Source organism: Dendrobates tinctorius, unplaced genomic scaffold (assembly GCF_039654945.1).
Source record: "Dendrobates tinctorius isolate UK_male_01 unplaced genomic scaffold, ASM3965494v1 ptg000103l, whole genome shotgun sequence".
NCBI lineage: Eukaryota > Metazoa > Chordata > Amphibia > Anura > Dendrobatidae > Dendrobates > Dendrobates tinctorius.
In genome coordinates, this window is record NW_027361771.1 from 40393822 (window position 1) to 40512094 (window position 118273).

Here is a 118273-nt window from a genome sequence, read left to right on the forward strand (position 1 = left end):
CAGATGGCTCTTACAGGACTATAATAAATTTAAAGAAACTTAATACCTTCCTAAGACTGAGGTCGTTTAAGATGGAGTCGATTTAAATCTGCAATAAAGCTTTTGTTTCCCAGGTGTTATATGGCAGTCTTGGACCTAAAGGACACCTACTACCATCTCCCCATATATCGAGGGCACCAGAGGTTCCTGCGGGTAGCAGTCTGGTTCAAAGGTCGGATTCAGCATTTCCAGTTTGCGGCAATGCCATTCGGGCTATCCATGGCTCCTCGGGTATTTACAAAATTGATGCTGGAAGTAATGTCGTATGTAAGGCTGAATGACACCCTAGTTGTCCCTTACTTAGACGACCTACTCATAGTGGGGAATTCTGTTTCACAGTGTGAAGCGAGAATAGCTAGGATTATCTCATCCCTACAAACACTGGGTTGGCTAATTAACTGGGAGAAGTCCAGACTAGAGCCAGTGACCTGTCAAAGGTTTTTGGGCCTGCAAGTGGACTCCGTAACTGAGGAGTGCTTTCTGCCGAACGCCAAAGTAATGGCCATAATCGATAAGATACAGAATACTACAGGAAGACCCGTAATATCATTGAGACAGGGCATGTCCTTGCTGGGGTCTCTGATATCGTGCATTCCAGCAGTGCAATGGGCTCAGTTCCGCTCCAGAGAACTGCAGTGGGCTATTCTGCAGGAGACAGACTGCAGGGGCGGCTGGAAGGGAAGATGTCCCTATCGCCCGAGGTGGTTGAATCCCTAAAATGGTGGTTAAATCCTTCCAATCTATCGAAGGGAGTACAGTGGTGGGTGACTCCCTCCAAAATACTCACCACGGATGCCAGCCCCTTAGGTTGGGGAGCCCATCTAGAGGAGCACATGGTACAAGGCTGGTGGCGTGAGAATGAAATGGAGGCCTCCTCTAATGTAAAGGAGCTAACAGTGATTTTTTACGCGATATCTCACTTTCTCCCGCAGTTAAGGGGCACCCACGTAAAGATCCAGACAGACAATACCACCGCAGTGGCCTATATAAACCGGCAAGGAGGCACGCGGTCAATGCCACTGATGTCTATCGCGGGAAAGATCCTGGAGATGGCCGAGGTCCATCTTCTCTCCTTGTCAGCGCTCCATATAAGAGGAGTAGACAACTCCCGAGCAGACTATCTCAGTCGCCAGGCCCTATACCAGGGCTAGTGGGTCCTCAGCAGACACGTCTTCGAAATGATAGCGTCAGAATGGGGCAGACCGGAGATAGACCTATTCGCAACCAGAGCCAACAGGCGCGTAAAAAGGTTTGCTTCTCTCTACAGGTCGGACAACCCAGACATTCTAGATGCCCTCCAAGCACCCTGGGCATTCCAACTAGCCTATGCCTTCCCTCCAATGGTGCTACTACCAACAGTAGTCAGGAAAATAAGACAGGAGAGGGCGAGGGTCATCTTGATAGCCCCGTTTTGGCCAAAAAGACCGTGGTTTTCATGGCTGAGAGCCATGTCAGTAACCGACCCGTGGATCCTGCCGCTGCACCAGAATCTTCTCTCGCAGGGACCCTGCTACCATCCACAGGCCAAAGCCCTGCACCTAGCGGCCTGGAATTTGAAAGGGAGCTACTGAGGCAGAAGGGTTTCTCAAAGAACCTAATCAATACCCTGCTACAAAGCAGGAAGGAGTCCACGACAAAAATATATGCTAAGGTGTGGAGGAAGTTCCTGGCCTTTCACCCAACAAAACTAGCCGGTGAAGTACCCATTACGGCCATTCTAGAGTTTCTACAAAAAGGCCGAGGAATGAGACTCTCAGTAAGCACTCTTAAGGTCCACGTGTCAGCCCTAGGAGCCCTGTTTAACTATAACGTGGCAGCAAATAGATGGGTGACTCGGTTTATCTCGGCTTGTCAACGAGCAGAACCGGTGCATATGCCTCGGCTACCAGCGTGGAACCTTACTCTAGTTTTGGATGCCTTCACTCAGGCACCGTTTGAGCCCATAAGCTCAGCATCAGCAAAGTGCCTCTCATTGAAAACGGCTATGCTAGTGGCCTTAGTATCGGCCAGGAGAGTGAGTGATCTTCACGCTCTATCAGTAGACCCACCGTTCCTGTTAACAACACGAGACAGCCTGATTTTAAAGACGGACCCGTCCTACCTGCCCAAACGGGCAACTAAGTTTCATAGATCTCAAGAGATATGCCTACCTTCATTCTATGAGAACCCGTCAACACAGGACGAGGAGAAATATCACACCTTAGATGTGAAGAGAGCCGTGCTAGCCTATCTAGATAGGACCAGTCCCTGGAGGCAGAGTAGGTCTCTTTTTGTCTCCTTCCAGGGCAGCAGGAAGGGGTCTGCAGTTACATCAGGCACGATATCCAGATGGATTAGAGATGCGATCACAATGGCGTATCTGACAAAAGAAGAAGACCCTCCACTGGGGATTAAGGCGCACTCCACTAGAGCCATATCATCCTCCTGGGCCGAGAGGGCGAACGTCCCAATTGAACAAATATGTAAGGCTGCAACCTGGTCTTCTCCGTCTACCTTTTATAGTCACTATAGACTAGATTTGTCCTCTACCGAGGATCTAACTTTTGGTAGATCAGTCCTTAACACGGTGTGCCCGCCCAAGTGACTATCTCTGGAAATCTCTCAGTGGGTGCTGTCGTGGCGAAGAGGAAAAACCGGATTACTTACCGGTAATACTCTTTTGTAGAGTCCACGACAGCACCCGCTCACTTCCCTCCGGTAATAATTTTTCACACATGGGTCTCCTTGGTGGTGGAGATTATGATTTAAGTTAGATATGTGATTAAACTTAGTAAGCTTAAAACTGCATAGGGGTAAGATAGATGAATCGCCCAAACAGTTTGACTAAAACATGTATGGCGGTTCCTCCGTTGTTCTCGGTAACACAAACTGAGGGAGCGAGGGGGACCGCCCCATTTATCTCTCTGTAGGTTTCCTGTTCCGGGGGGCGGATCCCCTCTCTCAGTGGGTGCTGTCGTGGACTCTACAAAAGAGTATTACCGGTAAGTAATCCGTTTTTTTTTTTTTTTTTTGGCCGTATTGTACGGGCTGAGAAAATCGCAGCATGCTGCGATTGTCAGCGTATTACGCCCTAAATACACCAATGCAAGTCTATGGGGGCGAGAAAACTACGGATTACACACGGAACACACGTGTGACTTGCGAGAAATACGCACCGGTGTCCTTTAACAAGAGCCGGCAATTCATTTTGCTATACAGTAAAATCACACTGACATGTTTAGGAAAGAGAATATATATATATATAATATTTCATAGAGTGCTACATAGCAGAATAGCTGCTAAATCAATTGCCGGCTTCTGTAAAATCATTACAAAACCTAACCTGAAATGACACATGGTTTACATACAGTAAACCATTTCATTTAGTTTTTTTATGTCTTTGACTAATAATTAGATTAAAGTATATGTGTAAAATTTTGGACATGTAGGTGTTAAATTTACGGTTAAATTCGTTGAAATAAATTCCGTGGGCTCCCGCGGTAATTTCTCCGCCAGAGAGAGAAAGCCAGTGAGTGAGGGCATATATTAATAGCCTAGAGAGGGACCATTGTTTTTAGGTCCCCCTGGCTAAAAAAAAAAAAAAAATTGCCCCCAGCCACCCCACAAAAGGCGCATCTATAAGGTGTGACTTTTCTGGCACTTAGCCTCTCTCTTCCCATTGCCTTTAGCGGTGACTAATGGGTTAATGTCACGTTGCTATTGAAAGGTGACATTATGCCAGGTTAATAATGGAGAGGTGTCAATAAGACGCCTATCCATTATTAACCTTAGAATAGTTAAGGGTTATTATTATTATTATTATTATTTATTGTTATAGCGCCATTTATTCCATGGCGCTTTACATGTGAGGGGGGTATACATAAAAACAAGTACAATAATCTTAAACAATACAAGTCATAACTGGTACAGGAGGAGAGAGGACCCTGCCCGCGAGGGCTCACAATCTTCAAGGGATGGGTGATAATACAGTAGGCGAGGGTAGAGCTGGTCGTGCAGCGGTTTGGTCGATCGGTGGTTACTGCAGGTTATAGGCTTGTCGGAAGAGGTGGGTCTTCAGGCTCTTTTTGAAGGTTTCGATGGTAGGTGAGAGTCTGATATGTTGTGGTAGAGAGTTCCAGAGTAGGGGTGATGCGCGAGAGAAATCTTGTATGCGATTGTGGGAAGAGGAGATAAGAGGAGTAGAGAAGGAGATCTTGTGAGGATCGGAGGTTGCGTGCAGGAAAGTACCGGGAGACGAGGTCACAGATGTATGGAGGAGACAAGTTGTGGATGGCTTTGTATGTCATGGTTAGGGTTTTGTAATGGAGTCTCTGGGCAATTGGGAGCCAGTGAAGGGATTGACAGAGGGGAGAAGCTGGGGAATAGCGGGGGGACAGGTGGATTAGTCGGGCAGCAGAGTTTAGAATAGATTGGAGGGGTGCGAGAGTGTTTGAGGGGAGGCCGCAGAGCATGAGGTTGCAGTAGTCAAGGCGAGAGATGATGAGGGCATGGACTAGGGTTTTTGCAGATTCTTGGGTGAGGAATGAACGGATGCGTGAAATATTTTTGAGTTGAAGTCGGCAGGAAGTGGAAAGGGTTTGGATATGTGGTTTGAAGGAGAGATCAGCATCAAGGATTACTCCGAGGCAGCGAGCTTGTGGGACTGGGGAGAGTGGGCAGTCATTTACTGTAATTGATAGGTTCGTAGGGGGGGTCACGTGAGATGGGGGAAAGATGATGAATTCTGTTTTGTCCATGTTGAGTTTCAGATATCTAGTGGAGAAGAAGGATGAAATAGTGGACAGACATTGAGGGATTCTGGTTAGTAGGGAGGTGATATCTGGTCCAGAGATGTAGATCTGTGTGTCATCAGCATAAAGATGATACTGAAAGCCATGAGATTCTATGAGCTGTCCCAGGCCAAAGGTGTAAATAGAGAACAGCAGGGGCCCTAGGACTGAACCTTGTGGGACTCCGACAGATAGGGGGCGAGGTGAGGAGGTGGTGTGTGAGTGGGAGACGCTGAATGTCCGGTCTGTTAGGTATGATGAGATCCAGGAGAGGGCCAAGTCTGTGATGCCGAGGGATGAGAGGGTCTGTAATAATAGGGAATGGTCCACTGTGTCAAAGGCAGCCGACAGGTCCAGGAGGAGGAGGACAGAGTAGTGTCGCTTGCTCTTGGCAGTTAAGAGGTCATTGGTGACCTTAGTAAGGGCAGTTTCAGTGGAGTGGTGTGACCGGAAGCCAGATTGTAAGCGGTCGAAGAGGGAGCAAGAAGAGAGATGGGAGGACAGTTCAAGGTAGACGTGTTGTTCCAGTAGCTTGGAGGCGTATGGGAGAAGTGATATAGGGCGATAGCTAGATACAGAGGATGGGTCAAGAGAGGGCTTTTTGAGGATAGGTGTGATGGAGGCATGTTTAAAGCTTGAGGGGAAAACACCAGTTGTTAGTGATAGGTTGAAGAGATGGGTTAGGGTTGGGATGAAGACTGTGGTGAGGTTTGGGATGAAGTGGGATGGGATCGGGTCGAGTGCACAGGTGGTGAGATGTGATCTTGAGAGTAGAGTGGAGAGTCGATCTTCTGTAATGGTGGAGAAGTTGGTTTTGAAGGTGGAGGGCTGGGAAGTCGGGAGGAAGGGCTCTGGGGGTTGTTGACCAAAACTGTCCCTATGTTATCAATTTTCTGCTTGAAAAATGAGGCAAAGTCTTCAGCTGAGATGAGTGGGGAGGGAGGAGGTGCTGGGGGGCGGAGGAGAGAATTGAAGGTGTTGAATAACTGTTTAGGGTTGTGAGACAGGGAGGATATGAGAGATGAGAAGTAGGTTTGTTTAGCTGTGGCGAGTGTGGTCTTGAAAGTAGTGAGGGACTGTTTGAATGCGATGAAATGCTCGTTGGAGCGGGATCTTTTCCATCTGCGCTCAGCAGCCCTGGAAGCTCGCCTCAGCTCTTTGGTCAGGCTGGTGTGCCAGGGCTGTCTGTTGATTTTGCGAGTTTTGGTATGTGTAAGTGGGGCAGCGGATTCCAAAGCTACAGCTATTGTGGTGTTATATAGAGCGGCAGCGTCATCCGCATTGTGTAAGGAACTTATATCTGTAAGAGGGAGGAGGGATTCGGAGAATGAGTGTAGGTCAAGGTGTTTAAGATTCCTGCGAGGGTGTGAAAGTTTGTGGGGTGGGGATTGTAGACATGGAGTGAAGAGGGAAGAGAATGTGAGCAGGTTGTGGTCAGAGAGAGGAAGAGGTGAGTTAGAGAGGTTAGATAGGGAGCAGAGGCGGGTGAAGATGAGGTCCAGTGTGTGGCCATCTTTGTGGGTGGCTGTAGAAGACCATTGAGTGAGGCCGAAGGAGGAAGTGAGAGATAGAAGTTTAGTGGAAGCTGAGAGGGAAGTGTCAATGGGGATGTTGAAGTCGCCCATGATGATAGTAGGGATGTCCGCGGAAAGGAAATGAAGTAACCAGGTGGTGAAGTGGTCAAAGAAGGTGGTGGCTGGCCCTGGGGGGCGGTAGATGACAGCCAGTTGGAGGTTGGAGGGGGAGTAGATGCGCACAGAGTGCACCTCAAAGGAAGGGAGGGTAACAGAGGGTGGCAGTGGGATTGGGGTGAAGGAGCAGGTATCTGACAGGAGAAAACCAACTCCTCCACCATGTTTGCTGCTGGGGCGGGGGGTGTGAGAAAGGTGGAAGCCGCCATACGAAAGTGCAGCAGGAGAGGCTGTGTCAGAATGGGTGAGCCAGGTTTCGGTGATGGCGAGGAAGGAGAGTTTGGTAGTAACAAAAAGATCATGGATGTAGGAAAGCTTGTTGCAGACAGAGCGAGCGTTCCACAGAGCTCCTGTTAGTGGGACTGGGGAAGCGGGGGCTGGGTGAATGGGTATAAGGTTGGAGAGGTTACGGAAGGTTGTGATAGAGCGTGGATGGGAGGTAGAAATGACTGTGGGAATGTGGTGAGGAGGACCAGGATTTGGAGAGATATCACCAGCAGTGAGAAGGAGCAGAGAAAGTGTTAGCAGGTGGGAGCAGGAGAGGGCATGAGGGGGCTGTCTGTGTTTGGAGACAGAGGATTGTATGTTAAGGAACAGTTTTGAGGCGGAGGTGAGGTGGATGGGGAGGATTGAAGAAGAGATGAACAGTTCCTTACTAGGAGTAGGGATTAGGGGAATTAGCAGAAAGTGAAGGATTATTGGGGTGAAAGTGAAAACAAACAGAAACATTGTTTACAGTGACTGTGTCCAGTTACCTTCAGTTCCCTTCTGGTCCAATTCTGGTTTTAATTCTTAAATTAATCTTCACACTTCTAGCACACACTTATAGCAATCATAATGCAGACTGAAGTCTATGCAGACTTGTACTCTGCAATATATGTACAACTAAGTGCAGTCAGGTGTGAAGCAGAGAGGAGTGGTCTCTGCTCATCTTGGCCAGACAATTAAGAGTGGACCAGATGTATATGATCAAGCCAGAGTAAACAAGGTCATAAATAACACTGGGGTAAGCTGGGGTTAGCTGAAAGGCATACCATGTGAATGCTAGGTGCAGAGGCAAGTCTATGTGCAAAGCTGGGTGACGCACTGTGTGTCCTTCATAGACAGACAGCAGGAGAGCTGGGTGGATGGACATACCTGTCGGAAGAATAGAGATGCTTGTTAGAGTGCGATGGTGGCAGGTAGCAGGGCACAGTCTGTATTCATCCTTCTGGTTTTAATTCTTAAATTAATCTTCACACTTCTAGCACACACTTATAGCAATCACAATGCAGACTGAAGTCTATGCAGACTTGTACTCTGCAATATATGTACAACTAAGTGCAGTCAGGTGTGAAGCAGAGAGGAGTGGTCTCTGCTCATCTTGGCCAGACAATTAAGAGTGGACCAGATGTATATGATCAAGCCAGAGTAAACAAGGTCATAAATAACACTGGGGTAAGCTGGGGTTAGCTGAAAGGCATACCATGTGAATGCTAGGTGCAGAGGCAAGTCTATGTGCAAAGCTGGGTGACGCACTGTGTGTCCTTCATAGACAGACAGCAGGAGAGCAGGAGAGCTGGGTGGATGGACATACCATGTGAATGCTAGGTGCAGAGGCAAGTCTATGTGTAAAGCTGGGTGACGCACTGTGTGTCCTTCATAGACAGACAGCAGGAGAGCTGGGTGGATGGACATACCATGTGAATGCTAGGTGCAGAGGCAAGTCTATGTGCAAAGCTGGGTGACGCACTGTGTGTCCTTCATAGACAGACAGCAGGAGAGCAGGAGAGCTGGGTGGATGGACATACCTGTCGGAAGAATAGAGATGCTTGTTAGAGTGCGATGGTGGCAGGTAGCAGGGCACAGTCTGTATTCATCCTTCTGGTTTTAATTCTTAAATTAATCTTCACACTTCTAGCACACACTTATAGCAATCACAATGCAGACTGAAGTCTATGCAGACTTGTGCTCTGCAATATATGTACAACTAAGTGCAGTCAGGTGTGAAGCAGAGAGGAGTGGTCTCTGCTCATCTTGGCCAGACAATTAAGAGTGGACCAGATGTATATGATCAAGCCAGAGTAAACAAGGTCATAAATAACACTGGGGTTAGCTGAAAGGCATACCATGTGAATGCTAGGTGCAGAGGCAAGTCTATGTGCAAAGCTGGGTGACGCACTGTGTGTCCTTCATAGACAGACAGCAGGAGAGCAGGAGAGCTGGGTGGATGGACATACCATGTGAATGCTAGGTGCAGAGGCAAGTCTATGTGCAAAGCTGGGTGACGCACTGTGTGTCCTTCATAGACAGACAGCAGGAGAGCTGGGTGGATGGACATACCATGTGAATGCTAGGTGCAGAGGCAAGTCTATGTGCAAAGCTGGGTGACGCACTGTGTGTCCTTCATAGACAGACAGCAGGAGAGCAGGAGAGCTGGGTGGATGGACATACCTGTCGGAAGAATAGAGATGCTTGTTAGAGTGCGATGGTGGCAGGTAGCAGGGCACAGTCTGTATTCATCCTTCTGGTTTTAATTCTTAAATTAATCTTCACACTTCTAGCACACACTTATAGCAATCACAATGCAGACTGAAGTCTATGCAGACTTGTACTCTGCAATATATGTACAACTAAGTGCAGTCAGGTGTGAAGCAGAGAGGAGTGGTCTCTGCTCATCTTGGCCAGACAATTATAAGAGTGGACCAGATGTATATGATCAAGCCAGAGTAAACAAGGTCATAAATAACACTGGGGTAAGCTGGGGTTAGCTGAAAGGCATACCATGTGAATGCTAGGTGCAGAGGCAAGTCTATGTGCAAAGCTGGGTAACGCACTGTGTGTCCTTCATAGACAGACAGCAGGAGAGCAGGAGAGCTGGGTGGATGGACATACCATGTGAATGCTAGGTGCAGAGGCAAGTCTATGTGCAAAGCTGGGTGACGCACTGTGTGTCCTTCATAGACAGACAGCAGGAGAGCTGGGTGGATGGACATACCATGTGAATGCTAGGTGCAGAGGCAAGTCTATGTGCAAAGCTGGGTGACGCACTGTGTGTCCTTCATAGACAGACAGCAGGAGAGCTGGGTGGATGGACATACCATGTGAATGCTAGGTGCAGAGGCAAGTCTATGTGCAAAGCTGGGTGACGCACTGTGTGTCCTTCATAGACAGACAGCAGGAGAGCAGGAGAGCTGGGTGGATGGACATACCATGTGAATGCTAGGTGCAGAGGCAAGTCTATGTGCAAAGCTGGGTGACGCACTGTGTGTCCTTCATAGACAGACAGCAGGAGAGCAGGAGAGCTGGGTGGATGGACATACCATGTGAATGCTAGGTGCAGAGGCAAGTCTATGTGCAAAGCTGGGTGACGCACTGTGTCCTTCATAGACAGACAGCAGGAGAGCTGGGTGGATGGACATACCATGTGAATGCTAGGTGCAGAGGCAAGTCTATGTGCAAAGCTGGGTGACGCACTGTGTGTCCTTCATAGACAGACAGCAGGAGAGCTGGGTGGATGGACATACCTGTCGGAAGAATAGAGATGCTTGTTAGAGTGCGATGGTGGCAGGTAGCAGGGCACAGTCTGTATTCATCCTTCTGGTTTTAATTCTTAAATTAATCTTCACACTTCTAGCACACACTTATAGCAATCACAATGCAGACTGAAGTCTATGCAGACTTGTACTCTGCAATATATGTACAACTAAGTGCAGTCAGGTGTGAAGCAGAGAGGAGTGGTCTCTGCTCATCTTGGCCAGACAATTAAGAGTGGACCATATGTATATGATCAAGCCAGAGTAAACAAGGTCATAAATAACACTGGGGTAAGCTGGGGTTAGCTGAAAGGCATACCATGTGAATGCTAGGTGCAGAGGCAAGTCTATGTGCAAAGCTGGGTGACGCACTGTGTGTCCTTCATAGACAGACAGCAGGAGAGCTGGGTGGATGGACATACCATGTGAATGCTAGGTGCAGAGGCAAGTCTATGTGCAAAGCTGGGTGACGCACTGTGTGTCCTTCATAGACAGACAGCAGGAGAGCTGGGTGGATGGACATACCTGTCGGAAGAATAGAGATGCTTGTTAGAGTGCGATGGTGGCAGGTAGCAGGGCACAGTCTGTATTCATCCTTCTGGTTTTAATTCTTAAATTAATCTTCACACTTCTAGCACACACTTATAGCAATCACAATGCAGACAAGGGTTAAAAAGACACATTAAAATTTCTTTTAATGAACTAATCACACAAAGTTTTGACCACATTTATTATTCTGCTAATCCAAAAGAAAGCCCTTCTGTAAAAAAAAATAAATAAACCAACAATATACAAACCTCTCTGCTGTTCAGTTAGGTCCCCCGCTGCAATCCATCACAAGGGGTTAGGCCCTGCTTTAAACCACTGCAGAATGAATTAAATCATGTCTGCGCAGGTGCCCCAGCTGACTGGAGATGAACTAATAAGCGTGGGAAAGTTTCTGAACTTTTTCCCACGCTCCTGAGTTCACCTCAGGTCAGCCAGGGACTCCGCGCAGCCTCTCTGACTACCGCTGATGTCACTGAGGCTGCGCGGAGTCCCCGGCTGACCTGAGGCGAATTGATCGTGTGGGGAAAAAGTTCAGAAACTTTCCCATGCTTATTAGTTCATCTCCGGTCAGCCGGGGCACCTGCACAGACATGATTTAACTCCTTCTGCAGTGGTTTACAGCGGGCTGGTAGCATTGGCACCGCTCCCCGTTGTAAACTAGTTTACCCGTTGTGATTGCAGCTGGGGACCTGACTGAACGGCGGAGAGGTATGTACTGTATATTGTTTTATTTTTTTTTTTACAGAACAAGGGCTTTTTTTGGATTAGCAGAATAATAAATGTGGTCAAAAACTTTGATTATTTAATTAAAAGAATTTTTAGTGTTTTTTTAACCATTTACTATTCTAGGGTTAATTGATAGGTGTCTTATTGACACCTCTCCATTATTAACCCGGCTTACTGTCACCTTTCTATAGCAAGGTGACAATAACCCATTATTAACACATTAGCCACCACTAAAGGCAATGGGAATAGAGAGGCTAAGTGCCTGAAAAGGTGCATCTTATAGATGCACCTTTTCTGGGGTGGCTGGGGGCAGATTTTTTTTAGCCAGGGAGGGGCAAAAACAATGGTCCCTCTCTAGGCTATTAATATCTGCCCTCACTCACTGGCTTTCCCTCTCTGGGGGAGAAATTACCGCGGGAGCCCACGCAATTTTTTTCAATGAATTTTCCCGTTAATTTAACACCTACATGTCCAAAATTTTACACACATTCCCTAATCTAATTATTAGTCAAAGTCATAAAAAAACTAAATGAAATGGTTTACTGGATGTAAACCATGTGTCATTTCATGTCGGGTTCTGTAATGATTTTATAGAAGCCGGCAATTGATTTAGCGGCTATTATGGTATGTAGAACTCTAAGAAATATTTATATGTGTCTCAATGATGTGTGTGTGTGTGTGTGTGTGTGTGTGTGTGTGTGTGTGTGTATATATATATATATATATATATATATATATATATATATATATATATATATAATATATATATATCTCCTTTCGTTTATGTTTTAACCTGTCATTGGGATCCATTATATGTCCATTTTGCAAGCAGGCGAGAAAATCTCGGCATACGAATGCTCACATGTGTAAGAAATGCAGCCATGTCTTGCCAACGGATTACATACGGATCACTGTTCAGGGAGCATTTCTGCGTATTACGACCGTAAAATGCAGACCGTATTTTTATATGTTGTTTTTGACTCCGGCCTTACAGGGCCTTCCTAGAAAACTAAAATTAGAACAAATGAAGCCCACCAAAATAAATGGGTAATATAACTCAAGAGTATATGAACTACAGAAAAATGGTTAAAAATTAACCCAGAACGAATTTAAACCCTAAAAAGTTTTTTTATTTATCTTCAAAAGGCAATAAATTAAAATATTAAGACAATGCTACTGAAGATTAAAATACAAAATAAAATAAAGAGGGACGCTAAACTAATATCCAAACAGGACACATATTGTAGTGACTGGTAACAACCTGAAGCTGCTTTACTGACTACTTCTGAAAAAGATACAAAGACGAAACGTGCCTTGGGGCGATGGGGACGCTTATTCCTATTTATTAATGTAAGTGTGGTCTTCCTGCTGTTTTTTCTTATACATGAGTTGTGTTAATTGATACTTAGCTAGGCACAGAGAAAGGTGTATGAATATAAGTAGTCAGTAAAGCAGCTTCAGGTTGTTACCAGTCACTACAATATACAGTGTCTTGCGAAAGTATTCGGCCCCCTGAAACTTTTCAACCTTTTCCCCAGATATCATGCTTCAAACGTAAAGATACCAAATGTAAATTTTTGGTGAAGAATCAACAACAATTGGGACACAATTGTGAAGTTGAACGAATTTTATTGGTTATTTTTAAATTTTTGTGGAAATTCAAAAACTGAAGTGGGGCGTGCAATATTATTCAGTCCCTTTAATTTAATACTTTGTTGCGCCACCTTTTGTTGCGATTACAGCTGCAAGTCGCTTGGGGTATGTCTCTTTCAGTTTTGTACATCGAGAGACTGAAATTCTTGCCCATTCTTCCTTGGCAAACAGCTCGAGCTCAGTGAGGTTTGATGGAGATCGTTTGTGAACAGCAGTTTTCAGCTCTTTCCACAGATTCTCGATTGGATTCAGGTCTGGACTTTGACTTGGCCATTCTAACACCTGGATACGTTTATTTGTGAACCATTCCATTGTAGATTTTGCTTTATGTTTGGGATTATTGTCTTCTTGGAAGACAAATCTCCGTCCCAGTCTCAGGTCTTTTGCAGACTCCAACAGGTTTTCTTCAAGAATGGTCCTGTATTTAGCTCCATCCATCTTCCCATCAATTTTAATCATCTTCCCTGTCCCTGCTGAAGAAAAGCAGCCCCAAACCATGATGCTGCCACCACCATGTTTGACAGTGGGGATGGTGTGTTCAGGGTGATGAGCTGTGTTGCCTTTATGCCAAACATATCGTTTGGAATTGTTGCCAAAAAGTTTGGTTTAATCTGACCAGAGCTCCTTCTTCCACATGTTTGGTGTGTCTCCCAGGTGGCTTGTTGGAAACTTGAAACAACACTCTTTATGGATATCTTTGAGAAATGGCTTTCTTCTTGCCACTCTTCCATAAAGGCCAGATTTGTGCAGTGTATGACTGATTATTGTCCTATGGACAGACTGTCTCACCTCAGCTGTAGATCTCTGCAGTTCATCCAGAGTGATCATGGGCCTCTTGGCTACATCTCTGATCAGTCTTCTCCTTGTTTGAGATGAAAGTTTAGGGGGACGGCCGGGTCTTGGTAGATTTGCAGTGGTATGATACTCCTTCCATTTCAATATGATCGCTTGCACAGTGCTCCTTGGGATGTATAAAGTTTTGGAAATCATTTTGTATCCAAATCCGGATTTAAACTTCTCCACAACAGTATCACGGACCTGCTTGTTGTGTTCCTTGGTCTTCATGATGCTCTCTGTGCTTCAAACAGAACCCTGAGACTATCACAGAGCAGGTGCATTTATACGGAGACTTGATTACACACAGGTGGATTATATTTATCATCATTAGTCATTTAGGACAACATTGGATCATTCAGAGATCCACAATGACCTTCTGGAGTGAGTTTGCTGCACTGAAAGTAAAGGGGCCGAATAATACTGCACGCTCCACTTTTCAGTTTTTGAATTTATACAAAAATTTAAAATGGCCAATAAATTTCGTCCAACTTCACAATTGTGTCCCACTTGTTGTTGATTCCTCACCAAAAATTTACATTTGGTGTCTTTGTTTGAAGCATGATATGTGGGAAAAGGTTGAAATGTTCCAGGGGCCAAATACTTTCACAAGTTACTGTATGTCCTGTTTGGACATTAGTTTAGCGTCCCTCTTCATTTATTTTTGTATTTTAATCTTCAGTAGCATTGTCTATATATATTTTAATGTACTGTATTCCTTTGTGAAGATAAATAACTAAAAATTATTTTTAGGGTTTATACTCGTTCTGGGTTATTTTTTAACCTTTTTTTTGTAAAACTAAAATTAGGCTTGTTATTGAAAATATTGGGCTTCAGAGCATGCATGTAGAGCTAAAATTCCAATGTAGGTGGATATATATTCCTATGTGCACATTCAAGAGGTGCTAAATTGCATATGAAAGGGCCACAAAGTCAGGCTTGCAGTTTAGTAGTAATCTCCACTAAAACAATTAGTAGCAGACAATATACGAGCAGCAGGGTTACATTTGTTCAACAATACCTCTTGGAACACTGTGTGCATCAGATCAACACATGGAAGGCCACTTTGTCTTGTAGGCAAATGAAGTGGCAGCAGGGGTATATTTGCTGGACAGGGTCTCTTTAAAATGCGTGCATGAAATTAACACATGGTTATCCACTGTCTCCTGTATTGAACAGGTATCATATGCAAATTGGCACCTCTTCAATTTGCATACAGGAAAATAAATCCACCTGCATAGGAACTCCAACTTTGTGTGTGTGCTCTAAAGCCCAGCATTTTCAATGAATATACATACCTAAATTTATTTGTGCAGATCCCCGCACTGCTCCTGGCTTCATTATGGGAGTCTGTGCATGCCCGGGATGTGGGCGATCTCCCTAACTTTTCCAGGCCGTTGATTGCAGCGGGCTGTGCACATGTGCCCACATATCTGGCTCTTATTGATCCATGGAGGCCCTGTGATCACATGTCCTGGTGGTCAAAAAGCCTGTGCAAGGTCCTACTCTGTATCCCCCTGAGGAAGCAACACAGTGTAGGCGAAACGTGTGTTGGCTCCTTCTTTCTCCTTGGTGACACTTTTCCTACTACTATGGGTAAGGCTGCAATATTTACATTTATCATGTAGCTATGCACAAGCACTTTGGTTACAATGGTATAACAATTGGGTGACTTTGGTAATTATTATTGTTGACTAGCCTTACATACGCTTGCTCAGCATCCATGTCTATCTAGTGTAGGATACGTTGCCCATTGCACTATGCTCGCTAATTGATCAAGTGTCACCAGGGTACAACAGTATATGGCTATTGTTATTTGTGTCACTGTACGATAATTTTATTCTTTAGAAAAAAGGTAATTGATGTTTTGTCATAAAGCTCCTGGCTTCTGATTGTGTTGCACTAATTGTATTCTTGTATGAGGGCACCAAGGCTACTAACTAGTGATGAGCGAGTATACTCGTTGCTCGGGTTTTTCCGAGCTCGGGTGTCCTCCCGAGTATTTTGGCGTGCTCGGAGATTTAGTTTCTGTCGCCTCAGCTACATGATTTATGGCTGCTAGACAGCCTGAACACATATGGAGATTCCCTAACAAACAGGCAATCCTCACATGTATTCAGGCTGTCTAGCAGCCGCAAATCATGCAGCTGCGGCAACAGAAACTAAATCTCCGAGCACGTCAAAATACTCGGAGGACACCCGAGTAATGAGTATACTCGCTCATCACTACTACTAACCTATTCTGTGGACACTCACTATATATCACTCCAGAATCCCTATCAGAGGGAGTACTTAGATAACTCCAATACCTCCTCCTAAGCGCAGGTTCAAAACTTCATGTAATGTGGAAGTAACATATGTATTTCTACAGCTTTTAAAATTCTTGATTGTGTTTACTACTTTTTTCTTTATTTTGTATCCTTGAAATGATACATTCGATATATGGCTGACTCAGACCTGCCGTTCCTAACATGGACTCTTGTCTTGTAATGTCACTGGCTTTTTTTTCCTTCTTTACTTTAACAGTTTTGAATCCATTGGTTCAGAAGTGGCTGCTACCTGGCAGTGCATAAGAAAAATGCTTATTTTATGGTTATATAACAATATGAAGGTTTTCTCCCAAAACTATTCAGTGGATTTATAAATTAAAGAGTTGATTTGGTCAGCATGCGTGCGGTGCCAGGAAACGGTTCCAGCTGATCACGTATTGGCTGGGAACGGCTGTTTCATAGAGGAGCTTTGCTACATAGTGTTCAGGGGATAGTTCCAGCTGTCATGTCATAGTGACATTGTGCAAACTTCACACAAGTGTACGGCTTTCTTCTAGAAAAAAAAAATGGACTATCTTTCTTTTGTTTTTATACAGCAGCAGTGAATAAAATTAAGACCAGAAACAGTTTCCAGTGTTAATAATTAGAGTTGCGTGAATATCTTCGGTTCCGCTTCTTCAGCAAGCTACAGCGGGAACCTGGCTTTCTGGATCGTGCCGGCTGATCAGCTGCTCGCCACCGCAGCTGCATGTGTCGTGTCTCTCTCACAGTCACAACACATGCATGGAGAGCCTGTGTGTTGGGCCCTCCCTACATGTGCCATCACACAGCCGTGACACATGCAGCTGATCAGCCGCCTCGATCCAGGAAGCCGGGTTCCTGCTGTAGCTTGCTGAAGAAGCGGGGAACCGAAGATATTCGCTCAACTCTATTAATAATGGCAACATAGATGGGAAAATTTGGTATTGTATGAATGATCCTCGTGGGCTCCGATTTAGCTTTGTATTCACACGCGTCTCATATGAGACATGGAGGAGGCTAATGCTTGCTGCAATTTTTTTGACGTGGATAATGTGTACAGAAAAAAAAAAGGTGATCATCTGTATGGAGCCAAGAAGGAATTTTGCCCCTAATATGGGGCTGTTCCCATTTGCCTCATGGGGTTTCGCTGTCCTCTGGATCCATGTAAATGCCCTGTTTTGGCTCCATTGCTGTGGCCCAGTCACTTAGAGGGATGTTGTATCTCGTACTTTTAGGCACAATACGCCATCAGTGCCCGGGAGATGCAGCCCCAATAATGGGAACAGGACTTTAGTTTGAGGACCCCCGGCCCTATTGCTTACCACTATCAGTGAGAAGGTGGGCATTCATCGGTCAGGGATTGCTGACCACCTCCTCACTGACCGCATACAAAAAAAACGGCACTCCAGAGAAAAACAGAGGAGAATTGGTGCTCAAGTAAGGTTTCCAATCCATAGACATATACAAAATTACTTGGCACTCAAAATTGTGCATCCAGACAACAATAGACTCATATCATAGCCGACACATCATGATATGAGTCTATTTTTGTCTGGACGCACAATAAAGAAAAAAAATTGCTTCTCTGATTTTGAGTGCCAAGTAATTTTGTATATCCTCACTGACCGCAGCAGATACGGGGTCTTCCTGGGAGACCTGCAGCTTAGGCCCGGATTGGTAATATGCCCAACCGAGCATTTTCCCGCTGGGCCGCTGTCATGTGGGCTGCGGGCGGCAGCGACTGCTCATCTGTCCGCTTGCCAGCTGATGCGGCCACTGGCCTGGCTGTTGTTTCTGTCGCCGGACCTCTGCGGGCACGGCGGTTATAGTTTCCAACCCTCCTGGGATTTTTCTATCCCGCACTGCAGGGAGATAAGCCCCAACGCACACCATTCTCGCCCTCTCCGCAGCCACTCACAGCGTTGCTTGCCTGCTTTCTTCTCTGTACACAGGATCTGTGAGGAGGTTACAGGAGGGGAGGAGTCAGGGGTCACATGATCAGGAGCCTTTGTCCAGACCCCTGATCATGTGACCCCCTGACTCTGCCCCTCCTGTGACCTCATCACAGGTCCTATGCACACAGCCCTGCCTCTTGGTGTCTGCTGGACTCTGCTGTGCTGGATGAGGTAAGTATGGGGTCAGGAGGGGTTTACAGGGTAGATGTAGCAAAGCTGGGTGGGTATGAGGTGTATGGAGAGGAGCCGCGCGTGTACGGGATGGAGCCAAGTGTGTACGAAACATACAAAGCTGGCTTTTCCCATGGACACAGGAGTACACGGCGGAGCCCCGAGGAGCCTTTTAAAACACATGACGTTCCACCGGAAGTGATATGCTGGAAGCTGACCGGAAATGAGATTATTTCATGAGGAGATTGTGACGGAACTAGGAATGCTTCAGATCCATCACCATATCCTCCTCTGACAGCGCGAACAGCAGGATTGCCTTGGAATCAGGGATGCCGGCCATGTGAGAGGATCATGATCTGTCCTGCATCGGGAGGCTCAGGTGGGCACTACAATGGGAGCCGGACTGCTATAGTATCTTTATAGAATCTTTCTTTTTCTTTCTCTCTCTCTGTTCTTTCTTTCTCTCAACTAATCTCTCTCTGTTCTTTCTTTCCCTTCTTTCTTTCTCTCTGTTTTCTCTCTTCCTTAAGTGCCAGCCAGTGTGATAATGGGTGCGGTTGGGCATGGACATGGGTGTGACTAGTTGCGAAATGGATGTGGCGTGGCCTAAAATTTGCAGTGGTGTGATGCTGTCTTTCTCTCCCTCTTTCCCTTCTTCAAAAGTTGGGAGGTATGATAGGGGCAGCTATGACCAGGGGGTCTGGTTGCCCAATGGATAGCAGTTCTGCCACCGTGCGTACAAAAGGGGACAGAGCTTTGGGAGGAGTACTGTACCTAAAAGCAATAAATAGGACTGAGCTGAAATCCTGGGCACAGCTGTGACTACATGTTATATAGTCGTGTTAATCTCCTCTCACTTCATGTAACCTACAAGTGTACAAAGATATTATATAGTCACCATGTGACTAGTGGGCCTGTGTAACTTCAAATGCCAGGGCTGAATTTTAGTCCCAGTCCGGCCCTGCTGCAGCTACTGCACATTGATGGAGTATCCTGTGCATATGACCTGAATGGAGAAGATGGGAACACCTCATTAATGTGGAGACAGTCGTAGTTACCGAGTGCAATGTTCACAGATGGGCCAGTAGTAACGACAACCCGCTAGAAACGTGCAGGCTGGGTTCACCTCAGGAAGTGCACTGCAGTGCTTCTCCTATACCAGGGTTCCCCATCTCCAGTCCTCAAGGCCCACCAACAGATCATGTTTTCAGGATTTCCTTTGCATTGCACAGGTGATAATTCCTGAGCAATACAAAGGAAATCCTGAAAACATGATCTGTTGGTGGGCCTTGAGGACTGGAGTTGGGGAACCCTGTCCTATACTCTGCCTCCTATGCTGTGACTGGCAGCGGCCATTTTGTCGGAGCCTATAAGTGCTCGCTGTAGATCCCACCACTCTTCTCTAGTAAATGCCATTCCCCGCGTCCACCAATCACAGCCTCGCTTCTCTTAAGGAACCAAGCAGAGCTCGGAAGCCACTGAAGGGGGCGGGGATAACGCTACAGCAAATCAGAAGCTCGGAGGAACGCCGCTGCTATTGACGTCACGGGAACGTCCAATAGGAGGTGACTAGGCCCGAGAGCTAGTTGAGTGAAGTCCACGGGAACGCGAACGACCGGAGGCTACAGCGGAGAGGACTGACCGCAACACGTCGCCATAGACGCCCCGATTATATGTGGGTGGGGCCTGAACACTGCATCTCCACCATTTAATTGCCAGGTGAGAATAAGAAAGTGGTGTTTTCGGGGCGTTCAGCTCCCGGTTGTCATGTCGAACCAGATTTGGTGCAAATATCACGATCTCGGCTACTCCCTGTGTGATTGTGTGACCTGTACTTGTGGCGCTTGGTGTCGCGATGGTCTGTGGAAGCTGGAGTGGACGTGTGTGATTTCCTCTCTGTGTCCTGCCCGTCTCATCTGTACATTACCCAGGTGCGAGTGTGTGCCCTGATCGCCCAGCACCTACTCACTACGGATTAGCCACCCCTTTTGATGACCCCAGACATAGGCTTAGATACATGGTTAATAGATACATTACCTTGGTGATGCCAGTGTGAGCCCTGATCACCCACCACCTGTGCCTACAGCACCTGATCACTGCAGATAAGCCGCCCCCTCTGATGACCCCTGACATGGGCTTAGCTACATCGATATTAGCCCCCCATTATCCTGGGGGTGCCAGTGTGTGCCCTGAGCACCCAGCACCTGATCACCACAGATACACTGCCCCCAGACATGGGCTTAGATACATGGTCATCTGATGCTGGTGGTGCCAGAGTGCGCCCTGAGCACCCACCACCTGATCACTACAGATACACTGCCCCCAGACATGGGCTTAGATACATGGTCATCTGAAGCTGGTGGTGCCAGAGTGCGCCCTGAGCACCCACCACCTGATCACTACAGATACACTGCCCCCAGACATGGGCTTAGATACATGGTCATCTGAAGCTGGTGGTGCCAGAGTGCGCCCTGAGCACCCACCACCTGATCACTACAGATACACTGCCCCCAGACATGGGCTTAGATACATGGTCATCTGATGCTGGTGGTGCCAGAGTGCGCCCTGAGCACCCACCACCTGATCACTACAGATACACTGCCCCCAGACATGGGCTTAGATACATGGTCATCTGAAGCTGGTGGTGCCAGAGTGCGCCCTGAGCACCCACCACCTGATCACTACAGATACACTGCCCCCAGACATGGGCTTAGATACATGGTCATCTGATGCTGGTGGTGCCAGAGTGCGCCCTGAGCACCCACCACCTGATCACTACAGATACGCTGCCCCCAGACATGGGCTTAGATACATGGTCATCTGATGCTGGTGGTGCCAGAGTGTGCCCTGAGCACCCACCACCTGATCACTACAGATACACTGCCCCCAGACATGGGCTTAGATACATGGTTATCTGATGCTGGTGGTGCCAGAGTGTGCCCTGAGCACCCACCACCTGATCACTACAGATACGCTGCCCCCAGACATGGGCTTAGATACATGGTCATCTGATGCTGGTGGTGCCAGAGTGCGCCCTGAGCACCCACCACCTGATCACTACAGATACGCTGCCCCCAGACATGGGCTTAGATACATGGTCATCTGATGCTGGTGGTGCCAGAGTGTGCCCTGAGCACCCACCACCTGATCACTACAGATACGCTGCCCCCAGACATGGGCTTAGATACATGGTTATCTGATGCTGGTGGTGCCAGAGTGCGCCCTGAGCACCCAGCACCTGTGCCTGGTTTATTTGCCCTGACACATGCATTTCCTTGGCAGTACCAGTGTATGCCCTTGAACACCCACCACCTGTATCTGGCATTGGAGTATGTTGCCAATGCTGTTTTTCGTCGGTAGGTATCCTCCTGGTACTGCCCTGTACCTATTTTCCATTCGAGGCCCTCCCCTGCTCCATACCCCATGCACCGCCATGCCCCCCAATATCTGGATCTGGTGGAAGTTGCCTATTTTTCCTGAAGGGTCCCCATGTGTAGCGGACGTGTCCGTGTACTTTATCTTCCCGCCGCCCCCCCCCCCCCCCCATACATGCGCTGCTTGCTCTACACCTCCAAACCTATGTGGTCACATTACTCAGATCTATTATTTTGTGATCGGGTTGTCGGACGGGATTGTCAGGTTTGTGGTCAATACTTATTAGTGTTCTCTGGACTCACAGGGCACGGTACCAGCTGGGTACTCCAGGCATAGTGACCCTTGTGATAATGCCCATGCCTGTGGGTGATGCTTGGTCTGTGTCTGCTTAAAGCAAATCTGACACCAGGTTTTCGCTGCTTTATTTGACGTCCTCATAAAATAGATGCAAAGACCATGAATCTAACGTTGGGTTATTTGCTGGGCTTCTTGCTGTAGTTTTGATAAAATCACGGTTAATGTCGGGCAGTCCTGCTACTTCACTCACTGATGATCCCGGGTTATTAGTTCTCAATATTCATGAGCTCTGACTAATCCTACCCATTGTTTGACAACCGAACATGAGCCGAAAGCTGTCAGTCATCGATGTGGGCTCAGCTGTACAGACCTCACTACTCAGAAGACAAGTAGATTAACCAGTCATATTCTCCTCCAAACTCCAGCAAGAAGCCCAGTGGCGGGGGATGCAAGGTATGCCCCTATTTCCTGCTGCCCTCAGCCTGAAGAACATAAACCTGCTAACAGATTCCCTTTAAGGACACCCCATTCTGTATCCCCAGATGACCCACCGATATCGCAGGGAGCTCGGATTCTGTGACCCTTCGTGATCAGCTGATCTCACCAGAGCCCCTGTCATCCCTGCCCTGTAAACCCCCTCTACAATGCCCACATACCTTTTATAGGGTGTACTAATGAGACGCCCCCTTTACTTACGTATGGCAAACGCTGACATCAGAATAAGGCCTAATGGGTGATAAGTCATCAATCACTGGGGGTCCGACTCCTGGAACCCCACCAAGAATTCGGTCATGGTCAGTTATCATGGGAGAGGGGTTGGTAATCGGTGGAATCTCCTCTCTGGTTCCTTCTGCTCAGTGTTCTGGTTTTCTGAGATTAAACATAATGCAGTACCGGTGGATTTAGAGGTGATGAAGTCATTATTTCCCTCTACTCCTCTTTGGTCAGACCTCATCTGGAATAGTGTGTCCAGTTTTGGGCACCACATTTTAAAAAAGAAATCAACAAACTGGAGCAAGTTCAGAAAAGAGCGACCAGAATGGTGACTGGTCTGCAAACCCTGTCTTATGAGGAAAGGTTAGAGCAGGGTTCCCCAACTCCAGTCCTCAAGAGTCACCAACAGGTCAGGTTTTCTGGATTTCCCTAGTATTTCCCAGGTAATAATTGCATCACTTGGACAGGCATAAATTCAGTCACCTGTGCAATACTAAGGAAATCCTAAAAACAAGACCTGTTGGTGGCTCTTAAGGACCGGAGTAGGGGAGCCCTGGGTTAGAGGATCTGGAAATGTTTAGCTTGCAAAAAAGAAGACTGAGAGGAGACTTAATAGCTGTCTACAAATATCTCAAGGGCTGTCACAGTATTAAAGGATCATCATTATTCTCATTTACACAAGGAAACACGAGACACAATGAAAGGAAACTGAAAGGGAGAAGGCACAGACTAGATACAGTGGGGAAAAAAGTATTTAGTCAGCCACCAATTGTGCAAGTTCTCCCACTTAAAAAGATGGGGAAAAAAGTATTTGGTCACCTAAAAACATGCAAGATTTCTGGGAAAACATGCACAATTGGTGGCTGACTAAATACTTTTTCTCCCACTGTATTAGAAAAAACTTTTTGACAGTGAGGGTGATCAATGAGTGGAACAAGCTGCCACGAGAGGTGGTGAGTTCTCCTTCCATGGAAGTCTTCAAACAGAGGCTGGACAGACATCTGTCTGGGATGGTTTAGTGAATCCTGCTTTGAGCAGGGGGTTGGATATGACCTTGGAGGTCCCTTAAGGGGATTTTACACATAGCGATATCGCTATAACGTCACCGATTTTGTGACGTTGTAGTGATATTGCTAGCGATATCTCTATGTGTGATACTTACCTCTGACCGGCTCCCCCGCTGATCGCGCGAGAATGTCCGGGTCCATTTCTCGTCGGACGCTTCCTGCTGGCGCTGACGAGCGACGCATGGAGGCGGACGGGAGGATGTCAGGATCGCTGTGTGTGAAAGGTGAATATCGTGCGCTGCGTCGCTGCTGCATCGCTGTGAGGTCTGCCTGTGTGGCAGCTCACTAGCGATCATTTAGCGATGCACCAGCGATCCTGACCGGGTCGGATCGCTTGTCGGATTGCTGGTGCATCGCTAAATGTAAAGGGGCCTTTACTCTAACATTCTATGACTGTATGATTATGGCCGCCTATGCACCTTAATGAGGGCTAGATTACACAGGATTAGCACCGATGGGTGAAGATCAATTGACAGCAGGCTTGTTCTGTCCTACAATATCAAGTTGTTGGCAGTGTATCTTCTGTGACATCGGAGGTGATGGGTCATGCGTACAACAATCTGATCATCCAGCGGACTATTGTTTTCTTAGTTCTTTGGGTGATTGCTGGTGTTTTTATAGGGGCTGATAATGGGGGGAAGAATGTTCCTACCAACACTCATGCAATGATTATCTACCCATCTAAATTCACCAGTGGATTATCAGTTTCTGGATTATTGGCTGCTGCTGGGTTAAACTTTCTCATATTTTAACACCTGGGAAGGCTACCACTGAAGCTATCTAATGCTACGCTGTGACTCATGTATGTGTCATTGTTGTGCTGAAGGCTATGCTTGTCATACAGTAGTACTTTATTATCCTTAATGGGAGCTATCACAGGGCCGGCTCAGGCTGCATAACTGCCTGAAAAAGTAGAAATCAGGAAGGCAGGGGGGTATTCCAACACTGTGTATACACCCCCTGTTAGGATATGGGCAGGGAGTATGTACAGCAGGAATGGCCTACAGACCACCACCTGTATGTCATTGTCAGGGCCGTCATTGTGTGAAGTTCTGCTGTTAGCATACAAGATCTCTGCTTGCTGCCATTCATTAGGTAGCTTGCATGTGTGATCCATCTCCCTTTTGGTCAATAGAAAATAGTCATGCATTTAAAGGAAAAAACAACAGTAGGTCATCTTCTGAGGGTACATGACACCTCCTCTCAAGACTGATGACCTCTCTGATACTTTTGATGGTGGTATTGAAACTGGGCCTGTACTAACATGGGCATAACTGATCAGTGACCGGGCTAATACTAGACTGTGGACTGATTGGTGTCAGCACTTACACTAGATTGTGTAGTGACCGGTGGCAGCCTTTACACTCTGGCCTGTGGACTGAGCGGCCGCTTTCCTACTCTGGACTGTGGACTGACCGGCCGCTTTCCTACTCTGGACTGTGGACTGACCAGCCATGGCCTTCCTACTCTGGACTGTGGACTGACCAGCCATGGCCTTCCTACTCTGGACTGTGGACTGACCAGCCATGGCCTTCCTACTCTGGACTGTGGACTGACCAGCCATGGCCTTCCTACTCTGGACTGTGGACTGACCAGCCATGGCCTTCCTACTCTGGACTGTGGACTGACCAGCCATGGCCTTCCTACTCTGGACTGTGGACTGACCAGCCATGGCCTTCCTACTCTGGACTGTGGACTGACCAGCCATGGCCTTCCTACTCTGGACTGTGGACTGACCAGCCATGGCCTTCCTACTCTGGACTGTGGACTGACCAGCCATGGCCTTCCTACTCTGGACTGTGGACTGACCAGCCATGGCCTTCCTACTCTGGACTGTGGACTGACCAGCCATGGCCTTCCTACTCTGGACTGTGGACTGACCAGCCATGGCCTTCCTACTCTGGACTGTGGACTGACCAGCCATGGCCTTCCTACTCTGGACTGTGGACTGACCAGCCATGGCCTTCCTACTCTGGACTGTGGACTGACCAGCCATGGCCTTCCTACTCTGGACTGTGGACTGACCAGCCATGGCCTTCCTACTCTGGACTGTGGACTGACCAGCCATGGCCTTCCTACTCTGGACTGTGGACTGACCAGCCATGGCCTTCCTACTCTGGACTGTGGACTGACCAGCCATGGCCTTCCTACTCTGGACTGTGGACTGACCAGCCATGGCCTTCCTACTCTGGACTGTGGACTGACCAGCCATGGCCTTCCTACTCTGGACTGTGGACTGACCAGCCATGGCCTTCCTACTCTGGACTGTGGACTGACCAGCCATGGCCTTCCTACTCTGGACTGTGGACTGACCAGCCATGGCCTTCCTACTCTGGACTGTGGACTGACCAGCCATGGCCTTCCTACTCTGGACTGTGGACTGACCAGCCATGGCCTTCCTACTCTGGACTGTGGACTGACCAGCCATGGCCTTCCTACTCTGGACTGTGGACTGACCAGCCATGGCCTTCCTACTCTGGACTGTGGACTGACCAGAGGCAGGTTTTGCACACTGGATTGTGGAGTGACCGGCGGCAACTTTCCTACTCTGGCCTGTGGGCAGACCGGCGGCAGCCTTCCTACTCTGGCCTGTGGGCAGACCGGCGGCAGCCTTCCTACTCTGGCCTGTGGGCAGACCGGCGGCAGCCTTCCTACTCTGGCCTGTGGGCAGACCGGCGGCAGCCTTGGAGCAGTGAGTATGTGTTACCTCCAGGCTCTGGTTGCTGTGGGCCTCTGCCTTCTCCATTGAATTGGTCACTTAAGCATGAGCCCTGGGTTGTGCATGTGCTGTATTACAGGGTACACCTGTTTATGACCCACACTTAGCCTGGAGATGCCAGGGTGGCACATGAGGACAGTATTTTTCTCTGGAGCCGTTCTGCAGACATATGATCCTGTTAGTAGGAAATCTCTTCTTGCAGTAATTGGCTTTACTGTCGGTCTGCCAGCAAGCCGGTGTCTCGTGAGCTGGGTTTGTCTACATCATGGATCGTCTACATTACAGGATACAGCGGTTCTCCAAGACTATGCCTTTTATTGCTTATCCTAAGGGGGCTGCTGAAACTCTGCCCACCTCCAGCGTTCCAAGGGCCACATGACTATGAGGCAAAATTATGCAGTCAGGGTTAGCAAAGTGTTTTATTTGAGAAGTCTTATCCCAGCAGTGGGAGACAATGAGCCACGATGGGATTGGGGGAATACCCTCGGGACCACCTTTATTCTAAATCCTTTCCAACAGCTGGAACTCTGGAAAGCTGCACGCAGCAGCGGCCACTGCTGGAGAGATGTGGTATTACAGAATACTTGTGGTCTGCTCTTTACAGTGGCTCTCCACTCTGGCTTAATAGAAAGGAGTATTGTATTGCCATTCCCCGGTGTGTGTCATGGCTGTGACGTGCTTATCTAACCATTCCCCTTCTTGATAATCTGGGGGCACTCCAGGGCTTGCAGTCATACACACTGATTACCTACAGGTACACTAGCAGAAGTCACCTTGCATGGAAGTGATTACATTGTTAGCTCTGGATTCCCTGTCCTGTTTTCCAGGGTCTTAAAGGAAATCTGAGAGTAGCATGATGTAGGGACAGAGAGATCCTTATTCCACCGATGTGTCACTTTTTGGGCTGGCTGCTGCAGTTTTGCTGCTGAGCTCTGTATAACCCCGCCCACACCACTGATTGGCAGCTTTTAGTGTGTATATTGTACATTAGTAGAAAGCTGCCAGTCAGTGGTGAGGGCGGGGTTACATTGAGCAGGAGGACTACATGGCACGAGACACCTAGTCTTATAGTGATAGTCTCCTGCTGATAAAACACTGATATAATTGAATCATCAACTCACAGTCCCAGTAAGGCTGGGTTCACACGTAGCGGAATTCCCGCGGAAGTTACCGCGAGAATTCCGGAATTCCATTCCGCGGGAAAATCGCATTTTAAATTCCCTCGGAAAAACTAGCGATTTGCAAGTGTAATTAACTTGCAGAATACTAGCGTTTTCCATGCAATCTGTAGCATCGCTTGGAGAACTGATTGACAGGTTGGTCATACTCGTCATACATAGTGTTTGACAAGTGTGACCAACTTTTTACTATTGAGGCTGCCTATGCGGCATCAGTAGTAAAAGATCTAATGTTAAAAATAGTAATAAAAAATCGGGTTATATTCACCTTCCGACGTCCCGCGCAGCGTCCCCAGGCCTCCGCGATGCTCCGGCAGGTCCCGTTCCCAGTGATGCATTGTGGCAATGACCTTTGATGACGTCACGGTCTCGCGAGACCGCTACAGCATCGCGAGAAGCGACGTCAGCAAAGGTCATTATCGCAATGCATTACTGGGAACGGGACCTGCCGCGTGTATCGCTGAGGCCTGGGGACGCTGCGCGGGACGTCGGAAGGTTAATATAACCCGATTTTTTTTATTTTATTTTTATTCTATTTTTTACAGGGATATGGTACCCAAAACCTGGAGGACAGTCTCCTCTCCTCCGGACCGTGGGTACCATCCACAAATGTTCTGCTTACTTTTTGCATGGTGTGCACAGCCACATGCGGAAAGTAAGCAGAACAATGCATTCCTATGTGGGCGGAATCGCCGCGATTCCGCAAAATAATGAGCATGCTGCTTATTTTTCCGTGATGCAATTCCGCCACGGCAAAATTCACAGCATTGCGGAATCCCATAGGGATGCTGTTTTTTTTGCGTAATCGCGTGTTAAAAAACACCACGAAAAAAACGTGACGTGTGAATGCAGCCTTAGTGATACATTACTGGAATCAGGGTTTTTGACTCTACAACATGCTGTTCTTATCTTACATAACAAAAACCTGCTGAGATGACAGAGTCCCTTTAAGAACCTAAATCTTAGTATATAAACTATGTATACCAAGGTAGGATTGCAATGAAACACCCCTTGTCTGGCAGCTGGTGCTCCATTGCATTACTGGGAGCCACTGTAGGCCTAATGAAATACTGGGGTGACTTGGTGAGTAGAGTCGCAGATTGCCATAAATGTCCTCATGGCTGAAACTGCTGCCTACAGAGTTCCGGGAACATTTAGTGCAGCCTAAATAATTTTAAAAGGTGTGTATGGACTAAGCTGCACGGGAGGCTAGTCCTACATGCTTCTATACACCCTGCTCCCTGTGCGTGACAGCTCTTCTAATATAGACACCTGGGGAGCCATGTGTAGTCTGACAAGCCCCTCTGATTACTAGGAGGTGGTGTACATCTTAGGCTTTGCTTGGTGAAGAGTTTTAGCCACAATCATTCATTTTTATGCAATTTTTTTTTTTTTTGTGGCTTCAGTTGGTGTCCTTTTTGGTGGATCAGAGTCTGTATAGAATGGACTGACTCTGAAAATAATACATTGGGTGCAGTAGTACAGTGCAAATGTGCTGTAAATGTTTTCATAAGAATTTGGGAAAGTTAGGAAATGTTCTATAAATGTCTGTTCTGTTCCTGATCTAGGCTTTTAGTTGAGATGTATCTGTGCTGTACTTTATGTACTTGCTCAGTAGGGAGGCAGTGCTGTGGGGTCAGGGTATGTACATGCTCAGTAGTGAGGCAGTGCTGTGGGGTCGGGGTATGTACATGCTCAGTAGTGAGGCAGTGCTGTGGGGTCGGTGTATGTATATACTCAGTAGTGAGGCAGTGCTGTGGAGTCAGGGTATGTACATGTTCAGTAGTGAGGCAGTGCTGTGGGGTCGGTGTATGTATATACTCAGTAGTGAGGCAGTGCTGTGGGGTCAGGGTATGTACATGCTCAGTAGTGAGGCAGTGCTGTGGGGTCGGGGTATGTACATGCTCAGTAGTGAGGCAGTGCTGTGGGGTCGGGGTATGTACATGCTCAGTAGTGAGGTAGTGCTGTGGGGTCGGTGTATGTATATACTCAGTAGTGAGGTAGTGCTGTGGGGTCGGGGTATGTACATACTCAGTAGTGAGGCAGTGCTGTGGGGTCGGTGTATGTATATACTCAGTAGTGAGGCAGTGCTGTGGATTCAGGGTATGTACATGCTCAGTAGTGAGGCAGTGCTATGGGGTCGGGGTATGTACATGCTCAGTAGTGAGGCAGTGCTGTGGGGTCGAAGTATGTACATGCTCAGTAGTGAGGCAGTGCTGTGGGGTCGGAGTATGTACATGCTCAGTAGTGAGGCAGTGCTGTGGGGTCGAGGTATGTACATGCTCAGTAGTGAGGCAGTGCTGTGGGGTCGAGGTATGTACATGCTCAGTAGTGAGGCAGTGCTGTGGGGTCGGGGTATGTACATGCTCAGTAGTGAGGCAGTGCTGTGGGGTCGGTGTATGTATATACTCAGTAGTGAGGCAGTGCTGTGGAGTCGGGGTATGTACATGCTCAGTAGTGACCAGTGCTGTGGGGTCGGGGTATGTACATGCTCAGTAGTGAGGCAGAGCTGTGGGGTCAGAGTATGTACATGCTCAGTAGTGAGGCAGTGCTGTGGGGTCGGGGTATGTACATGCTCAGTAGTGAGGCAGTACGGTGGAGTCGGGGTATGTACATGCTCAGTAGTGAGGCAGTGCTGTGGGGTCGGGGCATGTACATGCTCAGTAGTTTGGCAGTGCTGTGGGGTCGGGGTATGTACATGCTCAGTAGTGAGGCAGTGCTGTGGGGTCGGGGTATGTACATGCTCAGTAGTGAGGCAGTGCTGTGGGGTCGGGGTATGTACATGCTCAGTAGTGAGGCAGTGCTGTGGAGTCGGTGTATGTATATACTCAGTAGTGAGGCAGTGCTGTGGAGTCAGGGTATGTACATGCTCAGGAGTGAGGCAGTGCTGTGGGGTCGGGGTATGTACATGCTCAGTAGTAATTCAGTGCTGTGGGGTCGGGGTATGTACATGCTCAGTAGTGAGGCAGTGCTGTGGGGTCGGGGCATGTACATGTTCAGTAGTGAGGCAGTGCTGTGGAGTCGTTATATGTACATGTTCAGTAGTGAGGCAGTGCTGTGGGGTCGGGGCATGTACAGTGGGGCAAAAAAGTATTTAGTCAGTCAGCAATAGTGCAAGTTCCACCACTTAAAAAGATAAGAGGCGTCTGTAATTTACATCATAGGTAGACCTCAACTATGGGAGACAAACTGAGAAAAAAAAATCCAGGAAATCACATTGTCTGTTTTTTTTTTTCATTTTATTTGCATATTATGGTGGAAAATAAGTATTTGGTCAGAAACAAAATTTCATCTCAATACTTTGTGATATATCCTTTGTTGGCAATGACAGAGGTCAAATGTTTTCTGTAAGTCTTCACAAGGTTGCCACACACTGTTGTTGGTATGTTGGCCCATTCCTCCATGCAGATCTCCTCTAGAGCAGTGATGTTTTTGGCTTTTCGCTTGGCAACACGGACTTTCAACTCCCTCCAAAGGTTTTCTATAGGGTTGAGATCTGGAGACTGGCTAGGCCACTCCAGGACCTTGAAATGCTTCTTACGAAGCCACTCCTTCGTTGCCCTGGCGGTGTGCTTTGGATCATTGTCATGTTGAAAGACCCAGCCACGTTTCATCTTCAATGCCCTTGCTGATGGAAGGAGGTTTGCACTCAAAATCTCACGATACATGGCCCCATTCATTCTTTCATGTACCCGGATCAGTCGTCCTGGCCCCTTTGCAGAGAAACAGCCCCAAAGCATGATGTTTCCACCACCATGCTTTACAGTAGGTATGGTGTTTGATGGATGCAACTCAGTATTCTTTTTCCTCCAAACACGACAAGTTGTGTTTCTACCAAACAGTTCCAGTTTGGTTTCATCAGACCATAGGACATTCTCCCAAAACTCCTCTGGATCATCCAAATGCTCTCTAGCAAACTTCAGACGGGCCCGGACATGTACAGGCTTAAGCAGTGGGACACGTCTGGCACTGCAGGATCTGAGTCCATGGTGGCGTAGTGTGTTACTTATGGTAGGCCTTGTTACATTGGTCCCAGCTCTCTGCAGTTCATTCACTAGGTCCCCCCGCGTGGTTCTGGGATTTTTGCTCACCGTTCTTGTGATCATTCTGACCCCACGGGGTGGGATTTTGCGTGGAGCACCAGATCGAGGGAGATTATCAGTGGTCTTGTATGTCTTCCATTTTCTAATTATTGCTCCCACAGTTGATTTCTTCACTCCAAGCTGGTTGGCTATTGCAGATTCAGTCTTCCCAGCCTGGTGCAGGGCTACAATTTTGTTTCTGGTGTCCTTTGACAGCTCTTTGGTCTTCACCATAGTGGAGTTTGGAGTCAGACTGTTTGAGGGTGTGCACAGGTGTCTTTTTATACTGATAACAAGTTTAAACAGGTGCCATTACTACAGGTAATGAATGGAGGAAAGAGGAGACTCTTAAAGAAGAAGTTACAGGTCTGTGAGAGCCAGAAATCTTGATTGCTTGTTTCTGACCAAATACTTATTTTCCACCATAATATGCAAATAAAATGAAAAAAAAACAGACAATGTGATTTTCTGGATTTTTTTTTCTCAGTTTGTCTCCCATAGTTGAGGTCTACCTATGATGTAAATTACAGACGCCTCTCATCTTTTTAAGTGGTGGAACTTGCACTATTGCTGACTGACTAAATACTTTTTTCCCCTCTGTACATGCTCTGTAGTGAGGCAGTGCTGTGGGGTCGGGGTATGTACATGCTCAGTAGTGAGGCAGTGCTGTGGGGTCAGGGTATGTACATGCTCAGTAGCGAGGCAGTGCTGTGGGGTCGGGGCATGTACATGCTCAGTAGTGAGGCAGTGCTGTGGGGTCGGGGTATGTACATGCTCAGTAGTGAGGCAGTGCTATGGGGTCGGGGTATGTACATGCTCAGTAGTGAGGCACTGCTGTGGGGTCGGGGTATGTACATGCTCAGTAGCGAGGCAGTGCTGTGGGGTCGGGGTATGTACTGTGCCTACAAGTAGTATTCAACCCCCTGCAGATTTAGCAGGTTTGATAAGATGCAAATAAGTTAGAGCCTTCAAACTTCACACAAGAGCAGGATTTATTAACGGATGCATAAATCTTACAAACCAAAAAGTTATGTTGCTCAGTTAAATTTTAATAAATTTTAAACATACAAGTGTGGGTCAATTATTATTCAACCCCTAGGTTTAATATTTTGTGGAATAACCCTTGTTTGCAATTACAGCTAATAATCGTCTTTTATAAGACCTGATCAGGCCGGCACAGGTCTCTGGAGTTATCTTGGCCCACTCCCCCATGCAGATCTTCTCCAAGTTATCTAGGTTCTTTGGGTGTCTCATGTGGACTTTAATCTTGAGCTCCTTCCACAAGTTTTCAATTGGGTTAAGGTCAGGAGACTGACTAGGCCACTCCAACACCTTGATTTTTTGCCTCTTGAACCAGGCCTTGGTTTTCTTGGCTGTGTGCTTTGGGTCGTTGTCTTGTTGAAAGATGAAATGACGACCCATCTTAAGATCCTTGATGGAGGAGCGGAGGTTCTTGGCCAAAATCTCCAGGTAGGCCGTGCTATCCATCTTCCCATGGATGCGGACCAGATGGCCAGGCCCCTTGGCTGAGAAACAGCCCCACAGCATGATGCTGCCACCACCATGCTTGACTGTAGGGATGGTACTCTTGGGGTCGTATGCAGTGCCATCCAGTCTCCAAACGTCACGTGTGTGGTTGGCACCAAAGATCTCGATCTTGGTCTCATCAGACCAGAGAACCTTGAACCAGTCTGTCTCAGAGTCCTCCAAGTGATCATGAGCAAACTGTAGACGAGCCTTGACATGACGCTTTGAAAGTAAAGGTACGTTACGGGCTCGTCTGGAACGGAGATCATTGCGGTGGAGTACGTTACTTATGGTATTGACTGAAACCAATGTCCCCACTGCCATGAGATCTTCCCGGAGCTCCTTCCTTGTTGTCCTTGGGTTAGCCTTGACTCTTTGGACAAGCCTGGCCTCGGCACGGGAGGAAACTTTCAAAGGCTGTCCAGGCCGTGGAAGGCTAACAGTAGTTCCATAAGCCTTCCACTTCCGGATGATGCTCCCAACAGTGGAGACAGGTAGGCCCAACTCCTTGGAAAGGGTTTTGTACCCCTTGCCAGCCTTGTGACCCTCCACGATCTTGTCTCTGATGGCCTTGGAATGCTCCTTTGTCTTTCCCATGTTGACCATGTATGAGTGCTGTTCACAAGTTTGGGGAGGGTCTTAAATAGTCAGAAAAGGCTGGAAAAAGAGATAATTAATCCAAACATGTGAAGCTCATTGTTCTTTGTGCCTGAAATACTTCTTAATACTTTAGGGGAACCAAACAGAATTCTGGTGGTTTGAGGGGTTGAATAATAAATGACCCTCTGAATAAACTTTTCACAATTTAAAAAAAAAAATTAAAGAAATAACATTCTTTTTTGCTGCAGTGCATTTCACACTTCCAGGCTGATCTACAGTCCAAATGTCACAATGCCAAGTTAATTCCGAATGTGTAAACCTGCTAAATCTGCAGGGGGTTGAATACTACTTGTAGGCACTGTACATGCTCAGGAGCGAGGCAGCGTTGTGGGGTCGGGGTATGTACATGCTCAGTAGTGAGGCAGTGCTGTGGGGTCGGGGTATGTACATGCTCAGTAGTGAGGCAGTGCTGTGGGGTCGGGGTATGTACATGCTCAGTAGTGAGGCAGTGCTGTGGGGTCGGGGTATGTACATGCTCAGTAGTGAGGCAGTGCTGTGGGGTCGGGGTATGTACATGCTCAGTAGTGAGGCAGTGCTGTGGGGTCGGGGTATGTACATGCTCAGTAGTGAGGCAGTGCTGTGGCGTCGGGGTATGTACATGCTCAGTAGTGAGGCAGTGCTGTGGGGTCGGGGTATGTACATGCTCAGCAGTGAGGCAGTGCTGTGGGGTCGGGGTATGTACATGCTCAGTAGTGATGCAGTGCTGTGGGGTCGGGGTATGTACATGCTCAGTAGTGAGGCAGTGCTGTGGTGTCGGGGTATGTACATGCTCAGCAGTGAGGCAGTGCTGTGGGGTCGGGTATGTACATGCTCAGTAGTGAGGCAGTGCTGTGGGGTCGGGGTATGTACATGCTCAGTAGTGAGGCAGGGCTGTGGAGTCGGGGTATGTACATGCTCAGTAGTGAGGCAGTGCTGTGGGGTCGGGGTATGTACATGCTTAGTAGTGAGGCAGTGCTGTGGGGTCGGGGTATGTACATGCTCAGTAGTGAGGCAGTGCTGTGGGGTCGGGGTATGTACATGCTCAGTAGTGAGGCAGTGCTGTGGGGTCGGGGTATGTACATGCTTAGTAGTGAGGCAGTGCTGTGGGGTCGGGGTATGTACATGCTTAGTAGTGAGGCAGTGCTGTGGAGTCGGGGTATGTACATGCTCAGTAGTGAGGCAGTGCTGTGGAGTCGGGGTATGTACATGCTCAGTAGTGAGGCAGTGCTGTGGGGTCGGGGTATGTACATGCTCAGTAGTGAGGCAGTGCTGTGGGGTCGGGGTATGTACATGCTCAGTAGTGAGGCAGTGCTGTGGGGTCGGGGTATGTACATGCTCAGTAGTGAGGCAGTGCTGTGGGGTCGGGGTATGTACATGCTTAGTAGTGAGGCAGTGCTGTGGGGTCGGGGTATGTACATGCTCAGTAGCGAGGCAGTGCTGTGGGGTCGGGGTATGTACATGCTCAGTAGTGAGGCAGTGCTGTGGGGTCGGGGTATGTACATGCTCAGTAGTGAGGCAGTGCTGTGGGGTCGGGGTATGTACATGCTCAGTAGTGAGGAGGTGCTGTGGAGTTGGCTTACCCACCCCACAGCCCTGGTCATAGGTCCCAATTTCAGCCTTGGATTTCGAGGTTTAATTCTATAAAAATGAAAAACATGGGTGTTACATTGAGGGATGTAACGTTACACATGTTGCATCATTAATCTTTACACTCCAATATCACTCATTCTATTTTGTCAACCATCTCAGGGCAGGATGATGCAGTCAGTCACATCATTATACTGCTTTTGGCTGGATTCACACAGGATCCAGCAGGGCATCTAGATATTTTCGGTGAAACAGCAGAGTCATTAACAAGCTCTGCCTTTTACTCTGGTGGATCTGCAGGGTTAACTTTTGCAATTTTTTTCTTGGTTCCTGCCCTTAAAAAGAATTGGTTACCAGGATTTTGCTACCTAATCTGAGAACAGCATAATTTAGAGAAAGAGACCCCGATTCCAGCGATGTGTCATTTACTGAGCGGCTTGCTGTAGTTTATATAAAATCACACTTTTATCAGCAGGAGTTTATCACTAGAGGACTACTTTGCCTTCTGCCAGGTAGTCAAACCATGCCCCACCCACTGATTGTGCATAGGTAGAAAGCTGCCAATGTACACAGCTGCCAATCAGTGGTGTAGGCTGGGTTATGCAGAGCTAAGCATTCAGAGAATTGGCAGATCTGAGGCATATAAAACTGTGACTTTTATCAAAACTAATCTATGCAACCCAGAAAGTTACTTATCATTGGGATAATGGTCTCTGCCCCTACATTATGCTGTGCTCAGATGGGGTAGCCAAAACCTGGTGACAGATTCCCTTTAAGACCCCAGCAAACCACTGTTTTGCCTAGGGTTTCAGGAATCGGATCACCACAACCTGTTGTAAAATTAAAATTTTCAATTAAAGGTTTTTAATGTTATAAACATTTGGTGTGAGATGTATGTATAAATACTGTTGTGCTCAAAAGTTTACATACCCCGGCAGAATTTTTGCTTTCTTGGCCGTTTTTCAAAGAATATGAATGATAGCACTATACTTTTTTCTCCACTCCTGGTTAGTGGTTGGGTGAAGCCATTTATTGTCAAACTACTGTGTTTTCTCTTTTTAAATCATAATGATAACCCAAAACATCCAAATGACCCTGATCAAAAGTTCACATATCTCATTTCTTAATGCCGTGTATTGCCCCTCTAACATCAATGACAGCTTGAAGTCTTTTGTGGTAGTTGTGGATGAGGTTCTCTATTTTCTCAGATGGTAAAGCTGCCCACTCTTGGCAAAAGCCTCCTGTTCCTGTAAATTTCTGGGCTACTGTATATACTCGTGTATAATGCCTCCAGTATTTGCAGATAACGTGTTGCATTCATCTTTCCTTCAACTTTGGCCAAGTGTCCTGAGCCTTTTGTAGCTCGCACATCCCAAAAACATCAGTGATCCACCTCCATGCTTTACAGTAGGAATGGTGTTCTTTTCATGATAGGCCTTGTTGACCTCTCTCCAAATGTAACGTTTATGGTTGTGGCCAAAAAGTTAAATTTTGGTCTTATCACTCTAAATCACCTTGTTCCGGAAGTTTTTAGGCTTGTCTCTGTTGTTTTTTGTATTGTAGACGAGATACTTTGTGACATTTGCGCAGTAATGGCTTTCTTCTGGCGACTCGACCATGCAGCCCATATTTCTTCAAATGCCTCCTTATTGTGCATCTTGAAACAGCCAAACCGCTAGTTTTCAGAGAGTCTAGTATTTCAGGTGATGGATTTTTTTTTGCATCCCAAACAATTTTCCTGGCAGTTGTGGATGAAATTTATGTTGGTCTACCTGACAGTGGTTTTATTTCTACACAGCCCCTGATTTTCCATTTGTTAATCACATTTTGAACACTGCTGACTGGCATTATCAATTCCTTGGATATCTTTTTGTATCCCTTTCCTGTTTTATACAGTTCAACTACCTTTTCCCGTAGATCCGCTGACAATTCTTTTTCTTTTCCTATAACTCACAATCCAGAAATGTCAGTGGCTGGATGGAAGATGCAAGCGTCTGTCTGGATCCCAGAAACTCACTCAGCTTTTATGCACACACACTGATTACAAGCAAACAGGTCACAGGTGAGGATGTTACCTTTAGTAGCCATTTAAACCCATTTGTGTCAACTTCTGTGCATGTTATCAGGCCAAAATCACCAGGGTATGTGAACTTTTGATCAGGGTCATTTGAATGTTTTGGGTTGTCATTATGATTTAAAAAGAGAAAACACAGTAGTTTGACAATAAATGGCTTCACCCAACCACTAACCATGAGTGGAGAAAAAGTTTTGGTGTTATCTTTCATATTCTCTGAAAAAAGTCCAAGAAAGCAAAAATTCTGCCAGGGTATGTAAACTTTTGAGCACAACTGTATATTACACTTACAATTTGAGTTAATTGCAGGTGCTATGGCAGTATTTGAAGGGTCTTGTTTAGGTAAAACAAGTTGTCACCTATCTAAAGGATAAGTAATAGCTTAATGTTTGATGGTGGGCAGATCAGGGAATTTTCACCCCTGTTTCAAAATGGTGTGACCGCTACTCCCGTTCATTCTCTTTGGGGCTGCGGGAAAATTCTGAGCACAGCATTCAGCAGCCCCATAGTAAATGAGCGGGACCATTGGTTGAGCATGCGCATTGTCACTCCATTCGAACTGGGATAAAAGTTTCAGAAATATCCATGTCGACGGTAAAAATGTGTGCTGTATCCACATGGCCCGAAAGACTGCTCGACAAGGAAGAAGCCGCAGCTTGAAAACTGCATAAATAAGCCAGATTACGGTTTGCAATTGCATGTGCGGAGAGAAGTATTCTGGTCTGAAACAAAAATGCAACTCTTCATCTTGCTTTTTCTTTCTCCAGCAACTTAGGTGCGATTTTTCTATTATTCATTGTGATTTTTCATCTTTTTTTATCTGTATTTATTACCCCTCCTCCCCCTTAAAAAAACAAACAAAAAAAAAAAAAAAAACCCCAGAGAAGGAAAGCTTGTAAACTAAAGATCATCCAAACCGTGAAACACAGGGGTGGCAGTAAAATGTTGTGGGGCCAGTCTTCTTTAAAATAGATGGGATTGTGGAAGGACAATTATGTTAAGATATGTAAGCAATATCTCAGATATTGCAGTCAAATCAAATCTCATGCTTTGCACTGGGGAGGGGTAACACCCTGAAACATGTGTCAATAAATTGAGATTTTGGTTTTTATCCTAAGTCACATGGCAAGGTTCGTTAAAGGGTCAATATTGACTTTCAGGATTGCTGCTTCCAATAGGTGGCACTAGAACTCTAGTCATCTTTCTTTCTGAAGAGATAATTCACATATAACATAACAAAGTGAAGGTAATGAGTGGTCATCACAAAGCCCTGACCCCAATCCTGTATGGGCAGAACTGAAAGTGTGTGTGAACACAAAGGCTAAAAATCTGTCTGTGCTACATCAGTTATGTCAGAAGAATGAGCCAAAATTCCAGCATCTTTTGGAGAATATAGACACATCCTCAATATACAGTTGCAATAAATATTATTGACCTCCAATTGCAAATTAGGTTTATCACTAACCTTTACAAACCACCTAATTTTGCAATGAATCAAGAACAATCGAAACAGCTGAGCAGAACTAATAGAACTAGTGGTTTCTCCAAATTCTGCACATAGTGCCGCCTTTACCGATTCCTGCTGTCTCGGTTCCAGTAGTCATTTTTCAGCAGGTTATAACAGCCTGAGTACTAAAAACGCTTGTCATGAAGCGGTGATTCGTCTTGAGACTATAGTTATCAGTAAAATGTCATTTTGGGTGGACTTTGGAGAAACCACTTGGATGGATGGCTAGCATTTCAGCAGTTCAGGAACTGTTGTGAGGATGACGGGCACAATCTCCAGCTCGCCTCTAATGTAGGAGTCCAGCCATGGAATCGTGTTTCCCGTCTCTAATACAACTGCTATGGGGAAGGTGGGGCGCAGCACCTAGGAGGCTCAGTCGTTGACAAAGGTGTAGGTCCTTGGTGGAGGATTTGGCCATTAACCTGTTCTGCCATCTGGTTACGATTTTACCATCTGGAGCTGTAGAACCACCCAGAACCATGGAAAATGCAGCTCATTTTCTTATGCCTTCTCTAACATTATCTTGGACTTCTAATCAGGGCTGTGGAGTCGGTAAGCCAAACCTGCGACTCCGACTCCTCAATTTCCCTTACACCGACTCCAACTCCGACTCCAACTCCACGACTCCGACTCCCCCACATATTGCTTATATTTAAGTGAAAAATTTATTGTAGTACAATGTGAACCTCAGACATTTAATCATTTTTATGATCCAATAATCAAGATATTTAGATAGAACAGAATATATATTGGTGTACTACCCGGTTTTCATTCTTTTTGGTACAGATACGATATGGATAGACAGATATGGATAAATGGGTAGAGCAGATTTCTAATCTGCTTTTGCTATTGAAAACATTATCTATGAGCTCAAAAACCTTTCAGGTGATGCAGTTTTTTAAAAAGATGATCAGCTTTTGCAGCTGAAAAACGTATCCTCAAAAAACACAGGAAAAACGCTGTGTGTGAATGTAGCCTTAGATCAGGAATATAACAGCCATTTATAGGACATTTCATAACTTTCCCAAACTCCTATGAAAAAATATTCAGCACATCCTGCATTGAATTACTGTACCCAATTTATTATATATTTTAGGAGTCGGAGTCGGTCCATTTTATACCGACTCCAACTCCGACTCCGACTCCACCAAAATGAGCACCGACTCCACGACTCCGACTCCACAGCCCTGCTTCTAATTACATGTCGTATAGGTTTCTCTGTGCGATCTGTAACTGGATTTAGGGTCCTAGGCTAAAAAGAATGTAGTAGCTACTGGTATAGAAATGGCCACGTCCATATATTCTCCAGTGAAGGAGGAAGAATTGGAACCATGTAAAATGCATTTTATGGGGGGTTTAGCTCCTTTATAGAGCAATTGTAAGACACCTATCTGCACGCACAGCATGCACGCTGCCCGGCCTGTTCTCTTGCACTTTGTCTTTGCTGTATGTGAATGACTGACATAGGGAAGTATACTTGCATAGAGTTTGTAGATTACACATTTAAATTGGCACTGCAATAGGTAGTGTAATAAGTGCCGGGCTAAATGCCAGCAGGAAGATCCAGCTAGCTGTCAAACAAGCCTGGACATCGCACTGTGAAAAGCTCTGATGTGGATTTTTGTTTTGGCTTTATTCCATCAGACCATGAAGGTACTTGCTTTACTCGATTTACTCAAAAATGCACTGCGAGTACTAATGGAAAAAACACCTACTTCAGGCTAAAGTCATAAATCAGATGATAAAGTGCAATTTCCACACTTGTAGCTTTCTCTCTCCGGCTGGTTTGTGTGTTCTGTGCTGTTTCTGCCCGTGTGTAGCCTGGCTTACTATATCACTGTTCCTTCTCCAGCTGGTTTGTGTGTTGTGTGCTGTTTCTGCCCGTGTGTAGCCTTGCTTACTATATCACTGTTCCTTCTCCAGCTGGTTTGTGTGTTCTGTGCTGTTTCTGCCTGTGTGTAGCCTGGTTTACTATATCACTGTTCCTTCTTCTCTCCGGCTGGTTTGTGTGTTGCGTGCTGTTTCTGCCTGTGTGTAACCTGGCTTACTATATCACTGTTCCATCTTCTCTCTGGCTGGTTTGTGTGTTGCGTGCTGTTTCTGCCTGTGTGTAGCCTGGTTTACTATATCACTGTTCCATCTTCTCTCCGGCTGGTTTGTGTGTTGCGTGCTGTTTCTGCCTGTGTGTAACCTGGTTTACTATATCACTGTTCCTTCTTCTCTCGGCTGGTTTGTGTGTTCTGTGCTGTTTCTGCCTGTGTGTAGCCTGGCTTACTATATCACTGTTCCTTCTCCAGCTGGTTTGTGTGTTCTGTGCTGTTTCTGCATGTGTGTAGCCTGGTTTACTATATCACTGTTCCATCTTCTCTCCGGCTGGTTTGTGTGTTGCGTGCTGTTTCTGCCTGTGTGTAACCTGGTTTACTATATCACTGTTCCTTCTTCTCTCGGCTGGTTTGTGTGTTCTGTGCTGTTTCTGCCTGTGTGTATTGTAACCTGGCTTACTATATCACTGTTCCTTCTCCAGCTGGTTTGTGTGTTCTGTGCTGTTTCTGCATGTGTGTAGCCTGGTTTACTATATCACTGTTCCTTCTTCTCTCCAGCTGGTTTGTGTGCTGCGTGCTGTTTCTGCCTGTGTGTAGCCTGGCTTACTATATCACTGTTCCTTCTTCTCTCCGGCTGGTTTGTGTGTTGCGTGCTGTTTCTGCCCGTGTGTAACCTGGCTTACTATATCACTGTTCCATCTTCTCTCTGGCTGGTTTGTGTGTTGCGTGCTGTTTCTGCCCGTGTGTAACCTGGCTTACTATATCACTGTTCCATCTTCTCTCCGGCTGGTTTGTGTGTTGCGTGCTGTTTCTGCCCGTGTGTAACCTGGCTTACTATATCACTGTTCCATCTTCTCTCCGGTTGGTTTGTGTGTTGCGTGCTGTTTCTGCCCGTGTGTAGCCTGGCTTACTATATCACTGTTCCATCTTCTCTCTGGCTGGTTTGTGTGTTGCGTGCTGTTTCTGCCCGTGTGTAGCCTGGCTTACTATATCACTGTTCCTTCTTCTCTCGGCTGACTTGTGTATTGCGTGCTGTTTCTGCCTGTGTGTAGCCTGGCTTACTATATCACTGTTCCATCTTCTCTCCGGTTGGTTTGTGTGTTGCGTGCTGTTTCTGCCTGTGTGTAGCCTGGCTTACTATATCACTGTTCCTTCTTCTCTCCGGCTGGTTTGTGTGTTGTGTGCTGTTTCTGCCTGTGTGTAGCCTGGCTTACTATATCACTGTTCCTTCTTCTCTCCGGCTGGTTTGTGTGTTGCGTGCTGTTTCTGCCTGTGTGTAGCCTGGCTTACGATATCAGGTTTGTGTGCTGCGTGCTGTTTCTGCGTGTGTGTAGCCTGGTTTACTACATCACTGTTCCCTCTCTCCGGCTGGTTTGTGTGCTGCGTGCTGTTTCTGCCTGTGTGTAGCCTGGTTTACTATATCACTGTTCCTTCTCTCCAGCTGGTTTGTGTGTTGCGTGCTGTTTCTGCCTGTGTGTAGCCTGGTTTACTATATCACTGTTCCTTCTCTCCGGCTGGTTTGTGTGTTGTGTGCTGTTTCTGCCCGTGTGTAACCTGGCTTACTATATCACTGTTCCTTCTCTCCGGCTGGTTTGTGTGTTGTGCGCTGTTTGGGCCTGTGTGTAGCCTGGCTTACTATATCACTGTTCCTTCTCTCCGGCTGGTTTGTGTGCTGCGTGCTGTTTCTGCCTGTGTGTAGCCTGGCTTACTATATCACTGTTCCTTCTTCTCTCGGCTGGTTTGTGTGTTGTGCGCTGTTTGGGCCTGTGTGTAGCCTGGCTTACTATATCACTGTTCCTTCTTCTCTCCGGCTGGTTTGTGTGTTGCGTGCTGTTTCTGCCTGTGTGTAGCCTGGCTTACTATATCTGGTTTGTGTGCTGCGTGCGGTTTCTGCCTGTGTGTAGCCTGGTTTACTACATCACTGTTCCCTCTCTCCGGCTGGTTTGTGTGCTGCGTGCTGTTTCTGCCTGTGTGTAGCCTGGTTTACTATATCACTGTTCCTTCTCTCCAGCTGGTTTGTGTGTTGCGTGCTGTTTCTGCCTGTGTGTAGCCTGGTTTACTATATCACTGTTCCTTCTTCTCTCCGGCTGGTTTGTGTGCTGCGTGCTGTTTCTGCCCGTGTGTAACATGGCTTACTATATCACTGTTCCTTCTTCTCTCCGGCTGGTTTGTGTGTTGTGTGCTGTTTCTGCTCGTGTGTAACCTGGCTTACTATATCACTGTTCCTTCTCTCCGGCTGGTTTGTGTGTTGTGCGCTGTTTGGGCCTGTGTGTAGCCTGGCTTACTATATCACTGTTCCTTCTCTCCGGCTGGTTTGTGTGCTGCGTGCTGTTTCTGCCTGTGTGTAGCCTGGCTTACTATATCACTGTTCCTTCTTCTCTCGGCTGGTTTGTGTGTTGTGCGCTGTTTGGGCCTGTGTGTAGCCTGGCTTACTATATCACTGTTCCTTCTTCTCTCCGGCTGGTTTGTGTGTTGCGTGCTGTTTCTGCCTGTGTGTAGCCTGGCTTACTATATCTGGTTTGTGTGCTGCGTGCTGTTTCTGCCTGTGTGTAGCCTGGTTTACTACATCACTGTTCCCTCTCTCCGGCTGCTTTGTGTGCTGCGTGCTGTTTCTGCCTGTGTGTAGCCTGGTTTACTATATCACTGTTCCTTCTCTCCAGCTGGTTTGTGTGTTGCGTGCTGTTTCTGCCTGTGTGTAACCTGGCTTACTACATCACTGTTCCCTCTCTCCGGCTGGTTTGTGTGCTGCGTGCTGTTTCTGCCTGTGTGTAGCCTGGTTTACTACATCACTGTTCCCTCTCTCCGGCTGGTTTGTGTGCTGCGTGCTGTTTCTGCCTGTGTGTAGCCTGGTTTACTATATCACTGTTCCTTCTCTCCAGCTGGTTTGTGTGCTGCCTGCTGTTTCTGCCTGTGTGTAGCCTGGTTTACTACATCACTGTTCCCTCTCTCCGGCTGGTTTGTGTGCTGCGTGCTGTTTCTGCCTGTGTGTAGCCTGGTTTACTATATCACTGTTCCTTCTCTCCAGCTGGTTTGTGTGTTGCGTGCTGTTTCTGCCTGTGTGTAGCCTGGTTTACTATATCACTGTTCCTTCTCTCCGGCTGGTTTGTGTGCTGCGTGCTGTTTCTGCCCGTGTGTAACCTGGCTTACTATATCACTGTTCCTTCTTCTCTCTGGCTGGTTTGTGTGTTGTGTGCTGTTTCTGCCCGTGTGTAACCTGGCTTACTATATCACTGTTCCTTCTCTCCGGCTGGTTTGTGTGTTGTGTGCTGTTTCTGCCCGTGTGTAACCTGGCTTACTATATCACTGTTCCTTCTCTCCGGCTGGTTTGTGTGTTGTGCGCTGTTTGGGCCTGTGTGTAGCCTGGCTTACTATATCACTGTTCCTTCTCTCCGGCTGGTTTGTGTGTTGTGTGCTGTTTCTGCCTGTGTGTAACCTGGTTTACTATATCACTGTTCCTTCTCTCCGGCTGGTTTGTGTGCTGCGTGCTGTTTCTGCCTGTGTGTAGCCTGGCTTACTATATCACTGTTCCTTCTCTCGGCTGATTTGTGTGTTGTGCGCTGTTTGTGCCTGTGTGTTACATGGCTTACTATATCACTGTTCTCTCTTCCCGCAGGTTGTGAATTAATCCAGGAGTGCAGCTCCAACACGGACCGAACCTCCGCCCCCAGTGTCATCAGCCACATGGATTACCAAGGGATTACTGCAAAGAGGGAGACAGACTAATAAGGGGAGGGGGCAAAGGGCTGCAAGACGTTGTATGCTCCCCTCACTCTGGAGATTTAGAGGAGGGGAGGCTTTCACTATTAGCGACCCCCGAATTATTAGTCGCTGATTTGTTCGATCATGTGGGGACATATTTAATAGCCTTTGTATACTGCCCCCTTTCCATAGATTTTTGTATATATTTCTCACATTGCCTACTAGTGCTGTGTGGGGATATGCTGTACCCCCTAGTCCCATCCTCCCATCTTCACGATGCCTGCAGGAACTGTCAAGTCATTCAAACCCAGCAAGTACATCCCTGTGTCAGCAGCAACCGTGTTTCTAGTGGGATCCACAACGCTTTTCTTCGCTTTCACGTAAGTCCTGCAAGACCATAAAAAGCTGTGTATGCAGAATACATGATTGCCTTCAGCGATCTTCTCATTTGGGCTAAGACCTGAGCGTAGTACCCGTGTCCGGACACTGTTGGTGCGCCCCCTATTACCTGGCTCCACGTGCCGACAGTCTGGACACATTTACTATTAGATTTATTTTATCTATTTATTGATCCTTTGTTTCCTACCTGCTTCTTTCTGTGTCTCTCCATTTATCTCCCGTTTATTTGTCTGACACTTCCATCTGTCCCTTTAATTCTGTCCCAGATTTGGGGATTACTTGGTATATACAAACCATCTAAAGAGATTACACCAGTCTGAACCTCATGATATATCCATCAGCGCCTGACTACTCCGAAATAAAAAAACAAAACAACGCTGTGACCTCCCTCTTAATCATTTAGTCACGTGACGACGCAAAAAAAAGCCAAGCGCGATTTATCCGTCTGATAGATGTGAACATTGTGAAGAAAATCAAAAATAGTTCCTAAGGTAAAGAAATTGATGTATAGTAATAAATATGTGCAAAATAGTAATATAGTGCTAAATACATCAAGAAAAGTCACATAGTAAAATAGTACTAAATAAATGGAATATGACAACAAATCTGGAAGTCAGTAAAATGGCATTAAATGTGCAAAAAAAATTAATATAGTACTAAATATGTAAAAACAGAGTATTCACCAAACAAAAAAATAAAACTATGCATGTATTGTACTATTTATCTAGACAAAACAACAACCTTGTACAATGTGCAAGAGCGAGGTAGTCACGTGGATGAATAAAATGTAGCTTTTATTAACCCCTTCATGTCCAAGCCTATTTTGACCTTAATGACCTGGCCATCTTTTGCAATTCTGACCAGTGTCCCTTTATGAGGTAATAACTCTGGAACGCTTCAACGCATCCTAGCGATTCTAAGATTGTTTTTTCGTGACATATTGGACTTGATGATAGTGGTAAATTTAGGTCGATAATTTTTGCGTTTATTTGTGAAAAAACGTAAATTTGGCGAAAATTTTGCAATTTTCAAATTTTTAATTTTTATTCTGTTAAACCAGAGAGTTATGTGACACAAAATAGTTAATAAATAACATTTCCCACATGTCTACTTTACATCAGCACAGTTTTGGAAGCAAAAATTTTTTTCTGTTAGGAAGTTATTAGGGTTAAAAGTTGACCAGCGATTTCTTATTTTTACAACAAAATTTGCAAAACCATTTTTTTTAGGGACCACCTCACATTTGAAGTCACTTTGAGGGGTCTATATACCCAAAAGTGACACCATTCTAAAAACTGCACCCCTCAAGCTACTCAAAACTACATTCAAGAAGATTATTAAACCTTCAGGTGCTTCACAGGAACTAAAGCAACGTGGAAGGAAAAAATGGACATTTTAATTTTTCCAACACACATTTTTTTTAGCATCAATTTTTTTCATTTTCACATTGGTAACATGATAAAATGGATCGTAAAATTTGTTGGGCAATTTCTCCTGAGTACACCGATACCTCATATGTGGTCATAAACCACTGTTTAAGCGCACGGCAGGGTGTGGAAGGGAAGGAGCACTATTTGACTTTTTGAATGGAAAATTAGCTCCAATCGTTAGCGGTTGCCATGTCGCATTTGGAGAGCCACTGTGAGCCTAAACGTTGGCGTTCCCCCACAAGTAACCCCATTTTGGAAACTAGACCCCCCAAGGAATTTATCTAGATGCATAGTTAGCACTTTGAACCCTCAGGTGCTTCACAAATTAATCCGAAAAAAAAAAGTGCTTTTTTTTAAAAAAAAAAAAATTTCTTTTAGCCTCAATTTCTTCATTTTGACATGGGTAACAGGATAAAATGGATCCTAAAATTTGTTGGGCAATTTCTCCTGAGTACACCGATACCTCATATGTGGTCATAAACCACTGTTTGGGCGCACGGCAGGGCCCAGAAGGGAAGGAGCGCCATTGGACTTTTGAATGGAAAATTAGCTCCTATCGTTAGCGGACACCATGTCGTGTTTGGAGAGCTCCTGTGTGCCTAAACAATGGAGTACCCCAACAAGTGACCCCATTTTGGAAACTAGACCACCCAAGGAACTTATCTAGATGTGTGGTGAGCACTTTGAACCCCCAAGAGCTTCACAGAAGTTTATAACGCCGAGCCGTGAAAATAAAAAATCGTTTTTTTTCCTCCAAAAATGATTTTTTTTAGCCCACAATTTTTTATTTTCACAAGGCTAACAGGAAAAATTGGACCCTAAAAACTGTTGTCCAGTTTGTCCTTAGTACACTGGTACCCCATATGTGGGAAGGAATCACTGTATGGGCACACGTCGGGGCTCGTAAGGGAAGTAGTGACGTTTTGAAATGTCGAATTGATGGAATGGTCTGCGGGCGTCATGTTACGTTTGCAGCGCCCCTGATGTGTCTAAACAGTAGAAACCCCCCACAAGTGACCCCATTTTGGAAACTAGACCCCCCAAGAAACTTATCTAGATGTGTGGTGAGCACTTTGAACCCCCAAGTGCTTCACAGAAGTTTATAACGTAGAGCCGTAAAAATAAAAAATCATTTTTTTTTTTTTCACAAAAATGACTTTTTTGCCCCATTTTTTTTATTTTACCAAGGGTAGCAAGAGGAAATAGACCCCAAAAGTTGTTCAATTTGTCCTGAGTATGCTGATACCCCATATGTGGGGGTAAACCTCTGTTTGTGTGCACGGTAGAGCTCAGAAGGGAAAGAGCACCGTTTGCCTTTTTCAACGCAGAATTGGCTGGAATTGAGATCGGACACCATGTTACGATTGGAGAGCCCCTGATGTGCCTAAATAGTGGAAACCTCCCACAAGTGGCACCATTTTGGAAACTAGACCCCCTAAGGAACTTATCTAGATGTGTGGTGAGCACTTTGAACCCCAAAGTGCTTCACAGAAGTTTATAAGACAGAGCCGTCAAAATAAAAAAAAAAATCATTTTTTTTCCTCAAAAAATGATTTTTTAGCCGCAATTTTTTACTTTTACAAATGTAACAGGAGAAATTGGACCCCAAAAGTTGTTGTCCAGTTTGTCCTGAGTACGCTGGTACCCCATATGTGGGGAGAAAACACTGTTTGGGCACACGTCGGGGCTCGGAAGGGAAGTAGTGACATTTTGAAATGCCGACTTGATGGAATGGTCTGCAGGCGTCATGTTACATTTGCAGAGCCTCTGATGTGCCTAAACAGTGGAAACCCCCCACAAATGACACCATTTTGAAAGCTGGACCCCCTAAGGAACTTGTCTAGATGTGTGGTGAGCACTTTGAACTCCAAAATTGCTTCACAGAAGTTTATAACGCAGAGCAGTGAAAGTAAAAAAAATCACTTTTTTTCCTCAAAATATTTTATTTTCACAAATGTAACAGGAGAAATTGGACCCCAAAAGTTGTTGTCCAGTTTGTCCTGAGTATGCTGGTACCCCATATGTGGGGTAAACCTCTGTTTGGGTACACGGTAGAGCTCGGAAGGGAAGGAGCGCAGTTTGACTTTTTCAACGCAGAATTGGCTGGAGTTAAGGTCGGACACCATGTTGCGTTTGCAGAGCCCCTAATGTACCTAAACAGTGGAAATCCACCACAAGTGACACCATTTTGGAAACTAGACCCCCTAAGGAACTTATCTAAATGTGTGGTGAGCTCTTTGAACCACCAAGTGCTTTACAGTTTATAATGCAGAGCCATGAAAATAAAAAATTTTTTTTCCACAAATATCATTTTTTAGCCCCCAATTTTTTATTTTCCCAAGGGTATCAGGAGAAATTAGACCCCCAAAGTTGTTGTGCATTTTTTCCTGAGTACGCTGATACCCCATATGTTGGGGTAAACCACTGTTTGGATACATGTCGGGGCTCAGAATGGAGGGAGCACTGTTTGACTTTTTGGACACAAAATTGGCTGGAATCAATGGTGGCGCCGTGTCGCGTTTGGAGACCCCCTGGTGTGCCTAAATAGTGGAAACCCTCTCAATTCTAACTCAACCCTAACCCCAACACACCCCAACCCTAATACCAACCATAACCCTAACCACAAGCCTAACCCTAATCCCAACCCCAACACACCCCTAATCCTAACCCTAATTCCAACCCTAATCCTAACCCTAATTGCAACCCTAGCCCTGATTGCAAACCTAACCCTAATTCTAACCCTAAAGGAAAAATAAATATATTTTCTTTATTTTATTATGTGTCCCTAGCTAAGGGGTGATAAAGGGGGGCTTTATTTCATTTTTTTTGTATTTTGATCACTGTGATAGTTTATCACAGTGATCAAAGTGGACCTGTAAAAAAAATGAATCTGCCGACCGGCAGATTCGCGGGCATGCTGCGCATGCGCCCGCTATTTTGTAAGATGGCGGCGCCCATGGAGAGAAGACGGCGGGACATCGGGAGGTACCGGGACTCATCAGGTACCGGGGGGGCTATAGGGGGCGATCGGAAGGCAGGGGGAAGCGGAGGGGGAGCAGATTATTGCGGCGGCTGCCGATCGCCGCTGCCAGCCGGGTGGGTGGGGGGGTGGTGGATCACAATCTCCAGCCATGTCCGATGCTATCGCAGCATCGGCCATGGCTGGATAGTAATATTTCATCAGATTTCATTGCTGAAATATTACTATCGCTCTGATTGGCTGTTTCACTTTTAACAGCCAATCAGAGCGATCGTAGCCAAGTGGGGGCGAAGCCACCCCCCTGTGGTAAAGTACAAAGCCTGTATCTGCGGGTCGGGTGACCTTTCAGTGACCCCGGTCTCCCGACCCGAAAGGAGGGCTTTAAACTCATGACGCTACATAGGCGTCACTGGTCATAATGGCACAGGTATTCATGACGCCTATGTGGTGTCATTGGTCGGGAAGGGGTTAAATATAAAGTTATAAACCTAAAAGTTTGCTACACAATAGACACAAAGATATATTGATGGTTGAGCTCGGAGGGAAACCCCCATGAAGTAGGTAAATGGCAAAATGAGCATTGTGTACAACACAAAAGGAGTGATGGAGTAATAGGGAGTCAAGTACATATAATAAATAATTCACATTGGAGTGCTAAAAAAATCACCAAACACACCAGACTCGTGTTTCACAAATGCTTTGTCAGGGGTTTTTTTTTTTTTTTTTTTTTTTTTTTTCTTCTTTTCTCTAAATATATAAAAAGAAATGGTAGTAAATATGTTTACATTTTTTAATGTAGTATGAAGTATGTAAAACTATAGTAATATGTAAATAGTAATGTACTACTAATTATTTAGAACACAAATAACTCTAAACCTATAATGCGCTAAATGTAAAAAAAATTTACTATACTAATACATGCGCTCAAATTAGTACAAAAATGTAGATTGCAGTACTAAATATAAAAAATAAATAGTATCACTAATTATAAAAAAAAATTAGGAATGCCGAGACAGGTGAAAAAAGGTAAAACACAGCTAAATATGTAAAATTATTTACTACTAAATGCACAAGTTCTGTAATAAAAAAGTATAATGGAGCAGAGGGAGGAGGAGCATCAGGGGAGACATCTGACTGGCTTGGAGTGTGCCCACTCTGCAGACATGGGGAATCAGACTGTACCTTTATAAAGAGACCTGTATGGCGTTTATATTAATCTTCCCTCCGCACACTGCCTAGTTCTGTAATATTGTGATACTAGGTGAAAACATAGGTTCCCTGCTGTAACTGTAAATAGCCCTTTCCTGTGTTGGTAATGGGCTAGCTTTTCTCCACACATGAATGATCCCTAAGGGGTACTTCACACTAAGTGAGATCGCTAACGAGATCGCTGATCCGGCACCGATTTTGTGACGCATCAGTGATCTCGCTGTGTGTGGCACGCATCAGCGACCGGCCCAGCCGCCGGGTATCGCTGATCGTGCAGGAACATCCTGGGCCATCGCTGCGTGTGACAGCGGGAGACCAACAATCGCGAGCTCCCAGCGCTGTAAGCAGACGCTGGGAGCTGGTAACCAGGGTAAATAGCGGGTAACTAAGCGTGCAGGTTCCTTAGTTACCTGCTGTGTACCCTGGATACCAGCGTGCTCGCGCTGGGAGCTGGTATCCAAGGTAAATAGTGGGTAACTAAGCGCCGCGTGTGCTTAGTTACCCGCTATTTACCCTGGTTACCAGCGTCCTCGCTGGTCCTGATTGCTGGTGAGTCTGCCTGTTTGAGAGCTCACAAGCGATCATGTAGCGACGCACCAGCGATCCTGACCAGGTTGTTATCGTTGTCGGGATCGCTGGTGCGTCGTTTAGTGTAACGGAACCTTTAGTGGATTGTGTATTGACTTTCTGTATGTTTTCCATGGTGTCTCTTATTTTTTCCTCTCTCCAGCTGCCTTTGAACCTTCTCTGGTTCTCCTACTGTACGTTGTTCCCACAGTTTTATGAGCTTGATACGTGTTACTAGCTTGCATCTCTGTTTAGCTTCACCAGAGCAAGTTGTGGGCATGGTAAATGATTCACAGGGTGTAAAATACGTGTCGATCCTTTTATTACAATATTGTAAAACCTGAGGCAATGTGTCACTGGGTCAGTCAACTTAAAACACCCATGCCTATACAGCCCTCGCCATCTGAAGGGGTTAACAGATGGAGTTGCCCCCATAAGTTGGTATATTCAGAGGTTTTCTGTTGTCAAATTTCCCTGGCCCTCGGGCTTACATTAGCTAAAATACTCATAAAGTTCATGTTACCGCTACAGCCAAACACTGGACTCGGCGGTAATGCTGAGACAACATGAGACATTGGGCCCAGTGATTGGCTCACATATAAAAAGGGGTGTGGTCATAATGACCGCACTGCAGCCTGTCGGGGAAAGGTGAGGAACGCTAACTTGATTATTCGTAGCTAGCTCAAGCCAGTGATCTGAAAAAGCTTTAAAATGGAAACCCCTTTCAGGGACCATTGTTAGGATGGATTTTATTCCAATGGATAGTGACTGGTGGCAGGGGAGTATATTTCTCTAGAAGGCTACGTTGGCTGAAGGCCTTCCTCACAGACCACCATTTTTGGTGTTCTCTTATCTCTATATGTAAAAGTGTATGTTTGTGTGTATGTATCACCAACCAATCACAAAGCATCTTTCATTTCACTAGAGCTGTTCAAAAGAAGCTGAGATGTGATTGGTTGCTATGAGCAACAGTTTTCCTTGCAACCAATCACTAAGCATCTCTCATTTCACCAGAGCTTGTAGAAGCTGAGCTGTGATTGGTTGCAATGAGCAAGTTTTCACACTTGACAACACCTCAGCAGACACTGACATGGTGGGAGAAATCTAGCATCCTCGGGAACATAAGCTCCCAGCAATTGTCTGCCCCCAGAAAGGAGCAGTGAGTACATGACGAAATGAATCCCCCCCCCCCCCCCCCCCTCCCGTGCCCATATACACCACACATCCTCCATCTCATAGTCACATCTTCCCTCTTAAAGGAATCATTGGTATGGAAGACAGAGCAAATCCATCCAGCGCTTTGGTTTTGACCCCAGGCCTCTCTTAAAGGGATCCCCAGTATGGAAGTTAGGACCGTTCTACTCAGCTCTGTGGTTCTGACCCCAGGGTCTCTTAAAGGGATCATTGGTATGGAAGTTAGGGCAGATCCACTCTGTGCTTTGGTACTGACCCCATGCCTTTCTTAAAGGGATCTCCGGTATGGAAGTCGGGGCAAATCCATCCAGCACTTTGGTTCCGACCCCAGGCTTCTCTTAAGGTACTGTCACACTTAGCGATGCACCAGCGATCCCGACCAGCGATTATGACGCGGTCAGGATCACCGGTGCATCGCTAAGTGGTCGCTAGTGAGCTGCCACACAGGCAGATCTTACCAGCGACATCGCTGGGGACGGGGGTCGCTACTTACCTGTCACACTAGGCGATCCTGCGTCCTCCCGCCCAGCTCCATGCTCGTCGCTCGTCTCTCCGCATGAAGCTGACAACGAGAAGCGGCCCAGGACGTTCTCACGCGATCAGCGATAACCAGCAGGGGAGCGGGTCGTAGGTAGGTATCACACACATCGATATCGCTATAACGTCACAAGTTCTAGCGATATTGCTAGAGATATCGCTTAGTGTGACAGCCCCTTTAAAGGAATCCCTGGTGTGGAAGTCAGGGCAATTGCCTTCAAATGCTCTGGTACTGACCCCAGGCTCTCTTAAAGGGATCTCCTATATGGAAGTTAGGGCAAATCCCTCAGTGCTCTGATTCTGACCCTAGGGTTCTATTAAAGGGATCATTGGTATGCAAGTCAGGGCAAATCCACTCAGCGCTCTGGTTCTGACCCAAGGACTGTCTTAAAGGGATCCCCGGTATGGAAGTGAGGGCAAATCCACTCTGCGCTTTGGTACGGATCCCAGGCCTCTCTTAAAGGGATCTCCGGTATGGAAGTTAGGGTAAATCCCTCAGCACTCTGATTCTCATCCCAGGCTTCTATTAAAGGGATCATTGGTATGGAAGTCAGGGCAAATCCACTCAGCGCCCTGGTTCTGACACCAGGCCTCTCTTAAAGGGATCCCCGATATGGAAGTTAGGACCATTCCACTCAGCACTCTGGTACTGACCCCAGGCTGATGGGATGATGTGGGATATTAGGGGTAGTAGTCCGGTAGCTCTGGCTGACAGGATGATGTGGGATATTAGGGGTAGTAGTCCGGTGGCCCTGGCTGATGGGATGATGTGGGATATTAGGGGTAGTAGTTCGGTAGCTCTGGCTGACGGGATGATGTGGGATATTAGGGGTAGTAGTCCGGTGGCTGTGACAGGATGATGTGGGATATTAGGGGTAGGAGTACGGTGGCTCTGGCTGACGGGATGATATGGAATATTAGGGGTAGTAGTCCGGTGGCTCTGGCTGACGGGATGATGTGGGATATTAGAGGTAGGAGTCCGGCGGCTGTGACAGGATGATGTGGGATATTAGGGGTAGGAGTCCGGCGGCTGTGACAGGATGATGTGGGATATTAGGGGTAGGAGTCCGGCGGCTGTGACAGGATGATGTGGGATATTAGTGGTAGTTGTCTGGTGGCTCTGGCTGATGTGATGATGTGGGATATTAGGGGTGGTAGTCCGGTAGCTCTGGCTGACGGGATGATGTGGGATATTAGGGGTAGTAGTCCGGCGGCTGTGACGGGATGATATGGGATATTAGGGGTAGTAGTCCGGTAGCTCTGGCTGACGAGATGATGTGGGATATTAGGGGTAGTAGTCCGGTGGCTCTGGCTGACGGGATGATGTGGGATATTAGGGGTAGTAGTCCGGTGGCTCTGACGGGATGATGTGGGATATTAGTGATAGCTGTCCGGTGGCTCTGGCTGACAGGATGATGTGGGATATTAGGGGTAGTAGTTCGGTGGCTCTGGCTGACGGGATGATGTGGGATATTAGGGGTAGTTGTCCGGTGGCTCTGGCTGACGGGATGATGTGGGATATTAGGGGTAGTTGTCCGGTGGCTCTGATGGGATGATATGGGATATTATGGGTGGTAGTCCGGTGGCTCTGGCTGACGGGATGATGTGGGGTATTAATGGTAGTTGTCCGGTGGCTCTGGCTGATGGGACTATGTGGGATATTAGGGGTAGTAGTCCAGTTGCTCTGGCTGACGGAATGATGTGGGATATTAGGGGTAGTAGTCCGGTGGCTCTGGCTGATGTGATGATGTGGGATATTAGGGGTGGTAGTCCGGTAGCTCTGGCTGACGGGATGATGTGGGATATTAGGGGTAGTAGTCCGGTGGCTCTGGCTGACGGGATGATGTGGGATATTAGGGGTAGTAGTCCGGTGGCTCTGACGGGATGATGTGGGATATTAGTGATAGCTGTCCGGTGGCTCTGGCTGACAGGATGATGTGGGATATTAGGGGTAGTAGTTCGGTGGCTCTGGCTGACGGGATGATGTGGGATATTAGGGGTAGTTGTCCGGTGGCTCTGGCTGACAGGATGATGTGGGATATTAGGGGTAGGAGTCCGGCGGCTGTGACAGGATGATGTGGGATATTAGGGGTAGGAGTCCGGTGGCTCTGGCTGACGGGATGATGTGGGGTATTAGGGGTAGTTGTCCGGTGGCTCTGATGGGATGATATGGGATATTATGGGTGGTAGTCCGGTGGCTCTGGCTGACGGGATGATGTGGGGTATTAATGGTAGTTGTCCGGTGGCTCTGATAGGATGATGTGGGATATTAGGGGTAGTAGTCCGGTAGCTCTGGCTGATGGGATGATGTGGGATATTAGGGGTAGTAGTCCGGTAGCTCTGGCTGACGGGATGATGTGGGATATTAGGGGTAGTAGTCCGGTGGCTCTGGCTGACGGGATGATGTGGGATATTAGGGGTAGTAGTCCGGTGGCTCTGACGGGATGATGTGGGATATTAGTGATAGCTGTCCGGTGGCTCTGGCTGACAGGATGATGTGGGATATTAGGGGTAGTAGTTCGGTGGCTCTGACAGGATGATGTGGGATATTAGAGGTAGTTTGTCCGGTGGCTCTGATGGGATGATATGGGATACTATGGGTAGTAGGCCGGTGGCTCTGGCTGACGGGATGATGTGGGATATTAGGGAGAGTAGTCCGGTGGCTCTGACGGGATGATGTGGGATATTAGGGGTAGTTGTCCGGTGGCTCTGGCTGACGGAATGATGTGGGATATTAGGGGTAGTAGTCCGGTGGCTCTGGCTGACAGGATGATGTGGGATATTAGGGGTAGTTTGTCCGGTGGCTCTGATGGGATGATATGGGATACTATGGGTAGTAGGCCGGTGGCTCTGGCTGACGGGATGATGTGGGATATTAGGGAGAGTAGTCCGGTGGCTCTGACGGGATGATGTGGGATATTAGGGGTAGTTGTCCGGTGGCTCTGGCTGACGGAATGATGTGGGATATTAGGGGTAGTAGTCCGGTGGCTCTGGCTGATGGGATGATGTGTGATATTAGTGGTAGTTGTCCGGTGGTTCTGGCTGACGGGATGATATGGGATATTAGTGGTAGTAGTCCGGTGGCTCTGGCTGACGGGATGATGTGGGGTATTAGTGGTAGTAGTCCGGTGGCTCTGACAGGATGATGTGGGATATTAGGGGTAGTAGTCCGGTGGCTCTGGCTGATGGGACTATGTGGGATATTAGGGGTAGTAGTCCAGTTGCTCTGGACTGACGGAATGATGTGGGATATTATAGTGAATGTGGCTATGCGGAGTGGGCGGGGCTATACACTCATCTATCTATCTATCATACATACATACATACATTATAATTTGTTGTAACTAACCGTATTTAGTTACTATGCCCGGGCAGCGCTGGGCTCTTCAGCTGGTGAGGTATAGAATGTAAAAATGAGAAACTAGCCTTTAGTGGTTGGTGTTGAGTTGTCCCATAATATTCATCCGCATGGTTTGCTGACCTCTCTAACTTGCCTTCTTAGGTGCCCGTGGCTCAACGTGGAGGTGTCCCCTGCTCTTCCTGCGTATAATGCCATCATGTTCTTATTTGTTTTGGCCAATTTCAGTATGGCCACTTTTATGGACCCTGGAATATTCCCTCGAGGTAAGAACTACATGCTCACAATTCGGGATCTTCTAATTTGTCTTTATGGCACTTAATGTACAGGTTAATTTTCTATTTTCATATGCTGGACTTTTAAGGTCGCAGCGATGTCAAATTTATCAATTTATTTTTTTTATTACTTCATTTCTAAGTGGGGAGGGGTGATTCAAATGTTTATATGTTTACATATTTATTTTTTTTTATAGTTGTAGTGTGTTTTTTTTTAAGATTTATTTCTAGTTCCCTCAGGTAACCTGAACCTTTTTCCATTTACTGTAATAATACGCTCTTGTAGTTTGTAAAGAAAGTGATGTTTTTTTTTGAAGACCAGCCACAGGCTGCTGTTACAGGCAAATGCCGGCTGTTTAGCACTGCCAGCACATGTTGTGTGTGGTGCGGCTCACCTCTTGAGCTTTCTCAGTACATGGAGACCTGATGTCAAGAAGGGGTTTATTTGTGTTAAAATCCTCTGCATAAACCTTGATTTAAAAGTAACCCTTCTCTTCCTATTTAGCTGCAGATATAGGGTTAATCTGCAGGTGAACAGTATCACAATGCTGCCTGGCCACCATTATTCTTAGTAGCCTGGCCACCTTTCTTCTTAGTAGCCTGGCCACCTTGCCTTACCAACTTAGCTTAAATGCAGCTCCTGGGATGGCCTTATTTCTTCCCCGGAGTCGCTGACTTTCTGTCATAGGGGCGGTGCAGGGAGCGATTACTGTCCTGGCTCCCCGCACCGTGCTGTGTACAGCGAGTGGCAGATGTAAGCACGCCCGGCTCTTCCATTAGCAGCTGGTTCTGCAGTTCCTCTATGCACAGCGAGCTGGCAAAGTACTGGGGCGCGCTTACAGCTGGCAAAGTATAGATAACCGGGTACACCGCTGCTGCCGAGCATGCCCACCATAACAGAAAGCCGGCTGCTCCTGGGAAGATATAAGTTAATTTTTGCCCAGTAGCTGCACTTTCAGTGGATACCATTGCAGCGTTATTTAACCATATATCTGTAGGTAAAAAACTGTTTTCTGAGGTGAGCGGTTCCCCTTAGGGTTTTTTTTTTTAATTATTATTGTTTCCTAAAGTACTTGTATTTTTTACTAAAAACCATTTAAGAAAAGCAAACAGAGGGTTTATAGATTAAGCTTTCTGACTGCTTCTTTGATGGATTTCACATTGAGCGGTACTGACTAATATGCATTATATCAAAACACAATTTACATTTTTTTCACAAAACCCAATTAGATACATTTTTTCTAGCTTTTTATTTCAGTAAGGGCCCCATCACACACAGCGAGATCGCTAGCGAGAGCGCTGATTTTGTGATGCATCAGCGATCTCTCTCCTGCCGGGTATCGCTGATCGTGCAGGAACGTCCTGGGCCATTTTTTGATAGTTGGTCTCCCGCTGGCCAGCACGCATCGCTGCGTGTGGCAGCGAGAGATCAGCGACGCTGGTTTCCAACGTAAACATTGGGTAACTAAGAGCCGCACGGCTCTTGGATACCCGCTGTTTACCCCAGATACCAGCACACGCTGGTATCTAGGGTAAACAACGGGTATCCAAGAGCCGCGCGGCTCTTAGTTACCGATGTTTACGTTGGAAACCAACGTGCACGCTGGTATCTAGGGTAAACAGCGGGTATCCTAGAGCCGCGCGGTTCTTAGATACCCGCTGTTTACACTGGAAACCAGCTTGCTCGCTGGTCCTGATCGCTGGAGGGGCTGTCTAACGATGTCCCAGCAATCCCATCCATATCGGATCATTGGTGGGATCGCTGGGACATCGTTATGTGTAACGGGGCCTTAAAACATGCCTCTAAAGGTGTCCGTAGTCTTGACATAATAAAATTGTGCCAGGCTGCAGCTACCACTAGGGGGCGACGTAAGCGCTCCCTGCATGCTGTTCATACGTTGAGCTTAATAAGACTGTCTGCAGAGAGCTCCCTCTAGTGGTGGCCGAAGGCAGCTTGGATGCTACTCTTTAACCCTTGGATTCACTGCTGACTTTTCTCTTAGCGGAAGAGGATGAAGATAAGGACGATGATTTCCGAGCTCCCTTGTATAAGACAGTGGAAGTAAGAGGAGTACAGGTTCGCATGAAGTGGTGCTCGACATGCCGGTTTTACAGGCCACCGCGCTGTTCTCACTGCAGTGTGTGTGACAACTGTGTTGAGGTGAGTTGTCTGAACTCAATTCTGTGCTGGTTCATTTTTAAAATTTTTTTTATTATATCTCCAGTATTTGTTTTTGTATAAATGTGTTTTCAGTTAACTCCCTCTAGTGGCAGCTGTCGGCAGACAGAATGATATACTATATAATAAGGTACAGAAATATTGGGACAGTGACACACAAGTTTTGGCATTTTAGCTGTTAACCAAAATATAATCAAGATAAAGTTATATAATCAATATGTGTTCAGACGCTCGGCCTTGATCTGAGGGTATTCACATCCTAGTTGGAGTAAGGGTTTATGAAATACAGCTCTCTTATATGTAGTTGCCTCTTCTAAAGGGTCCAAAAGTAATTGGACCCTCAAAAGTAATGTCTCAAAAGCTCTTTAATGGGCTGTATTGGCTTTTTCCTTGTTAATCCATCATCAATTAAAGGTAAAAGGACTGGCATTGATTCCAGGTATGGAATTTGCATTTGGAAGCTGTTTCTGTGAACCCACAACAAGCTGTAAAAAAGAGTTCTCAGTGGAAGAGAAACAGACCATCATTCGTCTGAAAAAGAAGAAATCGATAAGAGAGATAGCAGAAATGTTAGGTGTTGCCAAATCAAGAGTTTGGTACTTTTTACGAATAGAGTGCAATGGTGAGCTTGGCAACTCCGAAAGGCCGTACATCCACAAAAGACAATAGTGGTAGATGATCACAAAATCCTTTGCATGGTGGACAAAACCCCTTCACATCATCCACCCAAGTGAAGGACAGTCTCTAGTAAGTGTGTTTTTCAGTATCTGAGCCTACCATAAAGGGAAGACTTCATGAGAGCAAATACAGAGAGTTCACCACAAGGTGCAAACCAGGCCAGATTACACTTTGCCAAAAAGCCTCTAAAGAAGCCAGCCCAGTTCTGGAAAAACATTATTTGCACAGATGAAACTAACATCAGCCTGTACCAGAATGATGGGAAGAAGGAAGTATGGAGGCTTGGAACGGCTCATGATCAAAAGCACACCACATCTTCTATAACACATGGTGGATGCAGTATGATGGCTTGGGCATGTATTGCTTCCAATGGCACTGGGTCACTAGTGGTTATTGCTGTGACTGAAGACAGAAGCAGCCGGAGGAATTCTGAAGTGTATAGGGCGATACTTTCTGCTCAGATTCAACCAGATGAGCTTTGATTGGACAGCGCTTCACAGAAAAGATGGACAATAACGCAAACATACTGTGAAGGCAACCCAGGAGTTTAAGACAAAGAATTGGAATATTCTGCAATACTAAGGAAATCTTGAAAACATGATCTGTAGGAGAGCCAGTTAGGACTGGAGTTGGGGAACACTGCTACAACTGGTCGCTGATTGGCTGTTCTCAATAACTTTCTGGACTGAAAACTGTAAAAGAAGGTAATGTGATTGTGACTGACACTTGGAAGAGGGTGAAGACAAAGCATTGTGACCAGCACTACTAAGGAGGAACCTTACTGGTACTGTGACTGGCACCTGTAAGAGGGTACTGACAAGACAATGTGACTGCTTACAGGCACTGTGATTGGCATTGAGGTTACTTACAAGCACTGTGATTGGCACTGAGGTTACTTACAGGCACTGTGATTGGCACTGAGGTTACTTACAGGCACTGTGATTGGCACTGAGGTTACATATAGGCACTGTGACTGTCACTGTTACAGAAGGTACTTACAGGCACTGTGATTGGCACTGAGGTTACATATAGGCACTGTGACTGTCACTGTTACAGAAGGTACTTACAGGCACTGTGATTGGCACTGAGGTTACGTATAGGCACTGTGATTGGCATTGAGGTTACGTATAGGCACTGTGATTGGCACTGAGGTTACTTAAAGGCACTGTGATTGGAACTGAGGTTACGTATAGGCACTGTCATTGGCACTGAGGTTACATGTAGTCACTGTGATTGGCATTGAGCTTACTTGTTGGCACTGAGGTTACTTATAGGCACTGTGATTGGCACTGAGGTTACGTATAGGCACTGTGACTGTCACTGTTACAGAACGTACTTACAGGCACTGTGATTGGTACTGAGGTTACATATAGGCACTGTGACTGACACTTAGGTTACATATAGGCACTGTGACTGTCACTGTTCCAGAAGGTACTTAAAGGCACTGTGATTAGCACTGAGTTTACGTATAGGCACTGTGATTGGCACTGAGTTTACGTATAGGCACTGTGATTGGCACTGAGGTTACTTACAGGCACTGTAATTGGCACTGAGGTTACGTATAGGTACTGTGATTGGCACTGAGGTTACTTAAAGGCACTGTCATTGGCACTGAGGTTACATGTAGGCACTGTGATTGGCATTGAGGTTACTTATAGGCCCTTTGGCACTGTTGTTACGTATAGTCACTGTGATTGGCATTGAGGTTACTTGTTGGCACTGAGGTTACTTATAGGCACTGTGATTGGCACTGAGGTTACGTATAGGCACTGTGATTGGCATTGAGGTTACGTATAGGCACTGTGATTGGCATTGAGGTTACCAATAGGCTCTGTGATTGGCAATGAGGTTACGTATAGGCACTGTGATTGGCACTGAGGTTACGTATAGGCACTGTGATTGGCACTGAGGTTACATATAGGCACTGTGACTCACTGTTCCAGAAGGTACTTACAGGCGCTGTGGTTGGCACTGAGGTTACGTATAGGCACTGTGATTGACACTGAGGTTACGTATAGACACTGTGATTGGCACTGAGGTTACTTATAGGCACTGTGATTGGCACTGAGCTTACGTATAGGCACTGATTTGGCACTGAGGTTACATATAGGCACTGTGACTGTCACTGTTACAGAAGGTACTTAACCCCTTAACGACCAGGGGTATTTTTGGTTTTGCATTTTCATTTTTCCCTCCCCTTTCCAGAGCCATAACTTTTTTATTTTTCCGTCTATATGGCCATGTGAGGGCTTATTTTTTGCGGGACGAGTTGTACTTTTAATTGCCACCAATGGTTTTACCACGTCGTGTACTCGAAAACGGGAAAAAAATTTGAAGTGCGGTGAAATTGCAAAAAAAAAGTGCAATCCCACACTTGTTTTTTGCTTGGCTTTTTTGCTAGGTTCACTAGATGCTAAATCTGACCTGCCATTATGATTCTCCAGGTTATGACGAGTTCATAGACACCAAACATGTCTATGTCCTCTTTTATCGAAGTGGTGAAAAAAAATTCCAAATTTTGCTTAAAAAAAAAAAAAAAAAAAAATGCGCAATTTTCCGAGACTTAATTCTGGCGTTTTGAATTTTTTTTCTCGCTACGCCGTTTAGCGATCGGGTTAATGCTTTTTTATTGATACATCTGGCGATTCTGAACGCGGCGATACCTAATATGTGTATGTGGGATTTTTTTTTTTACTGTTTTATTTTAATAGGGGCGAAAGGGGGGTGATTTGAACTTTTAGTTTTTTTTTTAATTTTCTTTTATTTTTAACTTTTTTTTCTTTTTTTTTTTACTTTTGGCATGCTTCAATAGCCTCCATAGGAGGGTAGAAGCATGCGCAACCCGATCGGCTCTGATACATATGGGCGATGAGCAGATCGCTCATATGCAGCAGATTTACTGCTGTGCTTTCAGCGCCGACCACCGGGTGGTGCTGAAAGCCATATGCCTGGAACAACCATAGAGGTCTCATAGAGACCTCTGGTTGTCCAGGCAACATGACGCCGACGCCCGATCACGTGACGGGGGTCGGCGATGAGGTCATTTCCAGCCCGGCGGCCGGAAATGCTATTTAAATGCCCGCTGTCAGCTTTGACAGCAGGATTTAACTAGTTAATAGGCGCGGGCGGACGGCGATTCCGCTCGCGCCTTTTGCGGGCACATGTCAGCTGGTCATAACAGCTGACATGTCCCGGCTTTGATGCGGGCTCAGCGTCGGAGCCCTGATCAAAGCAGGGGTGGACATTAAGGGGTTAAAGGCACTGTGATTGGCGCTGAGGTTACATATAGGCACTGTGATTGGCACTGAGGTTACATATAGGCACTGTGATTGGCACTGAGGTTACTTACAGGCACTGTGATTGGCACTGAGGTTACTTACAGGCACTGTGATTGGCACTGAGGTTACTTACAAGCACTGTGATTGGCACTGAGGTTACTTACAGGCACTGTGATTGGCACTGAGGTTACTTACAGGCACTGTGATTGGCACTGAGGTTACTTACAGGCACTGTGATTGGCACTGAGGTTACTTACAGGCACTGTGATTGGCACTGAGGTTACTTACAGGCACTGTGATTGGCACTGAGGTTACTTACAGGCACTGTGATTGGCACTGAGGTTACTTACAGGCACTGTGATTGGCACTGAGGTTACTTACAGGCACTGTGATTGGCACTGAGGTTACTTACAGGCACTGTGATTGGCACTGAGGTTACTTACAAGCACTGTGATTGGCACTGAGGTTACTTGCAAGCACTGTGATTGGCATTGAGGTTACTTACAGGCACTGTGATTGGCACTGAGGTTACTTACAGGCACTGTGATTGGCACTGAGGTTATGTATAGGCTGTGTGATTGGCACTGAAGTTACTTATTGGCACTGAGGTTACTTACAGGCACTGTGATTGGCTCTGAAGTTACTTATTGGCACTGAGGTTACATATAGGCACTGTGATTGGCACTGAGGTTACTTACAGCCACTGTGATTGGCACTGAGGTTACTTACAGCCACTGTGATTGGCACTGAGGTTACTTACAGCCACTGTGATTGGCACTGAGGTTACTTACAGCCACTGTGATTGGCACTGAGGTTACTTACAAGCACTGTGATTGGCACTGAGGTTACTTACAAGCACTGTGATTGGCACTGAGGTTATTTACAAGCACTGTGATTGGCACTGAGGTTACTTACAAGCACTGTGATTGGCACTAAGGTTACTTATTGGCACTGTGCTTGGCACTGAGGTTACTCACAAGCACTGTGATTGGCACTGAGGTTACTTACAAGGCACTGTGATTGGCACTGAGGTTACTTACAAGGCACTGTGATTGGCACTGAGGTTACTTACAAGCACTGTGATTGGCACTGAGGTTACTTACAAGCACTGTGATTGGCACTGAGGTTACTTACAAGTACTGTGATTGGCACTGAGGTTACTTATTGGCACTGAGGTTACTTATTGGCACTGAGGTTACTTATTGGCACTGAGGTTACTTATTGGCACTGAGGTTACTTATAGGCGCTGTGATTGGCACTGAGGTTACTTACAGGCACTGTGATTGGCACTGAGGTTACTTACAGGCACTGTGATTGGCACTGAGGTTACGTATAGGCACTGTGCTTGGCACTGAGGTTACTTTCAAGCACTGTGATTGGCACTGAGGTTACTTACAAGCACTGTGATTGGCACTGAGGTTACTTACAGGCACTGTGATTGGCACTGAGGTTACGTATAGGCACTGTGCTTGGCACTGAGGTTACTTTCAAGCACTGTGATTGGCACTGAGGTTACTTACAAGCACTGTGATTGGCACTGAGGTTACTTACTAGCAATGTGATTGGCACTGAGGTTACTTACAGGCACTGTGATTGGCACTGAGTTTACTTACAGGCACTGTGATTGGCACTGAGTTTACTTACAGGCACTGTGATTGGCACTGAGGTTATTTACAGGCACTGTGATTGGCACTGAGGTTACTTACAGGCACTGTGATTGGCACTGAGGTTACTTACAGGCACTGTGATTGGCACTGAGGTTACTTACAAGCACTGTGATTGGCACTGAGGTTACTTACAAGCACTGTGATTGGCACTGAGGTTACTTACAAGCACTGTGATTGGCACTGAGGTTACTTACAAGCACTGTGATTGGCACTGAGGTTACTTACAAGCACTGTGATTGGCACTGAGGTTACTTACAAGCACTGTGATTGGCACTGAGGTTACTTACAGGCACTGTGATTGGCACTGAGGTTACTTACAGGCACTGTGATTGGCACTGAGGTTACTTACAGGCACTGTGATTGGCACTGAGGTTACTTACAGGCACTGTGATTGGCACTGAGGTTACTTACAGGCACTGTGATTGGCACTGAGGTTACTTACAGGCACTGTGACTGAGGTTACTTACAAGCACTGTGATTGGCACTGAGGTTACTTACTAGCAATGTGATTGGCACTGAGGTTACTTACAGGCACTGTGATTGGCACTGAGTTTACTTACAGGCACTGTGATTGGCACTGAGGTTACTTACAGGCACTGTGATTGGCACTGAGGTTACTTACAGGCACTGTGATTGGCACTGAGGTTACTTACAGGCACTGTGATTGGCACTGAGGTTACTTACAGGCACTGTGATTGGCACTGAGGTTACTTACAGGCACTGTGATTGGCACTGAGGTTACTTACAGGCACTGTGATTGGCACTGAGGTTACTTACAAGCACTGTGATTGGCACTGAGGTTACTTACAAGCACTGTGATTGGCACTGAGGTTACTTACAAGCACTGTGATTGGCACTGAGGTTATTTACAGGCACTGTGATTGGCACTGAGGTTACTTACAGGCACTGTGATTGGCACTGAGGTTACTTACAGGCACTGTGATTGGCACTGAGGTTACTTACAAGCACTGTGATTGGCACTGAGGTTACTTACAGGCACTGTGATTGGCCTGAGGTTACTTACAGGCACTGTGATTGGCACTGAGGTTACGTATAGACACTGTGATTGGCACTGAGGTTACTTACAGGCACTGTGATTGGCACTGAGGTTACTTACAGGCACTGTGATTGGCACTGAGGTTACTTACAGGCACTGTGATTGGCACTGAGGTTACTTACAGGCACTGTGATTGGCACTGAGGTTACTTACAGGCACTGTGATTGGCACTGAGGTTACTTACAGGCACTGTGATTGGCACTGAGGTTACTTACAGGCACTGTGATTGGCACTGAGGTTACTTACAGGCACTGTGATTGGCACTGAGGTTACTTACAGGCACTGTGATTGGCACTGAGGTTACTTACAGGCACTGTGATTGGCACTGAGGTTACTTACAGGCACTGTGATTGGCACTGAGGTTACTTACAGGCACTGTGATTGGCACTGAGGTTACTTACAGGCACTGTGATTGGCACTGAGGTTACTTACAGGCACTGTGATTGGCACTGAGGTTACTTACAGGCACTGTGATTGGCACTGAGGTTACTTACAGGCACTGTGATTGGCACTGAGGTTACTTACAGGCACTGTGATTGGCACTGAGGTTACTTACAGGCACTGTGATTGGCACTGAGGTTACTTACAAGCACTGTGATTGGCACTGAGGTTACTTACAGGCACTGTGATTGGCACTGAGGTTACTTACAGGCACTGTGATTGGCACTGAGGTTACTTACAGGCACTGTGATTGGCACTGAGTTTACTTACAGGCACTGTGATTGGCACTGAGTTTACTTACAGGCACTGTGATTGGCACTGAGGTTACTTACAGGCACTGTGATTGGCACTGAGGTTACTTACAGGCACTGTGATTGGCACTGAGGTTACTTACAGGCACTGTGATTGGCACTGAGGTTTCTTACAGGCACTGTGATTGGCACTGAGGTTACTTACAGGCACTGTGATTGGCACTGAGTTTACTTACAGGCACTGTGATTGGCACTGAGGTTACTTACAGGCACTGTGATTGGCACTGAGGTTACTTACAGGCACTGTGATTGGCACTGAGGTTACTTACAGGCACTGTGATTGGCACTGAGGTTACTTACAGGCACTGTGATTGGCACTGAGGTTACTTACAGGCACTGTGATTGGCACTGAGGTTACTTACAGGCACTGTGATTGGCACTGAGGTTACTTACAGGCACTGTGATTGGCACTGAGGTTACTTACAGGCACTGTGATTGGCACTGAGGTTACTTACAGGCACTGTGATTGGCACTGAGGTTACTTACAGGCACTGTGATTGGCACTGAGGTTACTTACAAGCACTGTGATTGGCACTGAGGTTACTAGCAATGTGATTGGCACTGAGGTTACTTACAGGCACTGTGATTGGCACTGAGTTTACTTACAGGCACTGTGATTGGCACTGAGTTTACTTACAGGCACTGTGATTGGCACTGAGGTTACTTACAGGCACTGTGATTGGCACTGAGGTTACTTACAGGCACTGTGATTGGCACTGAGGTTACTTACAGGCACTGTGATTGGCACTGAGGTTACTTACAATCAATGTGATTGGCACTGAGGTTTCTTACAGGCACTGTGATTGGCACTGAGGTTACTTACAGGCACTGTGATTGGCACTGAGGTTACTTACAGGCACTGTGATTGGCACTGAGGTTACTTACAGGCACTGTGATTGGCACTGAGGTTACTTACAGGCACTGTGATTGGCACTGAGGTTACTTACAGGCACTGTGATTGGCACTGAGGTTACTTACAGGCACTGTGATTGGCACTGAGGTTACTTACAGGCACTGTGATTGGCACTGAGGTTACTTACAGGCACTGTGATTGGCACTGAGGTTACTTACAGGCACTGTGATTGGCACTGAGGTTTCTTACAGGCACTGTGATTGGCACTGAGGTTTCTTACAGGCACTGTGATTGGCACTGAGGTTACTTACAGGCACTGTGATTGGCACTGAGGTTACTTACAGGCACTGTGATTGGCACTGAGGTTACTTACAAGCACTGTGATTGGCACTGAGGTTACTTACAGGCACTGTGATTGGCACTGAGGTTACTTACAGGCACTGTGATTGGCACTGAGGTTTCTTACAGGCACTGTGATTGGCACTGAGGTTACTTACAGGCACTGTGATTGGCACTGAGGTTACTTACAGGCACTGTGATTGGCACTGAGGTTACTTACAGGCACTGTGATTGGCACTGAGGTTACTTACTGTGATTGGCGCTTCTAAGGAGGGGTTAGTACAGGCACTGTGCTTGTGTTTCCCCATGTACGCACTTGTAAATAACCCAAGGGTCTGTTTCCATTAGTCGATGTGCACTATATAATGGCTGCCAATCAGCGACGTGCCGACTGGTGATTATTGAATAGACTGTAGACACAGGTCCACTGCGTTTCAGCTGTGCCTTGTATGATCCATAATAGATCGCTCAGCGCACATAGGCTGCTGCTGTTCTTGGCAGCACGAGTCCTGTATACATAGGACGATGTGCTGTCAAGAAAGATGATTTGTAAGTCTGCTTAAAAATCGTTTCACCGAGCGAGTGTTTTGCTCACTTATTGGGTGATCGGCAGTCTGTTCATCATAATCTTGCAGTGTAAATACATTTTAAGGGACAAGGAAAGGGAACAATGTAGTGGAAGATGGGCAGTGCCTCACCAGCTCTGACACTAAAGCCCCCGTTACACACTGCGATATCGCTAGCAATATCGCTGTAAAGTCACAGATTTTGTGACGTTACAGCGATATTACTAGCGATATCGCTGCATGTGATACTTACCTCCGACCGGCTCCCCCGCTGGTAATCGCTGATCGCGCGAGAAGCTCCTGGACCATTCCTCGTCGTCTGCTTCCTGCGGCGCTTCCTGCTGTGACGACGAGCAGCGCGTGGAGCCGGGCGGGAGGACGCAGGATCGCCGCGTCTGACAGGTAAGTAGCGATCCCCGTCCCCTGCTATGTCGCTAGTGAGATCTGCCTGTGTGGCAGCTCACTAGCGACCACCTAGCGATTCACCAGCGATCCTGACCGCGTCATATCGCTGGTCGGGATCGCTGGTGCATCGCTAGGTGTAACGGTGCCCTTATATATCACTCCAGCTTAGCCCATATTATTCCCATGCCTTTAACACCTTCATACAATAGTGTTATCCAGTGAGGTCACTATCTTCCAGGACTCTCCAGGAACATACACAATCATGGCTGCCCATGTCCAAACCTTCCAAATGGGACTAGACACTCCAGGGTCATTTAGTGGGTCTTATCACCACTCCCCTGGGCTGGTCACTATCACACTAGGCCATTGCATTGTCCAGCAATCCCAGCCACTGGAGACCCTCATTCTTCTTAGAGCTACTTCATTCCTCAAGAGACAACGGGTTTCTATACTATGTAAATGTCCTGAGATCCTTCAAAGAACAAGGCATTTACAAGTTCAAACACAGAGGAAGGGTCTGATTACACTAAACAACTAACTGAATGACTGCTTATCAGCCATCATTCAATCCCCTGCTCACACAGGTGAACCCCACTTCAGATGCTCACTGCCAGTAATGGATATGCCAAACTAATAGGCTGCCCTTGTTCTCCACAGCACAGTTCCTGTTCACACAGGGTGATAGGCTGCCATTAGCAATGATCTTCTGTGCTGCACTCGAGATCATTTCACCTTACGAACAAGCATTTTGCAGCCTGTGTGGACAGCACAATTATCATGAAGCAAGCTCTCCTGGGAACACTTATTCAAGATAATCATGGACTTTTAAGGGGAAGGGTACAAGGAAAGGGAATATGTTATAGGACAGGGTAATGGAAGATGGGAAGTGCGTAATTAGCTTTTTATGTTACCCTTTATATAGCCCATATTATTTCCATCCCTTTAATACTTCCATCCTATAGTACCATCCAAACAGGGCTCTGGTTTCCAGGAGTTCTCCAGAAACAATCACATGGCTGCTGATGTCCACACCTTCCAAAATGCATTAGAGGGTCATTTAGAGGGTCATATCACAGCTCCCCTGACTGGTTATTCATGCCCAAGGCAAAGGGCATTGTCCAGCAATCACAGCCAGTTAACACTGGAGACCAGCTTTGTTCTTAGAGACACTTCATTCCTCAGGCGATAAAGGGTTTCTGTGATATGTAAATGTCCAGAGACCCTTCCTAGATATTCAGGTTTTTCTCTGCTGCAAAGGGTCCTGGTAATATTCATCTCGCCAGTCATAGGTTGTAAAGACATGGCAATGTTGGCTTCTAACCATGCGTGCGTCATATTCACGTGATGCACATATCCCTTGTCCTACCACCTTTTAATATGAGAGTCGCCACAGTGATGAGCTGGATAGGATCCTTAAGCCCATTATACACATGAGCTGGCTGGTCGTTCCTTCTGCAGCCATTTTGGCAGTCTCTCCGTTACACAGGAGCACTCGTTCAACTGAACAATCCAGTGTTCTCTTTGAGTGCCAATACCTGATGACAGGTCTGGCGGTGGCTTATCTTCAAGAGAACAAAAGGATCAACAGTCCGAAATTGCACTAAATCTTTAAAATGGTTGTCCAGGCTTAGGGCCCGTCACACACAGCGATCTCGCTAGCGAGATCGCTGCTGTGTCACAAGTTTTGTGACACAACAGCGATCTCACCAGCGAGATCGCTGTGTGTGACAGCAATCAGCGACCGGCCCCCCTGCTGTAGGAAAGCCCTGGACATTTTTTTGGTCGCTGGTCTCCCGCTGGCCAGCACGCATCGCTACGTGTGACAGGCGGGAGACCAGCTGGTAACTAACGTACACATCGGGTATCTAAGGGACGCATGTCCCTTAGATACCCGATGTGTACGTTAGTTACCAGCTCCCTGCATCAGCGCGCTGGTAACTAACATGCACAGCGATGCCGCGCGCTCGGTGTTGCTGTGCTGATCGCTGGTGAAGCTGTGTGTTTGACAGCTCACTAGCGATCACATAGCGACTTACTAGCGATCCTGACACGTTGATATCGTTGTCGGGATCGCTGGTGAGTCGCTATGTGTGACTCCAGCTTTACGGTACAGTACGGTCAATCTACGTGACTGCAGACTTGTGTGGAGTGCACGCACTATGAATAATCTCCAGTGCTAGTGCAAGGACTGGAGGTCATGTGATGGCAAGTATGTGATTTGCATACTTTGGGTCACATTCTGACTAAACTGTGTTCCAAATTATTATGCAAAAAGAGTTTGAGTGATAAGGTTAGAATTATTGTGTTTGTCATTTAAACTCATTGATGGTGATGTGTGTCAGGGCTCTTTATATCACTGAAAGCAATTGCAGATACCTGTGCAAATTAGTTTGGCAGGTGTGTCCAAATAAAGGCAAGCAGCCTACATTTTTTGCCAAAATGGGAAAGAAAAAGGATGCGTCGGCTGCTGAGAAGCAACAAATTGTGGAGTATTTAGGTCAAGGCATGACTACAATCAACATTGCCAAGACACTTCATCGTGATCATCGCACAATCAAGAAGTATGTAGCGGATTCCCAGCACACACGTGTGCGTGCTGATAAGGAAAAAGTGAGGACTCTTTCCAACAGGCAATTGCGTCAGGTTAAAAGAGCAGCTGCAAAAATGCCTTGTCATAGCAGCAGACAAGTTTTTGAAGCTGCTGGTGCCTCCAACGCCCCCGAACAACAAGATGCAGGGTCCTTCAGAGGTTTGCAGCTGTGCGTATGCCATCCTGTCATCCTGCACACAAGCAGAAACGGCTCCAGTGGGCCAAACGATACATGAGGACTGACTTCCAAACTGTTTTGTTCACCGATGAGTGCCGAGCAACGCTCGATGGTCCAGATGGATGGAGTGGAGGATGGCTGGTTGATGGACACCCCATGAAAACACGGCTAAGGCGCCAACAAGGAGGAGGTGGCGTAATGTTTTGGGCTGGAATCATGGGGAGAGAGATTGTCGGCCCCTTTAGGATCCCTGAAGGGGTAAAGATGAACTCCATAATCTATGTGGAGTTTCTAAAACAGCACTTTCTGCCATGGTTCAAGAGGAAGAACCGTGCTTTCCGCAGCAAGATCATTTTCACGCATGATAATGCACCGTCTCATGCTGCAAATAACACATCTGCATCTCTGGCTGCTATGGGCATAAAAGAGGACAAACTTATGGTGTGGCTACCATCTTCCCCTGACCTCAACCCCATTGAGAACCTCTGGAGCATCATCAAAAGGAGTGTCTATGATGGCGGGAGGCAGATCACATCTAAGCAACAGCTCTGGGAGGGTATTCTGTCCACATGCAAAACAATTGAAGCACAAACCATCCAAAAACTGACATTCAATGGACGAGAGAGTTCAGAAGCTTCTTTCCAACAAGAGGTCCTATGTGCGAATGTAACATCACCTAGAATAAAGTTTTGACTTGAAAACTGTTTGATTTCATTTTGTAATAAGCTGATAATGCTTATAATTTCACAATTGACCATTTTTTTGTTCAAAATAAAAAGGTTGAAAACTCTGCTGTACATAATAATTTGGAACTTGCATTTTAAGTGTTTCTTATTTTTAAAAATATACTGTTTTCATAGGCAGTTTGTTCAAAAACATTGCAATTATACTAGAATAGTAGATGACTGGAAAATAACAATGACTGCAATTCCTATAGGTAATTTAGAGAAAATATGAGGAAATATTTTTTGCATAATAATTTGGAACACCGTGTAGATGCGTCTGGCACCAGTGAATTCCGCCAAATATAGCTACCGCAAACTTGTAACCTAAGGCCAGATGACCCCTTTAACTGCGCCAACAATAAATTGTCCAGGGCCCCCATACACGCTATATAGTCAGTCAAACCCCTTGATATCCATGGGTTCAGCTGATATAAAAGGCCCTTTACACATAGCGATATCGCTAAAGCGTCACCGATTTTGTGACGCAGCAGCGATATCACTAGCGATATCGCTACATATGATACTTACCTCCGACCCGCTTCCCGCTGGTTATCGCTGATCGCGCGAGATCGGCCTAGTCCATTTCTCGTCGGCTGCTTCCTGCTGGTGCTGACGAGCGAGCCATGGGCGCGGGCGGAAGAAGACATCATCGCTGAGTCTGATGGTAAGTATTGACCGCTGCTGCATTGCTGGTGAGATCTGCCTGTTTGGCAGCTCACTAGCGACCATTTAGCGATGCACCAGCGATCCTGACCGGGTCATATCGTGGTCGGGATCGCTGGTGCATCGCTAAATGTAACTGGGCCTTTAGTCTGTGTATGAGGGGCTTTAGACCCCTAGTGTGAGAACCACTTCGTGTCAGTGGTGCTCTTGTTCCTGAGTGGGGGACTTCCCTGTATGACCTTTATGTGTCCTAATAAAACCACATTTGCTCCTGCCATGATTTAGATGATTGACTACCCCTGATGTGCATTCTTTCTCCTTGCAGGAGTTCGATCATCATTGTCCATGGGTAAACAACTGTATTGGACGTCGGAACTACCGTTACTTCTTCCTTTTCCTGGTGTCTCTGACATTGCACATAATGAGCGTCTTCATCTGTGGCCTTTTCTATACATTAGGACATCCAAACCAGCTCCGAGACATCCCAGCAGCCGTTACGTATCCTTCTAGCTGTTATGTGTTCATTTGTAAGAAAAGACCAAAGTGGTGTTCATATGAGTGTCTATGTAGATGGATTGTTACACATGACCCTGTGGTGCTCTTCTGTGCCCTTGTGACTCCCGGCTTGTCATTTATTTCTCCATTACTTGTTGTACCTTGCATATTTCTCCACTCCCCATTGTACTTTGCATATTTCTCCACTCCCCATTGTACTTTGCATATTTCTCCACTCCCCGTTGTACCTTGCATGTTTCTCCACTCCCCGTTGTACCTTGCATGTTTCTCCACTCCCCGTTGTACCTTGCATGTTTCTCCACTCCCCGTTGTACCTTGCATGTTTCTCCACTCCCCGTTGTACCTTGCATGTTTCTCCACTCCCCGTTGTACCTTGCATGTTTCTCCACTCCCCGTTGTACCTTGCATGTTTCTCCTCTCCCCGTTGTACCTTGTATTATTTCTCCACTCCCCGTTGGACCTTGCGTATTTCTCCACTCCCTACTATGCCCGGTTTATTCGTTTGAACATAACTATACCTAGTGTATTCCTACAATCCTTACTATCCTTGCTTTATTTATCTCATCTCTGCTTTACTTGGTGTACTTTTTTTTGTATCCTTTGCTGTACCTGGTTAATTTTTCCAATATTTATAACAATCCCTACCATATTTTTTTTCTTTACTTATGCTTTTATTGAAAGATTTTTGCATTTTACAAAAAAAAAACGGACAATGCAAAATCCAACCCACCCTCCTCCCCGCTACAAAGAGAATACCAAAAAGCGAAATGCTTATTGTACATCATCACATCATATAATGTACAGGAAGTATAGCATTACATAATTCCTCAAGTCCCCACTATACCTGATTTAATCCTACAATCCCTACTGTACCAAGTTTATTCCTTTAGTCCCTTTTATACTTGATACATTCCTCCAGTCTACACTGTACTACCTCTATCATACTGTTCCTCAAATCTATACTGTAATATCTTCTTATTTCCCTTTAATCCCTTCTCTACCTGGTTTATTCCTCCAGTCCCTACTATAACTGATTTAGTCCTCTAATCCCTATTCTATATCTCATCCTGACTGAGTCATTTCCTTTTTTTGTATATCTTCAATCCCTACTGTACCCTGTGTATCCCTTCAATCCCTGCTGCACCTGGTTTATTTTTCCAGTCCCTGTTATGTTATTTGCAACCCCTACTGTAGCTTATTTCCTCTAGTCCCTTCTATACCTGATTTATTCCTCCAATCCCTACTGTACCTGGTTTATTATTCCAACATTGTCGGTATCCCTTTTCTCTTAACTTGGTCTCAGTATTTCGGTCATGTGTGTTGCTGGCCTATTTTTCTTTCCCGTGGCTGGTCTCACAGGATTTCATATTGTTCTGGTTTCCCGAGGTCGTACGACAAATGAGCAGGTTAGAACCCTTTTATAATGTACTACTATATAATTTGCTATAGTTTTTCAGTATGGGATCCTTGATTTATTTTATTTTTTTTCATTTTCTAAAGGTCACTGGAAAGTTCAGAGGAGGAGTCAATCCCTTTAGTAATGGATGTTGTCAAAATGTGAGCCATGTACTTTGTAGCTCTCCACCACCCAGGTAGGTTTTTACTCCTAGTTTCTGTCACTTTAGAGATGGGACACTACATTTATAGACTATAAATGTCTGTGTCATCAGTGTAAATGAAGCATTGGGTATACAATATAGGAATCACTGACCGTGCTTCCTCCTCGAGACCCATCAAATATGTGACTGTGGGGCGTAGGACGTCTTCTCTGCTCTGCAGCAAGGAGGCTAAATTTCCCCTGTAACCAGGGCTAATATGTCAGTCGCAGTTACAGGCAAAATCGGCTACAAAAAAAAGGTCAATGTTGAAATGCCTCCCTAAATGTGTTTTATGACCTTATGGGGGCACAGTGAGTGAAACAAAGGATAAATAGAAGAAAAAATAAAATATTAAAAAATAGCCACTGCCAATACAAATTACTGTTACTTGCCTCGCCTGTGAGCTATGCCCCTTGTTAAAAAAAAAAAAAAACATAAAAATTTAACACTTGATACAAAGGCCCATATTTTTTTTTTTTTTTGGAATTGAATGGCGCATTTACAAAAAGAAATAAAAAAGGGAGATGGGGAGGGGAGAAAGGCAGCAAAAACTGGCCACATATGTTTAGGTGACAAGCTTTCTTTAGAAAATGCCCTATTGTTTAAATTGAGTTTTTGTATTAAATGTTTTTTCTCCTACGCTTCATTGGGGGACACAGAGACCATGCTTTCCTGCCACTAGGAGGACACTAAGTAAACTAGAAAAAGTTAGCTCCTCCCCTGCGGCATACACCCTCTCGCTGGACGAGATCTCACCAGTTCTTGCTTAGTGTCTGTAGGAGGCACTTGGGTCTGGTTTCAGACCCCATCGTTTTTGTTTTATTTTTGAATTTTTCTGTAAATTTTTATTTTTTAATTAACGGAGTGAAGAGGGCGACGGTTCCTTTCTACGGCTCGCTCTCCCCCGAACCAACAACAGGCAAGCACGTGGAGTAACCCTTCACGTACACTTTCCTGTGACGAATGGGGACTGATTCCTTACCAATCACGGATTCGAGTGTGAGTGCAGAAGACCCGTTATGGAGAAGATCGTACAGCGCTTTCTTCAGCCCTGAGTCAGCCCCATAGCTCTCCGTCCCCCTCCCCATAGGGAGGACCGATTGAGCATACCTCTTTAAGCTCTCCGTCCCTCTGCCCAGAGGGAGGACCGATCGAGCATCCCCCTTCAAGAACTCCTCCGGCTCTGCTACATCAGCCCATGATGAGAAGAATGGACTCTGCGCTGAGTGAGCACTGGAGTGGAGGTACGGGGTCGGGTCCTGCCCCCGGGAGAAGCGCTGACTTAGCGTCAGCGGCGACACGCCGGTGCATTCGCGAGTCCCACCCTCCCCCCGCGGGTTCAGCAATCTCGGGTGGCCCGAGAAATTTAGTCCCCGGCTTTTTCCGGCCTGCTAGGCCGCAATTTCCATAGCGCCACCCACTAGCGCCGCCTCGTCCTGTCCCCAGTGCCTACCGCGGGTAGGCCAGAAATTGAGCCCCCGGCTTTTCAGGCCTACTACGCCGCAGTTTCCATAGCGCCTTCCGCGCTATTATTGCCTCTCCCTCCTCTTGGCGCCTCTCATTACTGGCAAGACGCGCAATTGTAATCTCGAGGGTCATCTCCCTTTACCTCAGAGCTGTGAGGTGACCTTTCAGGCAGATACCAGGTGACACTACAACAGCTTTTCCTCCCGGGGGATACAGTACAGGACCGGGTAAGCTGCATCTGCCTTCAAACTAAGGCTTAACCCTTTCCCGGCACATTCTCTTGCTGCTGCAGTCACTCTGCCGATAACCCTTTCCGAAGCGCTATGTCGTAATCTAAGGAAACTAAGCAGGCTGCTAGGAAGCACACTACGTTCTATGCCGTGTGTACCACTTGCAAATCTACTCTGCCCAGCGCCAGATTAATCCGTTATGCACGGACTGCGTCGCGGCCTGCGCCCAAACGCCTCTCGCCGCCGCTGCTGCGAGTCTTCTTGCGTTTAGTCCCCCTGAGTGGGCTGCGTCCCTGTCATGGTCGGTGGAGTCACGGACTCAGGTTATAGACTCTCTCCGGGAAGCGTCTCAGGGCTGTGGAGTCGGTAAGCCAAACCTGCGACTCCGACTCCTCAATTTCCCTTACACCGACTCCACGACTCCGACTCCCACACATATTGCTTATATTTAAGTGAAAAATTTATTGTAGTACAATGTGAACCTCAGACATTTAATCATTTTTATGATCCAATAATCAAGATATTTAGATAGAACAGAATATATATTGGTGTACTACCCGGTTTTCATTCTTTTTGGTACAGATACGATATGGATAGACAGATATGGATAAATGGATAGAGCAGATTTCTAATCTGCTTTTGCTATTGAAAACATTATCTATGAGCTCAAAAACCTTTCAGGTAATGCAGTTTTTTAAAAAGATGATCAGCTTTTGCAGCTGAAAAACGTATCCTCAAAAAACACAGGAAAAACGCTGTATGTGAATGTAGCCTTAGATCAGGAATATAACAGCCATTTATAGGACATTTCATAACTTTCCCAAACTCCTATGAAAAAATATTCAGCACATCCTGCATTGAATTACTGTACCCAATTTATTATATATTTTAGGAGTCGGAGTCAGTCCATTTTATACCGACTCCGACTCCACCAAAATGAGCACCGACTCCGACTCCACAACTCCGACTCCACAGCCCTGAAGCGTCTTTAAGTCAGAAGGCGTCTTCGCGGGGAACCGTCCATCAACAGGGGCCGTACTTGTTCAGTCAAGCGACAGAGTGGACCCATGACGCGTCCCCCAGTCACGCTCTTGCTTCAGCACCAGCGAGTTCTGTTTCTCACTTTCCCTCTCCTATGGTGACAGCGAGTACGACTCTGAATTGGAATCTGACGCGTCAGCTCCCCAGAATTCTCCAGCTGACCGAGAGTCGCTTGATTCACCTATAGAATCCGTCAACAGGATTCTGGAGTTAAGGAGGAAAATACTCCTCCTCCAGCACACGCCTTTTCGTTTAAGAGGACCAAGCGTGTACGCAAATTATTTACCAGCCACCCTGATTTTAAGGACATTGTCCAGAAACATTGGGATCGACCACATAAGAGGTTCACAGGGCAAAAGTCTATTCAGGCTAAATACCCTTTTCACCCAGACCTAACGAAAGATTGATTGCAGTCCCTATCTGTGGACCTTCCTGTATCGAGGCTGGCTTCTAAGACGCTCCTATCAGTTTCAGAAGGTTCCTCAGTCAGAAACCTCTCCGATCGTCAAACTGAATATCTCGCCCGCTCAGTTTTTGAAGCTTCAGGAGCGGTGGTTTTTCCATAGTTTGCAGCGATTTGGGTTACCAAGGCTATGGCCGTTTGGACAGAGGGCTTAATCACTGCTCTTCAGGGTAGCAATCTCCCTCCGGAAGCTACCAACGTCGCCAGGCTGATAGTTCACACAGGAGAATTTGTAGTTGATGCCTGTTTTGATGCCGCCAATGGTGCTGCTCAAATTGCCGCTAATGCAATCTCCATTAGAAGAGCTCTTTGGCTCCGTGACTGGCGAGCGGACGCCATGTCTAAAAGATCGCTAACTTCTCTACCTTATCAGTCTGGTAGCCTCTTTTGGGGAGAAGCTGGACCAGCTCATCTCTGATTCTACCTGGGGAAAAAGTAATTCCTTCCTCAGCAAAGGGCTGTTCGGCCGTTTTCGGAACCAACAGCCGACACGATTTCTTTTCGCAATAACGCCGGTCGGTCCTCCTCTACCTTCTCTTCCGACTCTAGTCGGCCCGCGCGCGGAGACAGAGGCACCCAGGTGTCATACAGACCTAATCGCTCTTGGAAGCCCAGACCCAGGGCATCCGGTTCTCGAGGACCCCGATCCCACAAATCTTCTACGCAATGACTTCTTGCGGTATTCGGCGGACGACGGCAGAGTAGAAGGTCGTCTTCTTTCATTTAGTCACACCTGGCTCGCAGTCGTCCACGACGTGGGTCAGGGAACTGGTGTCCTCCGGATACAAGAGAGAATTCTCCTCTCCTCCGTCATCACGTTTCTTCCCGTCCTCCCTCCCCAAAAAGGAAGAGAACAGCCTTCCTTCAGGCTGTTCAGGCGCTGCAAAAGGACGGAGTTGTCATTCCTATCCCTCAGGACGAACGGTTCAGAGGTTTTTATTCAAACCTGTTTGTGGTTCCAAAGTAGGACGGGATGATGCGGCCCATACTGGACCTCAAACTGTTAAATCAGTTGGTCAAGGTACGGCGGTTCCGAAGGGAATCTCTCCGATCAGTTGTCGCTTCCATGGAAAGAGGAGAGTTCCTAGCATCCATCGACATCAAGGACGCTTACCTTCACATTCCGATCTGCCGTCCCACCAGCAGTTCTTACGTTTTGCAATTCACGAGGAACACTTCCAGTTCGTTGCCTTGCCCTTCGGACTTGCCACCACCCCCAGGGTCTTTGCCAAGGTCATGACGGCTGTCACGGCCATTCTTCACTCTCGGGGAGTGGTAGTGTTACCGTATCTGGACGACCGGCTCATCAAGGGTTCGTCCTTTCCAGCATGCGAGGAATTCGTAAATATAACAATTGATGCACTTTCTCGCCTGGTCTGAAAATTAATTTTGAAAAGTCCTTCCCAAAGCCGGCTCAACAGATTTCCTTTTTGGGAATGATCTTTGACACTTCCCGCGGGTTGGTCATTCTCCCTCCAGAGAAGACCCGAGCCTTACAACAAGCAGCGCGGTCTCTTTTTCAACCAGTTTCTCACTCCGTTCGTTTCACCATGAGAATTCCCGGACAGATGGTAGCAGCGATGGACGCTGTTCCGTTTGCCCAGTTCCATCTCCGTCCCTTGCAACATGTGATTCTGTTAGCCTGGGACAAGAACCCGTTCTCCCTGGACCGGCGGTTCCTCCTGTCTCTGCGGGTCAGACAAGCCCTCAAGTGGTGGACTCTATAATCCTCCCTGAATCAAGGGAAGTCTTTTCTCCCAGTACAGTGGTTGGTTGGTAGTAACCACCGACGCAAGTCTTCTGGGCTGGGGTGCGTTTTTTTCGTCACCACATGGCACAGGGTCGGTGGTCTCCTCGAGGGTCTCGTCTCCCCACCAACATCCTAGAGATTCGAGCGATCAGATTAGCCCTGCGGAGTTTTCACCTTCTCCTTGCAGGCCACTCCATCAGGATCCAATCCGACAACGCCACGGCTGTGGCGTATATCAACCGCCAGGGGGGAACTCGAAGCAGGATGGTCATGCACGAAGTGAGTCACATTCTCCATTGGTCCAAAACCAATCATTCGCCCATCTCGGTAGTCCACATCCTGGGCGTAGAAAATTGGGCAGCAGATTTTCTCAGCCGCCAGGGCCTGGCCTCGGGAGAGTGGTCTCTTCATCCGGAGGTTTTCAGCAGATTTGCAATCGTTGTGGGACTCCGGATGTGGATCTCATGGCTTCGAGATTAAACAACAAGGTTCCTCAATCTATTGCCCGATCACGCGATCCACGTGCCATCGGTGCGGACGCCCTAGTTCTGCCGTGGCACCGGTTCCAGCTCCCGTACATCTTTCCTCTCTTCCCTTGCTTCCGGGGGTCATCAAGAAGATCAGATTGGAAAGAGTATCAGTGATTCTTGTCGCGCCTGGAACGCAGAACTCATTCAACTAGTCGCCGACGTTCCCTGGCATCTTCCAGATCGTCTGGATCTGCTCTCTCAGGGTCCGTTTTACCACCAGAACTCCGGGGCCCTGTCTTTGACGGCGTGGCCGTTGAATTCTAGATTTTAACAAAGGCTGGGTTTTCTCACGACGTGATTTCCACAATAAGTGCTAGGAAGCCCGTGTCCATGCGCATCTATCACCACACCTGGAAAACCTTTTTTCTCATGATGCAAGGATCATGGCCGATCCCCCTATGACGTTCTCCATTCCTACTATATTGGAATTCCTTCAATCCGGACTAACGTCGGGCCTCGCATTTAGTTCGCTCAACGGCCAGATCCCAGCCTTGTCAGTGTTATTCCAACGCAGACTTGCCACCAAACCTCAAGTCAGGACATTCCTTCAGGGACTTGCCCATGTGGCGGCTCCTTATAGACGACCATTGGAACCTTGGGAACTTAACCTGGTTCTTGGGGCCCTACAGTAGGCTCCCTTTGAACCCCTCAACGACGTTCCACTGACTGTTCTCTCTTGGAAAGTGGACTTTTTAGTGGCAATTACGTCAATCCGACGTGTTTCAGAATCGGCGGCTCTATCCTGCCGCCCTCCGTTCCTGAATCTTCATCAGGACAAGGAAGTCCTCAAGACGTGACCGTTCCTTCCTGCCCAAGGTCGTATCCTCTTTCCACCTCAATGAGGAAATTGTTTTGCCGCCTTTTTGTCCAGCACAAGTCCATCGTATTGAGAAAGCCCTCCACACTCTGAATGTGGTTAGGGCTCTGAAATGGTACATCTCGCGGACGGCTCCCTTCCGCAAGTCAAACGCCCTGTTCATACTTCCAGAAGGGCATAAGTAGGGTCTAGCCGCTTCGAAAGCAACGCTAGCCAGGTGGATCCGCCTCGCGATTCAAGAATCGTATCGTGTCAGGAACGCGCCTGTCCCAGCAAGGATTACGGCACATTCTACCCGCTCAGTGAGCGCCTCTTGGGCTATTCGGCACCAGGCCTCGACAGTACAGGTCTGCAAAGCTGTGACTTAGTCCAGTCTGCATACCTTTACAAAGCATTACCCAATTCATTCTCAGGCCTCTGCGGATGCAGCTCTCGGCAGACGCATCCTGCAAGCGGCAGTACCTCAGAGTTCAATCAGTGGTACATGGGGTATTAGCACATGTATGCTCCCCACCCAGGGACTGCTTTAGGACGTCCCACGGTCTCTGTGTCCCCCAATGAGGCGTAGCAGAAATAGGGATTTTTGTGTACTCACCGTAAAATCCTTTTCTCTGAGCCAATCATTGGGGGACACAGCACCCACCATGTTTAGCATCTTTGTGTGGTGACATTGTTATAGTTATTATTCAACTGTTTAAGCTCCTACTGCTTTTTCACCGAACTGATGAGATCTCGTCCAGCGAGAGGGTGTATGCTGCAGGGGAGGAGTTAACTTTTTCTAGTTCACTTAGTGTCCTCCTACTGGCAAGAAAGCATAACACCCACGGTCTCTGTGTCCCCCAATGATTGGCTCGGAGAAAAGGATTTTACGGTGAGTACACAAAAATCCCTATTTTGCCCTCTTCACCATTGGACCTTCCAGGAGATTTCCAGTGATCCAACATTAGCCGGTATGTTGTAGGAGACCCTCACCATGCACCCAATGAATGTATGCCTGTGTATAATATGCCGATATGTTGTCTGTTTTTCAGATATATAAAGCGCAGTCATAATCAGTCAGTTGTGTCTGTATCACCGCCATTTCTACGACCCGAAGTGTCGGAGAGTCAGATTGGACTTAAAATACTGGATAATGGTATACAGAGCCCTCTTCAACACTACCAGGTATGATGTCTCCAAGTAATCATCTTTCTTGTTACTTAATGTGGGCAGTATTGCTTATATCTGCTGCTAGCTATGTATGAACACCCTGCCATGTAACCTTTACATTTAGGAGAAATTAGGTCACATGATGAATAATCTTGCAAAGTCTGTTAGTTACTATGACAACCCCAGAGCAACTATGTATATAATGCATCACTTAGGAGATGGGGAAGCCACATTATTTGGAGCTACTTTTTAATGTTACCAAGCTACCACCATTTAAGAGGCATGCTTTATGGATATACTAACTTGTTTCCCCAAAAATATGACCTACCCCAGAAGTAAGCCCTAGTATGATTTTTCAGGATTTTTGGAGTATGCTTAAAATAGTCCAAAAATAAGCCCTAGTTACAGTTCAATAAGAGAGTCCGGGCAAAAAAAAAAAAATATAGCAGAACCCGTCATCAAGGAAAGCAGACACCTCCAATAGGATCGTACTCACCAGACCCCAAACAATTCGAGTTGGCAAGTGCCGATGGTGGATGGGCTCTGTCACACAGAGATCTGCGCCACTGTGAGGTACCCTGCCGTTCTGGCTGCATTGCACTGCAGCGCTCATACACAGATCGGGTACCAGTATCACTCCGCTCTTCAGTCCGAGTATGGTGACTGCTTCCGGTCACGGGTGAGGGAGCCAAACTCTGTGGAACCCAGGGGAACTGGACAGTGATCCTGATCTGTGTGTGAGAGCCCATCCTCTATCAGCACTTGACAACTTTAATTGTTTGGGGTCTGGTGAGTGTCATTCTTTTGGGGGTGTCTGCTTTCCTTGATGAAGGGTCCTTATGTGTTTTACCATATTTACTCTTTTACATTGACCATTACTAAAAAATCATTCAGCAGAGAGGAACTTTAGGGAGACAAGAAGTCTTCTTATAGAAGGTTTAAAAGCATCATGTAATTCCAGTGTAGGTAGTGTATCGTAGTATCAATGATGCCACCCTGGAAACTTTTTACCATAAATGTGGCTATAAATACTTTAGCATTGAAAAAGACCTATTCACAAATGTATAGCCATGAATAAATGATAAAAGTATATCTCGCTTACTTCTATCAAATATCACAAAGGGTTAAAAACGAGGAGCACTTTATAATTTATTCATGGCTATACCTCATTTGTGAATACAACAGATCTGTATAACTTTTACATGTATTCCGGCACAATAACTCCCTGGACACTTTTTTTATTTTTTTTTATACTGATTTTGCTTTTCTTGGCGTATAGACATCCACCATCCACTGTGGCACACTACAGTATGTATCAATAAACGGAGGAACAAGGAATATACCGTACCGGTACGGTACATTTTGACCCACGGACATCACAAATTGAAAAAGGAAAGAGCTATTCTGTCTTCAAATATAACAAAGGAATCGCGGAGGACTCCCTGGGCAAAAATCTTACTGCGTTCTACAAAGAGATGTCAGATGTCCGAAAATGGTGAACAGAGGACGGCCACCTCAGGCAACAAGTGTGCAAGGGAATTGGTAAGAAGCGCAAGTGTGAATCCGGTCAGCATCCATTATTTCCTGAGCTAGAAGACCATCTGTGAATGTGTTGCTGAAGCGGGAGAAAAGGCTATGGTTGTGCGCAGGGCTCATATTCAACAACTTGCCCTTACAATGTCACCACAATTAGAAATATCCCCAGAAGATTTCAAAGTATCACATCAGTGGGTGGACGGCTTCCTTCAGGAATGTGAGCGGTCTCCAAGAAGATCCAGAAGACTGGTTAAGCTTGAATATGTTTAAGCGTGCACTTGCATTGCAGTCCTTTCTTGATGGCATTGACTTTTCTAAATACCAACTTTCCAACATGTTTGCTATGGATGAAACTGCAGTGATTATGGGTCAAGGATCACAAACGAAAGTTGATCAGCGGAGTGCCTCCTCTGTCTACGTTCCCTCCACTGATTATGAAAGTTCATGTGTTACTTGTATTTTGGCAATTTGTCTGGTGGAGCTAAACCCCAGCTCTAATCGTTAGGTCAAGAAGGAGGAGAAGATTGAACGTGCTTCAGATATTTATATTCTCGAAATGGAAAAAGCCTGGTGCACATAAGCAGTTATAAGGAAATGGTGCCATGTGTTTCGCGAGGTGGCCAAAGAGGCGTGCTAGTGTGGGATTCAGCCAGTGCACACCGGACTAAAGTCATGAAGAACTTCCTTCATGAGACGAAAGTAGATGAAATAATGATTCCCACAGGAATGACTACCCATCTCCAGACTCTTGATATGAAAATTAATCACTACATTGAAAATTGAATGGAGAGAAATTAGTGTGGCCATTTTGTGACGCTTGGACTGCAAGAGGTTGTGACTTGGGTGAAGAATTCACTGTAGAAAATCACCGCCAGTTGTGTCGCCAATGCGCTACAAGAAGGCTACATGGACAATTGCTAGACATGAGAAATTGGGGCCAATGATTCTAAAGGAAACGAGTCACAAGAAATTCACAGTGGAATCCAAATCCCGAAATATGCCGATGTTTCAGAAGATGATGACATGACTGTGGATTTTTGTTCTCAAGAAATTCATGATAGAATTTAAGGTTCCAGAAGATGACTACATGACTGTGTTTAGATAAATGCGGATTTTTGTTCATGAATACTGTTTACTGTAGAGTGTTGTAATGGGGAAAAGGATCTCAAGAAATTCATGATGGGATTCAAGGTTTGGAGAGATATGATGACATGTTTATATTTGAAAAAATATGTTGATTTTTTTGTTCAAGAATAAATGTGGAATGTTTCTGGAAGAAAAAAATAAGACCTCCCCTGAAAATAATCCCTGGTATATCCTTCAGAGAGTAATAAATAAGACCTTGTCTTCTTTTTGGAGAAACACGGCATCCATTACCAAGTATGGGATCTGCGTCCTCCATTAACCTCTTCAATACCTGGAGATCTGAAGCTGAAAGTTTTCGGTTATTAACTCAATAGGAAGATTTGAGATTGTGCAGTTTGATATTGCTATATAAGGTGACCGTGCTATGTCTGCAAAAAAATTTTTTTCAAGAGGTGTTTTGGTTATTCCACGTAATCTTTGTTTTTGAGTGCGCTGAATCCGAAAATGACCTCCGTTTTGTCATAGGACATCACGTTTTCTGACAATTTAAGTAACTATGTTAAATAAGACAATACCTCAAAATAAATGAAAATAGACTCCTAAAATTAATTTTTTATTACAAATGTTTCATGAAAATAATTTTTTTTTAACTGCAATGAGCTCACTAACACACAATAAAATCGATTCTTCTTCCCTGTGAGGCTTCTCTTGGTACATTTACGCTTGTGAGTAGCATCTGTAATATCTCTCTGAAGCGTCCATCAGTAGTCTGCCATCATTGTAATGCTCCATCTTCCCTGGTATCTTCTTTCCATCTCTTTAATGTCCTGGTGGAATCGTTCACCTTGCTCTTCACTCACAGCTCCCAAATTTTCAGGAAAGTGGTCAAGGTGGGAATGGAGGAAATACACTTTCAAACTCATCAGGCAACCTAAAGCTTGAAATGCTTTCAGCATTCGTCCGACGATTTTTTTGTAGTCAGGGTCTTTGTTATTGCCTAAAAATTTCTCTACGACCTCTCTAAATGCAATCCACCCTTCTTTTTGAGGATGCATCATGGTATTAATAAACTCTTCATCAGCTATAAGCCATATAATGTCTGGTCCGACGAACACACCTTCCTTCAATTTTGCCTCCGAGAGGCCTGGAAACTTGGTGACCAAGTATTTGAAGCATTCTCTATCTTTTGGAAGTGATTTTACGAATTGCTTCATCAATCCCAATTTGATGTGGAGAGGTGGTAGAAGAACTTTATGGGGAGGAACCAAAGTTTCTAGGAGGACATTTTTTTTCACCAACTGTGAGCACCCTCAGCTGCCAATTCTTCTTGGTCCCGTGATTTTGCCGGTCTCAACTGTCCCATAGACACAGAAAACAAGGGTATTTGGTATACCCAGCTTGTTGCCCGAGCAGCATGCACAAGACTTTCAAATCCCCGCACACTTGCCAACCGTGGTCTTCATATTTAAGTTTACGAAGAACCAATTCCAAGTTCTCGTAGGTTTCCTTGAGGTGTACGGAATGACCTGCAGGGATGGAAGCATAAAAACCGCCATTGTGGAGTAAGCTTTGAGACTTCTTTTTGAAGAATCTATAAAAAGACGCCATTGCGCTGAATCATATTGGATTTTTAATTGACCCATCAAACCTTCGACATCGATGCAATAAACCAACTTATTTTTATCTTCCTGGGCAAAGTAAGGAATGAACTCGTCTTCACGATGTCTGAACCATGAAAAAGACACTCCTGGCAACAATAAATTCTTACTTTTGAGCCTTGATCCGAGTAACTCAGCGGCATCTTTGGGAAGATTCAAGTCTCTTACCAAACCATTCATCATCTCCTGGGAAAACAATTTTGGTCTTGTATCATCTTCAAAGTCAGAACTTGATTCATCATCTGGTTCAGGTATGACTCCACCTTCATCGGAGCTAGTTATCTCTTCCAAGGTAGCAGGGGCCTTGGGTACTGGTATATCTGTGCCATGGGGATGGGACGAATTGCTGAGTGAATATTTGGGTATGAAATGGAATGCTTCCATTTTGAATTATACCCTTTCATATCGCATGAACAAAAGTAACAATCGTCACTATGGTTCTTTTGCTCTCGCCATACCATAGGAATCCCATAATGGAAAGATTTTTCCTTACCCTTGAACCAATTTTGGAGGTCCTCAACACACCGTTTGCACACGTTGAGGCGCCCAAGCTTTATCTTGATCTCCAAGCTTTAGTCCGAAATATGCGAAGTATACTTTTTTCACAAAGTCTGTAATATTCAGCTGTTGCGTCAACACTGTATATTCACAAATGTAACAGAAACTGTCAGGCGAATTAATACACTTCCGCTGAGCCATAATGCTAATTTTGGGAAACACGGTTGAATATGACGAGCTAACACGAACTGAGATTAAAAAGAGTGAACAGGCGAGAACCAAGATAAAACAATTGAAACAAGCCCGGGCATGTCAGAGCCCACTCGTTCAGCTTGCAACATGTTGATGCTGGTTTCATTAGCTCACTCTGCAAGTTCTTTTCTTTGAAAGTTATATTTTTTTGGCATTGTATATCTTCAATGCATTGATGTGAATTAATTTATAGTAATTTTGACTTTCAAAACCCTAAGATAAAAAAAAAAAAAATTGAGAAAAATTAACTAAATTTGAAGAGAATTTTGCATTTTGTGGCAAATCCTGATGTCCAGGATTTTTTTCAATATTTTTTTCGTTTTCAGCACACCAAAATACATGGAAATTAGATGAAAATAATCGAACAGCTTTTTAGTCGCAGACCTGTGATTGTTCTGAAAAGTAATTACTAAGCAGTTAGTTCTCTTCATAAAGGTTGTCTCGTCACAGGAATGACAAGAGTGTTTGATTGAGGTGGTGACGGTGGTCTTCACTACACAGCCAGTATTATGTAACCTGCGTCTAGAATGAGACACTCCTTTTAATAAGACTGTTTCTAACATTATTCCTCTTTTTTACCATTTCACAGTCTCGGAGCAGTCTGGAGTTGACAGAATCTCAGTCAGCCGATGCTGAACCTCCACCACCACCTAAACCGGACTTGAGTCGCTACACAGGACTGCGAGGCCAGTTAAGCCTGGGGGACAGAGAAGGTGTGTTACTTAGTACGGTCACACTGTGCGTAAGCTACGCCATTAGTGCTCCCTGTGGTTTGAGTACGTAGTGATGCCACATTCAGTATAAATCCCAGGTATTGCAGTCTTATAATGGCATGCTCTTAACCCCTTCCCGACATGTGCTGTACATATACTGCTCTTCGGGAGCTGCGTTCTCGCAAACAGCAGTTTATTTATGGCGTGGACTCATGCTGAGTGCCTTGGCGATCGGGTGCAGTTGTCAGCTTTGTGAGAGAGCTGACTCCCTGCAGCAACGCCTGCGATCGGTGCGTGGGCGTTTAACCTCTTTGCTGCTGTCAATAGTGACAGCAACATGGAGGAGATTGCACGCAGGGAGGGAGCTTCCTCATTGCTGCCATCAGACCAACGCGATGTGATTGCGTTGTCATGATGGTCTCGGGGTCCTTCACGGTCCTGCAGGTAAGGTGGTTGACATGCCTCCTTCTCTGCATGTCATATGCTGATGTGATACTCTGAAGTGCATATAATGATGTCCCATCCAGTGACAATATGTAAAAGTAAAAAAATTACTAAAAAGTAAAAAAAAATTAAAAAATCCCCAAGTAATGAAATCACCAAATATTTTCCCAATAAAAACATTTATTGTATTTTTCGGACTATAAGACGCATTGGACCATAAGATGCACCCCATATTTTCAGAAGAAAAATAGAGAAAAAAAAGTGTCAAATGGGGGTCCATCTTGCAGTCCCAATTTGGCTTACTGGGGGGTATCAGCACAGGGGGAGAGTGGTCACAGGGGTTGTTTGGTGGTCCAGGCTGGTGCGGAGGCCTCCGGAAAATTCCATCCCAGGCTGTTGCGGCGGTGGTGCTCTGGGGTTCCCGGTATTTTGCGACCGATGCGGCGGGGCTCCACCGGCATTTTGCGACAGGTGAGGTGGTGGTGCGGCGGGGCTCTGCCGGCATTTTATGAAAGTCCGGAGGCCCCCGCTGATCCATTGCTGTGATGTGGTGGCCTCCGTGAAAATATCCCCAGGGGGCGGCGCATGCTCTCCTTCAGATCTTGGTAATGAGATCTCGTCCCAGGATCTCGTTTCTCGAGACCTCTGTGTCGAGATCTCAATCGAAGTATTCGCCGCCCCCAGCAGCCATTTTCCTGGAGGCCACTGCATCGCAGCAATAGATCTGCAGGGGCTTCTGGGCTTTCACAAAATGCCAGCGGAGCCCCGCCGCACTACAGATCACCACCGCCACATCACAGAGCATCACCGCCGCACCAGCCTGTAAAGGGAGGCTGCATAGCCCTGCAGCGTCGGACTGGGACCACTGCCACAGTATTTTCTAAGGATATTCCGACTATAAGGCGCACCCCCATTTTCCCCAAAAATTTTTTTGGGAAAAAAAGTGTGTCTTATAGTCCGAAAACATATTTGGTTTTGCCGCATCCGTAATGACTTGCTCTATAAAACTATCCCAGTGGTTAACCCCTTCGGTGAACACTGTAAAATAAATTAAAAACGAAGCAAAAAACAATGCTTTTTCATCTTATCGCTGAACAAAAAGTGCAATAAAATACAATCAAAAAGACTAATGCAAATAATCATGGTATCTCTGAAAACGTCATCTTTTTCCACAAAAAAACAGCTGTATGTCGGCTTATCAGCAGAAAAATAAAAAAAGCTATAGCTCTCAGAATAAAGCGATGGAAAAATATTTTTTTTCCTATAAAATTAGTTTTTATTGTGTAAAAGCGCCAAAACATAAAAAAAGATATAAATTTGGTGGTGTTGTAATCGTACTGACCCGAAGAATAAAGCGGCCTTATCAATTTTAACGCATGTGGAATGACGTAAAAAAACAATTCCTGAATTTGTTTTTTTGTTCTCTCTGTCTCCCAAAAATCATAAAAAGCAATCAAAAAATGTCATGTGCCCAAAAATGTTACGAATAAAAACATTAACTTAACTTCTGCAAAAAACAAGCCATAATATGACTCTGTGGGATGAAATATGGAAAATATATAGCTCTCAAAATATGGTGATGCAAAAACTATTTTCTTTTAAAAAAAAAAAAAAAAAAAAGCGTCTTTTTGTGTGTGACAGCTGCCAAACATAAATTCCCGATATAAATCTGGTATCGCTGTAATCGCACCGACCTGAAGAAAAAAGTTGCCTAATCACTTATACCGTGCGAGGAATGGTATAAAAGATAAGACCAATTCTTCACCTGCGGTTGATTTGTTCATTCTGCGTCCCATAGATCGCAGCAAGGCTCGGTGCACTTTTATCCTGCGCTCTGCGATTGCATCGAGGTTTCCGTGTAAATCTCTGAGATACGTGATTCAGACAGAAACCCCAATGGAAGATTCCCTGTAATGAGGCAGATGAAGGCACTGTGGACACCATATGACCTGTGATCTGGTGGTGTCCGTCTTTTTAGGATTGCATAAAAGAGCCATTGGCCACAGTTTTGTGCACTTCTGAAAAGGACACCGCGGAACAGAGGCCAGACGGGGTCCAGAGTAACTGCTGCCTCGTTACTTGTTATTTTCTGAATCAGATAATTTTTATTAACAAAATTCAAATCAACAGACAAAAACAATTTTGTCAAAATGAACAGGTTCACATATTTTCAAAATATCACCCTACCCCTTCCTCCCCTCCCCCCTTATATACATGAAAAGTCAATGAACAAGAAAGTACATTAACCCCTTAACCCCTTAACCCCCAAGGGTGGTTTGCACGTTCATAACCGGGCCAATTTTTACAATTCTGACCACTGTCCCTTTATGAGGTCATAACTCTGGAACGCTTCCATGGATCCTGGTGATTCTGACATTGTTTTCTCGTGACATATTGTACTTCATGTTAGTGGTAAAATTTCATTCAAATAACTTGCGTTTATTTGTGAAAAAAATGGAAATTTGGCGAAAATTCTTAAAATTTCGAAATTTTCCAACTTTCAATTTTTTATGTCCTTAAATCACAGAGATACGGCACACAAAACACTTAATAAGTAACATTTCCCACATGTTTACTTTACATCAGCACAATTTTGGAACCAAAATTTTTTTTTGTTAGGAAGTTATAAGGGTTAAAAGCTGACCAGCGATTTCTCATTTTTGCAACACCATTTTATTTTTACGGACCACATCACATTTGAAGCCACTTCGCGGGGTCTATATGATAGAAAATACCAAAAAGTGACACCATTCTAAAAACTGCACCCCTTAAGGTGCTCAAAACCACATTCAAGAAGTTTATTAACCCTTCAGGTGCATCACAGAAATTTTTTGAATATTTAAAAAAAAAAAATGAACATCTAACTTTTTTTCACAAAAAAAATACTTCAGGTTCAAATTTTTTTTATTTTACCAAGGGTAACAGGAGAAATTGGACTGCAAAAGTTATTGTGCAGTTTTTCCTGAGTACGATGATACCTGATATGTGGGGGGAACCACTGGTTCTGCGCATGGCAGAGCTCAGAAGGGAAGGAGCGCCGTTTGACTTTTTCAATGCACAATTGGCTGGAATTCAGATCGGACGCCATGTCACGTTTGGAGAGTCCCTGATGTACCTAAACAGTGGAAACCCCCCACAAGTGACCCCATTTTGAAAACTAGATCCCCAAGGAACTTATCTAGATATGTGGTGAGAACTTTGAACCCACAAGGGCTTCACAGAAGTTTATAACGTACAGCGGTACAATTAAAAAATCATATTTTTTCCACAAAAAATGATCTTTTCTCCCCCAATTTTTATTTTTCTAAGGTTAACAGGACCTAAAAGTTATTGTGCAATTTGTCCTGAGTACGCTGATACCCCATATGTGGGTGTAAACGACTATTTGGGCGCATGGCAGAGCTCAGAAGGGAAGCAGCGCCATTTGACTTTTTTGGCTGGAATTGAGATCGGACACTGTCGCGATTGGGAAACCCCTGATATACCAAAACAGTAGAAACCCCCCACAAATGACCCCATTTTGTAAACTAGACCCCCCAAGGAACTTATCTAGATGTGTGGTGAGCACTTTGAACCCCCCAGTGCTTTACAGAAGTTTATAACGACCGGGCGTGAAAATAAAAAAATCATATTTTTTCAACAAACGTGATCTTTTAGTCCCCATTTTTTTATTTTCCCAAGGGTACTAGGAGAAATTGGACCCCAAAAGTTGTTGTCCTATTTGTCCTGAGTATGCTGATACCCCATATGTAGGAGAAAACTACTGTATGGGCACACGTCGGGTCTCGGAAGGGAAGTAGTGACGTTTTGGAATGCAGACTTTGATGGAATGGTCTGCGGGTGTCATGTGCGTTTGGAGAGCCCCTGATGTACCTAAACTATTGAAACTCCCCACAATTGACCCCACAATTTTTACTTTTTTTTTTTTTTTTAACTTTATTACATTGTCCCAGGGGGGACATACCTGTCATGTGACAGATCAGCGATCTGTCACAGGCACTGCACAGGCTTTCCTCATGCCTGCGCTTTGCAGGCACTGAGGAAGCCAGCTCCCTGCAGGCCCCCGAAGGTCCCCGTCGCCATCTTGGATTCGGGGACCTGCAGGGATGGAGCCCCCTGCAGCAGCGCTGCACATTGTGCTGCTGTGGGGGGCTCAGGGAAGCACGGAGGGAGCCCCCTCCCTGACGATGCTTCCCTTTAACCCCCGGTACACCGCGATTGTGTTTGATCGTGGTGTGCAAGGGGTTAACGTGTCAGGGGCGGTCCGTGACTGCCCCTGACACATTTTGCCGGGTGTCAGCTATGTTAATCGGCTGACACCCGGCCGCGATCAGCGGCGCTCACCACGTGGGCGCTGCTGATCGCTGTGACGTACTATCCCGTCCCTGGCAATTAAGTCCCAGGGCACATGGACGGGATAGTACGTCACTTGACAGAAAGGGGTTAATATAGCATTCTTTTGGAATCGGCCCCTCCCACCCAAGGTTTCCACAATGTTTCAAACGTTTTTCCCCCTTTTCTTTTATCATAATTACTCTCTTCTATGCTTGCAATTAGGTCAGCCTGTCTATAAAATTCCTGCAACGTCTGTGGTTCTGCATTCATCCAATATTTTGCAATTAGTTTCCGTGCAATATACAATAATCTGGCTATTGCCAGCTTATGACAACTGCGCACCCGAATCTCCTCCTCATATCCCAGAACACACACCACAGGGTCCCTCTCAATTCGACAACCATATACTCCTCCAATCGTAGCCCCCACTGCTATCCAATATGAGGTCCGTTTTTAGCTTTGCCATAACGTGTAGTATCCCAGCCCCTTCATCCTGACACCTCGGATACTCGGAGGATCTGGGGTCTTTTATACTCTATGGAGCACATAAATCTGCGAAAGTCTTCCTGGCTCACTTAATAACAATTGGGGTATATATTCCATGATTTCTTCCCATTTATCCTCCTCTATCCTTCCCAATTCTTGGGCCCATTTCTCTTTTGCTTTAATCGGGTATCTTTTGAAAAATGTATACAATAAGTCTTAGTAGATATCTGAAACCACCCCTTTTGTTCCCCCCTTGGAGCAAGCATAATCCACCAAGATATCTTTATTTTTTTTTTTTTTATTTTTTTTTTTTTTTATATAGCGCTAACATATTCCGCAGCGCTTTACAGTTTTGCACACATTTTCATCACTGTCCCCGATGGGGGCTCACAATCTAAATTCCCTATCAGTATGTCTTTGAAGTGTGGGAGGAAACCGGAGTACCCGGAGGAAACCCACGCAAACACGGGGAGAACATACAAACTCCTTGCAGATGTTGTCCTTGGTGGGATTCGAACCCAGGACCCCAGCGCTGCAAGGCAGCAGCACTAACCACTGAGCCACCGTGCTGCCCGATCTTTATGAATCTTCATGTTAACCGTTTTGCTCTGTGTTGTATAAGCATGTCTAAACTGTGTATACTGAAACCTACAGGCCTCCGGTAGCCTATAGGTCTCCTGAAGCCTCTCAAAGGATAGCAGTCCTTGCACATCCTGAACCTGGACCATGTATTAACAAACCTGCTGCCTCAATATAGTGAATGGATGCCTCAGGGGTTTCATCTGAATCACGTCACTCAGAGATTTAGATGGAAACCCCAAAGTAAGTGCTCAACATAGAGCGCCGGAAAACTGTGATCCCAAACGTTATGTAAAATGTTCCCAATAAAAGCTTCCACTCAATCCGCAAAAAAAGCAAGTCCCCACTCAGATCTGTCATCTGTTAGCGGAAATATTGGGGGATGTCATGTTACTGGTAGCACAAAGGCTCTGGAAAAGGGAAATGACTCCTCTACCGCCAAAAGAAATTCAGCAAATTCTTTGATCCCAAATCCAATTGCCATTCTCCCTTCTGAGCCCAGTGTGCCTATACCACATTTATCGCCCACATGTTTGGCATTTCTGTAGTGATGAGAACCCGCCTAAATTACTGGTGTGTCTCCAGAAGAAGCATGAGCCGGACATAATGTACTGGCCACTACAATGGCAGATTTGCAAGTCAGCAACATCCAATGCTGCTTGTTTCTGGAAAACACCCATCTGTAGATAAATTCCCAAAAGGGTTATAATTTCCAAAATGGGGTCACTTGAGGGGGGATTCTGCTTTTCTAGCACTTAGGGGCTTTGTTGATGGAGTCCGCAAACTATTCTAGGACAATCCAGGAGGCAAACAGCGCTCCGTCCCTCCCGAGTCACTCCGTATGGCCAAGTACTGTACAGACACATATCTCTCTGATTTAAGGGCACAAAAATTAAAAGTTTGAAAATAAACCCATGTCCTATCAAATAAATTTTACCACTAACATGAAGTATAATATGTCACAATAAAACACAGTGGGATCCTTTGAAGCGTTCCATTGTTATTACCTCATAAAGCAACGATGGTCAGAATTGTAAAAATTCAGCAGTGGACAATAAAATAAGAGCAAAAATGGCCATTAGGTCTCTTTAAAGATTAACTGCACTTTTTTTTATAGTTACAAATTTTTGTAACATACTTTTACCTTGTGTTGTTTCCTTCTCTTCCCTGCTTCAACAAGAATCCATACACTATACTCAAACAATTTTTTTGTATGAGAATCCTCCTGTCTTGAGTACAGGGTGGGGTCCAGAAAGTCTCAGACAGGGAAAGTTGCATTCACAGATTGTTTGAAGGCAGTGTTTGGATCTTGCCAGCAGCAGTTGAAAGCAGCCTCTAAAGGAGCATAAATTGGGCATTCATATAGGAATGCAAAATAGTATTTGGGGGACAAAGACGCAAAAGAAGGTAATGAAGTATAAAAGAAATATAAGGTAATGACCTATGTTACAAAAATTCATAACTTTGCAATGCCTGGAGGATAATTTGTTAAAAAATAAAGTTTAGATACTCTTTAAGTTACTATAGGAATAGTGAAATGCTTAACTCCTCCCATGGCAGTGTGTACGTTTTACAGTATTTGTTTTGTATGTGTGTGGTGGTCATTTTGGCAACTTAACTATAACTTTTAACCAGACTTTTCCCTTTTGAACACAGAAAGCCCGCCTACTCCTACAATGTATAGATTTCGGCCGGGCTTCAGCAGTGCTAGTGGTGGACCAGCACCCATTTCAAAGGTGAGATACCATTTGGATATGTTCTAAATCATCTACATCTTCCTGGTTGGAGAAATGCTAGTCCTCAAGTCCTTTCTTTCAGTTTATCATTTTCTGTAGAGTTGAGTGTAATATATTCTATACCCTGTTATGAACCATTTCAGCCCGGAGACTTCTGATTCTAATGTCCTTTAATAGCACGGCAGACAACCTAGACCATTGCCTTAGCCAAGATTCCTGAACTTGCACTTTTGTAAAATTCAGTAGTCCTTTAAGATTTTTCCTGTTGCCAAAGGTCTGGCTATCAGGCCATGGTAATATATATAGATAAGCGTTATTTCATAGGACAGGATCTGCAAAATATGACTTCTACTCTTTCAGAAACAGCACCACTCCTGATGCATGTGGTAATGCCTCAGTCACATTTAGGGCTCATTCAGACGTCGGTGACTTCTTCAGATGTAAAAATTGGGCTGCGATTCATGTTTTTGATCAGTGTTATCAGAGTTTGGCCAATGTCCATGTCCGTTTTTATCGTCAAAGGTTTATCAGTTTTTCTTGGATGACAAAAAAAAGCAGATAAAGGTTTCTCAAGCTTCTCATTCCAAAACATTCTTTAAAAACAGACAGCACACTGATGCTATCCAAGTGCTGTCTAATTTTTTATTTTTTTTTTCATAGACCTGTAGACTTGCATTGATCTGAGACTTGGATCAAAATCGGACACGTCTCCGTGATTTTGTGCGGACCACTTGGGTTGCAAAATTACACTGATATGTGAACAGCTCCATAGACTGTAAGGCTATGTGCACTCGTAGCGGAACTCTCGCGGAAGTTACCGCAAGAATTATGGAATTCCATTCCGCGGGAAAATCGCATTTTAAATTCCCGCGGAAAAACTAGCGATTTGCAAGCGTAATTAGCTTGCAGAGTGCTAGCGTTTTCCAAGCGATCTGGAGCATCGCTTGGAGAACTGATTGACAGGTTGGTCACACTCGTCAAACACAGTGTTTGACGAGTGTGACCAACTTTTTACTATTGAGGCTGCCTATGCCGCATCAGTAGCAAAAGATAGGATGTAAAAAATAATAAAAAAAAATAAAAAATATTGTTGTTCTCACCTTCCGGCGTCCCGCGCAGCCTTCTCGCCTCTCCCCACGCTCCCGTCATCTTCCGGTCCCAGTAATCCTTTGCGCGAATGACAACGAGACGTCGCGTCCCGCGACGTCATCATGAATGACCGCGACGTCATCGCGGTCATTCTTGCAAAGGATTACTGGGACCGGAAGATGCCAGGAGTGTGGAGAGAGGCAGGAAGGCTGCGCGGGACGCTGGAAGGTGAGAATAACGATATTTTTTATTTTAATTCTATTTTTACAGGGATATGGTACCCACAGCCCGGAGGACAGTCTCCTCTCCTCCGGACCGTGGGTACCATCCGCAAATATTCTGCTTACTTTTCGCATGGTGGGCACAACCACAGGCGGAAAGTAAGCAGAACAATGCATTCCTATGTGGGCAGAATCGCCGCGATTCCGCTAAATTAATGAGCATGCTGCGTTTTTTACCGCGAAGCAATTCCACCGTGGAAAAAAATGCAGCATTAGCACAGCATTGTGGAATCCCGTAGGATTGCATGGGATGCTTATTTTTCGCGGCAAAATCGTGCGTTTAAAACCGCCGTGAAAACGTGAAAAAACCCGCGACGTGTGAATGCAGCTTAATAGGTAGGAGTTCTATCCTTGAAAATCACAGAGAGGATTTGTACAAGAAAAAGTGATGTCTGAATGAGCTCTTGTTTTAAGGGAGCTGAGCTGCAAATCCTAGCCCAACCCATGGACAGGTTTAACACTGCTACAGCAGCCATGTTCTTCTAATCCTGTAGATTGCCATCTTAGATATTTCCCTGTAGGGCTGAATCTCCAGTGAAGTCGGTCGGTGAGCCCTTCTTGCCCAGAAGGTGTAAAGATTGTCAGGCCATACGATAAAGATCTGATTGCTTTGTTGTGAGACTAACCTCTGGGACCTGCATCTCTCTTGAGAAAGGGCCCTTGCTCGTACCACTGTGAATGGATTTATTTGTTCACTTCAGTGGGCATTCCAAACATGTTGGGAAAATCGCTCTGCATTATGACCTGACAAAACAAGTCCGACTTCTTGTAGGTATGTCCCCACTCCCTACCTGGCATCAAGACCTTTACTGATGTTAATCTTGGAAAACCGAAGCGGCACATCTTTTACACAATGTATAACATAGTCCACGAAAGCCTGAATGTTTAGGGCAGGCACACTGTTGGCCTGATGGAGTTATTATCCTGATATTTGTCTGTTGTTTCAGCTTCCCCGTGTAGACAGCCTCCAGGACTCCCCTATGCCAAACTCAGATCTTTCTCGTCCTCCAAGTTCTCGCTCAGAACCCAGTCTAGAAGCAGACTCATGCCATGCACCGCCAGCCCGGTCTTCCAGTCTGCGCTCCGCCACAGGGACTTCTGCACCACTTCCATCTCTTCCTTCAGAAGGAACAACATCCACCTCATACAAGAGTCTAAATCAGACACAGAATGGCAGCCTGTCTTACCAGAGCCTATTGAGCCCATCTGATGAAACCGAGCCTGAAACTGCTGGATACTCTTCACCGTATCTCTCAGCTCGAGAACGCCTTCGACCAGCTTGTCCTCCTCCAATTGCCCCCCGTTACGGCAAGCCCCGAATCTCTCACCATCGTCCGGTAGATACTGATGCCGCAGCTCTGCCATTGTTGACATTAAAGTAAGTGTCCTGCTCATGCCTTCCATGTTCATGTCCTCTTGAGTCTGGGCAGCTGTAGGTTATGTTCTCGCCATGAGTTTTTGGTGCATTTTTGACTTATGTTCTATGGCTTTATATGGCAATATTACTTTATACATGCCACTTTTAGTAAGATGGTTTCTTTAGAAGAGGCTACTTTGCTTGTTGCCCATGCTTCAGACAGAGCTTTTTGACTATTTTCAGCATTGTTAGTCTTTTATTAATTGATGGTTTTTATATTTAAGAATCTCCTTTTCCCTAACATGCTGTCTTGAATTTCTCTATAGGGATGAGTCTCCTGGGAAGTCGGTGCACTCTCGAAGCAACGGCCAAGCTACTGTCTCTCCTCCAGTGAGCCCTTCTCGCCCAGGGGGTGTAAAGACTGTGTCAGGCGTAGGTGGGACAACGTATGAAATATCCGTATGAGAACTTCCAGACACACAGACGGTCAAAGTGACCATGTTCAGTGTGAGAATCAAAAATGGCCAATGGACCCTGCTGTGTGTGCCCCCCTCATTTCCGTGGAGTCGCTTGTGGAATCTTGTTTCTTTTTAAACTTTTAAAAAAAAATTTCCAATTCACTTTATTCTGAGTTTTCTGGGGACAGAAGATGGGCAGTGTGTCACCGATACGTTTTTACTGAGCTCCACCTGTCTTTTAATGATAAAACAGTTATTCCTTACTCCGTATCCATGTTGACTCTTCTGCTGACACCAGAGAGTGCCGGCTGCCGCCATGTGTTCTCTGAGATGATGCTTACGGTTACACATGGTGATTTTGCTTTCAGGTCAAAGGTCCTTCTCTTTCTTAGGCGTGGAAGTTGGGGTGCATTTCTTTTTTTAATATTTTATATATTTTTTTTATTTTCCTGTATCTGAGAAGGAACGTGATCTGCACAAGTTTATACATACAGATGAATATATGATATTATTTTACAGCTGGGGAGCAGGCAATAAATACCCCTCCACCTCCACACAAGGGAGAAATGAGGGAGGGTGCCTTCATTTTTATGATTTCAGTTACAAATAAATAAAACAAAGACCAAATTGTTGAGACATGTATGATTGGTGTGACAGCCGATTACTTAATATACCAATGTTTTATGATGTATTTTCACTTTTGCTCCATTTATTTGCTTTCCAGAATATTTGCTAATTTTTCTCCCCTCCATTAATCTTTTTTTTTTTTTCTAAATTTTTTTGGGCTCAGACTTTTGTTTTTTTTGCATACGAGCACTAACTGTGTTTTTCACAGATAGCACTCGTATCAATAGTAGTGAGTGAGGCCGTTCACATGTCTGGGATTCTTCATTGACTGAGCGTTCTGTGCAAAATGGCAGAGACAAGTCCAATATGGCTCTAGGCGTCAGTTCTAAATCTGCAATGTAAATCTATAAATCTGTGAAAAAATATCGGACAGCCCTTGGGTGCCATCTGAGTGTGGTCTGATTGTCATTGGCTGCTGAGAAAAACAGATGGCCAAACACTGATGGTAAAAACTGACACTAACAAATGTTTGCTGAAAATCTGCAGCAAAAAACACTAATGGAGCTCGGACGAGAAAAAACTGGCACCTGAGTGAGCCCCTAGGCCGGTTTCACACACACCCGTGAAATAGTGATCGTGCTAGGATTGGAAGACACTTGGTCTCCCGTCTTGACCAACTTGGGTCAGAAGACCCAGCGGTCAGGCTAAGTCTTATGCAGCCCGCACCATCTATGTTTCATGGATATGGAAAATCAGCCTTATTCTTTTTTAGGCTTTCAAGCCCATACTTTCATAGAATCATAGAATGTTAAGAGTTGGAAGAGACATCAAGGGTCATCATGTCCAACCCCCCTGCTCAATGCAGGATTCACTGAACCATCTCAGACAGATGTCTGTCCAGCCTCTGTTTGAAGACTTCCATGGAAGGAGAACTCACCACCTCTCGTGGCAGCCTGTTCCACTCATTGATCAACCTCACTGTCAAAAAGTTTTTTTCTAATATATAAATTGTACCTTCTCCATTTCAGTTTCATTCCATTGTTTCTCCTGTTTCATGCTTATCTTTCTCGAATCCTTATATTGAACTCTTGCAGATCCAGCTGGCAGTCTGGTTCCTTGGGAAAATATCCAACATATCTCTCCCCAGAAGGAAGGAATGAAACCCTACTAGCCTCTCTTTAGGCGGCATAGTTTTGGTGTTTGTCGTCTTTGTTGAATTAGGATTTATGTTTGCACATTTGTTTGTCACAAAGATCTCTCAAGATGTGGTGCCCTTATTGTAGGTGTTTAGGTGAGGAGTGGCCATCAGGTTCCTCAATCTGGTTTCTTCCTTAAGGGAGAATCAAACTAGATTTTCAGGCATGTGGGCTATGTGTATGGGTTCAACCTAGGCAGATACCAGAACACAGACAAGTTTCCTTAGAAAGAGATGTATTGTTTAAAACTCAAATCAAGTGTGGAAAAATGTGTCTTTGCTCAGCATAAATGAGTACACCCCGTTTGAAAACTAAGATTCTGATCAATAGCTCACAGAATTCAAGAAAAATGTCCAAAATTTTGAATAGGCTGAGTTTTATACAGCATTTTTTTTAACCCATAACATAAGGTGGTTAATATACAATAACTTTCAATACAAAATCTTCAGTTCCACTCAAATTAGTTGATGCAAAAATGAATAAACCTCATGCAAAATACTAGATGTAGTTGCTTTTAATATGACTTCCATGTTTTTTAAGGACAACACCAAGTGTTCCAGGCATGGGATTAACACAGTGGTGACATATTGCAACATCTGTCTTTCACCATTCTTCTAGAATGACCTCTTTTAGAGGCTGGATGAAGAGTGATGCTCAACTTGTCTCTTCAGAATTCCCCATAATTGTTTTAGTTGGAGTCAGATCAGATCATACTTGGCCACCAAATCATTCTCATACTGTTCTTTAGAAATGCAATTCTCTTGTAGCTGGAGTGAAGGTGCAATTAAAATTGTGGATGATGATTTTTGAAAGGGTCCGAAACAATGCGAGAATGAGATAAGAACTACAGTATCTCCAACAAAGTGTTAATCCGCACAGCCGGGAAGCTCATTCATTGCACAAATAGCTGTGTAAGCTGGTACTGCAAATATGCGTACTATGAGAAGTGCTCCATAAACCGGGGTGCCACTCCAAAGCAATTAGTCACAGCGGCTACACCAAAAAAGAAAACGGATGGCACTCACCGGTTAAAATCTTCTTTATTCCAATACTTTAAAACATCGGCATAGGGAGGATGGGAGCGGGAGACCAGTAGAAGCGCTACTGCAGCGCGAAACGGCTGTCGTCATTTCCACTCCCGCTCCCATCCTCCCTATGCCGATGTTTTAAAGTATTGGAATAAAGAAGATTTTAACCGGTGAGTGCCATCCGTTTTCTTTTTTTGATGTAAGACCTACAGTATGTGCAGTAGCTCTGGGGTTGAGATGGATGGATAGTTATGAGGTAATAGATGTGAGATAAAGGCCTGCCTAGCAGAAGTCAAGAGACTGAAACTCCAGAACAGTATATAAAGAGGATGGAAGTGTTGATAATTGTATTAGAGAGTGACAGGTTTTTTTTTTGCATTGATATGGTAAAAATAATGGTGTACATCACTCCAGAGGTTGTTTTTTTTTATCGATTCCACCTTAAGACCTGTGACTAGTGATGGGTGAATCCGAACAGTAAAGTTTGCGGTCCGTACCGAACACCTACTGTCTATGTACAGACCCATGTGCGCCAGCAGCTGTGACCAGCGGTAAAAAGGTTACTGCCAGTCACAGGCGTTGGCTGATGAGAGTACTACTCTTATCATCTTGCACCTGCCCTGTTTCTCACGCCACAAGCGGTGACATCAGTGAGGTGACCAGGGTTCATCAGCTATGAACTTTGGTGACTTTTCTCACATCAGTTCTCCACACTGTAGGAGCCTAATTATGCTCCTGTCACCGTGTGTTCTGACTGGCTTGCTGAGTGGTCGCATCATGCCACTGTTCAACAAACCACACAGCTGTAGCACAGCAGGAGTTCTTTGTGGGAAAGATATGGATTATCTTCTGGTCGGACAGGTAAGGAATATGGTGGTTTATTATTTTTAATTTTTTTTTTTAAATAAATGGGTAAAAGAAGGTGGGGAGTTTTTTTTTTCAAACAATGAAGTTTATTAAGGATGTGTTTTTATTACAATATGACTGGGGTTAGTAATGGGGGAGTCTTATAGATTGCTCTCCATTACTAACCTGTGTGCTTGTTATCAGCTGACATTACAAAGATGACATCAGCTCAACAACTATTAGGTTGTGTGTGCACGTTGCTGATTTAATGCTTGTGGAAATTTCTGCACCGTTTCTGCATCTCTTGGCAGAAAAACGGAGTGGAAATGCCGTGCGGTTTTTGTGCAGATTTTTGCGGATTTGCATGCGGATTTGTTGGCTAAATAAAGATATATTAAAGTGATGTCCAACCTCCATAGGATAGGACTCCGTTGTTGATGTGCTTCAACCAAGATGGGCCCTATTCTATATTCTCCACCCACAAACTCTTCCTCCTTCTGACATAATTTTCTTTGACAAATCTGCAGCATTTTTGGCACCAAATCCACAAAACCCGCAGCTAATCCGTAAATCTCAGTGGAAGTCAATGGGTGAAAAACGCTGCAAATCCGCAAAAAGAATTGATATGCTGCGGAAAATAAAACGCTGCAAATAAGAGAGAAAATTTCCGGATTGTGTGCACAACACTTCAGGATTCTCAATGATTACCCTTGCTTTAGTAATCCTTTGTGTTTTTGGAGCATTTCCGTGCAGAAAAAAGCACTGCGGAAATGCAACAAATCCGCATCGTGTGCGAATAGCCTTACCCCACTTGACCCCACACCAGGGCAAGTGGGAAGAGCAAGGCTAAGCGCCAGAATTGGCACATCTAATGGATGCACCATTTCTGGGTCGGCTGAGAGCTTATGTTTCTCCAGTCACCTTCCACGACAACAGCATCAGAGATCGTCTCCCCGCCCTAATGGGGGACAGGAAATACCCCTCCCCTTCCTACAACCACCAGTGTTTTTCCTGTCCCCTATGAGGCATGAAGAGGTTCCGATGGTGCTGCCGTGGCCGGTGATCTGGATCACCTTGCGTCTTACGTACCAAGGCCGGGCAGCCGAGGTCGGGGTTCTGCTTTCCTCTTCTGTGGGCTGCTCCTGTCTCCACAATCCGTGCGACTCTGGACCTCTCCCTCGGGGGGGGGGGGGGTAAAGCGGGGTGGTGATGTGTGGCCAGGGTCCTGCAGCTCCCCGGCGTCCTCCTCCCTCTGCTGCTGATTCCGGGAGTTCATGTGCACCGGAAGTGACGTGAGGGCGAACTTCGGGGCAACATCCTGTGCGTTCCACGTTGGAACGCACGCGCGGCCAGCAGATGCTGGCGCTCTGGGATCAAGCAGCAGACTTAGGGCATACCTTGGGTTCCCCCCTTTGGACCTGGAGGGGGAGGAGAAGCACAGAGTTGGCTGGGACCTCGGTTTATTTAAATCCTGGTCGAGGGAGCCTCCAGATAAGACGCATTGTCAATATTCCCCTGTGACTGGACACAATGACCATGGATGGCGACAAACCATCCCTATCTGCGTCTGCAGAACCCAGCGTTCACCCTCTTGCTGTAAGTAGTGGGTGATGGTCCCTTGCTATCCAGATGTCATAACCTACAGGTTACTTAGTATACCTTCTCTCTGGTTAGGTAGAAAAGGTCCCTACCCTTTAAGAAGGATAAGGCGCCCAGCCGCAAGTGTAGGATATGCGCTTCAAGGCTTCCCTCCGCATGCAAGAAAAAGCTTTGCCAGCCCTGCACGGATGAGGTGTTGCGTACTGAACAGCCCTCTCTCCTGGATAGCATCAAGACCCTCGTTAAACAGGAGGTACCCTTTCCCAGGTCCCAATGCCACAACCCCTTCTTCCAAAAAAAAAAAAAGGAAGAGGGCACCCGTGGAATCGGACTCGGGCAAAATCCATACCTTGGGTTTGGAGGACATTTGGGAGAATGAGGGTTCCACTTCCACCCCTAAGTCCGATAACAAAAAGTATTACTTTTCTTCCGAACATATGGAAGAACTAATTAGTATGGTGAGAGGCACCATGGGAGTTGAGGAGGAGGAAGTGAGATAGACTGTACATGATGAAATGTTCGGGGAGCTAAAACCCAAAGATCAGAAAGGGTTTCCCGTACAAAAAAACGTGCAAAGTCTTATCCTTCACGAATGGGGCTGCCTTAGAAAAGGTCTTATTGTCCCTTCGGAGTTAAAAAATCACTTTCCGCTGGACGGTGATAGTTCCCTATGGGAAATCCCTAAAGTAGATGTGCAGGTGTCTGGGGTAGCCAAAAAGATGGCCATTCCTTTTGAGGATTCTTCTCAGCTCAGACTCGATGGATCAGAAGATCGAGAGCTTACTAAGGAAATCATGGGACCCCTCCACCAATTTGCTTAAAACAAACACGGCCGCAACGTGCGTTGCGATATCTCTATTTCTATGGCTCCGCACGTTGGCAGATCACCTGACTCAGGGTACTTTCAGAGAGGACATACTTGATTCTCTTCCCCTCCTCCGGAAGGCAACGGGGTTTTTGGCTGATGCACTGGCTGAGTCCGTCCGGGTGGCGGCAAGATCCGTAATCCTTTCCAATTCATCTAGGAGAGCTCTGTGGCTAAAGTCATGGGGGGCGACTTCACCTCCAAATCTAAATTCTGCGCTATTCCCTTTCAGGGTGACTATGTATTCGGCCCAGCCCCTGACGATATCCTAGACAAAGCTACGGATAAAAAGAAATCACTTCCCGAGCAAAAAAATTCTAGGAAACGTTTTTTTCGTCCCCCTCCCCTGAGACCAGCCCTCAGTGGGAATTCAAGGGGAAGGGAAAAACAGGGCGATGGAGTTATCCCAAGAGTGGCAAAGGCAAAAACATTCTTGTTTCCCACCCCCAACAAACACTCAACAAACACTGACTGTCCTCCGGTCGGGGGTCAACTCTCACATTTCCTCGCACAGTGGCAATCCATCTCCACAAACCAATGGGTTCTCTGTACCATACGGCAGGGTTCCACAACTCCAGTCCTCAAGGCCCACCAACAGGTCATGTTTCAGGATTTCCTTAGTATTGCTCAGGTGATAATTGCTTCACCTGTACAATACAAGGGAAATCCTGAAAACATGATCTGTTGGTGGGCCTTGAGGACTGGAGTTGCGGAACCCTGCCATACGGGACGGTCTGAGGTTAGAATTCGAGAGTCCTCCCCCTCATTGCCTGAAAATTACCTCCCTGCAATGTCCACATCTCCAAGAATCCCTGCTATCAGATCTGCAGGGTCTGCTTCAATCAGAGGTGATCTCTTGAGTTCCACAACAGGAGATAGGCAAAGTCCACTATTCTCGTCTGTTTTTGATAACAAAACCCTCGGGGAAACACAGGGTTGTTATAAATCTGAAACCCCTGAACCCAGGTGATCAGATACTGACGATTCAAAATGGAATCAATCAGGTCAGCAATCCCGCTAATTGGACAGAGCTGGGTGATTGCTACAATAGATCTGAGGGATGCATACTATCATGAACCGATCCATCCGAACCACAGGAGATTCCTCAGATTTGCAGTGTCTAACGGGCACCGGGTCAGCCATTTCCAGTTCAATGTCCTGCCCTTCGGCATCTCATCAGCACTGCACATGTTTACCAAGATCATGCCGGAGGCAGTTAAATTCTTCCGACGCCAGGGAGTCTGCATTATTCCATATCTAGACGACTTCCTTATCGTTGCACCATCCATCCCTTGACTGAACCTAGATTGGATGAAAACCCTGGAATCCCTATGCTGGATCCCAAAATTGGGAAAACTGGATCTTCATTTGTCCACAAGGAAGAAATTTATTATTATTATAGCGCCATTTATTCCATGGCGCTTTACATGTAAGGAGGGGTATACATAATAAAAACAAGTACAATAATGTTAAACAATACAAGTCATAACGTACAGGAGGAGAGAGGACCCTGCCCGCGAAGGCTCACAATCTACAAGAATCTAGGAGTTCTTTTGGATTCAGAGAAAATAACATCTTTCTTACCCAGGGATCATCAGCTCGACCTCGTCCAGAAGATCTCCAGGTTCAGGAACCAGAGGTCCCCAATTCTAAGGCCTCTTTCACACATCCGGTTTGTGCCGTCAGGCACAATCCGGCATGTGTGTAAAAAAAGGGATCCGTTTTTTTTTACCGCCGGATGCGTTTTTTTGTCATTGAGAAGCACATGCTCCGGATCGCGCCGCATATGCTTCCGTTTGTTCCGGTTTTTACCGGATCCGGCTGAATTACTCTGTCCGGCGGCCGGACAGGACGGGTGCTGCAGCGGTTTTTTGTCCGGCGAAAAAAGCCGGACATGGACTTGTGCGGCCCTTCCGGCTCTGCGGGACAATGTTTCTCAATGGCACATTCCGGCCGCCGGATCAGGCTTCTACCTGATCCGGCCACCGCATGCACCATTTGACCCTGTGCGCATGCCCGGATATCTCTCTCTTTCATACCTCGGTCTCTCTCTCTCTTTCATACCCCGGTCTCTCTCTTTCATACCCTGTTCTCACTCTCTCTTTCATACCCCGTTCTCTCTCTCTTTCATACCCCATTCTCTCTCTCTTTCATACCCCGTTCTCTCTCTTTTTCATACCCCGTTCACCGGCTCGTGGGTCCTTTTCTTCCCCGGCGACTCCTTTGCAACATAGCCGTGTCAGGCACCGTAATGCGCCGCATATACTTCCGGTCCCTCCGTTCACGGCTGGATCCGGCACTCCATCTTTTTGCCGCACGGCGCCGGAATGCCACCGACGGACATTTGAAAGTAGCCTAAGAGATTCGATGTCCGTCCTAGGATCTCTGACGGCGTGCATCCAGGCGGTCTCCTGGGCAGAGCCAAAACCTCTGCGGATCCGCAGTGTGTGCACATACCCTTACAGTTCGATCTGTCAGACTGTGGATTGCCCTACCACATGAGGTAGTAATGGCAGACACTATAACAGCTTTTAAAAAAGGGCTGGATGATTTCCTCCATACACACAACACTGTGGGGTTATAGTTAAATTAGTGGCAAATTGTACAATTGGTGGAGGAAGGTTGAACTTTATCGACCTAGGTCTTTTTTTGAACCTATGTAGCTACAGTGGGGCAAAAAAGTATTTAGTCAGTCAGCAATAGTGCAAGTTCCACCACTTAAAAAGATGAGAGGCGTCTGTAATTTACATCATAGGTAGACCTCAACTATGGGAGACAAACTGAGAAAAAAAAATCCAGAAAATCACATTGTCTGTTTTTTTTTTTTTCATTTTATTTGCATATTATGGTGGAAAATAAGTATTTGGTCAGAAACAAGCAATCAAGATTTCTGGCTCTCACAGACCTGTAACTTCTTCTTTAAGAGTCTCCTCTTTCCTCCATTCATTACCTGTAGTAATGGCACCTGTTTAAACTTGTTATCAGTATAAAAAGACACCTGTGCACACCCTCAAACAGTCTGACTCCAAACTCCACTATGGTGAAGACCAAAGAGCTGTCAAAGGACACCAGAAACAAAATTGTAGCCCTGCACCAGGCTGGGAAGACTGAATCTGCAATAGCCAACCAGCTTGGAGTGAAGAAATCAACTGTGGGAGCAATAATTAGAAAATGGAAGACATACAAGACCACTGATAATCTCCCTCGATCTGGTGCTCCATGCAAAATCCCACCCCATGGGGTCAGAATGATCACAAGAACGGTGAGCAAAAATCCCAGAACCACGCGGGGGGACCTAGTGAATGAACTGCAGAGAGCTGGGACCAATGTAACAAGGCCTGCCATAAGTAACACACTACGCCACCATGGACTCAGATCCTGCAGTGCCAGACGTGTCCCACTGCTTAAGCCTGTACATGTCCGGGCCCATCTGAAGTTTGCTAGAGAGCATTTGGATGATCCAGAGGAGTTTTGGGAGAATGTCCTATGGTCTGATGAAACCAAACTGGAAATGTTTGGTAGAAACACAACTTGTCGTGTTTGGAGGAAAAAGAATACTGAGTTGCATCCATCAAACACCATACCTACTGTAAAGCATGGTGGTGGAAACATCATGCTTTGGGGCTGTTTCTCTGCAAAGGGGCCAGGACGACTGATCCGGGTACATGAAAGAATGAATGGGGCCATGTATCATGAGATTTTGAATGCAAACCTCCTTCCATCAGCAAGGGCATTGAAGATGAAACGTGGCTGGGTCTTTCAACATGACAATGATCCAAAGCACACCGCCAGGGCAACGAAGGAGTGGCTTCGTAAGAAGCATTTCAAGGTCCTGGAGTGGCCTAGCCAGTCTCCAGATCTCAACCCTATAGAAAACCTTTGGAGGGAGTTGAAAGTCCATGTTGCCAAGCGAAAAGCCAAAAACATCACTGCTCTAGAGGAGATCTGCATGGAGGAATGGGCCAACATACCAACAACAGTGTGTGGCAACCTTGTGAAGACTTACAGAAAACGTTTGACCTCTGTCATTGCCAACAAAGGATATATCACAAAGTATTGAGATGAAATTTTGTTTCTGACCAAATACTTATTTTCCACCATAATATGCAAATAAAATGAAAAAAAAACAGACAATGTGATTTTCTGGATTTTTTTTTCTCAGTTTGTCTCCCATAGTTGAGGTCTACCTATGATGTAAATTACAGACGCATCTCATCTTTTTAAGTGGTGGAACTTGCACTATTGCTGACTGACTAAATACTTTTTTGTCCCACTGTATATACTCACATATAACTGGGCCAAAAACCAGTGAACACTTTTATATCTGCAATAAAAAGATTCTAGGGATTTACTTTCATAAGTTCAGAACTCGAATAGCATATTCCTTTGACTTCAAAACTTGTGTAACCATCCACTAAAGAGCCTTCAACCATGACTCGGATTATCAGATACAGATACTCATCTGTAGACAACTTACAGAGGTGGTTTATAAGACATCTGCACTAAAAAAAAGAGAAGCGCTCCTTCAGTAAAAGCTAACCCTTCGTGCTAGAAGTCTAGTGATGGGTGAACCCATGAATGTTCGGGTCTGGCCGAACATTTAAAAAAAGCTCTGTTTGGGTACCAGAACTGAAAACCGGACCCCATTCTATGGGGGACCCAAACATCCATTATTTCCCACACTGTCATCTTTGTGACAGCACGGGAAACATGGGCTCTGATCAGCGGAAAGATTGTTACCACAAGTTAGAGTACTGCGGTTCCCATGCTGTCATACAGATAACAGCATGTGAAACAGCAGCTGTGATTGGCAGTAAAAAGGTTACCGCCGGTCACAGGCGTTAGCTGAGAGTACTACTCACGTCATCCTACACCTGCTCTCACTGATAGCAGCGAGAGCAGGTGAGACTGATGAGAGTATTCATCAGTCCACGTCTGTGCAATAAATAAATAAAAATGGCATGGGTTCCCCTCTATTTTTGATAACCAGTGCAGATAAAGCTGACAGCTGTGGGCTGTAATCCCAGCTCTCAGCTTTATATTGGCTGTTTATCAAAAATAGAGGGGTACACACTCTGCATTCTTTAATTATTGAAATTAATAATTAAAAAAAAATGGCTCCATCCCATTTTTTGACAACCAGCCAAGCTAAAGCAGACAGCTTGAGGCAGGTATTCTCGGACTGGGAAAAGGCCATGCATATTGGCCTTTCCCAGCCTAAAAATAGCAGCTCCCAGCTGCCCCAGAAAAGACACATCTATTAGATTCGCCAATTTTGGCACTTTGCCTGGCTCTTCCCATTGTCCCTGCAGTGGTAAGCCCCCGTTACTAAGCCCATACTCAGATTGTTAAAAAAAAAAATACACAGTCTTTTAAATAAAATAAAACTCTTCACCCTCTTTTACCCATTCACAAAAAAAAGGAAAGTTATACTGATATTTCTGCCAACAATCCATTGATGCCCATGTACCACTGAAAAAAAAAACAAAACACCATATTCCTCACCTATTCGAAGATAATCCATTAACCCCTACACAACATTTGCCGTACTATACCGTCCATGTGCCCTGGGCCTTAATGCCCATGGACGGTATAGTACGTCATGTGCGATCAGCCGCGCTCATGGGGGGAGCGCAGCTGATCGCGGCCGGTTGTCAGCTGACCGCTCCTAGCACTTTAACCTCCGAAACACTGCGATCAAACATGATTGCAGCATTTTGGATCAGAGACCCCACGTCATGACGCGGGGTCCCGATCGCTGCCATGGAGACCCGATGTAGTCATGGTGACATCCGGGTCTCCAGACCTGAGAGACTTCCTGTCATGCGCAGTGCATATCAGCAAGTCTCTCAGATTAGTGTTATAGAAGCTGCAGTGTGGACAGCTTCTATAGCATGCAGAACTGCATGCTATAGAAGCGATCAGCCTGCACAAAATGATTGTCCCATATTGGGACAAAGTGTAAAAGTAAAAATGAAATAAAAATTTTTTTTTTCAATAATTATAAGAATATTTAAAAAAAAAAATCAATATTTCTTCCATCAATAAATATTTAAATAAAAAAAACAGCAATAAAAGTACACATATTTAGTATCACAGCGTCCGTAACCACCCGACCTGTAAAACTGTCCCACTAGTTAACCCCTTTAGTAAACACCATTAAAAATAAAAACAAAAACATGAATAACACGTGATCAGGAAGACGGATATAAATTAACGTGGTACCGGTGAAAATGTCATCTTGTCCTGCAAAAAACAAGCCGCTATATAGCTCCATCACGGGCTAAATAAAATAGTTATAGCTCTTAGAATAAAGTGATGCAAAAATAATTATTTTTTATATAAAAGTTTTTATTGTATAAAAGAGCCAAAACATAAAAAAATGATATAAATGAGGTATTGCCGTAATCACACTGAGCCGAAGAATAAAACTGCTTTATCAATTTTACCAAACGCGGAATGGTAAACTGCCTGAGTAGAATGAGCCTTCAGCGAAGCAGGAGGGAAAAGATTCTGCGATGAATATGCCAGACAGATAGCTTGCTTGATCCAATTAGCAATTGTATTTTTTGCCACCTTCTTGCCTTTATTCCGTCCCACGAACTGAATGAATAGGCCACAAGGTTCAATTTGCTTAGGTCCGGATGTAGTAGGGGACCCTGATGCAGTAGGTCGATCTGGGGTAGAAGCAAAGGACCTTCCTGAACCATGTCCAGCAAGGAGCTGTAACAGCTTCTCACTGGCCACATGGGAGCAATTGGGATCGTGGTGACTCGATCCATCCGAATCTTCTGCAGTGTTTTCGCCAGCATTGGTATTGGTGGGAAGGTGTATGCCAGGCTGAAGGTCCATGGATGGGAGAAGGCATCTATTCCTCATGCTCCGTTTGTGGGACAGAGGGAAAAGATTGTTTTGACCATATGCAAAGAGGTCTATGTCTGGACTCCCCCATCTTGAAGTCAGGGACAAGACTGCTGGGTCCAGGCACCAGTCTCCCGTATGGACGTCTTTCCTGCTGAGGAAGTCTGCTTGGGTATTGTCTGATTCCTTCAGATGTATTGTTGATATGGACAATAGATGTCTTTCTGCCCAGGAAAAAATCTTTGCCGCGATCAATTTTAGCCTGGTGTCGGAGGTAGGCCACTGTGGTCATATATTCCGAAAAGACACGTACATGGTGATTCCAAATAAGAGCTAATGCCGATTTCAAAGTCTCCTCCACCGCTTTCAGTTCTCTCAGATTTGAGGAGCTGGAGCTGATGTCTGGGGGCCACAGCACCTGGAAGTAAGGTCCCTCTCCAACGCTGTTTCTGCTGCGTTGTACAGTACCATTATAATCAATGCAAAACAAAAAATGCAGTGCACATGCTGCGGTTTCAAATCCGCAGCATGTCAATTCTTTGTGCGGATTCCAGATTTACACGTTCTCCATTGTAGAAGTGTGAAACCGCAGGGCTAAACCGCAGGCTAATCCGCAAGTAAACCGCAGGTCTTTTGACCTGCGGATTTTGCTAAATCCATGCGGAAAAATCCGCAGCGTGTGCACACAGCCTAAAGAACCCTTTTCTATTTAGCTGCCGGAATGGCCTTTCTTCCATCTGTAATGAGTGCCCCCTGGTCATAGTAGCTGTCTTTGGAAGGAATAAGTCATATGCCAGTCCTTTGTACTGACCACACATATATTTATACATGTAAATGAGATCTCTGAGGCAATTTTTTTGTAAGCTAAACAAGCCCGACTTTTCCATCATCTCATCATATGAGAGGCCTCCATCCCTTGTGATAACCTAGTTGCCCGCCTTTGAACTGACTCTAACTTCTGAATATTCTTTTTAAAATGTGGAGCCCAAAACTGGATCCCGTATTCTAGATGTGGCTTCACCACTGGTTTATAAAGGGGTAAAAATACGTTGGTGTCGCGGGATTTAATCTCTTTTTATACACCCTAAAATCTTGTTTCCTTTTGCGGCTGCTCAGCTTACGAGAATGCCCAAGTCCTTCTGTTCTATAGTCCCGAGTACACTCCCATTTAATGTATAGGCAGCTAAAGGATTACTCCATCCTAGGTGCATTACTCTACATTAAACGTCATCTGCCAAGTGTTTGCTCATTCTGTCATCTTATCCAGATTGTTTTGCAAAATTCTAAAGTCAAGGTCCGATTTTAACATCCTACATAGTTTGGTGTCGTCAGCAAAGACTGACACTTTACTCCCAATGACAGTGCAGTGTATGAGCTTACCCCGGCTACAGCTGAGTATCGGGGTCACGTCTTGGAGGGGTTACAGCAAAGAGGTGAGCGGTACTGGTATATCTTTAACGTTAACGGTGTCCTCACATAGAACCTGGCAATTGGACATGCTGCTGTAATGGATTTTTAAGTCTTCTCCCTATTTAGATTCTACTTCCGTTTTTCAAATAAAATGTTTGGTTACATGGCGCAGGCCTATAACTCTGCTGCATGAGGTCTCATGCACTTGTGGAATTGTTCCACCACGCTCCAGCACTTCCATCATATTATGCCCCCTACAGTGTTTCCAGTACATGTGGCAGTTTTTATTTTTTTCCATCTATACCACACGTACCCATTATAGCTAGTGATGAGTGAATGTGCTTGGGTAATGTTTTGAGTTCCTGCAGCTGCACGTTTTGTGGCTGTTACACAGCCGAAACACGTGGATTCCCTAACAGCAGCAAAACATGCAGCCACAGGGACTCAAACATAATATACGGGCACGGCCAAGATACTCGGATAACACGTTATCTGAGCAGGTTCGCTCATCACTAATTATAACCTATGGGGCTATGCACATGTCCATTTTTTTTACGGCAGCACGGAAGACAAGGGCCAATTCAAGTCTGGGTGCATGTGAAACATTGCACTGCACTCAGATATCACCTGAGTGCAGCGCAATTCTTGCAGACATCGGCAATGGAGAATTTGGAAAAATTACTTTCTCCATCTCCTCCACACCTGTGCTGTGACTCTCAAGTGATAGGATCGGAGTACAAAGCACTGACACTCGGATCACGCTCGCAGCAGAGCAGGAGCCAAGTGTCATTAGCATATCACATCCGATGCCATACGCTAGTGGGTCCCGGCCTTATTCTGTTGATAAAACCACCACTGTGTGAAATAGGCAGCATACAGAGTCTGCTTCCAAAAAAGTCTATGGATGTCCTACTAGAACTCTCTGTAACATAATGGTGTACAGAGCAGTGGGAGGGTTGACATATACCAATTTGATTGCTGAGGATGTACAGGTGCATCTCACAAAATTAGTTCTTCATTACAAAAAGTGAAACTCATCTCTATATATAAAAGTGTGTGTGTGTGTGTGTGTGTGTGTATCAGTATCACCAACCAATCGCAAAGCATCTTTAATTTCACCAGAGCTGTTCAAAAGAAGCTAAGCTGTGATTGGTTGCTATGACCAACAGTTTTCCTTGCAACCAATCACTAAGCATCTCTCATTTCACCAGAGCTGGTTAAAAGTAGCGGAGCTGTGATTGGTTGCTATGCACAAGTTTTCCCACTTGACAACACCTCAGCAGACACTGACATGGTGGGAGAAATCTAGCATCCCCAGGAACATAAGCTCCAGCCCCTCTCTGAGTGGTATCATTAAGTGACACACATGAATGTAGGAAAGTGCACATATTAAATGTCATGTGGATGTAATATTTTCTCACGGACACTTTTATGCATTATTGATGTGTTACTGTGCTCTGATGCTGTGAGTTTTTTTAAAGTGCTACTTTCCCCATAATTCACCTGAATATACCCATATAACCCGTAATGCTTTTTCCATAACAACCCATTAAATATGATACTATATGATACTATATACTGCATACAGATGCTGTACATCCATGAGCAACTCAGCCAACAAATTACAAGTTGACGATGCATGAAAATGTGTGTGAAGGTTTCTCTACTGTACTAATGTATAAGGTTTGTGCCTGTCCATGGGTGAAAAGCATGACTGTGATATTTATGGTGGCAGATAAGTGAGAATATCAGCCTGATCAGTAGAAAACCTGGGATCTTAGTGAACCATGTTTCTGTGCAATTTCACTATTCTACTTTTACTGGCTCTGACGGGATGATGTGGGATATTAGGAGTAGTAGTCCGGTGGCTCTGGCTGATGGGATGATGTGGGATATTAGGGGTAGTAGTCGTAGTCCGGTGGCTCTGGCTGATGTGGGATATTAGGGGTAGTAGTCCGGTGGCTCTGGCTGACGGGATGATGTGGGATATTAGGGGTAGTAGTCCGGTGGCTCTGGCTGATGGGATGATGTGGGATATAAGGGGTAGTAGTCCGGTGGCTCTGGCTGACGGGATGATGTGGGATATTAGGGGTAGTAGTCCGGTGGCTCTGGCTGACGGGATGATGTGGGATATTAGGGGTAGTAGTCCGGTGGCTCTGGCTGACGGGATGATGTGGGATATTAGGGGTAGTAGTCCGGTGGCTCTGGCTGACGGGATGATGTGGGATATTAGAGGTAGTAGTCCGGTGGCTCTGGCTGACGGGATGATGTGGGATATTAGGGGTAGTAGTCCGGTGGCTCTGGCTGACGGGATGATGTGGGATATTAGGGGTAGTAGTCGTAGTCCGGTGGCTCTGGCTGATGGGATGATGTGGGATATTAGGGGTAGTAGTCCGGTGGCTCTGGCTGATGGGATGATGTGGGATATAATGGGTAGTAGTCCGGTAGCTCTGACAGGATGATGTGGGATATTAGGGGTAGTAGTCCGGTAGCTCTGGCTGACGGGATGATGTGGGATATTAGGGGTAGTAATCCGGTGGCTCTGGCTGACGGGATGATGTGGGATACTAGGGGAAGTAGTCCGGTGGCTCTGGCTGACGGGATGATGTGGGATATTAGGGGTAGTAGTCCGGTAGCTCTGGCTGACGGGATGATGTGGGATATTAGGGGTAGTAGTCCGGTGGCTCTGGCTGACGGGATGATGTGGGATATTAGGGGTAGTAGTCCGGTAGCTCTGGCTGACGGGATGATGTGTGATATTAGGGGTAGTAGTCCGGTGGCTCTGGCTGACGGGATGATGTGGGATATTAGGGGTAGTAGTCGTAGTCCGGTGGCTCTGGCTGACGGGATGATGTGGGATATTAGGGGTAGTAGTCCAGTGGCTCTGGCTGACGGGATGATGTAGGATATTAGGGGTAGTAGTCCGGTAGCTCTGGCTGACGGGATGATGTGGGATATTAAGGGTAGTAGTCCGGTGGCTCTGGCTGACGGGATGATGTGGGATATTAGGGGTAGTAGTCCGGTGGCTCTGGCTGACGGGATGATGTGGGATATTAGTGGTAGTTGTCCGGTGGCTCTGACTGACGAGATGATGTGGGATATTAGGGGTAGTAGTCCGGTAGCTCTGATGGGATGATGTGGGATATTAGGGGTAGTAGTCTGGTAGCTCTGGCTGACGGGATGATGTGGGATATTAGGGGTAGTAGTCCGGTGGCTCTGGCTGACGGGATGATGTGGGATATTAGTGGTAGTTGTCCGGTGGCTCTGACTGACGAGATGATGTGGGATATTAGGGGTAGTAGTCCGGTAGCTCTGACGGGATGATGTGGGATATTAGGGGTAGTAGTCTGGTAGCTCTGGCTGACGGGATGATGTGGGATATTAGGGGTAGTAGTCCGGTGGCTCTGGCTGACGAGATGATGTGGGATATTAGGGGTAGTAGTCCGGAGGCTCTGGCTGACGGGATGATGTGGGATATTAGGGGTAGTAGTCCGGTGGCTCCGGCTGACGAGATGATGTGGGATATTAGGGGTAGTAGTCCGGTGGCTCTGGCTGACGGGATGATGTGGGATATTAGAGGTAGTAGTCCGGTGGCTCTGGCTGACGGGATGATGTGGGATATTAGGGGTAGTAGTCCGGTGGCTCTGGCTGACGGGATGATGTGGGATATTAGTGGTAGTTGTCCGGTGGCTCTGACTGACGAGATGATGTGGGATATTAGGGGTAGTAGTCCGGTGGCTCTGGCTGACGGGATGATGTGGGATATTAGGGGTAGTAGTCCGGTGGCTCTGGCTGACGAGATGATGTGGGATATTATGGGTAGTAGTCCGGTGGCTCCGGCTGACGGGATGATGTGGGATATTAGAGGTAGTAGTCCGGTGGCTCCGGCTGACGAGATGATGTGGGATATTAGGGGTAGTAGTCCGGTGGCTCCGGCTGACGGGATGATGTGGGATATTAGGGGTAGTAGTCCGGTGGCTCCGGCTGACGAGATGATGTGGGATATTAGAGGTAGTAGTCCGGTGGCTCTGGCTGACGGGATGATGTGGGATATTAGAGGTAGTAGTCCGGTGGCTCTGGCTGACGGGACGATGTGGGATATTAGGGGTAGTAGTCCGGTGGCTCTGGCTGATGGGAGGATGTGGGATATTAGGGGTAGTAGTCCGGTGGCTCTGTCTGACGGGATGATGTGGGATATTATAGTGAATGTGGCTATGCGGAGTGGGTGGGGCTATACACTCAGCTTTGTAGATATAATCATTATAATTTGTTATAACTAGAGAGAGTCTTTACAAACAGTGATCTATTTTACGTGTTTATTTCTGTTAATGTTGATGACTATGGCTTACAGCCAATGAAAACCCAAAAGTCATTATCTCAGTAAATTGGAATACTTTATAACAGCAGCTTGAAAAATGATTTTAAAATCCAAAGTGTTGGCCTACTGAAATGTTTGTTCAGTAAATGCACTCACTACTTGGTCGGGGCTCCTTTTGTATCAATTACTGCATCAATGAGATGGTGATGGTTTGGGCAGCCATGTCATCTGCTGCTGTAGACCCACTGTGTGGTTTTTCAAGATCAAAGTTAACGCAGCCGTCTACCAAGACATTTTAGAGCACTTCATGCTTCCCACTGCCGACAAGCTTTACGGAGATGGAAATTTCATTCTCCAGCAGGACTTGGCGTCTGTCCACCCTGCCAAAAGTACCAATACCTGGTTTACAAACAACAATATCGCTGTGCTTGATTGGCCAGCAACATTGCCTGACCTTAACCCCATAGAGAATCTATGGGGTATTGTCAAGAGGAAGAGGAGAGACACCAGACCCAACAATGCAGACGAGCTGAAGGCTGCGATCAAAGCAACCTGGGCTTCCATAACACCTCAGCAGTGCCACAGGCTGATCGCCTCCATGCCACGCCACATTGATGCAGTAATTGATGCAAAAGGAGCCCCGACCAAGTATTGACTGCATTTACTGAACATACATTTCACTAGGCCAACATTTCGGATTTTAAAATCATTTTACAAGCTGGTGTTATAAAGTATTCTAATTTACTGAGAACTTTTGGGTTCTCATTGGCTGTAAGCCATAATCATCATTAACAGAAATAAACACATGAAATAGATCAGTTTGTAATTGAGTTTCACTTTTTGTATTGAAGAACTGAAATAAATTAACTTTTTGATGATCTAATTTTTGAGATGCACCTGTATGTAATAAGCCATGACTAAATTAATGCTGTAAT

The 118273-nt window shown here is 45.9% G+C and overlaps 1 protein-coding gene across 3 annotated transcripts; it reads left to right on the top strand.

Annotated features, from left to right (window-relative positions):
• The first annotated feature begins 15226 nt into the window (after positions 1 to 15226).
• On the top strand, positions 15227 to 99288 carry ZDHHC5 (zDHHC palmitoyltransferase 5). Of its 3 annotated transcripts, XM_073588272.1 has the most exons (13): positions 19674 to 19912; positions 37340 to 37440; positions 44615 to 45080; positions 56519 to 56640; positions 58653 to 58810; positions 72905 to 73077; positions 74399 to 74501; positions 74596 to 74687; positions 82023 to 82155; positions 87760 to 87883; positions 95384 to 95463; positions 97781 to 98211; positions 98517 to 99288. In XM_073588272.1, the coding sequence occupies exons 3-13, from the start codon at positions 44977 to 44979 to the stop codon at positions 98653 to 98655; spliced, it is 1659 nt and encodes a 552-aa protein (XP_073444373.1). In that variant the 5' UTR covers positions 19674 to 19912; positions 37340 to 37440; positions 44615 to 44976; the 3' UTR covers positions 98656 to 99288. The 3 variants fall into 3 exon arrangements, with proteins under 3 accessions (XP_073444374.1, XP_073444373.1, XP_073444372.1); XM_073588273.1 differs by lacking the exons at positions 19674 to 19912; positions 37340 to 37440 and adding an exon at positions 15227 to 15372; XM_073588271.1 differs by lacking the exon at positions 37340 to 37440.
• Positions 99289 to 118273: the final 18985 nt, after the last annotated feature.

What these genes read in the sequence shown, in the direction of transcription:
- ZDHHC5 (XM_073588273.1), top strand. Translation starts at nt 44,977, where the DNA reads ATGCCTGCAGGAACTGTCAAGTCATTCAAACCCAGCAAGTACATCCCT. An exon ending in CCCTGGAATATTCCCTCGAG is followed by an intron (nt 56,641 to 58,652) that starts GTAAGAACTACA and finishes CTTTTCTCTTAG; the next exon opens with CGGAAGAGGATGAAGATAAG. An exon ending in GTCGTACGACAAATGAGCAG is followed by an intron (nt 74,502 to 74,595) that starts GTTAGAACCCTT and finishes CATTTTCTAAAG; the next exon opens with GTCACTGGAAAGTTCAGAGG.